General features: G+C 42.8%; 11 protein-coding genes across 24 annotated transcripts in view; 5 read left to right on the top strand and 6 right to left on the bottom strand.

The window, feature by feature from the left end:
- Positions 1–44: 44 nt before the first annotated feature.
- On the top strand, positions 45–7,157 carry si:dkey-32e23.4 (dynamin-1-like protein). 3 transcript variants are annotated; one of them, XM_035639609.2, is made up of 18 exons: positions 45–222; positions 701–836; positions 1,077–1,218; positions 1,517–1,555; positions 1,835–1,881; positions 1,980–2,051; positions 2,148–2,234; positions 2,392–2,554; positions 3,103–3,223; positions 3,339–3,677; positions 3,872–3,992; positions 4,120–4,275; positions 4,380–4,469; positions 4,574–4,672; positions 4,874–4,990; positions 5,072–5,181; positions 5,313–5,472; positions 5,602–7,157. In XM_035639609.2, the coding sequence occupies exons 2-18, from the start codon at positions 735–737 to the stop codon at positions 5,656–5,658; spliced, it is 2,022 nt and encodes a 673-aa protein (XP_035495502.2). In that variant the 5' UTR covers positions 45–222; positions 701–734; the 3' UTR covers positions 5,659–7,157. The 3 variants fall into 3 exon arrangements, with proteins under 3 accessions (XP_035495502.2, XP_035495504.2, XP_035495506.2); XM_035639611.2 differs by having other exon boundaries at positions 45–218; positions 694–836; XM_035639613.2 differs by lacking the exon at positions 1,517–1,555.
- A 710-nt stretch (positions 7,158–7,867) lies between these two features.
- disp3 (dispatched RND transporter family member 3) lies at positions 7,868–21,291 on the top strand. Of its 4 annotated transcripts, none has more exons than XM_035639603.2 (23): positions 7,868–8,172; positions 8,390–8,491; positions 8,818–9,007; positions 12,873–13,895; positions 13,982–14,201; positions 14,295–14,431; positions 14,556–14,690; positions 14,820–14,980; positions 15,156–15,295; positions 15,414–15,505; positions 15,630–15,794; positions 16,168–16,329; positions 16,406–16,549; positions 16,642–16,778; positions 16,892–17,067; positions 17,155–17,285; positions 17,565–17,749; positions 17,854–17,980; positions 18,408–18,553; positions 18,646–18,805; positions 19,150–19,263; positions 19,395–19,567; positions 19,765–21,291. In XM_035639603.2, the coding sequence occupies exons 4-23, from the start codon at positions 12,881–12,883 to the stop codon at positions 20,119–20,121; spliced, it is 4,077 nt and encodes a 1,358-aa protein (XP_035495496.2). In that variant the 5' UTR covers positions 7,868–8,172; positions 8,390–8,491; positions 8,818–9,007; positions 12,873–12,880; the 3' UTR covers positions 20,122–21,291. The 4 variants fall into 4 exon arrangements, with proteins under 4 accessions (XP_035495496.2, XP_047185072.1, XP_035495497.2 ...); XM_047329116.1 differs by having other exon boundaries at positions 19,768–21,291; XM_035639604.2 differs by lacking the exon at positions 8,818–9,007.
- A 1,322-nt stretch (positions 21,292–22,613) lies between these two features.
- bmp1a (bone morphogenetic protein 1a) lies at positions 22,614–53,006 on the bottom strand. Of its 2 annotated transcripts, none has more exons than XM_035640510.2 (20): positions 52,524–53,006; positions 44,205–44,318; positions 41,592–41,717; positions 40,891–41,008; positions 39,291–39,469; positions 38,767–38,872; positions 33,337–33,461; positions 31,585–31,700; positions 31,309–31,411; positions 30,629–30,745; positions 29,910–30,055; positions 29,600–29,795; positions 29,261–29,386; positions 27,785–27,978; positions 27,470–27,650; positions 27,032–27,157; positions 26,712–26,839; positions 26,015–26,228; positions 25,476–25,726; positions 22,614–24,100 (listed from the first exon to the last, which is right to left on the bottom strand). In XM_035640510.2, the coding sequence occupies exons 1-20, from the start codon at positions 52,984–52,986 to the stop codon at positions 23,966–23,968; spliced, it is 3,264 nt and encodes a 1,087-aa protein (XP_035496403.2). In that variant the 5' UTR covers positions 52,987–53,006; the 3' UTR covers positions 22,614–23,965. The 2 variants fall into 2 exon arrangements, with proteins under 2 accessions (XP_035496403.2, XP_035496404.2); XM_035640511.2 differs by having other exon boundaries at positions 27,818–27,978; positions 52,524–53,004.
- A 3,511-nt stretch (positions 53,007–56,517) lies between these two features.
- Positions 56,518–69,040, bottom strand: kansl3 (KAT8 regulatory NSL complex subunit 3). Of its 3 annotated transcripts, XM_035640393.2 has the most exons (21): positions 68,827–69,040; positions 68,367–68,411; positions 67,393–67,667; positions 67,017–67,187; positions 66,841–66,931; positions 65,981–66,166; positions 65,736–65,864; positions 65,515–65,631; positions 65,329–65,427; positions 63,805–63,876; positions 63,586–63,660; positions 62,239–62,396; positions 62,092–62,155; positions 61,425–61,613; positions 59,870–60,026; positions 59,450–59,527; positions 58,988–59,167; positions 58,479–58,566; positions 58,134–58,261; positions 57,638–57,744; positions 56,518–57,349 (listed from the first exon to the last, which is right to left on the bottom strand). In XM_035640393.2, exons 2-21 carry the CDS (start codon positions 68,388–68,390, stop codon positions 57,113–57,115), a joined length of 2,625 nt encoding a protein of 874 aa, XP_035496286.2. In that variant the 5' UTR covers positions 68,391–68,411; positions 68,827–69,040; the 3' UTR covers positions 56,518–57,112. The 3 variants fall into 3 exon arrangements, with proteins under 3 accessions (XP_035496286.2, XP_035496287.2, XP_035496288.2); XM_035640394.2 differs by lacking the exon at positions 59,450–59,527 and having other exon boundaries at positions 68,827–69,036; XM_035640395.2 differs by lacking the exon at positions 58,134–58,261 and having other exon boundaries at positions 57,208–57,349; positions 68,827–69,039.
- Positions 69,041–69,915: 875 nt separating this feature from the next.
- LOC118314161 (beta-microseminoprotein) lies at positions 69,916–71,072 on the top strand. Its single transcript, XM_035640396.1, has 4 exons — positions 69,916–70,070; positions 70,320–70,401; positions 70,562–70,667; positions 70,766–71,072. Exons 1-4 carry the CDS (start codon positions 70,056–70,058, stop codon positions 70,893–70,895), a joined length of 333 nt encoding a protein of 110 aa, XP_035496289.1. The 5' UTR covers positions 69,916–70,055; the 3' UTR covers positions 70,896–71,072.
- Positions 71,073–73,854: 2,782 nt separating this feature from the next.
- LOC118314503 (anthrax toxin receptor 1-like) lies at positions 73,855–94,162 on the top strand. The gene is made up of 18 exons (XM_035641000.2): positions 73,855–74,371; positions 76,989–77,060; positions 77,171–77,242; positions 77,781–77,862; positions 77,992–78,025; positions 78,736–78,815; positions 79,476–79,544; positions 80,066–80,146; positions 80,969–81,029; positions 81,512–81,610; positions 84,499–84,568; positions 84,659–84,737; positions 85,003–85,098; positions 86,654–86,695; positions 87,499–87,594; positions 87,810–87,977; positions 88,820–88,900; positions 92,376–94,162. Exons 1-18 carry the CDS (start codon positions 74,190–74,192, stop codon positions 92,808–92,810), a joined length of 1,899 nt encoding a protein of 632 aa, XP_035496893.1. The 5' UTR covers positions 73,855–74,189; the 3' UTR covers positions 92,811–94,162.
- A 3,565-nt stretch (positions 94,163–97,727) lies between these two features.
- gfpt1 (glutamine--fructose-6-phosphate transaminase 1) lies at positions 97,728–114,099 on the bottom strand. The gene is made up of 19 exons (XM_035639329.2): positions 113,957–114,099; positions 111,503–111,610; positions 110,915–111,022; positions 110,681–110,806; positions 110,451–110,509; positions 110,230–110,364; positions 110,082–110,143; positions 109,919–109,998; positions 109,701–109,809; positions 109,388–109,551; positions 107,956–108,051; positions 107,418–107,515; positions 107,096–107,216; positions 106,532–106,689; positions 103,273–103,387; positions 102,710–102,837; positions 102,233–102,400; positions 101,595–101,756; positions 97,728–99,817 (listed from the first exon to the last, which is right to left on the bottom strand). Exons 1-19 carry the CDS (start codon positions 113,961–113,963, stop codon positions 99,773–99,775), a joined length of 2,049 nt encoding a protein of 682 aa, XP_035495222.1. The 5' UTR covers positions 113,964–114,099; the 3' UTR covers positions 97,728–99,772.
- A 666-nt stretch (positions 114,100–114,765) lies between these two features.
- On the bottom strand, positions 114,766–119,063 carry nfu1 (NFU1 iron-sulfur cluster scaffold homolog (S. cerevisiae)). Its single transcript, XM_035639332.2, has 8 exons — positions 118,941–119,063; positions 117,275–117,375; positions 117,036–117,171; positions 116,435–116,501; positions 116,224–116,341; positions 115,705–115,768; positions 115,441–115,615; positions 114,766–115,146 (listed from the first exon to the last, which is right to left on the bottom strand). The coding sequence occupies exons 1-8, from the start codon at positions 118,997–118,999 to the stop codon at positions 115,108–115,110; spliced, it is 759 nt and encodes a 252-aa protein (XP_035495225.2). The 5' UTR covers positions 119,000–119,063; the 3' UTR covers positions 114,766–115,107.
- A 19-nt stretch (positions 119,064–119,082) lies between these two features.
- On the top strand, positions 119,083–121,422 carry c19h9orf78 (chromosome 19 C9orf78 homolog). Its single transcript, XM_035639331.2, has 9 exons — positions 119,083–119,247; positions 119,436–119,495; positions 119,612–119,663; positions 119,764–119,834; positions 119,978–120,055; positions 120,224–120,421; positions 120,550–120,686; positions 120,776–120,880; positions 121,016–121,422. Exons 1-9 carry the CDS (start codon positions 119,171–119,173, stop codon positions 121,111–121,113), a joined length of 876 nt encoding a protein of 291 aa, XP_035495224.1. The 5' UTR covers positions 119,083–119,170; the 3' UTR covers positions 121,114–121,422.
- A 58-nt stretch (positions 121,423–121,480) lies between these two features.
- Positions 121,481–125,168, bottom strand: med22 (mediator complex subunit 22). 2 transcript variants are annotated; one of them, XM_035639333.2, is made up of 5 exons: positions 125,089–125,168; positions 124,663–124,823; positions 124,423–124,503; positions 123,438–123,646; positions 121,481–122,036 (listed from the first exon to the last, which is right to left on the bottom strand). In XM_035639333.2, the coding sequence occupies exons 2-5, from the start codon at positions 124,783–124,785 to the stop codon at positions 121,844–121,846; spliced, it is 606 nt and encodes a 201-aa protein (XP_035495226.1). In that variant the 5' UTR covers positions 124,786–124,823; positions 125,089–125,168; the 3' UTR covers positions 121,481–121,843. The 2 variants fall into 2 exon arrangements, with proteins under 2 accessions (XP_035495226.1, XP_035495227.1); XM_035639334.2 differs by lacking the exon at positions 121,481–122,036 and having other exon boundaries at positions 122,390–123,646.
- Positions 125,169–125,683: 515 nt separating this feature from the next.
- LOC118313827 (AP2-associated protein kinase 1-like) overlaps positions 125,684–140,086 on the bottom strand; it is a 22,093-nt gene continuing 7,690 nt past the window's right edge. The window contains exons 9-20 of one of the 5 annotated variants that reach the window (XM_035639744.2): positions 139,926–140,005; positions 139,678–139,841; positions 139,010–139,197; positions 137,983–138,192; positions 137,263–137,450; positions 136,765–136,958; positions 136,611–136,679; positions 134,494–134,598; positions 134,155–134,250; positions 133,578–133,733; positions 133,135–133,224; positions 125,684–128,378 (exon numbers count right to left, since the gene is read on the bottom strand). In XM_035639744.2, coding sequence (XP_035495637.1) covers positions 127,531–128,378; positions 133,135–133,224; positions 133,578–133,733; positions 134,155–134,250; positions 134,494–134,598; positions 136,611–136,679; positions 136,765–136,958; positions 137,263–137,450; positions 137,983–138,192; positions 139,010–139,197; positions 139,678–139,841; positions 139,926–140,005 — 2,388 coding nt within the window. In that variant the 3' untranslated portion in view covers positions 125,684–127,530. Of the gene's footprint in view, positions 128,379–130,528; positions 132,573–133,134; positions 133,225–133,577; positions 133,734–134,154; positions 134,251–134,493; positions 134,599–136,610; positions 136,680–136,764; positions 136,959–137,262; positions 137,451–137,982; positions 138,193–139,009; positions 139,198–139,677; positions 139,842–139,925; positions 140,006–140,086 lie in introns of those variants that run through there. The other 4 variants (XM_035639748.2, XM_035639747.2, XM_035639745.2 and 1 more) reach the window with 4 other exon arrangements.

A 140,086-nucleotide genomic window follows, 5' to 3' on the forward strand; every position in this document is an offset into this window, starting at 1 on the left:
CCAATCAGGTGACGGGTATACGTGATTCATAGTTTACGACCAATCAAATCGATCGAGAGTAACGCTTGTACCGCCTATGTGATGAACTGACGGTTACCTCTTGATGCCGATGTTGGATCACAATTTGGGTTAAAATGCCATGTTTTTAAAGCTCGCCTTGTTTCTACGAAGTATGAAGGTCCGACACGTTGGATGAGGAGGGATATTTTGTGCTGAACGTCGGTAAGGTCGAGGAGGAGCCCCGGTGGCTGCAGTCGCTAGGCTAGCATAGAAGCTAGCACATCTCGGTCACTTCCTGCCTCTAACAATTAGCTTCAACCAGCTAACAGCGTTGCTATTATCATTATGTGATAATACTGATTCTTTCGACCTGTGCTGCTACATCATTCAATCCCATTTAACGTTGACGGCAGGTCAACGTAGTGAATCAAAACCTATGTAGAGATCATACTAAAGCGTCTGATGTGATGAGGCTGGTCACAGTGGTGGTCAAGCAGACGTTTGGGCGTTACGTCCCTCTCATCAGGACCACTTCCCTGACTGCAGTCAGCTCCTTACTCATTCGGCTCTTGGCAACAAAAAAAGAAATCTTGACTAGCGTTACTTTATTATTGTTCTACTTTTCAGTGTGACTCAACGTAATCTGATTTACTTTGATGTACTTTCTCTCTGTTCTTTCACGTTTGTCCTTTTGTCGCAGTCTAGTAAGTGTGTCCAGTTTACCGGAAGGAAGGATGGAAACTCTGATCCCCACCATCAATCGGCTGCAGGAGGTCTTTCTCACCGTGGGTGCAGAGATCATACAGCTGCCTCAGATAGTCGTGGTTGGATCTCAGGTCAGCCAAGAAAAGAAAATACCCACACAATGAAAGGCGTAATTGAAAACTAATTTGTAACCCTTTCCTGAACTTCACTGCCATTACTAAAAATGTAAGGTCTGTGAATTGAGTAAATGTTTTATTTATTTATTTGAACATATATTCAGGATGTATTGTTAATGCATCCGCACTGTGATAGATAGTATCAGCGCCGCTGGAAACATTTGCTGAGTCTGTCTCCTTTTTGTGCCACAACAGAGCAGTGGAAAGAGCTCTGTGCTGGAGAGCCTGGTGGGACGGGATTTCCTGCCACGGGGATCGGGAATAGTCACAAGACGACCCCTGGTGTTGCAACTTGTTAATGTTGCCCCTCTGCAGCAGAGGCTGAAGATCGAGAATGGTACACAAATATGAATCTGTGTGTTTTTATTCTCTGTCAAAGGGAAGTTTCCTCAAATATATTCAGTAGAGTAAAATTTTCCGGAAGTTCTGATGTGCAAAATGGCAGCACATAAATGTAGGGCAGCAGGTTTGTCATTTCTGTCAAGGCTTGGTATATACTTGCAGTAGTTGATGTGTGATTAGCACTTAGGCATGGCTCCTCTCTTCACTTTTGGACTGCTAACTACTTATTGAAATGCCTTGGTCTGTCTTTTCTAACATGCGGTCTTTCTTCTTCCTCTTCACTACTCTTTCAGGAAATGGGGTAAAACAAAATGCCCAAATCAGCTTCCCAGGTCTCTGTTAATTTGGTCTGCTTGGACTTACCTTTGTTTAGCCCTGTCACTTCTTTTGTGAATGCTCTCACACATTTTGTTTGTTCTGATCTTCATCCAGCTGGAATGATACACAGTTGGATCCAAAAGTCTGAGATCACATCTCAGACTTTTGGACCCAAATATAAGTTCATTTGTAATCCTTATGATTTTTGTCCCTTTCCCAAACCCTAATTATATCATCATTCAACATTTTGGATGTATAACTGTGAAATTACATCATTAAACTTGTTTGTTCAGATGAGAAGGCTGAAGAATGGGGAACATTCCTGCACTGCAAGAACCAGGTACATTTATCTGAGACATTCAAATGATGTCCTTTACGCCTTTCTGTATTTTGTCATGTTTAGTTGATGCGTCCCTCTCTCTCACCTTTTTTTGGCAGATCTTCACAGATTTTCAAGAAATTCGTCAGGAAATTGTAAAGGAGACTGATCGCAGTTCAGGCGACAACAAGGTGAGATGGAAGTGTTTGAATAAAATTAGTGCTGCTTGGATTAAGCTATTTTACACTGCTTTCATGATTTCTTTTCCCTCCTCTCACACCCTTCAGGGAATCAGCCCTGAACCCATATATTTGAAGATTTTCTCCCCAAAAGTCCTTAATCTCACTCTGGTTGATTTACCGGGAATTACTAAGGTACACTTAGCCACTTGACAAAGTTTGTTTCATGTGTGAAAACATTGCAACATTATATCATGAATAAAGAGTATTGAATTGCATATCTGTGATGATCACAAATTCCACGGGGGCACCGCATCTGTGCATTGCTGACGGCTTATTATTGTTTCCTCAGGTTCCTGTTGGCGATCAGCCAGAGGACATTGAGGCTCAAGTGCAAGAGATGATTTTGTCCTTCATCTCCAATCCAAACTCCCTCATCCTCGCAGTGTCCCCTGCCAACTCTGACTTGGCCACCTCTGATGCACTGAAATTGGCGCGTGAAGTTGATCCAGATGGTAGGACATTTTGTGCACAGACTCTTCCTATCCTCAGATTTCATTTCAGTTTCATCTCTTCGGTGTGTATTACATAACATGCCTCAAGTAGATACGCATTCCTAAAGTTTATATATGCAGGAAGTATAAGCACATAAAACTCAAGTCACTCAGAGTCTTCAGTGTTTACTGTTAGCAGCTTCCTGGCAGTTAACACTAACAGATGTCAAGAATATAAATGTTGCTATCATGGTGCACTCTGAAGAGGAGATTGATCAATAATGAGAATCTGCCCGAGGTAATTGTCTGGGCGGTTGGCAGTATGACCTAGTTATGTCTGTCGTGCACAGTGATTGTGTACTAAGATATCTCTCTCTGGGCCCAAATGTTCCCCAGCTAGTCTTAGATTCTGTCCCATTGCGGACTCGCCTCCTGTTTCTTATATCAACTGTAAGACTTACTACTTGCTTTGTCAAAAAATAAAGGATGATGAAACCAGGGGCTTTGTCTACCTACCTTAAAAACAAAAAAAATCCATCTCTAACTATGTGTGTTTGTTTGTTTGTCAGGTCGTCGAACACTGCTGGTGGTCAGTAAGCTGGACCTGATGGATGCAGGGACTGATGCTCTTGAGGTCCTTCTGGGTCGAGTCATCCCAGTCAGACTCGGGATTATCGGGGTGGTTAACCGGTTCGTAATAATAGGGAATCTACCTCGCTATGAATCTACCTCGTACTGTGGTTTTCTTTTAATTTTACTGATCATCCTGATCATGTGATGACACTCGCTCTCTCCTTCTGCCTAGGAGCCAACATGACATTAATACCCAGAAGAGCCTGGAGGACACGACGAGGGACGAGCAGGCCTTCCTGCAGCGCCACTACCCCTCGCTCGCCTCCCGCGCCGGCTCACGCTACTTGGCTAAAACTCTCAGCAGGCTTCTCATGCACCACATCCGGGACTGCCTGCCGGACCTCAAAACCCGAGTGACCGTGCTGAATGCCCAGTACCAAGCGAGGCTCAACGGCTATGGACAACCGGTGGAGGACCACAGCGCCACCCTGCTGCAGATTGTCACCAAGTTCGCCAGCGATTACTGCAGCACCATCGAAGGAACAGCCAGGTTCATCCAAACCTCCGAGCTGTGAGTCTCACCCCTCTGCAGAAGCAGGGTCTTTATTGAATAGTAAATATTTTTATGGCAATAACTATTTTATCCATGTAAATATGTAGGATGCAAATATTGCCCTTTTTTTTGGATTTGGTGTAATTAAAATTGCTGAGAGACAGCACCAAGATACAGCATTGGTGTCACAGCTGAACCTATCTCCTCTGCAGCTGTGGGGGTGCTCGGATCTGTTACATATTCCATGAGACCTTTGGCCGCACTTTGCAATGCATCGACCCCCTCGGGGGACTGACTGAGCTTGACATTCTCACTGCCATCCGCAATGCTACGGTGAGCTTGTCCTGACTTCAATTTGTGTAATTTATTTAATCCAAATTCTGGTCCAGTTCTCCTGTTTGGGGGAACAGCAGGTAAATAGTGGAACCGGTGTGTCTGCGTGTGATGATTTGCCCTCCAGGGTCCACGGCCAGCGCTGTTTGTGCCCGAGGTGTCCTTTGAGTTGCTGGTGAAGCGGCAAATGAAGCGGTTGGAGGAACCGAGTCTGCGCTGTGTGGAGCTGGTTCATGAAGAGCTGCAGAGGATCATCCAGCACTGTTCCTCCTTTAGCACACAGGTCAGCCAAGACATTGAGATGCACTTTACATGTCACTGACTTCCTAAAACAGTTCTGCCTTCATCATAACAGCACCATGTTAAGTATGTTTTTGTGTGTGCAAGGAGCTTCTGCGATTCCCCAAGCTCCATGACTCCATTGTGGAAGTAGTGACTGGATTACTGAGGAAGCGCCTGCCGATTACTAATGAAATGGTAATCCACAGCTCGGCTAAGATCTTTAATACTAATTACAATAACTATAACCCTATTAAATCTCTGAGGCCCCCCCCCCCCCCCCCCCCCGCTCTTCCTTTCAGGTACACAATTTAGTAGCAATAGAGCTGGCCTACATCAACACAAAACATCCAGACTTCGCAGATGCAGCGCAGGTCTCAGCATCTGTCAACAGTCAGCAGGTAGCTATTTGTCCCTTACAGCAGGTACTGGCATTATCATTTATTCTGCTGGGGTAAACAGCAGCAGTTGTGTTCCGTTAAGCCTTAACAATTATGTTTCCGCATCCAAACATAAACAGTCCCTTTCACAGTTGCAGTGGAATTCCAGGCTCAGCCGAATTTTTTTTGACCTTATGACTTCTTTGGATTTCTTGCTGTCAGGCAGAAGCCCTTGATGGTGGGAAGCGCTGGAAGAACGAGAAATTTGCGGAAGAGAAAGCCTCGCCTGTGGGCTTTGGCAGCCCCAGCAAAGGCCAGGCCATTAACCTCCTCGACACAGTGAGTGGTGGGATTAGCAGTAGCAGACGAATGACTGGAATGATTTGAAGACAGTAAACATTTTACGTCTCTCTCTGCCAGGCATTGCCTGTATCCCGCAAGCTGAGTGCGAGAGAGCAGAGGGACTGTGAGGTCATCCAGCGTCTCATCAAGTGCTACTTCCTCATTGTCCGCAAAAGCATCCAAGACAGGTTGGACTGGAACAGATCCAGAGCTCCCCGGGGTGCCCTCTCTCCCCATTTCCTCTTCTATTTCTCATCTGGAGTTGTTGTTATTGATGATGATTTTTAAAAAAAATTGTCCTGGGGTTGTGTGTCCGCAGTGTGCCCAAGACGGTGATGCACTTCCTGGTGAACTTTGTGAAAGAGCATCTGCAGAGTGAGCTGGTGGGTCAGCTTTACAAACAGGCACTGCTGCAGGAGCTGCTCATTGAGTCACAGGACACGGCACAGCAGCGGACCGAGGTTGCTCAAATGCTCGAGGTAAAATTGGCTGATGCCTTCGTTCTCCGAGTAGGTTCTGAGCCTCAAGAGCAACGAGTACTTTCTATATTGTATCTCCTATTTTAGGGCCAACAATATAACCGCCCTCTCCTTCTGTTTCTTTCTCAGGGACTCAAAAAGGCCAATAACATCATCTCCGAGATCCGGGAGACCCATCTGTGGTAGCCAGAGGACACAAACAAATTCCCTTGTCACAGCTTTGAGAGTATGAGAGTGTCTGTGAGTTTACAGCAGATAAATTAATTGTGTGAATTTGTGTGTGTGTGTGCGTGCTTGTATGGATCTCATGGACCAATGACCGTAGCACATTTGGATCTTAAACACTGGGGCTGTTGCGTTTCACTGTGAGCTGCGTTTGATAATGACGGAAATTGATTAAACACTCAGGCCGTAAGTGTTAACGCGAAGTTTAAATGTGAAAGACAGCCTCAAAACAAAAATCATTTTGCATCGTCTTGTGACAAAATATTTGTTGGGTGGTACGATCGTTGCCGTAAATGTAAAATGTCAATTATATGTTGAGTATTTAAGTTGTTCTTCAGGTTAGGTTTTTTATTTTATCCTTTTTGAGGGGGGGTAGTGCTTCTTCTGAGCCCCTTCAGCAGGTGCTAAAACTGTGTTGGATTACAATTTTAATCTCCTTTGCTGGAGCGTTCACCTGAGAAAGAAATACAACTCAATCAATGCTGACTGTAATGCAACTCGCACCAGTGGTTGGAAGAAATTACAGGATGATTGCAGATTGTTTTTCCAGCTCTGTAGTGCAAAACAATATTAGGGTTTATTTTACAGTTGCATTTACACTGTTAGTTGTTGCACTACCTTTCCAGTCTTGTGTGTAGTTGTATACGAGGAGACCAAACATTCCCAACATACATTTACCTCTGTTTTTAGGACACTCCCACACAGAGGTGGGCAGCTAATAGTATGTAATGTAAATATATCATGGTGTTAGTGAGTTGGGTTTTTTTTTTCAGGAGATAATATTATGAGGGTTGATTGTCTGAATTAGATATTCTGTAACTTGACTTCACGTCCCCAGAATAATTATCCATTAGTTTACACTTTAAATGGTACAGAGGTTGGTCCACATTCTCCAAACGTACAGAATAACTGCCGCCACGAAATGAGAGATTCATTATGCTTATACCTCCTGCATGCATTTATCTGCAAACTGTGCACCTGTATCTTAAATTATTACATTGTGTATTACTGCGTGGTGTATAAAATTTGTCCTTTTCCATCTAATGTTCTTAACGATAATCAGGTAAATTTGTCCCAAAAGTAATGTAAATCTTTGCTCTTGGCCAAAACACCTTATCCTACAAATAAGGCTTTTTTTGGGGCAGACCTGCCTCATGGGCACCAACCAACAGTGATGGACTTTCCCTGTGTGGCCAGCGAACAAACGCAACATTGCATGTGTGTCTTAAGAATGCATGTGTGGATGTGTGAATGAATAGTTCTTGTATGTTTGTCTTATTTAAATATACAGCTGTGTCCAAAAGTCTGAGAGGGCCTTCTCAGACGTTGGGACCCCGGCCGCTCTTGTTACCAATGTGTGAACTGCCTCTGAGTTCTTGCCTGCCAATGTTTGTGATACGACGTTTACCAAATGAAGCCTGTTCAGACTGGAGGGACTCATTAAACGCTAACAAAGGACACTGTGCGGAGTCTGTTTGGGTGTTATTGATGGCATGCAGTTATAACAATTGACCAGTTTTCTTAAGATCTGTTCTGTTTGTCTCCTGCCTCGGCACAGAGGTAGATGTGATTAAACTCACTCTGCTCCGCTACTGATCTCAAGGGACTGAAAAAGTCGATGTGATGTGATTGTCACCGCTGCACCAGAGGGATAAAGACTGTGTCCTGGAGGGTGGCAGCACACACATACTTGAAGTGACATGAGCACCAGACATCTTGTTTTCTAGATATTTGACTCCACATTGCACCAAGTATAGAACATGAAGTGGAAATTCACCTCAGAGTTATGCGATCCAATTTAGATGGTGGACTCTCACCTGTTGACGTTGAGGTAATCAAAGTTAAAACCTGAGCGGTGGCTCAGAAGTGACGTGATAAGTTGAATGTGGTAATGTGACATGAGTGAGTGGCGAGGCAAGCGTGACGAGTCACGCTGACAGTGATGGTGTACACAGCAGTCAGTCTGCGTCTACCACTGATCGGCTGCCGCAAGAGCCTTGTTCTCCAAAAATGAAAATGCAAATAAACTACTTATTTTCAGGTGATAGTTTGAATCGCCAGCTCTTCATCTCACACTGTAGACAGTTATTCTGATCACTCTCTCATAACGCACCCCACCTCCCCACCAACCGAGACCAGACTAGACCATACCACTTCTGACAGGATGGGAGGGGGCTCGACTGCAGCACCACGACGAACGTGCATCATTTTGGGTCTTATAAAAGCAGCTGAATCGGAGTGGAACCAGTCCAAGACACGCTTTGGTGCATTTATAAAATCCCTTTGTGCTTTCTTGCCCTCCATCAGGGTGGTGCGCAAGGTTTCGGGCTGTGCTCCCCTCCTCCTCCTCCTCTCTCTTCCACTGGTGAGCTTGGCAGCAGAGCAGGCTGAACAAAGCCATGAGAGAGAGAGAGAGAGAGAGAGAGGAGCTTCTGCGAAGAAATGTCTCTCACTGACTGTCGCCTGGACAACCGGGTAAGAGAGGAGGGGAGGGAGTACGGGAGAAGGAGAAAGGACCCAGGAGCATATATATGGGGAGGAAAACAACAGCACGCTACATTAATTGCTGAGATTAGAGGATTCCTGTAGAGTGTGGGGGGAGACGGTGGAGAGTCCCTTGGCGTCTCTCTCTCTCGTGAGTTATTAAGTATGACAACAAACCAGTAAATAATTATTTTTTCCCCCACACCAGAGCACGGAGGAGATGAAATTGCAGAGCACAAGTTCAGCACATCACAAGAGGACCCGGTAGACCTGAACAACCCACCTGTGATTCTTGTCTAACCAGCCTCAGGTAAGTCTCCCCTCAATGTTGCAGGCGTTTGCTTTGTGAGGGATTATTATAATTTTGCCTGATTTTAAAAAATGTCAACAAATTAATAATTAATGGTAATATACTGTGCATAATCCAGGAAATTAGAATGAAAGTCAAGAAATAGCGTTGGAATCAATGTAGGCTCAGCTATTTGCTTTGGAGAACAAGCACTGTTCATCAGAGATTCTCTCGGGCAGATAAGTTTTGGCAAACAGGCTTCATTTTTCTGTTTGGAATTAGTTTTTCTATATTTTATAAAGAGAAACTCTCTCCAGTATAGTAAGTATAGTATATTTTTTGTTCAGCAGGGTGAGAGAAACTGCAAGTGACATCCCCGGGATGCTGCACGCTGCGTTCACGGAGAGCTGTGCACGTCCTTCAGTGTGAGCGGGAATCCATCAATCATAAAATGAACACTGTTGTCAGGTGCTGATGGATCTCGAGAGTTTGACTTGCGCCGTGAACACAAACTTCACTGTCCGTAAAGAATAGAAGGTATGTGCGCTAAATACATAGTGCTCAGCACTCACGCATAGGGAATGTATTCGTAGAGCACAAGTGGTGAAATCGTCCATCCATCGTCTACCGCTTTATCCATTTAACGGTCGCGGGGGGGCTGGAGCCAATCCCAGCTGACATTGGGCGAGAGGCGGGGTACACCCTGGACAGGTCGCCAGCCTATCACAGGGCCACATACAGAGACGGACAGCCGTTCACTCTCACATTCACACCTACCTACGGTCAATTTAGAGTCTCCAATGAACATAACCCCATTCTGCATGTCTTTGGACTGTGGGAGGAAGCCGGAGAACCCGGAGAGAACCCACGCATACACGGGGAGAACATGCAAACTCCACACCAACCAAATGGTTGGTTTGAACCGGGATTCGTGCCCAGAACCTTCTTGCTGTGAGGCGAAAGTGCTAACCACTACACCACCTTGCATCCGTGGTGAAATCAATGCCCCTTTAAATGGGGTGGGAGGTGTGCTGGCTGAGTTTACACCTGCCTGAATATGTGCAGGGCAGGAGGCAGCATGTGATGTGAGATGGAGACCAGATAAACTGAGGAGGGGGGAGGCGGGGGTTATTTTTAGCTGCTGTCAGTAACGAAGGTTACAAACCTCTCACCTTTGTGGAAAATACATAGAGACAGAGAAAGGGCAGCCGGAGTGAAGGGAGGAAAAGGGCAAGAGGGAGGGAGAGAGAGAGGGCTGGAGAGCAAACGAGGGTCGAGAGAGATGATGGTGATAGGTGAAGGGTTCAGGCTCAAAGATTTCTGGGTGCACTCCGAGCTCCCATCTCACCACTACCTGACACAATCCAGAGATGTAGCGGAGGTAAAATCCGCTGACAGTCAGCGTATCCACTTTTTTTATTGGGGTGGGGGGACATACAGGAAAATCTGATTTAGCCGAGTTTACACTTCACACTTTTCGCTCACAGCACAACACAGTCCATCAAACTGGGCTCCTGCGGCTTGCACAGAGCAAGCAGGAATGGCTTGACCACCTGGGCTGCACACGTCCAAGTTATCCTGTACACAGTCACACAGCATCCATAATACAAGTGACCTGTGAATAGACGTCGCTTTGACGGTTCACGTCTAGTCTGGTAATAACGGCTATTATTATGTTACAGACAAAGCAAACACTGCCTCAATATTACACTTTTAATAGAGACTGAGGCATTTCTGGAGACGGCGTTTTATTCCAATTCATACAGAAAGAAGGATGCTAAATTACAATCTATTTTTAATCCACACCTGCACGGGGTAGAAAACCAAAGACCGTGTTCTCCTCGTCTTTGCAGAAAAAATAACGGTGTTGAACAATCCTGGCACCTTGTAAACACATTAATTATACCAGGCGCTGCACAGCTCGCAGTGCTGCTGTGCAGCTGCACACAGTACTCATAATCATTGTACATGAGGTGCAACGTTGTTGGATGCGAAGGAGCGTCCGACTCATCAAGACGAGAGAAGGATATGTCCCTGAGGCGGTGCATCGCTGTGGTTATCTCTCCTCCACTGTACCTGTGTGCCGTCTGTTGCAAGGCAAACAGTAGGTGAACGGAGAGCTGGCATGAAGATGCAGAGCGCCTGAAAACCACCGTGTCTGTCGGTCTCTAATGAGTTCCTCGACTGGAAATGAAGCTGTGGAGATGTGGCGATAGTCATGGTTTTTTTCTCCATGAATATTAAACAGCACAATTTCTTTTCACAGAGGTTTGAGATGCTGGTGGTTCGTTTGCCTGGCGAAAGCTGTGCCGCGTTTCATTCCCCAGACTTTTCTTTCTGTCCACCTCCTTTCCACTTCTCTCTCTTCTCTCTCTTGTCACATTGCCGTGCTCGTCTGTGTACCTCCTCTCATCTCCTGTCGATGAGAGCACTATCTTCAAAACAGGCTGGAGAGCCTGAGATGAAATGTAACAGGATTACAATAATCTAATTACCTGAGTTAACAAGATGAATTCCATTTCATTTGCTGTAAATGCGCAATTATATCATGTATTTCTTGAATATTTGTCACATAATTGGTCATATTACCTGAACAGAATAATGTTTGAAGACAGAAACGGGAGTTGCATTATAGCTTCACTGACAACAACAAAAAACTGCCTATTTTAAATAACAGCCCACGATGGGCAGAGACAACGCTGCCCTCAAATGCCCGTCAATCGAGACATGTAATTTTTTCTTGGGATATTAGAAAGAGAAAGCAGTGTAATTCGTAAGCAGACGGTTTCTTTTGTTGAGGCTGCACACTTCTGTCTCTGATTTCCCACTTTAAAACCACACTTCCCGACGCCATTAATGAATTTGTCCTCTAAAAGAGCAGAAGGTTGCGTGGGCAGCAGCTTTCCCATTAAAATGTGCAGTCGTCTCCTTGTCACCGCAGTTAGATGACATGGTAATTAATAAAACCCAAATGTGGTGTGTAGATTCAAAGAAAAAAGAAAATCACCCAAAATTGGCTTCTCTTTCACAGAATATTAGACACAGTGATGCTCCTGGTTTTCAACTCAAGGGGTTTATCTCTTTCACGAAAGGGGAAAAAATACAGCATGAAACTGGATTAGCGCGTATAAGTCCTGTGGACATTTGAGAGCATTAGAAAACTGTCTCTCGGAAAGTGAGAAAGAGCTGGTAATGATGTGGCCGTGAAGCGCATCCATGAGCAGCTCCATTATCAGTGAACTGGAGAATGACTTTGTGGCTACCGTGACCGCACATGAAGTGATTTTCTGCAGGAGACATGAGCTCATTTTCCACTTTGACACATACCATGAAATATAGTTGATTCAGGAATACAAACAGAAATCCTCTCGTTCAACCAGCTACCTGTCAGTTTTTAGCTTCAGGGTTTGTCCTTCTTCTCCCCTTCCTGACTCGAGGAGTCTTAATAATTTATACAAATATATTGATGAAACTGTATCAAAAGTTTCTCTTTTATATGATGGATTTTCACAGTGCAGCTATGTAAAAATAAATCAGGATTCACTTTCTTACCTGGCTGACCTTAAAGCACTGTTCCTAAGAGAACAGATAAAATGCTGCAGTTAGCGGGCTCACTGCCACTCGGATGCAAACAGTCTGCAGTATGGTGTGTGTGTGTGTGTGTGTGTGTGTGTGTGTGTGTGTGTGTGTGTGTGTGTGTGTGTGTGTGTGTGTGTGTGTGTGTGTGTGTGTGTGTGTGTGTGTGTGTGTGTGTGTGTGTGTGTGTGTGTGTGTGTGTGTGTGTGTGTGTGTGTGTGTAGATGAGTGGGAGAAAAGTGGCACCTATTGACACTATTGGTCAAAGCCTGCCCAGCACAGCAGATAAATCCTCTCCCGTATTCTCCACAACTCTGTCTAATATCTCACCTGCTCTTCCTGTCAGTGATTATGAAAGTGAGATGATTTAATTGGTTGCAGAAGGGACACGGCTACGTGGGGATACAAGATATGTGGAGAGAGGCACCTGCAGACTCGCCCTGGGTGATAATGGCTTGCACACGCCGACAGAGAGATGGATTAAATCATAGCTTTTTAGCCGGTCTAACCCCCACGCTCTTGTGATCAGCATCTCAAAGCAGGAGCCAGCAAACCATTTTCCCCTTATAAGCCTGAGGAATAAAAATAAAAAAAAAGGTCTCCCCTCCGCAGTTTTCTCCACGTGAGCCGCCAATGGAAGCCCTTCGTCGACACACTTAATTCTCACATCCTCGCTTTCTGAGCAAAAACTTTAGAAGTTGCCCTGTCCTTCATTTTGCTGGTAGTTCAAACATTTTGTTTTGTGCTCGTGTTCACTTGCCCCAGGAGAGAGGGGGGTTGTTATTTAAGTCAGTGATGATCAAGTGGTGTTATGTGTCCCTGACAGGTGCCGGCATGGACGTGGAGGATGAGCCGCTGCTATTTCAGACCAGCTGGGGAGGGGAGGAGGTGGAGGAAGAGGAGGAGGAAGAAGAAGAAGAAGAAGAGGGGGAGGAGGAGGAGGGAGAGGATGGAGTAGCACAGGCAGCAGGACACAACTGTTTGTCTGGGGATGCTGGGGTGTGTGGCGTGTGGAGGATGGTAGGATGGGTTTACACTCAGCCCTGGACCAGTGGCATGGTTTTAGGGGTCGTTGTCCTGCTGCCATGCGCCCTGTTTGCCTACATGCTCCTCTACTGCCCTCGTCTGGACATAGACCTCTCCTACAGTGCCTTCGAGGTTCACAGTCACTTCTCTGCGGAGCGCTTTGACGCCCTCACCATTGCAGTAAAGACTCAGTTGGGGTCCTGGGACCGACGGAGGCGAGACTTAGACAGCGGTGAGTCTGAGGCCCTGCAGGAGCTCCTGCTGCAGAAGCTGGGCAGACGGGCAACGGTCAACAGGACAGATAACGAGGCCTCCACTCCCCAAAATGACCCTCTACAAGCAGGAGTTGACCAAAAGAGCGGAGTGGCGGTGGGCAGGGATAAGAGGACAGTGCCACGTTTGGGTCAGGAGGAAATGGGGAAGCACAAGAGCTCAAATTACCGAGCAGAGGAGGAAGAGGAGAGATCACGGCACAGAAATTCCAGTTTTTCGCCCATTAGGAAGCGCAGGTCTGCTCACGATTACTACCTGCAGTGCCAGGCTCTGTGGCGGATCGAGCTGGTGTTTGTAGCCCAAGGGGAGGGGGACCTCAACATCTTCACCCCAGAACGTCTGCAGACCATTCACCACGTGGAGCGTCTGCTCATGCAGCACCCTCAGTTTCATCAGTTCTGCTGGAAGCCTCTGGAGCTGCTGAGGGATCTGCCACTGGGACCCTCCTACTGCTCCCCACCCAGCTCCCTCCTGTCTTACCTCTACCCCAGTGAGAGAGGAGGGAAGATATACTACGATGGCATGGGCCCCGACCTGGCTGATATCCAAGGTGAGACCACAGGATATTAACTACATTTTTTAATGATCAACAACTACACAACTGTGCTGATTTTCCCTGTATGTATTGCTTTTTAGGTTCTCTGAGTCTGGCCATCACCCACCCACAGTTCTACTGGTACGTGGACGAGAGTCTGTCCCCCGAGCATCTCTCCTCCTCGCTGTTGCGTAGTGAGATCCACTTCGGAGCTCCTCTGCCATCCTACTACTCCCTGCAGGACCGAACAGACGAGCAGAGAACACGCTTCAAAAACTTTGTGGTCCAGTATGCAGACATCCTGGCCAAGCAATCCACCAGGTCGGGGGGGGGCGGGGAAAGTGTTGACCATTTATTTCAGTAACGGTGTAGACATTGTTGCATACAGTTGAAATGTGATTTTCTTTGTCCCAGCCAGGTGAAGGTGCTTTATGGCGGGACGGAGCTGTTCGACGACGAGGTGAGGCACACCTTCCACAATGATATGATGCTGGCTGTCATCAGTGGAGCCTGCATCACTGTGCTCGTCTATGTCCTCACCTCCTTTTCTGGTACAGTAGGACCCGCTTCTTCCTCCCCTTGTATCGATTCGTACAAAGCTTTTTGCACAGTTAGTGTTTTTGTCGCACTTGTGCACGTTGACGCGCTCCCTGTTGTCTCCCCGTCTCTCCGTAGTCTTTCTGACTTTCTTCGGGCTGGCCAGCATTGGACTGAGCTGCTTGATGGCTCTTTTCTTATACCACGTTGTCTTTGGCGTGAGGTACCTGGGCATCCTCAATGGAGTTGCAGCTTTTGTTATCATCGGTATTGGTGAGGGAAAATAAATACAACTTTTTTTCAAGACATTTTGTGTAATTCAATTGTTTGAGATTTGTTTTTCGAGCGCTGGTACCTCTCCCATGTCTCTGACGGCCCTGTTGTTTTCTCGTCACCTCTCAGGGGTGGATGATGTATTTGTGTTCATCAGTACCTTCCGACAGGCCTCGCATCTGCGTCGTCCGCAGCAGCGAATGATCTACACAATTAAAACGGCAGGCCGAGCCACTTTCCTCACCTCCTTCACCACCGCAGCGGCCTACGCTGCGAACACCTTCTCCCAGGTAACCATAAGGGAAAAAATCTGCAGTTAATAAGACCTGTGCAGGAAGAATAAATGACTCCCCTGTAATGGATGAATAGAAGTGCCTCTCTCAGCAGACAGCCAATTTAATGTGATAAGCGCAAATTGAATGTTTCAAGGTCTTTTACACTGTACTGCCTTTAACTGACACTCAGATCCCAGCCGTGCATGACTTCGGCCTATTCATGGCCCTCATTGTCAGCTGCTGCTGGCTTTGGGTATCCGTCCTGATGCCAGCCGCACTGTGTATCTGGACCCAGTGTGTGGAGCCCCACGAACATGCCTGGTTGAACTGGTGAGCCCCGATTTTCCCTAATTTTGTTTGTGCATGCCGTGCGACACCACAGGCGAGTTGTAATCCCTTCAGCTGTCTCTCTCCCCCAACTTACTCCCCCACCCCCCCCCCCCGGAAGCTGGAAGTTGTTTTCATGCCTGTCAGCGAGCCAGAGTCCTTTGTCAGATGAGGATGATGATGTGGCACTTCTGTCAGTGGAGCTGGAGCCAGGTGAGATTATTATCTCCCAAGCAGTAGTGTGAATGCCGGAGGGGGAATGGGACAGGGAACGAGTCCAGGCTGTAAAACAATCCTGTCCAGGCACCGCTAAAGCCCCTCTCTTTGTCTCGGCCAGGCTCCTGTGACACAGATGGCGATGCAGCCATTCTGTCCCTGTCAGTGGAGACACCTCTGTCCCCTCCAGGACAGCAGCATGTGGGTGTGGTGAGCACAAATCTCCAGTGGGCCCTGAAGCATTTAGTGGCAGAGCCAGCTGTGCAGCGGCGGAAAGCCGTTCTAGGTAAGATCTGATATAAACCCGGAGAATTCTGACACGGCTCAGCTCGATTTATAGCGTAAAAAGATCAAAGTGAAATTCTATAATAAGTTTTATTCAGATATTGTCTGTTGAGCTTGTGGTGTACCATTTAGACAAGAGACGGTCCTCGAACTTAGATGAGAACTATTGAGGAAATGCTGTTATCTCTCTGTCTGTCTCGAGGGGATTCAGCCTGTCAGAGGAAGAGTAGGCGCCTGTCGTGAAGTATTCATCCACCCTCTTCAGCAGTGACTATAATTGATCTTTGCTCCTGATCTGTCCCTCAGCTGCTCTATCTACTCCATCAGACCCTCCTCTCTGCCATTGTTAGTCACTTATCTCCCTGCTTGCCCAGGTGTCTTCCTCCTGATCCTGCTGTTATCTGCCGGGTGCTGCTGTCTCCTGAGGCCGGCCACTCACGCCCCTCTACTTTTCCGCCCGGACACAAACCTCCAGACTCTGCTGGCTCTGAGGAGCAACCTCAGCGGTCAAGGCATCTCCTGCCCCATGTGCTCAGGTGAAGAGGTGGCGGTGAGGGAAAAAACGACTCCCCAGATCCAGATCAAATACCTGACGAAAGTTGTGTCCTGCAGGTGTGTTCATGGAGAGGCCCCACTCACTGTACAGCCACGCTTCCTTGTCAGCATTTAAGATTTCTACACATCAGCAAACTCAGGGCTCGACGTCCAATGTTCCTCGGAGCTCGGTAAAACCCGATTCAGGCGCCAACCAAACAGGTAAAACACCCAGCACATAAAAATCGCCCTCCTCCTTATTTAAAGCCTATTCTGCAACTTTTAAATATTGACTTTTTTTTTGCTGTTTTCAGGCTATTTGCTGACAGTGTATATATCAGAGCTGGACCTTGGAGCCTCCACAACCATTTATCGTTTCTCCCTTAACACCAGCACTCCCTCCCCATGGAGGTTATGCAGCACAGAGCACGGAGAAGTGTCGTCATTCCAGGTTGGGGAACGGAAAAAGTCCACTTGAAGATATTTTTCATAATTAGTTGTAGAGTTTTGTCTCTGATGTGTGTCCCTAAAAAGGTTATTACTAATCTTGTTTTATCCGAATAGGCTTATAATCAGCCCCACAGCAATTACACCACCAGACTGACAGTGTGTGTTTCCCGTGTGTACCACCCATACGCCAGCTGGATGATCACATCTGGCTCATGCGAGCCCAGGCATGGCTGGACGCCAGAGTTTTCATTTTATGTAGCAGCGTCCGCACAGCAGCAGCAGCACAGCAGGTAGAGAGAGAGGGAGAATCAGAGGAAATTTTGGATCAACTGTCGCCTTGTTTCATCCGTCACTTCAGCTCTGCCCTCTCCTCTTAGGAGGCTGTACTTTGCGCAGCATCGCCTGAGACCTCATCCCAGCCGAGTTTGTGTCAACCGGCCGGGCTGCGGCATTAGCTCTGGGCCTGACGGACCCACACAGGGAGTCTTTTACAGTCCTATTTCCAGTGGTGAGTGAGGAAGTCTCACAAAGCTTAACTGTCTGTTCGCCCATTAGGAAATCTATTTATGCACTGCGAACGTCACACTGCTAAAATGACTTTTTATATATGTATATATATATATATGATTTGCATGTTGAGTTTAGAAAATAGAGAAGATGCTGTGATATGAGTTTTTCTTTTTCTCAACCCACTAGATTTTTCCACAGTGCTGCAATTTTTACATATATTTTTACACTGTATAAATAAATGCGCTCGAGGGATTTCTCTCTGGTTCTGTTTTCAAAGGTTCCTCATCTGCTGCCAAAACCAAAGCATCCAAAACTTTTGGCTTCAACCCATGCAGTGGTGGCGTGTGTGGCCGGCCGGCGGTGCGTCCTCTGGTTGACACTGGGGCCATGGTTTTTGTCGTGTTCGGGATCCTGGGAGTCAACCGAACTGGGCACAAGGACAACCATGTTATTGGCGATATGGTGAGGGCCACGGCTGCGTCAGTTAGGAATCTTATTAATGAACCCAGCCAGATTTGAAAAAGATTTTCTCGTGGTGTTGACATGCTATTTAATTTTCTCCAAAGGGCAGCATTATATTGGATCCAGACTTTGATATTTTCCAGGAGATGGGGCATCTCTGCAAAATCTGTAAAGCCGTTAGTGCAAACACCCAACTTGTGAAGCCAGGAGGGGCTCAGTGTCTGCCTTCAGGTAACACCCCGTTGAAATCCTATTCAGTAAAATAGCAATATAGAATAACAACAATAGAGTCAAATTGCAAACATAAAGTTCATTGATCAGCAAAACTTAATCAAATATTTTTATTATTAATTAACTGCTTAAGTCATATGTATCTACTCAAATGGGAATTTCTGCAGGTTTTATTGTTCTTTTATATCGTGAATGAAAATAAACGAGTTTTGGACTCTTGGTTGGACAAAATATGACAACGTCAAATTTTGGAGTTCTGGAAGTTATGTTGGGACTTTTTTTAATTGTTAAGAGACAAGAACACCCAGTGAATCTAATTCTGAACAAAAACAGAGTACATAATGTACAAAAGTGTCACATTTAAATGTTTTTACATCGAGGATCAGAAGTGCTGGAGAGACTATCTTCTTCCTCCTGTTCTCTTCAGGCAACAAGCTGTCTTCTATTCTGCCTCTGCTCCATCCTGAGTGTCACTCCCTCCCTGAACCCAACCTGCTCCCGGGGCAGCTCTCCCACGGAGCGGTGGGAACGCACGGAGGCAAGGTCCGCTGGTTGTCCATGGCTTTTGAGTCTGTAAGGCCCTCCTCCTCTCAGCACTACATCTTTGCACATCAAATTTTTAAGAGGTGGAACAATCCCTGACACTTTACCTCTTGTCTCCCAAGACCACGTACAAGGGGAAATCCTCCTTTCAGACGTACTCCGACTTCCTTCAGTGGGAGAACTTCATCCAGGAGCAACTCGCCAGCCTCCCGCAGTCTTCTGCTCTGCGACGGGGATTCCAGACCTGTGAGCACTGGAAGCAGATCTTCATGGAAATCATAGGCAAGTGAGCGGTGTGTTTTGTATGTCTCCGCACCGGGGGCACAGCCGTGGCTGGAGGTATCCTGTCTTCGGGTTTTCCTCATGTCCCTCTGTCCCTTCAGTTCTCACCGCAAATGTTCTCTTGGACTCAAAGATTAATTTTGATTTTGGTGGTCCAAAGGTCAAGGTCACCGCAACGTCAGATTAAAATAAATGGAGGCTCCTGTCGATTTTCTTGTGGAACACTTTCGAGAAGTCAATCAGCAGGACAGTCGTCGTGAAAATGAAAGGACAGACATGTGGACGGAAGGAGAGACTGAAGTATGATAAATCTGGTAAAGCGCTGCTCTGTGGTCCGTCTGTAGGTGTGGAGAGTGCCCTCTGGAGCCTGCTACTGTCTCTAGGCATTTGTGTGGCAGCCGTGTCTGTGTTTACCGCCCATCCTCTGCTGCTGCTGCCTGTGCTCATCACCATTCTAGGTAAGAGGGGAAGTTGTACAATCAGCTTCAGAAACGACTCGTACAGACACTGAAAAAAAGCATATTAAAATGGAATATTCATGCCTGTGTTGCGATGAGGTGTGTAACTGTGAGTTTTGGGCTCTGAACAGGAGTGATCTGTCTGGTGGCGGCCATCATGTACTGGCTGAGCTGGGAGATGGGAGCAGTGGAGGCCATTTCTCTGTCTATACTCGTGGGATCTTCTGTGGATTACTGTCTGCACCTAGTCGAGGGCTACTTGCTGGCTGGGGAGACCATGGCCTTTACGACTGACCTTAACTCGGTATGTGTGTGAATTTGTTAGATTTGGCAACAAGCAGCAGTCACGAGCAATTACAAAAAAAACTGCTACGGCACGTTTTCTGTTTGCATAGTAAAACAGGCTAATGAATAACATTTGGGGTTTAATAAGCCAAGGAGCGCCCTGAAGGCTGATGAATGAAGTTAAGCGACCCATTAATCTGTGTTTTGTTGTCACAGCAGCCTTCGGCTGCGAGGCAGCGGCGGACCCTGGAGGCAGTCAACCATGTGGGCGTCGCCATAGTGTCCAGCGCCATCACCACGGTGATCTCCACAGTCCCTCTCTTCTTCTGTGTCATTGTGCCTTTCGCCAAGTTCGGCCAGATAGTGGCCATTAACACCGCCGTCTCAATTCTGTTCACCCTGACCGTGACTGTCGCCATGTTGGCGTGCATGGCCCCCGCCCGCTTCAGCAGGCCCCCCAGTGCCGTGCTGAAAGCCAGCCTGGCCGTGATGGCGGCTGCAGCCTTGGTGGCAGCCCTGTGCTGGGTGGGAGGACAGCTAGGAGCGTTGGCCTGGCCATCGGTCAGCACATGAACCCAGCGGTGCGTCACCTCACACTGATGTCAAGCAGAGGAGTTCCTCCAGATGCAAAAATTACGAGAACTGTGTTTTCGTCCTTATTTCAAAGGAATATCAGATCAGTATATGATCTTGTACCTTGTAGCACAAAGATGTCAGAATCAACTCCATAACTAGAAGCTGTTTGTCATCCAAAAATACTTTTTTCACTTGTAATGATCAGTGGATTGTAAGTATTTGAAGAAAAAAGAAAAAACTCACCTGCTGAGTATCTCTTTCAATATTTAGTGTGACTTACTATGTGACTGTGAGTGGGTTGACATGATGATTCAGTTTGAGGCATCGCCCTCAGCTTAGAGGTGGGGACGATTGAGTAATCATTGGGAAACACTGGCTGAGTCACAGTTTTCATCGGTGTAACCGGTGTTATTGAGTTGTGAAGAGCCGCTGACTGTGCCGTGACCTGCTGTTGTGAAGAACGGGGCGCTGTGCTCTGACGTCCGTGAAGATTGCTGTTGCTATGATTCATGGCCATCTTGTGAAAACATTGGTTTATTTATTAATTTTTTGTTCTGGTGTTTTCTTAATTGTGCATTGAATGTAATTTTCTCAGCCACATTTATAACACAAGGTATGATGTCCTGCTGTGGCTAGATCAAAAGTTGTCTAAGCCAAATTTATACTGTGCACAAGTGTAACGTGTAATGTTAATGTCTCAATATGCTGCTCTCACAAACTCTGAACTGAACGTTCGACGCTGCCAGCACACACTCGTTCTGAAGAGTTGTATGCCAACACTTAGCACGATCCTCATCCTCCTCTCTGACCCTTTCAAGTGTTTATATCTCAGCTCTCACACTGCTTTCGAGGTCTTTTTTTGTCATCAGCACCAAATGAAAGAGACTTCGTCCCGTCTCCTCAGGTGTAACCTCCACATGCTCTCCGATGCACTTCGAGGCACTCACTGTAAACCATTCTGCTCTCACAATTTATAGTACCACTCAAACACCCATCAACGGCCGCTCCAGTCTGCCCCGCAGTGAGGGCTATTTGTCAAAGTACAAAACATAATAATGGCCAGAGAGAGGGAAACGACTCAACTGCGGCTAGAGCAGTGAATTTCTGTATTTGTGCGTATATGTGTGTGTGTTACTTGGGAATGTCAAATAAAGCAGGTGCAGAAAGCCTCGGGTCTTTTCTTTTGTGAAAGCTCAGCACTGTTTTCTTCTGCATTGTTATATAACGGAGCAGCGGAGCAGGATGAAGACCTGTCATTGTTTGCCCACCGTCACATAATCATCGGCTGAGCCTCTGTAGGCGGCGTCACATGTCTGTTTGGCTGTGAATTAATTATTCATGTAGAACGGCTCGGATTTAACATCGACTTGCAGTGCATCAGTGTTTCTTGTTGCTTATTGATCATATTCTACACACAGCAGTCTTTGTGTCCATTATCCTTAACATAATTTTTAGGACTTTAATTCTGTAGAGTTCTCTGTTCATTATTTCCCTGAAGCAGCAGTACCTTGTGTACTATTGCAGTGGAAAAAGATTGTTTTGCCAATTGTCAGTCGTTTCAATCGTCCTTTTGAACGAGAGATCCCATTTTCTTGCAATAACACAAGTACATGCAGCTGGTGTATAAAGAAATTATATTGTATAGGCTGAATTGTTACGTTTAAAAAAGTGAAATACAGTTTACCCTTACTGAAGCAAAGATTTTTCCTCAACCTCTGAATCAGAGTTTCTGCATTAATAATTTTTATGTAAATGTTGAAATACAAGTATGGCTCCAATGTTTTACTCTTGACTAAGATGAGGACGACACGTCAGTGTTGTAAAGGTACATCAGATTAGACTAATTCAAAATATGCTGAATAACCTAAGTGATAGCCCTTTACTTAGTGGCTGCACCTTTCACAAATCTTTATCCTTTATTCATGACAAACCGTTTCTCACCCAGACTGCAGCCCCTGTACACCTGCACGTATTTGATAGTACTTTTGGTCGGGGTAAGCAGAACGACGATCCCAATTTCAGTCATCATGCCGCGCCTGCAGTTTTCGGCGTAGCAGTACCGCTCTGCTCCACGTGTTTTTATGAGGAAGCACAACAGAATAGTAATGGAATAAATACTGAGGGTGAGCAGGGTCATACGTAAGGGAATGAATAGTTGGCAAGGAAACATGGTCCTACTGTGGTCTGAAGTGACAAGCTCCGTCTATAAATCGAGGCTTATATAGTTGTCCCTTGTGTTTGCTGGCTGTCAGAAAACTCCTGAACCTTTTCAAACACTCACCACTGGGTCATTCAAGCCTAGTCTCAAGTCCTGAATTGCCCTCAACCAGCAGCCAATGCAATTCGACGCATGGTTCAACTTAAATGGCATCAAAATAAAACTGTAATCAGTTGATATTGTGAACAAAGGTCAGACATCACACGTGTGTCAGATTACTGCAATGTCACAACATATATGTGTTGAATGAGAAAGAAATGGAGAAAAGGAATGAGTGAGCAACATAGTATATTCAACATAGACCAATGGCTACACATGAGAAGGCAATTATAGGGCTAATGTTCAACAGCACCTTTCCACCTTTACATCATACATGTAATTACTTTAACAATAAATACCCAGGCTCATTTGGTTCTTGAGAAATACTTCATTGTACCAAGAAAAGGCATTTTCTCTGGAGAGAAATTATTTTACATCAGAACTGTAAATCAACACAGAAACATTAAGTCATATCTTTATTACCCCATGTTACAGGGCACACACAATGTTCAAGTATGCCCGAGGAACTAAATGGAGCAATTAAAAAAACAACAAAAAACAATTAAGAATAAGAGAGATAAAATGCATTTAAAAATAAGTGAACTGGCATTGCATTTCACAAAAAAAATAATCATAAGCTCATGATTTTGGAACAATTCTCTGTAAAGTGCTACCTGGTTCGAGCTGAGAAAAGCACATGTTCCCTTTGAAAGATTATACACATTACTTTATACATGGAGGTTCAGTAATAGCCAGTCATCAGGCAAGCAATTACCAACCAGAAGACATGGACCACATTTCATTTATTAGTCCTTTAATAAGATAACTGCTTCCTTAATTTCCTTGTTAATGGTAACAGCGAGAATCTTGCCACTGGTTGCCAGGACAATGCCAATTACAAATGCTGGTGTTGTCACTGTAGTGTAATTTTCCGTCGCTCCATGTAATTGCATGCAATTGACTGACATACAGTATCAAAATCTCAAGTCAAGTCCTTCTAATCCTCTTACAGATCGGAATCCTTGAACCAAAGGGATGAGAGTTTGAGGAGAGAAGAACAACTTCTGAGGAGTGCAGGAGACCTTTCCTATACTCCCCCTCCTCTCCCTCCCCTCCCCCCCTGGATGTGGTGGACTGGCCCGACAAAAGCAGAGATCTGTCCAGCTGATGCCTGCCCTCCTGCAGGTCCTGAGAATCCACTGTTTTCCTTTGTGCCTCTCATTAGGAGGCATGTTTTTATGTTTTGTTTTAAAAAGAGAAACAAATGAAAAAAATTATATGGAGGGGACTGGGTCAGTAAATTTTCCCCTACTGTCCGCCTAAAGTGGACGTTCACCCTCCCACCCCAATCCTAACCATAAAAAGGTAAAAACAAGGTGTACTGCAGAATGGCTTTACTCCTCACAGTCTGTGGGGGGAGCTAGAGCCCCTAGGAGCTGAGGTGCGGTTGGTGGTGTTGCGGCTGTTCTGTCGTGTCTGATTCATCTTGGTGGCCGAAGGTTTCCGAGCGTCAGGCTGGCGCCTCCCCTGGGGGCCCCTCCGTTTGCCCCTTTGCCCTGCGCGACCCCTTCCGGCCCCCGCTGGTCACTTGCGTGAGTGCAGTGTGTCCTGGAACTTGGTGCTGGTATAGCGCACATGAAATCCTTTTTTGTTGATAGTATCGTCAGAGCGGAACTTGATCACAATGGAGTCACCGGCCGAGTAGATCTCCTCTGGAGGCTGTCAGGAAGGACACAGCAACAGATTAATTTGTGGCCGTCCCTTTCTGGTCCTTTGACTGCACTTCAATTTAAACAAAAGACTTCTCACATGCCGAAGCCGGAGACAGATCAGTGACCATGACGAATGGCTTAAAACTACAGAGGACGGCTAGTTCTGTAACAGCCAGGGGCCACATAAGGCTCCCGGACCTGGACTGGCCCTTTTCAGATTCATCATGATTCGGGCTTTGACTGCCATTGATGTGAGGATGAAATATTCTCTAGTGATTGGTGCCAGGTGCACCGCCGCAGAGAGCTCATTTCTTCACTGAACAAAACCATATACTGCCAATCCTTCTACTGTCTTGTGTATAAAGTCAGCTAAAACGATTCCAATGAAGCGAATGAGAAGTTAACAGTTCAGGAAGAAAAAAAAAAGGCAGCATTGGCCTGGCTGTTTGAGAAACGTGGTGTCACATGAATGTTAATTCGGAACGTCATACTGAAAAATAATTAGTTGGTTGAGGTGCTCTGGCAGCCGCCCTACGGCTACGACAAAAGACAAGCACTGCAATGTCAAAGCACCTACAGCTTCTGCAATCAACTGTAAATACACCAGACTGTTGATTAAAACTGCCATTCATAGCATGAATTATATATCTACAATGGCCCATAAGTCTTAGCTATTAGGAAAGGAATTTAAAACACAAGTCGGAAGCAGACTGCAAATGTTATTGTAGACCCGGCAATAAGTAGCCTACTCTTTAACTGAGAAAAGCCCTTGGGCTAAAAGTAAGCTCCCCTACACCCTAATGAGTTTTCATTCTACTTTAGTCGAAATTGTGTCAGTTTATTTCGACCAGTTTTATAAAAGGAAACTTGATTGAGGAGTTGCTCCCCGGGGTCCTCAGGGTGTTATGTCCCCTCCAGCGACTGATTCACAGGCACAGGCGTGAATAAAAGGCGAGAGCTTATTACTGAACTGTGTAAATGAAATCAAGCTGTTCTCTGACCTGGGGAAACTTTTGTTGCTACTCGCTGCTGCCCACATTGTTCCTGATTGCGGCTGCAGCCTCAGCATTGGCTGATAAATTTTGAATTTACAAACCCATGCCAGAGATTCTAAAAGACTATCAGCGCCGAGGGAGTGGCGGCTTGTGTCGACCTACAGCTGCCACCACAGCAACGCTCCCCCGGCTCGTCATCTTTAACAAAGTGACTAAAATTGGAGTATGGACTGGAATCAAAAGCCCCGGGGCAGTTCAAAGTCACCCCATTACAACCCACTGGTGCAGGTTGCTAAACTGCACCACTCATTCCAAAACTATTGTCTCAACATGCCTGCTTGTTATACTGTAATACAGTCAAAGAAAAGGAATGCACAGAATTCTTACCCCTGAGCCACAATAACGCCCCAGCCGTGGAGACTTGGTGTCATCACCATCAAAGAGCTCCATGTAGTCATAGCCACAGTCCGCCTCCTCCTCGATTTCAAAGGTCTGGAAGATGAGCTCCACGCCGTAGCCTTTCTCCGCCGAGATAACCCACTCACAGTCAGAGGCTCCGGGGTAGTTGTTGTCCCCAAACTGGGCATGAGAGAACAGGTCCTTGGTTTTGACCTCAGCCTTAAGATGACCTCCACACTCTGTGGAAAGAAAGTTTGAGCGGAGTTGTGGGTACTTTGTTGATAGTTAGTACTTGCTGTACCGTGACTCATTTGTGGTTTTACAGTCATCCAGATACAAAGGATTCTTCAAGTCATAATCACTCTCCGACAGGGAGGGGATTTTTGACAAAAGCTAATTATTAACAAGTATTAAATCCCAGAAAAATATTCAATATTCAACATTTATCTGAAATGAACTTGATTCCCCAAAAGACAAGAGGGTTTAGCCACAATTGTATTTACCATTACAACAGCATCTATTCTTACCTGCAGTGTGCGAAGCCTCAAAGCCTTTCTTCTGCACAGAATTATCAGAGAAAAAGCGAATGAACAGCTTGTTGAAACTAGACATGATGGGCTGGGGCTTCTTTGTGCCACAGAAGCGACCCAGACTTGGCGCTTTTCCGTCACGCCCATCGTAAATCTCAATGTGGTCGTAAGTACACTCCAGGTGGGCCTCCACGTCAATCTCATTGAAGGCCTGGAAACAAAAGGAAGGATACAAAATGGGGAAAGAGTAATGAAATCTATTTTCTTTATCATTAAGCAAAACTGTATGAACTCAAATGTTTTAAGCTTGTTTGTAATATGTCCTATTATTTTCTTCAGTCATCTGCATCGATAAAGAAAACAACTGAAATTCTCTCAGCACAATAACCTAAACTATGGTTTAGCAGGAAATATCCGTCTAAATTATATCTCACGAATTTCTTTTACATTGTTATTTAGAAACACAGGCGTGCCATGTTTTAATATTTTAAGCCGGCGACTGATTTTTCCTACTGCATGTCAGTGGTACAGTAAACAAAGATGCAGATGATAACAGAAGCGGGAGCCACACATTGTTGGGAGAGCAACGACGGTGACTGACATCAGCACCGTAAACACAGATGGATCAGTTACACAAATGAATTCATGACTGACAAGTGAAATCGCACAGAGAGCAGGAGGAAGTGGCACGTACAATTTTGATGCGGTGGCCTGGAGTGGTAGTGAGAGCCCAGGTGCATGCCTTCTTGCTGGGGTATTTATCCGGCCAATTTGGGCTGGTGAGGATACCACTCACACTGTTCACAGTGTGATCACAGCCAGCTGCAGAAATACATCACAGAATTCAACACAGAAAATGAACAGGCCAATGCTTGCACTGCACTCCACCTGTTTTTTTAACACAAAACAGCAGGCGCGCACTGACCCTGATCGATGCTGTGATGTGATCCGATCACAAAAGAAAAGGAACAGTGGAGAACAGGGATCAGAAGTTCCCATATTGAGGTGAAATACCTTCTTTACAGTCATGTTTGTTCTCGTGGAGCACAAAGCCACTCCTGCACTGACAGCTGTAGCTCCCGAAGGTGTTGACACACTCGTGTTGACAGCCGCCGTTCTCCTTGGAGCACTCGTCTTTGTCTGAGGAAGCACAGAGGACACAACCTTGGTGACCGTTTCCCTTCGATGGCCTTCAAAGTGACTGGATGGAAGTGGTAAATGGACCGCATTCATATCTCACTTTTACTAGTCTTAACAAGCACTGAAAGTGCCATACACACCCACAGAAACACACTAATGCTGCAGCCAACAGGAGCAATTTAGGGATGAGTATCTCGCCCAAAGACAATTCATCACCATCCACCATGCTTCTGATTAGTGGACGAGCCACTCTACCTCCTGAGCCATAGCCTGAAAGTGTGATAATTGGATTCAGCACTGCCAAGGACTCACCTGAGAAGAACTGTGCTTTAAAGCCCTTTTTGGACACTGTATTGTCTGATTTGAACTCAATTCGCATGTTGTTGTACTGAGACGTAATAGCTTCTGGTTTCTCTGCCCCACAGAACTTCCCATGTAGCCTTGAATCTGCAGAGAGCCCGCTGCGCACCTCCACGTAGTCGTACTTGCAAACCTGAGCAGAGAGACAGAGCATGTGAAGAGGCTGCGACACTTCAATTTGATTTTAAATATGAAACATGAAGGAGAAGAAGGTAGTAGAAGAACTGTAGTATAATGACAGAGAGGGATAACACAGAACAAACCCACCCCGTGCCGATTCAAAATAACCCCAGTGCTCACGTCATTGCCCTCAGTCTCAAAGACGTCAAAGAGCAGAGTGATGCGGTACTGCGTGGGGGCAACCAGCTGCCAGATGCAGTTCTTGTTTGGAGGGTACTCTCTGGGCCAGCCCGGACTGGTGATTGACCCATTCAGCTTGGTGATGAAGCCTCCACATGCAGCTGTGCAGAAAACAGGACACGGGAAGAGACAAGGAAAAATAGTTAGCTTGATACAGATGCAGATGTGCAGACAGAAATGTTATGTTGCAAACCATGCATCTCAAATGAGAGCTCTCTGAAATGCTCTACTGTGTCCTGAATAAACCTGAACATTGCTTGACCTGCATGAGAGGACTTTGTATCAGTATTTTCGCAGGCAAACATTTGTGTTTTTGTGCCATTCGCACTATTATTTGCACGTTCTTCCTTCCACTTAATTTCTCCGACAAACCTCATTTGAACAAACACACGCAGACAAAGACACACACACACACACACACACACACACACACACACACACACACACACACACACACACACACACACACACACACACACACACACACACACACACACACACACACACACACACACACACACACACACACACACACACACACACACACACACACGTAGCTATTACAGATGTAAGGCACCCGTTTGTTAGCCATATTATGTGTTCACTGTAAAGTAAATGCAGCTAAATTACTACTGTAAAATGTGCTATGTGTATGTTTTACTTTCTAGACAGTAAATGTCTCATATAAGAATAGGTACAAGAGTAGAGCTGATCGCAGTGTTGATAGTGTCATACTGTTAATTTACCTATGGATTGTTTATGTGAGAGTATATACCATTACATTTGTTCTATTCAATTCGATTCAATTTTATTTGCATAGCGCCATATCACAACATACATTGTCTCAAGGCACTTTACATAGTGAGGTCAATATTACAGTGAAAACCCAACAAATCCCACAATGAGCAAAGCACTTGGTGACGGTGGAGAGAAAAAACTCCCTTTTAACAGGAAGAAATCTCTGACCGAACCGGACATTGCAACTACATTGCAATCAACCGATCTTTTCAAATTTTATCTGAGTTTGCGTTATTTCAATTTAATCTGCTTGTTACCGCCGTATATCTTCTACAAAAATCTACTGCATACAGTGATGGCTGATTTCCACTAGGGACGGACAGTGCTCAACCAGATATTGTACAGCTTGTACATTCATAGTTGGATCTTTAAAACAAAAACAACAACATGTAATTTGAGATTAAAGTAAGTTGTGACACAAATCTTTAAAATACAGCCCAGCCAGCACAAGCATCACTGTTGGTATCTTTTCTGGCTTTTCACAAATGACTGTTCTTATTGTGTTTGGGTGGCTAACTGTGTTAAGTCCTTTAGCATGTAAATGACATGGCGAGCAGGGCTGGTTACTTTTCTCCCTGTACTTACCCTCACAGCTGCGTTTGTCAGCAGCCAGCTCATAGCCCGGGTCACAGGCACACTTGTAGCTGCCTAGTGTGTTGACACAGCGTTGCTCACAGCGACCATTGTCCGGTTTGGAGCACTCATCCATCTCTGAAAACACAAAGATATGTTGGGACCCATTTAGCTGGCCCCCTGGCCCAAGGGCGTACAAGCAAAACCCTCAAAAACAACAGCAGAGGCAAGGTTGAGAAGAACCTAAAGGTGCAAATGCAACAAAATGTCTGAAATACACAAAAGGTATTGACAGACAGAGATATTGCTGGAACATTCTCTCCTAGGAGTTTACAACCTTTAACCTCTGACCTTTGAAGAAGTTGGCAGCAAAGCCGGCCTTGTTGACGGAGCCATCTGAAACGAATTTCATCCACAGGTGGTTGGAGCTGGTTTTGATGTCATCTGGCTTGTCGTAGCCACAGAAGCGGCCCAGCAGAGGGCTGTTTTCAGAGTTCCCGTCCCGCACCTCCAGGTAGTCATAGGCACAACTGTCATGTCTCTCAATCTGAGAAAGTGTAGAGAGTTTGGGTTTGAGTTAGGACAAATTAGTCATAAAAGTTACATTAAATAAACATTATTTGAAACCCGACCGTCAAATAACAAAGGACTTGTGTCTTACTTCGAAAGACTGGAAGGTAAGGCCTACGTGGTAGCCCTGAGCTACAGAAATCTTCCACACACACGCTTTGTTTGGCCTGTAGTCGTCAGGGTAGTTGGGGGACTGGATCTGGCCATTGTCCTTCTTCACCTCCCCACCGCAGATGGCTGCATGTGACAGTAAAAACAATAAAGAACAATAATAAGCTCCCTCGATAGCAATATCATCAGCACGTGATTCTGTAAGAAAAAAGTACTTTGTGCTCACTATTTCTGGTTTATGCAATGTGGATTAGCTGAAATGCCTCCAAGACCAGCTCCCTCCCTCCCTCCCTCCCTCCCTCCCACACACACACACACACACACACACACACACACACACACACACACACACACACACACACACACACACACACACACACACACACACACACACACACACACACACACACACACACACACACACACACACACACACACACACACACACACACACACACACACACACACACACACCATCCCTTACCACAGTCTGGAAACAATGGAGCCGAATGTGAGGGTCAGCCAAAATCTGATTAATGCAGTGTAAAGTGCCTGACACATCAGCAGTTATGGGGCCAAAAACTGTGGATATTAATGCAGTTTCTAAGCACTTTGTTGGATGTTTGACTGACCATGCGCTCAGTCAGCTGAGCGACGTGCTGGACTGGGGAGCAGGGAGTTCGTGGAACGGGTGCTTACCCTCATAAACGGCGGAGAAACCTTTTCCCACCCAGTTACTGCTGCTGCGGAACTCAATCCACAGCCGGCTGTCGGTGGAGATGATTGGCTCGGGCAACTTATCGCCACAGAAGCGACCTGGGTCACAGGTGAAGACGCAACACATATAAATTAAGAAGGAGAGGGTGGATGAAGGTAATTTTGTTGTTATATATAATTCAAAAAAATTAATTGTTGGGAAACAATTAATGAAATGCAAAATTATTGAAGGAAAGATATGATACAGCTACATAAGCTGTATCGTATCTTTCCTTCAACAATTATTTTTTTACAAACTAAACTAAACACACTGTGAGGATAAAAGAGGGAATGAGAGATAGTATTAAAACCAAGTAAAATAGATAAGAACTAAACTTAGAATTACAATCTTTAACTTAGCATGTTTAATGTTTGTTAATTTCATATACTGTATGCCTTTATGCTACATATTCTATAATTATGTACACATTCTATGAACTCAAATAACAAAATCAACAATTAAAAAAATATGATTGTAAAATTATTTTATTTTTCACTATTGGTTGGACAAAACAAAATGTCTTCGGGGAATAAATTGAGAGAAAAAAAACATCAAACTAATCAATAATGAAATGAATAATAAGCTGTGGCCCTTGGATAAATATTCTCCGGTTAAAACTGACCTTTGAGTGGTGCCTTCCTCCAGTATCCATCTCGGATCTCCACGTGGTCGTACCAGCACAAGTGACTCCTGTACAGATCCATGGAGGTGAAGTTCAGGATGATCTTAAAAACCAAAAGAGAGTGATTATTGAATGAGTGTGGGCCAAAGGTCACACTGCCACTGCTCAGATAAAAACAAAGACACAGAGTCATCAGAGTTAAATCTTTATACGAAGTCTGGGGTTCTTGTTTTGAGGTGTCTCAGAACTGATCTGGAACGTTCCATATGCTCATACCTTTTCCCCAGGCGTGACTGATATTCTCCAGATGCAGTGCATGTAGGCCGAGTATCCATTGGGAAAGCCGGGAGAGGAGAAGTTCCCGCTGCTGTCCTGCAGACTGTCGCCACATCCTGTGCACAGAAACAAACACACAGACACGCATGTAAGGCCTCAGCTGTGAGCACGATGTGCTGCCAATTAGTCTCTGCCTGAAAACAGCTAAGCCGCTAAATTCAAAATATATAAACATCAGCTCTAATGTAAATCCCCTGAAAACTCTTTGCAGAGACATATGCTTGATGGTGGAATTGTAAAACTCAATGTGAAGTAGAGGGCAGCACTTTTATGTTCAAAGGGACATCTGCTGATAATATTCGTCCACAACCCCGCACCTCGCCCCTCCCCTCCAACTCCAGATGATGATCACACAGTGAATAGAGAGTGTGAGACACTTTCTCTGAGCATCCTCTGAAAATAAACCTGGCCCACTATAAATAAACCAGCCCTCTGGAGGATGTGATGCATTATGTACGTGTTGCCAGTGAAAAACCACCCTTCGTTTGACTGATAAAACTAAGTGTGCAAGTGTGCAAGGACTGATTCCAAACACAATACACAGGGGGGAGGCCGCTGCCAAGTGGGGGGAAGATGTATTTAATTGAGAGCAAGAGGAAATGACAAAGGTCCATCTCGGGAACTGTGTATGCATTCATTATTGCCTCTGTGTTATCTTTACCTTGGGCTGCATTTTGTAGGAGTAAGGAAAACATCTCCCCCAACTGTTTGCATTTATTGCTTCCCTCGAGGATTGTGTGTAAGCAATAAAACGAGGAGCCCTGAGCTATGAGTTGTGTGTAATAATACTTGGCAGAGGTCTGCTAGAACTAAACCCTTAACAAGCACTCATACTGGGGCTGACAAACGCTCCCAGGAACGCTACAAGAATGGGAGATTCATTCAGGCTCTTTAAGAATGATTTTTTCCAGGAATACGTGGATAGACTGACTACCTCATCCCCCACCATGTGCGCCACATCATCCAGTCTTCCTCACGAGACAGACATTGAAGAACGGCACAGAAGACTTTCACAGACACATATAGATCCATTTAAGGTTAAAACTTCCAGTTCTCTAAAACCGCACAGGCTGGTCCATCTCTCGCGACCCATCACTATGTTTATTCTTTGAGCTTTAATGTGAGGCTGACAGCTCAGCGTTACTGGCCTGACCTACAATTAAATGACATCAAATCTATTCAGCAGAAGGCTGCTCTCAATGTACATCTGTTAATGCTATAAACTCTGTTTAGTTCAGAAGCATTAAAACCTCCCTCTCTTCTCTGGAAGCATAAACAAAGTTCGGAAAAGTGCCAGGATTACATAACTGTCCTTAGTGCATAGCTGCACAGTTTGCATTGTAGATGCTGAGTTGTGCTGACATGAGCGTTGATTCCCAACAATCTTTTTTAGCCAGTCTTTTTAAGACCAGCTGTTCTTTTGGGTCTATCTGGGAAAGAGTGATGACAAACTTCCTCTGCCTGGCGAGTATTTACACTCCTCCCAGCTTCAGAGTCTTGGACGCTGTAGCCAAGGAACCACACCACAACACATCAACCGGAGATGCTTGGCTATTTCTACACAGTGTGCGCTGCATCTGGGGAAGGCAGGAGCTACAGACCTCTCTCTCTCTCTCAGGGCTACATTGTGCACACATGCAAAAAATAGACAGGAAAAACCCATAGCAGACAGGATCTGTCATTAGGTCTTACTGGAGCATTTGTAGAGTTTGCGTGCCTGTGCGATATCCCCTTTGCTCAGTCTGGTTCTCTGGCCAATGGGTGGCCGCACTCCATTCACATCGTAGCGTGGCAGGATGGTGTCCAGGAAGATTCCCCTGTAGATGAGAGAAAGAGACTGAAACTCAACCCCACAAAACCTGTTGGCTCAAGGATTAAGGTGACTTACCATTGATTACTGCAGTTCAATCACTGTCAACATTATTATAACGTGTTTTTAAAAGGACTGTGATTTGCAAGCACAGCTATGAAAACGAGCACTGCAAGTTTTGACTAAGCCGAACAAAATGAGGTTGTTTTGTAGAAAAATACTGCAAATCCATCTGCCAGAGGAGAGGGGCACGAAAAGATCATATTCATCATGCTCATGTTTTGGATTAGCATTTAAACAAAGATGTAAACTCAGCAATTCAGAACTGTGACATACGCCTGTGTCAAATACACAGAGGCTTGTTAAAACCACATCTTATAAATTCAGTCAATATTTAATATAAATGAATGAAGTAATGCAAAGAGATAAAGAGACTGATTGTATAGACCTAGCACCAGATAAATGGTTCAGCATCGGGGCTTCTACCTGCGGTCGACCTCCGCATCAGCACATACACCCATGTAGACACAAGAGCACTATCATTAAAGATATAAACCCAGCTGCATCTATAGTAATAAACATTAAATCATAAAGACTTCTTCCCTCACAAACATCTCACCTCTTCACACATTTATCAATTTCTAATTAAAACCGTGATGTTATTTTGTTTTTTCTGTTTTCTTACTGTATAACTGGTGCCTCTTTTGCCATTTCCTCCACACAACATCTACCAATGGAAAAAAGGGTGTGTGTATGTGAAGGTTTGAGATGTCATGACTTCATATTTATCTTGTCGAAAAGGTAATAAATGTTTACTCCTTGATTCAATGGCATCTTATCTGGCTAAAATGCAACAGATGGACAGTGGCAGTAGCTTATCACATCACGTTTGGGGTCACAAGGTCTGTTTCTCCAGTTAACTGCTGCCTTCATACTACCACACACGTCTGCTCCACAGATGGACCCAAGCTAAGAGCCTAAGACCTTCAACAGCGTTGCAGAGAGGCAAAGCAAATTTCATAAACTGTGAAGGTGGCAATGTAAACAAAAGCAACATTTCTTGTTGTGAGACCAAGTGAAGACTGTTAAAAAACAATCAGGTAAAGCATCTACATAGCTTTAAGAAAAATAGCAGAACAGAAGAGTGAGTCCAGAGAGACTCTTTTCACACTGCTGCCTCTCTTGACACTTTGCTAGTTTATCATCTCCATTTCCCTCCAAGTATTGGCGAGCAACGGCCTGGCTCCCTGGTCGTTCCCATGGTGACCTGCCTATCAACGCCAGGCATGTGCAAACATAGCAGCCTGAGCTAACAGTTTAGACTGTCTGTCTGTCTGTCTGTGAGTTTCCAGGAGCCTGTATGCTGTCTGTCCAGTGAAAAACGCCACTCCAGTCGGTGTCACACCGGACAAAGGGCACACTGGCAGGTCTCTATTTGAGTTGGCACCGCTCCATGCACCAGTCCTGAAAAATATCTCTGGAGCAAAAGGGGGGGGGTGTTGGTCGGATAACACACCCCAGACAAAAAGCACGGGGATCAGCCCTGCTTCTCCCCAGGAGACACAGCAAAACATCAAGACAAGCCATGAAATCTTCTGAACAACACCCGCGCCAAAGGCCCTGGCTTCCCACGGTGATTTACTGTAAAACATCGAGCAAACACACAGGCTCATAATGGGGTAACTAAGAAAGACAGTGGCACAGGTAAATCAGCCAATCAGCGCTCAAGAAAAAGTGCTTGGACTGACTTGTGAAAAGCTAACAGGAGCCCCTTGTCTGCTAATACAACTCTGTGAAACATTCCCCAGCGGTGGCAGCCAGTCCTCCCGCATGTCTAAACAGTCTTATTGATGAACACAGTTCCACGAATTAGGGGAGCAACAGAGTCGGACCTGGAGCGAAAACATAACAGGGAGGATTACCCAGCATAAACATACTTCAGGGCTAGCCGCTGCTCCATTGTGCAGCAAGCTGCTCTGCAGACCACAAATTTACAAGTCCAAATCTTTACTCTAACAGGGCATCCTGACTTCAAGAGCTGAGTTAAAAAACAACAAAACAAAACATGGTCGGTTTATCGGTTGCACTGGATTTTATTCGTATATGATGTGAAAAGACGGATTGTTGTTATGAAATATAATAATTAATGTTCTAGTTCATACCAGATGTTGCTCCCTCATTTTCCTGTTTCCCTGAACAGTATAAAAGACTAAAACCAAACAAAACCAAATTCTACAAATAAATGTGCTTTTCTATTTCTATTTCTTAATTTCTATTATGTAATTTCTATGTGCATGCCATTCTTGACCTAACGTATGGATACAGGCAGACAGGCATTTCTGTACATTGGCCTACACCCAGCCACAGGCAGCCTCTGTGTAGACAAAGATTCTCTCTCTGCTTCCCAGAATCTGTTTGCCGCATGGCAGTTGGTTTGCGAAGAGGCCCATACACTGAGAGCAACGCGGCACATGGGAGAGCTGGTGGTAGGGAATAAAAAACAAAATCTATATACAGCTGGCATAGAGGGCCAAGAAAGAACAAAAGAACAGCTGGTTCTCATATCAGACTGAGTTCGTAATGATCATGGATACACTTGTTATACATGCATGTGCCCAGAGATCATATTAGAGCCACTCTGGCTTACCGAGGACTTTCATAACCATTCCTGCTATAGGTAGCATATCTGGAGTGACTGTTCCTGCAGCTGTGCCGAGAGCTTCCCCTATTGTTTATCTACGCAATAGAGGCGAGGGTCAAAATGCATTTTCAAACACGAAACTGAGGTCATATCCTGCACATGCAGTAGGCGGTAACCATAACATTTACAAAACTTCTTGTAAAGTTTGGATGTCACCGCTTATGAAATGATTCAACATACGCGAACAGGTCGTCAAGAACCCTCTTCACAAAAGCATCACTACACTGCAATTGAGGTGATGACTAAGATGGTGAATCTGAGTCAACTTTCCCCATGCAATCTAATTTGGCTTTGCACTTACCCAGCTGCTAATTAACACTTCAAATTAACCGCATCCTAAGATGACTAGAGTAAGAGCCCGAGACTCGCCAGTGTTTGTCACAGGCTTTTTTTCTAGGAAGCTTGTTCCTCTGAAGCCGCAATGAACGACAGCTCGACATCTGACTGAGCTTCCTGTAGCATCGAACGGGGAGAAAAGAATGGGGTCAGCTGGCGACAAACTTAATGTCAGTTTCACCATGGCACATAGGCACTTCTGCTTTTACTAACATGTGTTTATCTATGCTAAATATTTCCAGTATTCAACAAATTTAATCAAATTTGGTTTCCGCTGAGCCTCAGGCGTTTAGCCATTAATGCATATTAATCATTAGTGTGCTGTCCAAAATGTATGATACACACATCTAGAGTAATGTGAATCTGTTTAATACGGCTAGGCATTAGCTATTAGGCAAAACTTTTCCTTCATATGTAAGAGGAACATCAATTGAGACAATACATTTTCCACTCCTCGATAACCATATGTGGGTGATTATTAAGGGTTGACCTAAATTGTGCCTGGAGTACTGAAAACATTTAGTAGCCAGGCTTGTATAATAACACCTGAGCTCTGTGAAGGTGATAAAAAAGCTTCGCAGGGAACACCTTGGTAATAAATCTACCGAGTGCCTGCAGTCGTCCAGGGTAAATATCATGATACTAGTCATCAAAGCTTCTTCAAAGAGCCATAAGGAGCATAACGAGGTGGTTCATGGTATGAAAGCACAATGTTTACAAGAGGCTTCACAGAGCCTTGAAAGTGGCGCACAGAAATGTTGTTGTGATGAAGCAGGGCCACTGCTGCAGGTCGAGCAGCTCCAGGACCGATGCTGCTTTACTGGGGCTGCTGCTGCAGCAAAAGCAGCAGGGATCGAGGAGGACAGCCTTAATTCAAACAGGCTGTGGGAAGGAGCTGGCATATTCCAGAAAACACTTTCACTATGGCTACAAAGACTTGGCATTCATTTTAAAGAAAAATAGATATAAAAAATTTGATTCATTACATGTCCATAATTAAAAACATTTTTTTGTTTAAACCTGCTCACAGCAAAAGCAACAATGAGCATGAAAAGGGTAACGTTTAAAGAATAATAATTTGGATGTCACTACAGATAAAACCTATAGTATCAAGCAACAACTGAGCTGGACATGAAATAGACATATTTTCTTTGATCCACTCCAAAATGAAGAAGACAAATTTAATTTTACTGTCAGATTTCTTCCGATAAGTCTCTTCATGTACCAAGTGGATCATCTTGGACCCTCTGAGTTTCCAATACAATTATAAGCAATTCTATCTTAAAGGTGACATATTATGCAAAAATCACATTTTCAGTGTATGTGCACATAAATGTGGGTATCTGTGGAGCCTGCCAGCCCACAAACTGTGACAAAAGTAATTTTTTTGTGTGCTGGCTAAACCATATAGCCCTGCTCTGAACAACTGGTTCAGATTTCTCTCCCATTCTGATGTCACAGTTGGACTCTTTTGGAGTAACCCCACCTGCAGTCTGAGAATCTCCACTTTTCTGGTGAAGTGGCGTAACATTTCCTAAACATTTTGAAATTGGATTACCAATCACAACAGACTGAGCCAGCTGGCCAATCAGAGCAGACTGGGGTTTATCGGGAGGAGGGGCTAAGAGAAATCCAGACCTTTTAGACAGAGGGTGAAAAGAGGAGCTGCAGCAATGGGCAGTATGAGAGAGCTGATGCCTTTTCTGAACATTAGAGCATGTAAACCTTTCCAAGTGTTAACCCAAATTAGAAGTATGAACTTAACCCTAACCCTTTAAATATAACATAACTCATATTAGTCTTCCTCTAGTCTCCCTGAAGCCCTACGCCCGATTGATTGCTTGAAGAAAGAAAAGAATGAAAGTTAAACAAGAGGAGGACAGCAAAAGACACACCAAATCTCTTTGCACATAAACTCAAACAGTGAGAAAATAATTTAGATCCAAGAAAGACATTCAAGTACAGTGAGGCTTTTCAAAACTCGATGTCCTCTGGCTACAAGTTAGCTTCTAGTGATTTATTATTGAGGGGGATGAAGAGTTTTATTCTTTCTTATTCCCAAGCTTTGGGAATCAAGCCACATTACTCAGCAGCAGCCCATATTCACAGACCTGGTGCATTACAGATCTATACAGTCATAAAACTCCATGAACGGAGATGGAAAACAGGATGATGGGTTAAAAGGTTACAGCAGAGTGAGGAAACAGCCTGGTCTTGATCTAAGGCCAGGTTTCATGTCTGGGGCTTATGGGGTAAACTTGAACTTGGCTCCTACCTGGAGAATGTATTCCTGGCATAGTGCATGATACTGTCAAAGTCATAGACCTCTCCCAAAGAGTCCACCTCCCCAGGTTCCATCTTTAAGAAGTTATACTCCTGGCCTGTGAAAGAAAAAAAGGGAAAGGCTGAAATATGAAGCCAAGTCATACTGTGAACCCTTATGTACAGTATGTGTGTCAAAGGTGAATAGAGTTGCACTCTGTCTGAAAAAATCATCAAACAACGGAAATACAGATACAAATGAACCACCCGTGTAAGTGCAAGACACAGCCACAGCCAAAATTTTTTTCTTTTTAGTTGGCCGGGAGGCTGGTTGTCACAAGATATTTATAGTGACAACCACTTTTTCATAGAAAGCTGCAGAAAGGTGAGGATGAGTGTATACCCCACGGGTGTTTTGTTTTTGTGTTTTTACTATCTTAGCCACACTCCGTGTGTAGACTTTTATTATTTTGTCTCCCGGCGTGTGTCTCTCTGACATTATTGCTGAGGGATGGTTGCGAGGTCCCGTGCTCCTACCTGGTTGAATGTTGTCCCTGATAATGCTGACGTGTTCGTCTCGATCGGGCCGCGTGTGCTCATGCCAGAAGCCAATCACGTGACCCAACTCGTGCACCACAATGCCAAACTTGTCACAGTTTTTCCCAATGGATATGGCTTGGGGGCCCCCTCCCCGGCGACCCACGTAGGAACAGCACCTATGAATAAGCAGCCAGATACAGAGAGATGCAGTGTTACCAAAGCCAAAATATAGTGACTAGACTTTATGTTTTCATGAATTTGAGGGAAAAAAAATCACTAACAAGCTAGTGGAAACTACAGAGAGGGGCCGAAAAGAGTCATGTTTCTAAGTTGAGATGAAGAGGGAATGTGTTTGTGGTTCTGTAATTTCGATTAGCTCCTACATATTCTAACATGCTCTATATGTACAGTATATAGTGAAGCGTTTGACGAGAATGACATTATGCCAACAACCTCTGGTCTGTTTGATAGGAGATTTGTTACAGCAGTGACATTCATTCATCCACTTGCCAATGCAAATGCTGCGAGTGACGGTGGAAGCTGGCTGACTGCAGCGCTCCATCTCAGCGTGACATGAAAGGTTCAGTGTGGGAGTCCGCAGGACGGGTACACACATCACGGCCCTGTGGGCCAGACAGCCACTCTCTAATTACTGCCGGCCCAGCAAGGCCCTCCTGAGACACGCCTTGAACTTTGCACAGGACAGATGGGGGCCTGCTGAATATGCAGCGGAGTCAAGCGTTCCCACTGCTAACCGCTGCCGCCTGCATGGATAATGTCATCTCTGTTGCTCCAGAGGCCGGTTACCAGGCTAAAAATGGCTATCAACAGTTGGTTGGAGAAAAAAAAAGTCCTTTCCTGGGCTGCATCCGCTTTCTGTTAAGAAGTTTGTCTTAAATGATACATATCAGCAGCAGAGGAACATTGTGTGTAATGACATAATGATTCCAGTTTGTGGTCTAAAGCTGTGTGAGGTTAAAACATGGGAACATTTTAGGCTTGTGCGTCACCTGGGAACCCTCTCAAAAAGGCCTCCGATCATCTCTGGCCCCTTTTTCTCAAAATCCTACTTTAACAGGTTGCGCTGGTTTTGTGTTCCAAATGGCAGCGAAATGGGTTTTAATCTAAAAATATTTCATCTTTGAATAAAAGAGCCATGCACGTTCCAGCAGGTTGTGAGTAGTCGCTTAGCAACTACAAGAGCCACAACCAGCACTTGCCCTATGTTTAAGGAGAATTGCTGAGTAGACACTAGGCCTAACTTTAGTGAGGTGTGGTAAACAGTATTATGGAGAGGCAGTAGAAAGTCTCTCCCTTGGGTGCAGCCCTGTGCAACATGTATGACACAAGCGCTTGGCCAGTGATGCAGTGTGATGATGAGGCACAGGAAGCATTCCTGGCCACTGAATCTCGACTGGTAGGGGGCTGGAATAACAGCTCACGCAGAGACTGTGAGAACAGAGTGGTTGAACAATGGAGAAAGGCTCCAGGAAACCTACTTAGGCGATAAATAATTAGCTGTAGATAGCGAAGGCTCAACAGAGGGTGACCATTGTTCGGTTCCTTCACGTGGGAGCTAAAAACCCCACTGACTCACCCACATGGTCGGTAGGTGAAGACAATGTAGCTCTCCTCCTGCGTCCTCTCAATAAAGGTTACACAGGTGTGCTTCTCCCAGTGTCGCATGGCTTGGCGGAATATAGCCCGCTGGCTGCCTGAATAGGATGACAGAGACGTTAGGATCGGTGGAGCTGACAAAAAACACACTTGGACACATTGATTCATTAAAAGACAAAAAAAGGAGAATAGAAAAGTAGACAGCTGACAACAGTTTGAAGAGGCAAGATGAACACAGGATGTGCCCGCTTTTAGTAATTATATCTACAAGGTTCCTTAACCTTTTATAAAACCTATATATGGTAATTCCCCTACTTATTTTGCTTTGAACAATCATTTTATTTAGGTGGCATGACTAGATAGCAGCAGAATATTTATTTATACATTGATTTATTTATTTTAAAGAATTAGGGATAGGTTACAATCAAAGATGATGCCTCTGCACTTAATTTCCTTTAAAAAAAAATCCCATTTAGACGATGGTAAATCACAGACATAAGTAAACATCCCCATGTTGCATTCTTGTAATTTCAACCAGATCAAAGGATTATGTTTTATAGTTTTCAGAATGTGTGGCCTTTCAATAAACTATATTTCAAACTTCTATCTATGTGTGCTGCATTACACCTCATATGCCACTTTTTTCCTGAGAAGGAGGATCAGTAAGTCATTGTTACTTACCACTGAAGTTACCACTGATGACATAGGGAATAACGCCTTCAGGCCAAACGCGCTCAGGTCTGGAGGTGGCCGCCCTCTTCCTGCGGTGTGAGCCTTGCCTGTTGTGGCTACTCGGATTGATTGATCCTGAGCATTGCAAATCAACATAACAAGATAACAGATAGATTGTTCAGTACATTTCTGGCTATGACAAGAGCAAATGTTTCTCCAACTTTGATAAATAAAGCACAAATTAGCGGAACCCCTGGGACAGATGCTTGGATGACAGATGAGGACATTCTTCTAATGATCATTTCTCATTCAAAAAATGACATTTACTTCCTCAAAGAGACGTCTGTTCCAAGAGCATTGTTCTTCTTGCTTTGCATGAATAGATTTCATTAAAGCTGAGTTCTTTCTTCTTTCAAATTAATTTCACTGCGAATGTCACTCAAATGCACATAAATGCAGAGTAACCATGGAGACTAAGCTCCCAACTAAAACCGGTGATTAGAAGAAGAAATATGTGTAACACATACAGCACAATAACTCTGCTGTACTTCATTATGCTGCAGAACAAGCAGGATTAAAACTGAAGAAAATTAAGAGACTACTGCATCTGGTATCAGCAATTTGAACAATTTACCTTAAAACCCTTTTACAGCAACTTCTGAACAGTCAAAGGACAGAATGAACCGTCCAATGAAAGAATTGCTCAAGCTAAAATGTCAAAACAAACATGTCATGTACATGTTAAGATTTTGATGAAATTATACAATACAGATGTTGTATAAAAAGACAATGTGCTGCCATACCTTTATATTGGTCCTTCTCTCTGTCTTTATTTGACCAAATTGTTTAGAATAGATATGGGCAAATCTGATGTGGATTAGAGTGCGGGGACAATGCAGGTTTTCTTCACAGATAAAACTGCCAACAACTGATGCTGTTTCTCATTTTTGGGCAAAGGTTTTTTTTGCAGAACCCCAATTGTACATTGATCCCTGACACAAGATTCGTTTTACAAGTCTGAAAAGGTCAAAACTCCAGCAAAACTCTGTGGGGCTGTGGGGCTACAAGCCCTCATCGTTCCTAAATAAATCTGATTAAAATGCAAAGCCACAGTTTGCAACGAACAATGTGTTCTGTTGAATTTCAGTCTGCATGAGTACATCTTAGCAGCCTGAAGAGATCAGTAAGTATGTACACATGCGCATGTGTTGAGGAAAAATCTGATAAGAACGAGTGCCCGGGAGATGAAAAACTGTGGAAGATGTGTTACTTACAAAAATATGATTAGATCTATAATCTTTATTCATAGCAATACAAGGGGATTAATACATATAGGGTTTTATCATTTTTTATTAGGATCATGTTATTAATTCAACCAAATATCCCTGCTCTCTGAGGATGTGGGAAATGCAGGTTCAGAGCCCAGGGAGAAAAGGTCCAAGACCAAACTTCTGTTGAGAAATGTTTTGGATTCTTTGACAACAATGTGATTTAAGGCGTTTCCTGAAATGTTGACAACTTGTTTATAAATCAACACCTTTGAATGCAAATAGTGTTAATACCAAGAACTCATCATGAGAACCGAGTGGAAAGTAAATACCCCCCAAAAAAGATTTTACTCTCCAATCTTTGCACTGATTTATTAAGAATGTTGACTGTCCTTTGCGATACATACTGTGTTGATTTATGTATAAAACTACATACTACCAACTTTATACTCTATGACCAAAATGTTTGACTCTTCTTTAATTGAGTTCCATGTACTTCGGATATTCAAGGTGGCAAAATAAGGGGAAAAAAACAACCATGTGTAGATGTTATCTCAGCTACTCATTACAAACCCCTCCTGCGTAAGGTGATCCGGTATATATACTCAAGAGGAAGCTATATGGGAACAAAACATCACAAAAAATAAATGCTGCACCCAGGTTTAATGCGTTTTTTAAATCCTGAGCCATGAGTCTCCTCTTCACCTCCTGCTTCAGACGTCAATTAAGTCTAGTGGGGTGGATCTTATAAGAGCAGTTATAATGTAGTTTTAACCCTGTGAAATGTTTCTTCTCATCAACATTTTCATTAACTCAAGTGGGGAAACAGCAAACTAATACCATTCAAGCACAGACGGCAACATGCACATACTTGCTGGCTCATGCTCACCTGCAGTTTATGGGATTGTGAATCCTATCGGCCCCCTCTGACTCACAGCTGTTGCTGAGAATACTGCCTTTCATTTTGAAAAACTAAATTCACCCTGACAAAGCCCAGCAATTACTGCTGAACGCGGAGGTACAGGTGTAGCACTTTGCAGTGATAACATAGATAGTGTTGAATAGAAATGTTTGAAGAGAGCTCGTGAAAAACGGAAAGTTAATACCAAACAGGTGCTGCCACCAACACTCGGTTGGTAAAGTGCTGCATCTAAGTGGTTTCACAGTTGTAATGTTAGGGTGTAAAATGTCCTGGTATATAATTATTCCCAAATGAGAACCCAAATGTAGGAATTATGTTATTTTCATTTAATTTGTTGCAATTTTATCCTTAGTGACAATCCAAAATACTTCCTCTGTTCTCTAATTATGAATTTTCACCTCAAGTTGAAGAACAGTTTTCTACTGTCATTACCTGTATCTGTGTGATTGATAGTCTGGACGGTTCTCTGAGCCAGATCTATGATTCTGTCCACTTTAAACGACCGCATGTCCTCCTCGTCCAGAGCGATGTCTCCCAGAAAGGCAACTGAAACAGTCAGAGAAGGCACATGTCAGATGACATCCACTATAAGAAGCGTCAGTTTTCCCCACCAAGTAGCCTTAAGCTTTTTTCCGCTGCTCACGAAAGAGTAGGCTGCCGGTCAAATCACTTGAGAAAGGCCCAGAGTGCATAACACACTTATGCACACAAATATACACATTCAAATGCATTCCTGTCTTGACTCTGTTCTGTTTACCGTTTCCTTGCAGTGAAATAAAAACAAGAGTTGTGAAACAGCAGTATATCTGTCTGGATAACAGGACGACCATTTTTTCTCAACTCCAAATATACAAATGTAAGCAGCATAGTGCGCATGGCCTCGGGAAGGTTCATGCAACGAAGAGAATGAACTCAAAAACCACAGCGTTGACATTATTCACATCATTAATTGAGCCAGGTTCAGTCCAGATGTTACCAAACAACAAACTTCACCGTGTGTGCTTGTGCGCCCGTGGACAGCTAATGAGAGCCATCAGATATGATACAGTGAGACATTGACACTGCCTCGGTGGAGTAACACGGGGCACCTTGAACGAGTAATAGCTCTTTAATGAGGCCAAGGAGAGGGAAAAATAACCAAACAGTCCCACTTTATGAGGAATGTGCTTTATGGGAGTCTTAACTAAATGCCCCATTTCTGCGGAAGATAAGCTGGGAGTCCTCTCCGCAGAGACAGGGCGCTCGGGTTTACAAGCTTTTAACACCAGCACGTTTCCAGAATTTATGACCTGGCTTGTGTGCAATAGTTGGGGGAACTGTTGGAGGTAAAGGGGGGGTTTGGGGGAAGCAAAGAAGGAGAGAAAGCAAATTGGTGGCACTGTGACCTATGCCTGAACAAAAGATGATGACAAGACATGTTAGGGAGGAGAGGATAAGGCTTATACCCTCTGCCCACACTGCAACTCCGATTAGGGAGGGCCGAAAAGAAAATGACAGGCTTCTGGATGCGTTTTCGGAGGTTAGCGTGGTTGAGGCGAGACCAACCCCGGAGGATAAGAAGCTGGGAGAACAGCTACGCTGGAGAGTAAATGGGAGCGATTTACAGTGGTTGTGTTTGGTGAGAGTTCGAATCTGTAAATCTTCCAACGTGTCACCCTGCTGCAAGCCACCATTACTGTGAAGTAACCAAGAAAATGTGTCTTGTGTAGTAAGTTTTGAGGCGGATCGTAGATTGTTTTTCATTTTAGCACAATTTCATCTCCGGCACTGTCTGAAAGTTTGACAGAGGAAGCACAATAGAAGCAAAGCGTTAAAAAACACAAGGTTCACATCCCTATTCGCCAGAAGGAGTATCATGGAAACAATCTGGAGTTGGATTTGGTGGATGCAGGCCAGTCTTTCAGCCTGCAGGTTATAGAGGATACACAGCAGAATGACTGTGTTTGAGTTTTGAGGTTAATGACAGCAATAAGGAAAGGTGCAGATCACTGCTGGCAGGACCGGGCATGCACAGAGGACAGGTTTAAATTCCAGAGGTCAAAGAGATCCTCTAATTTGTGTCTGCAAACGACACTTATTCACTCCGACCAAATCCAAGACAAACAACCCTCATTGAGCCGACATATTGACAGCCTGAATCACCACTGGTGAGGGGAAGCTACCAGATGTTGTGCAGTATAGGATGGATCAGCATTCAACAGAAAGACATTTTTCTCTTTTATCGTTGTATCGGTTTTTTTTACGCGATTCCCAGAACTGCCTGAGAACTGAAAAGAACAGGCAGTACTCGAACAATGAAATCCAAGTTGCTGTCATAAAAGACGTCCTCTGAAGCCATTTTTCACTCCGTATTGGCAGAGACAAATCAAACAACGTTTGGAGGATGTTTCTTCTCACATGTAGTGTCAATTTACATCAAGCCAGCAGTGTTTTGTGCAGGCCATGACTAAATAACCAAGTGCAGGTTTTCTCCCACCCCCATGAGGTTCAGAGAGGGCTGCGCTCTCTGCCCGTGGCTGAGTCCCTATCATCCACCACTGTGCCGGAGACAGGCCGGTTTAATCCGCAGTGTCATTGTTCTCAGACAACAGCAGAGATTGAAGTGAGCAAATGCACGGCCCGGTGGCATTAGGACTCATTTCCCCCGGGCACAGCAGTCGTCCTGGAGACGCTGTTGCAGGTTTATGGAGAGACTCGCAGGGATTCGGAATTAATCCCCTTGTCTTCCTGGCTTTAATTATCCACAGACGCATGGTTTTGGGGACCTTTAGCGCATAACTCCTGGGATTGAGGACAGGTTTTGGAGAAAGGTGATAAACTCATCTAGATGCGGAGAGCCGTAATGATATTAAGTACAAACACAGACGGGTGTGTTGCACTGTAGATTAAAGCTCAGTGAATGTGGCAGATGGCAAGTGATCACCATAGAGCACGGTGCTGCATCGCTTTCCAAACAATATTCATTACCTAAGTGACAACAGCTGCAGCTATAATACTAATATCTATGCAGAATAGTTAGGTAATAGCAGTGGGGTTTTAGTAGCTGTTCCTGCTCACCTGTCCCCTTTTAGTAAAACAAAAAAAAGGAAAATACAACAACAAAAAGTAGGCAGTGTGAGTGAATGAAAATTGATATTACACTAACAAATGTGACTAAACCGAATATATGACAGAGATGTTGGATCAAATGTTGAATCTGAGGTTTTAAAAAAAAGTGTGACCTTTTTTATATGTATCTAATCCATCATAATCCTTCTCATCTCAGACTACCCCCCCCCCCCTCAGTCAGTGGATCCTGTCAGATTACACATGAGATCTCAATCAAATTAATCCCATTGATTCGTGTAATGCCCTAGCCTCAACCTCTGCGGTGTCAAATACTCCAGGACGATTCCCATAAATCTCCCTCCGTGGACACCAGACCACGACATCTGCCATTGAAACATGCACAAACATCAATACTAAGCCTATACGGAGACTAAAACCAGCCTATATTTAGCCACCCAGTTTCGCTGCGAGGCCACGGTTTACTCCTCACTGTGCTTATAGAGACATTTAGACAGTCTCTCCACACATAAGACCCTAATGACGAGGGGTGAGAAAGCCTGGCCAATATGTAAGGCTGGGATGCATCACAATGACCTGGCGCTGCCTTTCACAGCCTGTGTTTGGTAACAAACGCTGCATTTGAATTCCAATAGAGGCCAATAGTGTATTGACTTTAGGTGATTGCCGTGATTACTATCTAATGACAGTGTAAGTATCACTTTTCAGGTTTTAATTCTGTGGCAGCTCTCTTTGACCAGTGCAGCCATTGTCCCTGCAGACACGGTGTGTTTGAAAACTGCAGAGAAAAAAGGTAGAAAAAGTAGCAAAGCCAGCGTGAGGACATACAGGGAAAAAAAACAAAAACAAATGCATAATCCTAACAAAAGGAATGATGAATTGTACTGTGCAGGCCCATTGTGTTGTTAATATGGTACCTTTCTCCTCTGTAAATAACGACGCCAGCTGTTTTTTCAGCAAACTCTTACCATGACATTTCCTAACACTGCTATTTGAGCCCGAAGCGGCAGAGCAAAATAAAGTCGTCTTATCTGCTCATTTGGAGAGGAAAAAAAGAAAGAAAAAAAAGGGGGAACGGAGGTATAATTAGAAGCGAGGCTCTGGTTAAGTCTCCAGCTACAGCCTGAGATTTGAGTAATTATTTTTCAATAAAAGCCTGAAGTCTCATCTCGATCAAGACAGAGCTACTGTCGCCACACTGCGGCTTCAATCTTATTGACAAGTTGAGGCCGGCTTCAGCTGCAAAGGGCACACAGCAAGAGACTGCCTCCCCTTTAACATTTCACACTCCATCAAGCCCATTAGAAGATTGGATTTCCCAGCTCATCCATGCCACTGATTACTAATATACCCTACTGCCAGTCGAACCCCCTCTAATGACTCATCAGCTCGCCGGCCATTTGTCTTTTATAATGTCAGCAATCGACAGAATTTAGCCCCGTACACATCTGAATAATTCATTGCCACACCGCAGGAATTTTCACCTTTGACAAAACTTAGTTCGACCATCCAGACGTCACATTTTTTTGCTTTAAACAGCAGACCAACACACACTCAGGCAGTCTGGCATGAGGAAAGAGCAGTTTTTCTCAGACAGATGTCCAAAGCAAAGTTTGTGGACGAACTAAATCTGGAAGATATCTTCGACCCTCAACACTTTCCATAAATAAGAAGCTGAAGAAAACACATCATGTATTCAATACAGGTGGAAGGCACAGAAAAAACAGTTTTTCCCCAGATGAACAGCGTCTTAGTACTGATGAATTATTTAGAAAAAATACACACTGGGAAAAATGAAGAAGCGGCACTCATTACTGTCGGCTAATTGGGCATTTTTTGAGCCATTCAAATGAGCTCTCTCCAAATGCATTTGTTGTTACTCAGCTTCCGTACCCGGACTTGGTATTAATGCGACGCAGGATTAGTTATTACTTAGCTCTAGCGACAAACATATTGTTCCAACTAATGCACCGAGATTGTGCCAATAGATTGGCTCCCTAATCACCTGAACCCTGCAGAGAGAGGAATGGCAGGGGTCCTGTAATGTAAAAAAACACCCAGCGTGGGTTCGGCTATGCAGCCTGCATTCCATGATAAAAGAAAACTATCTGCTTAAGTGTTGCTTGAATGCCCAATCATGAAGTTCAACAGGCCCATCGCGTTGCCAGAGTGGGACTGAGGGATGGAGTAAAGAGTGTCATCTGTTTACAGAGACTCAGATGAACAAAAAGATTTTAAAAAACAACAACAACAACAACAACAAAAACTTAATAATTTTGTGAAAGCAGGTATTTCACAAACAAACCACTGGTTCTGGGTTCGCTTACTGATATAAAAAATACACATTGATGCTTTTTAACAGGAGATTGTTTTACATCTTAACCTCACATTATAAATCTTTCATGGTAGACAAGTGACTGATTAGTTATTATGATGTAGTATTGGCCAAGTGAGGGACACATATCAACAGGATGCTCATGCTGTTATCATAAATAATCCACTAATTGTATTTTAAATGGCCAATCCAAAACCAAGGCTCAGCTCTGAGTGGTGAGAGGAAGGACATGAGTCTTTGTTGACAGCAACAAATTCTTCAGAGGCAGCGAGCTGACTCGGGATAACCTACCACATCCCCCATGTGAATGGCCTGCACTCATCTCACCTGGGCTGGTGGTGACACACACTGCCGCGCGCGCACGCACGCACGCACGCACGCACGCACGCACGCACGCACGCACGCACGCACGCACGCACGCACGCACGCACGCACGCACGCACGCACGCACGCACGCACACACACACACACACACACACACACACACACACACACACACACACACACACACACACACACACACACACACACACACACACACACACACACACACACACACACACACACACACACACACACGGTGACCGACCTCTCTGCCATGCAACCGTGCTTTCCCTTGGCATGAGTTGAATGACCTACAGTCTGTGAGAAGTGCTTGAGCCGGTCTCAGGAGAGAGCCGGGGGCCCGGGGAGACGAGAAAATGTACTTGCACAAGAGAGGACAAGAGGTGAAGGGTGTGTTCATGTTGCCCTTTTTGCAGCTGAGGCCACAGCAGCAAAGCAGCTCAAACGCAAAAAGCAAGTATCTGAAGCCTGAAAATGCCCAACGGAGTGCAGGGACAGGCACGGCCGTCACAGGAAGTCTGTTATAATTAAGATGTCCGCTTCAAGAATTAATGCATATGTACATGTCAAACAGTGACTTTTTTTTCCCTTGGTGATTATAATTCAAGCGGTGAAGACAATGCGCGTGACCGGTTTTCTCATCCATTTTTCATTTTGAAAATGAGTGGCTCTAATCTCAGTGGGTTGTTAGAGTCTTAAATGACTTCCTGGGACGCTGCCAAGTTTGGAGTTCTGCAGACTAAGGAATTTTCCACTGGTTAACTTCCTAAATAGATGGCATTACTTCAGTGTTATTGCACTGCTCACTCCAATCAATGCACATTTCTATCATGTCTGGTATGGCGATGAGTTATTTCATGGTTGGTCAACGTGAACGTTTTTGCTGAATCTGGGCGAAGTGGCACGCTTAGTAAGAAAAGAAGAACTCCCTATAGTGCATTTTAAATACTCCGGGGAAAGGAAATGGTCCCCACTTGGTCGTAAAGGTGACTTGGGTTTTTTTCCCACCAACACCTGAATGGGAGACATTATAAACAACTTCATGTGAGTTTCCCCTTAATCATCTGGTAAAAACACTGACAAATCTTCTCCTCACAGGGCTCCTCCGGTGCATTAGAAACTTCACACGGCTGTAAGCATTTTCTGAGAGGACGCAGTGTGACTCGAGAATGCTGAGCTGGAGGCCACAGAAAGCGATCAGATGGCCTCAGAGCAGGGCTGTGATTGAAAAATGAGGAGGAAAAAAGAGAGAAAATCAATAATCCATGAGACATCAACTCTATAGGTCCTACAGACGCTAATGTGGAGGTGACTGGTGGAAAATGTTCTCTGGTGTTTCAACTGCCCGAGGAGGGGCGTGGAGAGTAGAAGGGAGAGCTGAGAGATCTTGGACATTTTGCTGCCTAGCAGGAATGAGAAAAGCAGGTGGGTGTTGGAAGAGTTGGACACTGGGAAGGTTCACAGAGTGGGAGTTTGTACTTGTGACCGTCTCCCCACCACCTGTCTGCAGACGTGCCAAGGGGAAACCATAAAACACAACTACGCTCACTTCAAACGACAATCAAATGGATTTTCTAATAGTGATACCATCCTCACGGACAAGACAAACACTGATCATGACTGGGGAAGATCATGTGGGAATGTCCCTGATGAGACATTTCCAACAACAGAATAAACACTGGTCAGTTGAACTTTCAGTCCCGAGGAGTCATCTGAACGCCACGTCAGTGTCCAGTAAATCCATACCGACGATGCAAAAAACAAGCACTCGAGTGACTCAGTGTAAACAACGGAGCGAAAACAGGAGGCGACATCTCCATTGACTTGTTCGTGGGACGTGGTTCGTCTGCGGCCAGACCTTTGTCATGTAGGCACAACACTCCAAAAGAACCATCTTCACGTCTCCCCCGACACTTAATAAACTTCCCGGGGGAAAGAGATGAAGAAAACAGATGGGTGGGTGACAGAGAGCTGGAGGACTCCATTGTGTTTTCAATAATCGGCAGCCAGATCAGAAATTGTCTAATGCCAAATCAGTGCACACCACCAGGACTTTAGAGGTCATTCTGACTGAAGCCAACTCTCTATCTGTAACCTGAATACTTTCACCAGATGGAAAACACAATCTGTTCAAACTCCCCCAAAGGGATTTGGCAAGACAGCGAGCGCAGTACGGGAAGAAGAAGAAAAAGAAGATTACAATGACAAGTCTGATATGTAATGGCCAAGTAATGGGAAAATATGCAGGTCTCTGCACAGCAGAAAAGAAGCAGACACACACATACACACATATATATATATATATATATATATAGCCAGTCTCTGAGCCACAAGACAACTGCCAGCAGAATTGTGTGTGCATAATTTCTAAGCTCCTCTGTCCTCTCGCTCCCCTCCTCCACTTCATTTTAGTGGCCTGTGAACAGTCGGTGGAAAAGACGACTATTTGTGCAGTGACAACGACGACGACGACAACAACAACAACAACAACAACAACAAACAGGAACGAGAGAAGAAGCCTGAGAATCAATCAGTGCAGAAAGGATTTGTTTTCTCAGCAGCAGCTCAGACCTTTTAATAACACACATCAGCAGACAGCCTGCAGGACGTTCTGAAGAATAAAAAAAAAGTGCAATTTGCCGCAAACAGAAACTTTCCAACAAGCACTCGAGCCCAAACTTTTCACGTCTCTCAGAGACTCGTCCTTCCTTCTTTCTTTCTTTTCTGTATTTCCCAGTCCTAGCCTACAAAGCCCCGCAGCGTCTCTCGGAGCCGGGCCGATTATGTGCTTCAAACGTTGCAAACTGTGTCGTTCGGCGCAAAACAAAGACGCAGTACGTTCTCCCGAGCCTCGTAAAAACCACATCCACCGCTGTCATCTCCCTCAAAGCGCCTCTGAAGGGAGAGGGGGGAAAAAAAGAGGAGTCGTGGCATGTGTCTACCTCCACACACGCGAGCTGGGTCGCAGCCCGCCTCGGCAGAAAGGGACAAGGGGAATCTCTCACCCGCTTTGCAAGGGTCCTTGTAGTCGATCGGCTCCGATGTGCCACTGGGCTCCACGTAGTAGCCCGGATCGATCGCCTCCAAATCGATCGCCAGTATCACGCCGAGACCGGAGAGGAGGAGGCACAAACATCTCACCGCCAGATCCATGACTGTGGTGAGGGGGCAGCCGGCGACAAGCGAGGGGATAAAGGTGAAGGAAGAGAGAGGGACGAGAGAGAGACGGTGGGAGAGAGAGAGAGAGAAAATGGGAGGTTTTGGGGGGAAATGAGATCCCTCCGGAGGGCGGGTTCTAACTCCAGCCTCTCCCCGGTGTCTCCTTGGCTCGGGGGGCTGTGGTTCGTCTCGCAGCGCCGGGAGAGAGTAAGAGTCCTGCCGGAGAAACTTTGATGATATGGCAGCTCCGCGCAGGGGCGGTGAAGAGGCCCCTGGACGTCCCCCAGTGCTCCCTCGTCGTCGGTCCATCAGAGGAGGGGGGGGGGGGTCACTGTAAAGCCTGTCATGTCTTTGTTTCGAAGGAAAATTGTAGCCATAATTGTACCAGTAGACTTTTAATTCAAGTTGAATCGACCCAAGTAAAGAAATCAATCGCGTTTCAGCTGATGTTTCGCTCATGGGCCCCTTGTTAAAATGGGCTTTCGTGCGTTTATTTAAGTGTGTAAGAAATTCAAAAGTTTGAATTTAGCTACATTTACACCCCCCTCCTTAGCTTTTGTTGTTGTTGTTGTTGTTGTTGTTGTTACCTTTTACACAGGTGAGGGCACGGGACAGTCTGTCAGACGCGCGCACTCTGGAGAAACAACAAAAAAACAAAAACACAAGCGCACAATTATTCGCACGTGCGCACCTCTGACGCCAGCACACGCGCACACGACATCAAAGAGACCGCGCTTGACCTTTCAAAAAAAAAACAACACGAGCGAGTTGCTATGGGTCACAGCGCCACCTGTTGGCAGTGCACGTCACACTGCACGCAGCCGTTTGTGAATAAAAAGGTAAACAAACATACAAGGTGAGGTGGGACTTGTTTTGTTTTTCATCATTCATTTCCTGCTTTTCATTTGTTTCTTTTTGATAACTATCTGTGTGTATACATATATACATAAACACTAAAGTATATCAACTATTAAATTCATTATCTACACGAACTGTTACCTGTGAGTATAACATATCCACTGTACATATTTAATGTACAAGGAATAGCTGGCATGTGACATTTTCTTCTGACTTGCTCTACTAATGTAAAGTATATCACTGGCATCAACACTGCACTGTGTATAGTTTATTCCCTACATATTACATTTAAACTCCCCCTATCAGAGACTAGTATTTTTAATTTGGTATAGAAATCTCGGCAGTGTTGTCAGATGCCGTCACTATTCATTTCTTCACACACTTGCATCAAATTAATTTCTGAAGAACACAAGAAAACCCACACCGCAGTGCAGATTGGGTGAAGAGAACTCTATTGGACTGCTACACCAGAATTTCCCAGCTTGGGATGGATAAAGTATTTATCTATTTATCTGTCTATCTTCAGTATCCACTGATGCTGATGATGAGAGGCTACGCCAGTAGCTCTGTTGTGCTCCGTCTGACTAGCATCATTTATCCCGTACCTGCCTATTACATACAAAGCCTGGCTTATATAAGAGGAAAGCTACACACTCCTCTCTTTATCTTATCTGACTGCTGCCTATGTGTGGAATTTAAGACAGGATGTCTGCCGAGATGAGTGGGCTGTATTTATGCTGCTGCTGTAAACACGGCGGTATAACTACCATGCATGGGAGCAATCCCCTTCATTATATTTTGAATAAGAGGAGTTCTCAGCTTGCTCAATGCTACGAGTGTTGAACATGGAACCAAATATTTAGATTGGCAACAGGAAACAGAGTTGACTGTCTTCTAGCGAAAAAAAAGTGTTTTTACTGTGGAAGTTTCAAACAAAAAGTCAATTTACAGTAAGTGGGGAAACATCACAGAAGAGAAATATTGCCTTGTACAATGGTTTAGACTATAGGACATGAGGTTACAGAGGAAATATAACAAATACAGTTTGTGCAGAGCTCATATTATTCAGAGGAAGCATTGCACATTTGCACAGTCAACGCCAGGCATCTTTGTCAATATACTGTAGCTTCTGCTACCACATGATTATGATCAATACAGACATTTTGTTAGCTGTGAAATTAATTTCTTACGCTGCACCATTTTAGCCATGTCATATAATAAAGTTGTTTGTCATGGTGCAATTATTATTGAAGAGTTACAGAGTTGATGATGATATAATTACTGTGATAAACAATATCAAATCTTAGTAATTACTCAAATAGGGAGATATTCAGAATTATTCAGTTGTGACATTATATTGCTCCACACACTAGCTGACCCTCCTGTTAAATCATACTCATTTAGGCCTATGATGAATAAGAGCTATTATATAAGACATGACAACAAGGGGATTTAAAGTTATTATATATTCAAAAAAACAAACAGATTTCCATCTTTATTTTTTGTTGCAGTGAACTGTAGGTGTATCGTCAGCACCAAGAACTGCACAGCTGTCCTTTTACAGCGGTGCTGTCACAGTCAAGGGGGGGTCACAGTTTATCCACACATGATGTCATTTCTTCCCAAGGGGACGACATGTCATCTCGCTGTATATGTGGCTGTCAGAATTTGCTCGTTAAAATGAAAGGTGAAAGAAGGAGGAACAGATTGAAGCATGAAATCCACCGGTGCAGCGTTATCAGAGTCCGTGCCACCCATCTGTGCACAGAGGTTAAACATGGCAGCAGCTCAGCCACAACTGACTTGAGACTGCCTGGCCTTTTCCAACCAGCGTGACAGGGGAGCCGTCTGGAGGATGTGAGGCAGGTGTTGTGGCCGCGCGGGGTGGTGTATACATCATTAAAGGTAGGGTACAGTCTCATCAGCAGGCTGTGGCTCTCAGGTGCCCCTGGCACAGCACCACACTGCCTCAGGCGCCGAATCACCGAATGGAAACCGTGAGCAGAGATTTTCATTGCTGTAAAAGGGCACAGTTAAGTTAATGAATACTCCAGAAAAATGTATGTTAATATTAATAGTACCATCTAATTAAGGACAAAGATATGCTTGACATTTTAAGTACGTCTTTTGCTCTCGTACTGACTGACAGCTTCAACGTCTTCAGTAACAGTGGAGTATATTTTTAGCCACATCAGATGAACATTTTTAGAAGAGCAGCCTCTTTTGTACAAAGCCTCATATTTAGACATATTTGGATAATGGTTGACTGAGGTGAAGTCAGTTTTACTCTGCAGTCATGGGAGGTTTTGGTGTCCTATTATCTGATTTCAACATTACACCTCACCAAGTGTCGATTTAAATGATAAAAAATATTCCACTTCATCCTTACTGTATGCATCTATTTTTGTGTAATTTACAATGTACATTAATAACTAGATGGAGGATTACACTACACAGCAGCTGCTGAATTATTCATTATTAGAGGCATGTGCTATCATGTAAGAAATAAAGGTCAGCTAATAAAAAGTTCAAAGTAAAATGTGTCAACTAAATGCTTAAATGAGACACACCTTGGGCTTATGGGGAGGAGCCGGTGTCACAACCTCACCCACTTGGCTGAGAGATCCCACTCTACTGGGTTGCGCTCCTCGAAGTGTCACCGTTATAGAAGTGGGGGCTTTCTGCCCTACTGACAACACACAGACAAAACCGCTCAGCACTAGTAACTAGACATGCTAATCCCCAAAATACACAGAGGTGGACTTGGGCATTTACTTTGCCACAACGTTGTCAAACATGTTTTGATGGAGGTGACCAGAGTGATTTAATTTGCTTTTACGTCAGGTTAGCAAATTACAAGCAGTACCAGCATGTTGGTAAATGAACATAATGAGAAGTAAAAGCATATTCGTATGTTAAATTGGGTGACAAATACAACAGGTTCACATTAACAAAAATAAAAACGCGCACATAATGAAAACATGAGTTTGATTCCAGTCTTTATTGTGACAACAATAACAGAGCTTGGGTAATGCCACATACTGTTATTGCTTTTCAACAGTTCTCTGTCAGAGGTCAGCATTAATATTTATGGATATTATAAACAGGTGAATTTATGGAAGGGTTTTCAGAATGTTACTACATGAAGAGTCAAACAAAACAAACACAAACATGAAATGGCAGCTGTAACGAACAAAAACTGACATTCAAAAGCAGTTTGGTCAACCTTCAAATTATTCACAATTCTTCTGTAGCAAATAGTTTCCTACATTTATATTTTACATTTGCATCAATTTCACCTTGAACATTGTGTCAAACATAAGCCGGGAGCTCAAACATTTGACCTTACATTGACCATAGGGTTCTTTCCTAAACATGCACTCAAAACATGTTGTATGACGCTGCTCAAAGGCTTCATAAGCAGAACATCTGACTCAGGCTCTTACAGGAAAACTATCTACACACAGACACGCTGACAGAGCTGTCCTCTATGATCCTTTGCTGCGACAATTCTCCGTGGTCTACAGACGTCTTGATCTAGTGTTTCCAAAGCAAAGGATGGATGAACCCTGGTCACTCAACGTGGCCGCCGTGTTTTGGCAGTTCGAGACATACCAGCGGTCTGATTGGTGATGTGTGCCAAGCCAGGCAGGCTGCTGGCAAGTTTGGCCAGACCGCCATTGGTGAGCAGCTGGTGGATGGCAGTGGTTTTGGCCACTCCTCCTGTGGTGACCACGGGCATGGCCCGGAGCAGAGTACTGCTGCTGGTACCGACAGAGCTCAGGACCTGACCCAGAGGCTTCCCACAGGCCGTCTGAGGGTGGAGGAGGAGAAGACGGACAGAAAGGTAAAGCTTTCCTCACAACAGACTCAGGGTGGGTTTCACCTTCCATCCATATGTCTTATAACATAGTCTGCACATTTTCCTGTCTTCCGTGAAATCCACATTGTATTGCCTTTCTATTATTTTACACCAAGCTAAAACTAATATCTTTGTGATATTTAGCCAGTATTTTTGCAACTAAATACAAATGGGCAGTATACATAATTCATGAATGTCCTTCAAACTGATATGTAATGTAACCATGTAATCCACAGGTACCTGGGCGCTGCCTGTGTTGGCTGCAGTGGAGGGCAGGCTAGGAGCTTTGGTGATGATCTCCTGAAGACTGAAACTTAGGCCTTGTAGCAGACTGCTTGCGGAAGGCGCTGAAAACAAACACAACACAATCAATCAATGAATGTAATTTGGGTGAAAATCATTGCCAAGGAAATATCAACACAACAAATCCTACTTTCACAAACTGCTCCCACCCAGTCCCCACACAGGTCTATACCAGATGGACGGACACACACACACGCACGCGCACAAACACACCATATGAAAGTCATGTCCAAAGGGTAGGATTGGGACAGCGACAGACAGCAATGGCGCAAGAGGTGATCAATGATGTTTAATTATTGTCCTTATACCCTGTTATCATCCAGTGTTCAAAAGTTTAATCTCACTCTGCAAAGTGGATAACTGCACTGTGCTGAGATTAGCTGCACAGTCGAGGGTGCAAACAGGCGTGCAGGGCAGGACAGGACAGAGATACCTTGGGCAGTAGCCGGAGCTTGCGCCTGGGCTGCCGTGGAGGACCCTGACACCATGCAAGGCTGCACGCTGTTGAATGAGCTGGAGCCTGGGGACAGGGCACCAGTCACCTCTGAGAGACTACCAGACCTGCAGTGACACACATAACCACCAATCTACTCAGGAGCTGCCCCAGCAAGTGCTGTTTGGCCATCACTCAGCTCCCAAAATGAGTACACCACTCATCAGTCCCTCTGCACCAGACACACTTTTGTCCAATTGGGTGGGGTGTGGGTGTAGGCTAGGTTGGGTGGGTTTAAGTGCTCTGCACTAAATGTGCCTTTGTGTTACAAGGCCGTCGGCTTACCGCTGGCCTGTGAGAAGTCCAGAGAGCTCCTTGGCTCCAGCCACAGTCTGTCCCACTGTCACTGTTAAGGGCTTCCCAGAGGCGCTCGCTGCAGCAAAGAAGAGAACATCAGGAGTCAATCATTTTAAATGATTGTCTTTGAAAAATATCTGAAGCCCTCCAGCGACTACCAAGCACTAGATAGTCATGCTTTAAAGGTATCACAACATAAAAGTCCTGCTTCTACTTTATATTACATCCAACATAAAAACATGTTTTTATCATTATCATTCCATCCAGAGATCCATATGAAGGTGAGCTGCTCAACACTTCAGATTTTTTTCCATCCTGTCTGCCAACTACTGATTTTATCAATCCAAAAGATAAACATTTACTCAAACTAACAAAAAATCCCAGACAGGTTTTCACAAGGCATAAGGAAAACAGATTTTCATTCACCACAGTAAATATCAAACTACTACCTTCAGTCTCTTTTTTTAACTAATGGAGTTAGCTATCAGGATTTGTACCTTCTTGAGCAGCAGGGCTGATGGTGCCCCCTGCTGAATCGCTTTGGGAAACAATGGTCACCTTGATCTTGGCACGCTTGGAGGCTTTGCTTGGTGTGGGACTAGGTGTCTGCCTCCTTTTGCCAAGGGGCCTCATTTCATCTCTGTCAAGGCCCTCCACCTGATCATTGGTCACTGGCACTGCACAGCACAAACACACAGAAACACAGAAAATCAAAAGACTGCTGAGGTTACATGAACCTGAAATTTTCCGGCGTTACGCAAGCCTACCATTGATTTTAGATCTGCTGAATGTCATCTTCAATATAAAATGTACTATTAGTTTCAAAATGTAAAATTCAAAGCACGACAGCACAGTGTGGTGTTTAAGTGTGTGGCATTCCTATGAAATTATAGCAACGGAAACAAGGAAAGGGGTGAAGAGACATAGGAAAAGAGAAAGGAAGAGGGATAGACACTTACCAAAAATACAAGGAGGAGTGCCAGGAGGAAGATTTTTCCTCACAAGCATGTTTTGTTTCATAAAAGCAGCAAACTGAGCTGGAATGAATCGGAAAAAAAGCCGGAAAGGAAAGTTGAAGAAAGAGAAGAGAGGAGAGGAGAGTATTTCAGTTACACTCCATCTCGCCCCAATCAGATGTTGTGATGTTATAATTGTTTTTATTTACAGTTACTTTCATATCTCACACACACCGCCCACGCCTGCTCAGCTCGTACAGCTTTCGCAAAATTCAGCAGAAGTGGAGGTGAATGACTCATTTAACAGGTTTGTATAAGCAAGTGGGGCAAATGTGAGAGCTGTGTACACATAGGTACCAAGATCACTGTGCACGTGTAGGGGAACGTGAAGCATCCGGAGCTCAAGTGTGGTGGTGAACAAACCTTGAGCCTGCTTGTGAGTGAGCACTGTGCCAGAGCGCTGCATGTGCGTCTTGAGGAGCTGTGTGGCTGTGATCAGACTGGATTTCTGTGCTGGAGACAGACCAGAGGTCTTGGGTTTGGGACTTGAGGTGGGACTGCTACAGACACTAGATAGATCCTGAGGAGGCACAATAAAGAGAGAGAGAGAGAGAAAGAGAGCACCAGATGAGTAATACTCACAATGTCCTAACAAGGTTGTTGACTTGAAAAATAGAAACGTTGTTTCGTGAAAACACCTGAAAATGTATCATAACATGAAACGTCATGTTTGAAACCGAGTGAGGACGGAGAATGGATCGTCCTAAATTGAGGATATGGCTCATTTACACGATTTGATAAAGTACTTGGGTATGGTGAGATTCTGCTGTTATTGCGCACGGTGGATGATATTGTGATAGGCATACAAGGCATAGGCATGAAGGATTTTAATAAAGAGCATGGGGCTACTGCAGTAGCAAAGTACTGCAGTGAAGTTGGAAAGATAATCACAGATTCTGACTATCCAGATCAATAACTAACAAACAAAACGTTGTTTAAACACAGGCACAGCCTACTCCCAATCAGAGTTAGGTACACATTGAGTTGCAGCACGATTTTTATCCAAACAACATGAATTCCAGGCTGGAGGAATAATGTGTGTCTCAATGAGCAGCCGGCAGTGAGACACAGGGATCGTCTGCAAGAAAAGACATGCAGCACAAAAATTCAGTAGGTTCACTACTGTGCACTGTTGTGTTACTAAAACCACCTCACACATAGGTGGTCTTCTCTTGGTAAGGTCCAAATCTGTGATCATCTTTCCAGCTTCACCGCAGTAAAGTACTGCAGTAGCCCCATGCACTTTATAACAGCCTCAACCCAAGCAAGTAGAATGAGCCTTATCCTCAATTTAGGACAATCTGTTCTCCGTACACACTCTGTTTCAAACTTTTTATTATAACACATTTAATGTTATAATAAAAAGTTTTCAGGTTTTTATTTTTCTGCCGTGGCAGCAATGCACTGCTGAATGTTAGAGTAAATGTAATGTACAAAATTGTATCTGATTTTAAGGAAAAACAAAGTATGACCGATTTTCCAGTGGTTCTGAGACACCACTCACTCAAGAAGCCACAATGCAAACTTAATCCAGAATTCTGTAACTCCTGAGTTGAGGAAATGAAAAGCTACACAGATTAACATTTTTTTACATTATATGACATATGACATTTCTTTTTTTCCTCTGCAAACTGTGAGCACAGATCAGTTCCTTTTGAGAAAGAAACGATGACTCTAAAACACCGTATTTCCCACCATTTTTCCATCACTGCAAGGCAAGTCTAAAACCTTCCAATTTTAGGGATACAAAGCGAAGAGGATGGGATTGAAAATGTCATTATTATCATTTTTAAAGCTTGTTGAGGTAGTGTGATAAATTAATTATTGGCTTTTTACTCATGAAGATATGACTACACTTAACAGTGCTACCAATGTAAAATGTTACTTATGATAATTGTAGGTGCTTTGAATAACTGACCTCTGAGCCTGAAGGTGAGATGGGAACTCGAAGCGCAGGGGAGGAAGGTCGTCCTCTCTCCAAGTCAAAGGGAAGCTCCCGTCTAGGCCTTTTCTTCTTCTCTGTGTCCAGGTCCCTCATCTCCCCTGAGCCATGACCGTGACCCTCTGCCCTTGTGAGGACGCCTGACAAGAAGTCAGCTATCTCATCCTGCAGTTCAGTGAGGAATGTAGAAGAAAAAAAAACTTTTTTAAAAAATGTACTGCAGCGTTGTGTTACTCGCTACGACGGGGGAATCTCCCTCATGGGGTGACATGCTTGTCTTAATCATGCACACAAGCGGCACAATCAGTGATACTGCAGCAGCTTTTCATTTTGTTGGTTGTCATCCCAGATCAATCTTGTTATACCAGGAAATATCGCAATATCCTTTTTCTGACTGACGAAATGGATTGTAACATTTTTGGATGGCGATATATTGAATTTCAATTTATTTTCCCATCCCTAACGTTTGTTGTAAGTTGTAGCAGTAGCAAGCCTTTAAAAACCCCAACAACTGCATTAGAAAACTTCACTATGGGCCAATCTGCTTTCTAAATATTGGCACCCGCCACGGAAAACCCCAAATCTGCCACTGAGGAGAGAAACTCCCAAAGAAAAAAACTGTGTAAATTTGATTAGGACGAACCTGAATGCAGCGGTCCACCATGGTCTGCGTCAGTCCCTCTGATTTCATCTTTGCTGAATTGATTCTGTAGAAGGATACAATTTAGCGTTGCCACTGAATGACATTAAAACCATCACACTCTGCTAGAAACACTACGATATTACTAACCTGAGGTTTTCGTCAGCTCCTCCGACCACCACCATGCTGTTGTCTGCCCTCAGCTTCTCTCTGAACTCCTCCATACCTTCTATACTGCACTGCAAAGCGTTCTGGCCGACCACAAATAACACCGGAGTCTTCATGTCCAGCAGCGGGTCATCCACATCCTGCAAACCAGCATCACGTTAACAAACATCACAACTACTGACTAGATGCCAAAGTTCAGTTTTCATTAAAGTTAATATGAAATAACACACGTTTTTAACAAAAAGGACTTCGAATTACTGCGTCCTGGTTGTATGCCTCTGCCAACTACTCAAGTTGCAGTTTACATCCATGTCTGTATAGACTCATAATATAAGGTTAAGACTTTGAGGGAATTTTATAAGGTATTCAATTTATTTATTTAGTCACAGTGACCTTGGACCATCAAAATCTAACAACAAATGCTCCAACTCATACAAAGAACTTTTCCTAAATAAGCGCCTCTGCCAGTGACAGGAGGTATGCCACAAATACTTTTTGCCTCAGAGCATTGTTGTTTTATTTGATTTACCAGTGCATGGTTGATAAGCTTGTAAAGGAAGGGACTTACCAGGTCTACGATTGTCTACCACTGACCTCTAGTGGCCATGTACATAACGTCTGCTAGATGTCTGCAGTCTTTAAAACGACCACATAAGTCATAATAAGCTGCTTGAAAAATGACGGATGTGGTCGTTTTTTTGGTGGAGGACAGTCTCAAATTTAATACTGACATATCACACTGTCTTGAATGTGGCGGACGACGAACAACCTGAAATCACAATGGGTACGGTCAAATTGTCGAATTGGCTTAGGAAGTTCCCTAAATCTTGACGTGACCCGGAAGTATTTCATCGGCAGCCATGATAAGAGCTGTTCGGATTCTCTAAATGCTAAGGAAATGTAATCCAATGTTTCCTTTCTTATCTCCTTTAACAAAGGGTACAGTACACTGGACCTTCCTATGCGAAATGAAAGGACAAAATAGACGCCCCACAATTCATTGCGGCAGCGATACGTGATGTGACACGCACAAACGTAAAAGATTCAATCCGAAGCAAAGTAGATGTAGAGTATGAATATGACCCAGAAGTGACGCATGTCATCATGTAAATTACTGTTACATATGAATCATTTACATCTGATGTCACACGGTGGTAAAACACACTGAAAAACATGATGGAGCCGCTGCGTTTTTTGTAGTCCTTCTTTGGACAAAAATAGTAGATAGGAATAGTAGATAGGAAGGACAATTGGAACGCACCCAATATCTCCAGCCACAGCTGTCGCCAGTGTAGAAGCATAACAACGCATATCAATGGTATTTCTTACCCCTCTTGGCCCACTGACTGTTAGCAGGGGGAATCCAAGACACACCACAGCAGTCAGATACTCCATTAGGGATACCTGTCATTTAAAAAGTATTCAATTATGACCGATGCTTTTAGCACACTAATGACTTTAAAGATTAAAATTTAACTAGCATTTTTTTACGGATGAAAACTGTTCAGAGTGGCATTAGACAACGTGATAAATTATAAGAAGTCTTACGTGACAAGCGATGAGAGCACCAGCATTCCAGCCAACCAGGATAATGGGTTTGTGGGGGAAATGACTGTGAACCTGGTGGTTCAATTTATAAACATATAAATCAATACAGCTGCAGGAAGATCGCATACAAAATCAAACATAATACAATAAAGAATATATTGGATCTATTTTTTTTTCAGTTTTCCTTCACAGAAATGATTGGTGAAGTGTTTAAAGAAACCGCTGAGACAAGATTTTTTTTATGTGTAATTCATTTTGATATGAGACATTTTTTCACACAATGTCTGGTAGATTATATTGTACGAGGAATGAAAGTGGAATGCAAGGTCTAAGAAGTTTCAAAACGATAAATTCATATTTTACATCAGTGACTTATTTAATACTTGATAAAAACAAATGATGCTGTCTAATAAAGGCCACAATGTCGAGTCATCATCACTGTAAAATTATTACTTGAAGTTTTCACATGTAAGCAAGATTTTGGTTTACTAGTCTGATGAGGGGTATATTCCAGGAAGCAAGTTTAAAAAACTCAAACCTGAACTCTGACTTGAACTAGTCTGAGATGGGAAACTCTGAGATTTCGGTTCCAGAAAAGCAGTTCTGAGTTAGTAAGATCAACTCTGAGTATTTTCACAGAATTACGTGTGTGTGTGCCCACTGATTATAAAAAACCATCATCAATGGAGTTCTGATACTACAAGTCATCATGGCAACCGAGGCGAAAAACAAAGTCCTCCTATGTCACCCCGTTTGAGTTGACAATACTACTTCGTGCTTATGGAGAAAATAAGCTCATTCTTGGAGAAAGTGGAGCATCACAGCTGCAACTGATAAGAAAAGACAGTTGGTGGGGGAGGAAATTACTGCCCGAGTCAACACGTTAGACTGAATAAAACAATCAATTGATTTAAAAGATTGTGATATTTTCTCCACAAGAGTTTTGTGTAAGATGATGGTGTAATGGTTAGTGGTGCTGGCATGAAGGCATATGGATTTAATCAGATTCCACATGTTAAACAAAGAAAACATCAGTGGCTATTGCAACTTGTTGTACAGAAAACTCCTGTTTGCAAAACATATATAAGGGCAAATGATTTGCTCTGGTCTGAGCATCTCCGCGATATTATAATGCTGAAAATAAGGCCGGAGAATAAGTATATTAAACTATATATATATATAACTATACAAGGTCTAAATCCTCTCCCAACGTGAGGCTACTGAATTATTTTTGCTTCCATATTGATCAGGTTGACGAGGAAAAGACACCCTGGTTTTTGACAGCTAGATCAGGTTCATAAAAAAGGAGGAGTTAAGGAGAAACTCAGCGGTTTTTTTTTCAAGAAAACCTGCCAGCGAGCGGGTTAGGTTAACAGTTTAAGTTAACTAGCTTTCTGGAACAGAAAACCCAGAGTTTCCCTCTTTCCAGGGTTAAAATACTCAAGAGTTTTAGCTTAACCTGCTTCCTGGAATACACCCCAGTATTCGTCTGTCTTTCATTCAAATAAAAACAGAGCAACCTACCTCCATGACCTTGGCCCTGACAGTACCCAACATGTGCTCCAGACACTGGGTAATGCCAATATTTGCGCCGCTGTTAACATGAGTGTGCACTGGTACGACCTGACAGAAACAGATGTTATAGGTACGCATTTAAATATTGTTAAATCTTACTAGCAAACACGGATTTAAATGAGCGACGCTTCAGACCTTTCCTAAACAGGAGAGCTGCGATTGCCAGAATCTCATTCGCCTCGAGGTAGAGAGGGCGGGATAGGTTGGGCTTGACGGTGCAATTAGGATGAGTGGGGATCCAGGAAGCTTGCACTGTGAAATGTAAGAAGAGCAATATGGTCTTTTACTTTTTGAAGAACAAGGTGCAAAATGTTTTATAAACATATTTTTAAATAGAGTGATTGGTTTCGTTTTACCGGTTTGTTTTGAGACAGAACTCCAACAGCTGGGTCCCACGGCCGTTTCAGCAACAGAGACAGAGCCTCTGCACTAGGAGCTCCAGTCTTTGACGTAGGCATCAACATTCTGTCAATCAGCGAGGGCAGCTTCCCAGACACAGAGAGAGGGATAATAATGAATCAAGAATCACAGATGCCACAGCACATAATAGACAGAAAAGATACACTAACACTTACTCCTCATTGGATTACAGATATAATACCTTGCTTTTGAGAGTCTGCAGCACATCCAAGTAGGCAGCAAGCATTGCAAGGCTTAGGGATTCAATCATGGTGGTGTGTAACCACTGCGTCAGTTTGATGTCCCAGTTCACACAGGCTAATGCATGCCGCACCTTTCTGGCACACTTGTCCACGGCTATCCTCCGTAAAATTGGCTCATTGGAAGCCTAAGGGAAACAAAATCGCACAAGAGACCCATTAATATTAGAACAATTTTTAATGAATTATTTAAAAAATATTCACAGGCACACTGTAATTTACAAAATCCTAAAATGAGTTTGTTAACAATACCAATTTACAAAGGGGCCTTAGTCACAGATGTATCTTGAAACTCTATCACACCTTTCAGGAAATGAAACCATCTGTCTAATGATTTGAATCTGCTTTGTGACTGGATTGTCATTGTCCAGAGTTTTTCACGCAGTTTTCTGCTTGGTGTTAACTAATTAAACACTTTTTCCACTGTGTCTTTGTGTTACATCAACACTCACATAATTTGTTTTTACAAATACAAATCTTTTCTAAACATGTACAATCTTGAACCTAATTCAAATTTACTTTGCAGATCTTCTAATGTTGAATGCGATTTATTATTATTATTATTATTTACAAACTTTGGATTTATCTATAAACATCTTTCACAACCTCAAAATCTGAAGTGACGCTAATTTGAGTCCAAACATTCCCAATGTGGCAGAGCTAGGCATTTATACTGTAAAATAAACTGGTGATTTCAGACAGTTGGAACTGTATTAATCCAGTAATCACTAATAGTGCTGCCAAACATTTTCTTAAAGTTTACCTCTTGAGAAAATAATTAGATAAACTGAAAACAACTTACATTTTCATTGGCCAGACGAGCAAGTCGTTCCGCTTGCAGAGCTTTAAGGACTTTATTGAACAGTTTGTTCTGGGCCACTGACCATCCAGCCCTGAAACAGAAAGACGTTAATGTTACGTCTACACTCGAACACATGCGTGAAGTATAACAGCAGACAACTCAAGCTGTTGGATTACTTGTTTAAATGTTCCTCCCAGTCATCGGGGGGTGGAGGGCTCTCAGCAACGGTGCGAGCAAACAGCACATGTCGCTCACACTCCTTCATCACACTAAGAGCTTTTGAGTTGTCATATAGAGGAACAGGTGTAGGTGTGACCGTTTCCACGTCAAGTAGAGAATCAGAATCTCTGCAAACAAAAAAACCCAAACAAATATTAAAATGACTGGAAGGCAAAACAATTGTGTCGTGATCAAAACTTATTATTGGTGGATTCATTTTATTGGAGTTACGAAACAGAGTGGAATGGATAATGAGAATCCCAAAGTGTAGTCTGATATGTACTGCTATACAGTTTAGTCACAGATTATAATTAGTATAATAATTTAACTCACAGCAAGGCCTCAGGCTGGCGACGAGGGGCAACAAACAGTGTCCTTGTTGGCCGGGCGCTGCTGGCGTCTGGGTGGGCGTTCCATGGCTTGGCATAGCTGTGGTCCAGAAACACTAAGTCCAGCTCTCTTTCATGAGCTGATAGCTGGAAAAGCAAGGATGTGCCCATCTTCCGTGCTGATATCTGGAAATCCTTATCCACACCGCGATGCATCCTCCTCCTGGGCCCCAAAGGGCCATGAGAAGGGCTCAACACCTTGTGTGAATTCAGTCCAAACTGGAAGGGCAGAGGGGGTTAAATGTTGTTATTTTAGACAAGAAGAGAAAACAAAAAATTAATTACTTTTGTCTTGCACAGAGAAACACGAAAATCTGATTACTCATGACATCAACTACACAGACTGTGCAAATCGAATTGGGCTACAGTATATGTTTAGTTTCCTCAATAGTTATATTGGTAATTATTTTCTCAATTACCCAATTTTTCATTTAGGCAGAAATGTTGACAGTTGATGCCCATTCACACCTTGAAAGTCCTGAAATTGCTTGATGTCTTTCGATGATTACAAGAATCATTAAAAAAATATTGAATGACAAGATTTAATGACAAAGAAAAGCTACAAATTCTCACATTTGAGAAGCTTAAACCAGCAACTGTTGGACATGTTTACTTTAATAGTGGCTCAATTATAAGAAATGTAGCCAGTTATTTTTCATCCCATCAACTAATCAATTAATCTGACACTTCTTCAGGCTCTGAAAGAATTTGTCAAGCCAGAGAAGATCATGTTGTGATTTTATGTGAGTACCGTACTAACCCACAGAAATAGCAGGACTGCTCTAAAATTATTAAACAGTTCTGAGAATCATCTAAATATGAAAAGTGAATGTTGGTGTCCAAATGTACTGGTTCATGCTTCTTAATGTAAATACATAATAGTTTGGGAGAACCCATGATTACAGTAGATTGCATTACCTTGTGTTGATCAATACAGGACATTTGAGAAGGATACCACGGGGTCTGGGAAAGTGATGGACAACATTCACTTTTTGTGATATTTCATCAAATAAAGCAGTGATCGATTATTCAAAACAAAATGAGCAGAAGATCAGTCGATAAGGAAAGTAATCACTTGACTGAGGGCACTGCAGACCTGCAGGTGCCTTGTCCACAGGGAGCACCACCCATTCCTGTCATATACTGAACATTTCTAGCTTCTATAATATAATACACCTGTTTTGGGTCTGTCACAGCTTTTGAGATAACTATTAAATAGGCGTAGGACTTTTATCCATTTACGCGACTAAAAGCTCAGCATCCATCTTCAATGTTAAGGCTTTGTTATGCGACTTTCGGTTATGGGCTGGCCTACCGTGCTAACGTTAGCCTAGCATGCTAAATGCTAACCGCGCTATCGCCTGGTTCTGCGGCTCACCTTTCAGCTTAATTACTCCATCTTCGTCGTGACGGTTTAAACTCTTCTTATGGGGAAAATAAACGAAAGAAGAAGGCCTTTTTTCTCGGTAAATTTAAACGTTATAGAGACGCTAACATTTACTGTACGTAAGCCTCACTTCCCTTTGTTGCATGATTTGTTGCCATGTTGTTCTCCATCTCTCCCTTTTCGGCCATAAAAACCAATAGGACAGTCAGCGCTGCATATAAACCAAACTGGCAACCTCGGTTGTGGCGCGTCAGTGACTGACGCATAACTTGGACTGGATTTCAACCAGATGGATCGGGATGGTTTACTCCGTCTAAAAAACACCACGGTATTAACATCAAAGGAAACCTGATCCATTTGAATATCCGAAATTGTAATTACATTGCTTTTTTAATAATAATTTAAATTAAGTGGGTTTTTTTTTAACTTTGTTAAGGTAGTTTTTTGTTTTTTTTTAGATAGAAACCATGGAGGGAAGTGAGTTCACTTCATACATTTAAATGACGTCGTATTATATAATTTGTTGACTTTGATTTTAAATGTTACTTTATTTTATCAGTTTTAATTTTTTTTTAAAGATTAAACATGTGTGAATTACTTTGGTCTGTTTTGAAAGGTGCTGTGAGAACAAAGTTATTATTATTAGTCCAGAAACTAAAAGAAGATGAGATATTTCTGTTATCTTCAGAGATACTATTTAAAATAAGAATTGTTTTGTCGGATTTTTGTGCGCCAAAATATGTTCAAAGCCCAGAGCATACATACGTCATGTTTCAAAGTTTAGTGAAGCAAATATTGAACTTGGATAGCTTAAATTAACAACTTAATAACGAATCTAATTTACATTTAATACTGTTAAGTGCTTTTTAAAAATTATTTTCTTTTCTTTCTTTATTTCATTACTGATAATGTTGTTGTTGTTGGGGGTGGCAGAGCAGTTTGTTTCCCTTTTATGTATGTATGTCTACCCCCCAAAAAAAACAACTAACCTGAGCGATTTCAAAACTTACCTGGCTGTGCAGGTAACTAATTATTATCTCTTCTGTTTAGACAGATACAGGAGGCGCTGACCTCTTCCAGTAAAATGACTGCTCCTCCCCTCTCTTTATTTAATTCCAAAGGTCCCGACTGAGGCACTGTTTAAAAATGTGAGTCCTTCATTAAAATACACTAAAATTATTTCCAGCCTCTGACCTGAACACTTATAAAATCTGAGAAGAATGACTGCCACAATGGTAAGTTTTAAAAATGTAATTTTGGTGCTAGCTGTTTTGGGAAGTTCTTGCCTGGATACATTGATGTGAATCATGGCGGTATAGAGTTTTTAATATAATGTGATGTTTACCAGTTACCAGTTCGACCCAATTAAACAATCCCCATGCAGCGTTCCCCTCCTTTTTGCCAAATTCATGGGGTTGTAAAGGTTTTAGTATGTTCTGATCAAATGTTAAAATTACAGTATTTGTCTCTATTTTCCTGTGAAGAAATATTTGTCCGTGGCTGTGCTCCTATGTGGCTTACTCTCTTTGTCAGACGCCCAGTGCTTCGCTAAGTCCATGAAACCAGGTAAAATATAAAAATAGACACACACACACACACACACACACACACACACACACACACACACATACAGTCACACATCAGGCTATATTCCTGGGATAAACATGTTTCATGGGATAGACACACACAATGCCACATTATGACTGTGATGAAAAATCATTTATAGGCATGACACACTGTCAGGACGAGGAGGATGGCACATGGCATGAAGTGGGATCTACATGGAGAGATAGTCATTGTAATGAATGTTCTTGTAGTGGATGCTGTTCTGTGTAAGTATCACAACATCACATTGTCTAAAATGGAAAGAAGAAGAATTTTTTCTGTGTCTTTACATGTTTACCGTCAACTGTCTACTGTGTGATTGCAGGTACTCCACCCCCAGGCATTTCCCCAGCGACTGTGTGTCAGTGTTTGACTCAGAGGCATGTGTATACAGAGTGCACAAGAAGGACGACCCAACAGTGCAATGTCCAATCTATGCTGAAGTGGGGAAGTGATGCAGTCACTGGTTTGGGTTGATTCAAGGACCGAAGTATTTTATTTTTGTTGTTGTTGTTGGGGGAGGGACAAACACTGACAGTTTTGTTGGAAGGAAGCCCAGCTGTCCGAAATTGAAAATAAAAATACTTCTACAAATTAAATCTCAAATGAATGAATAAAAAATTATACATGTATTCATGACTTACTCCCCTTTGCTTTGTTTATATGAAAAAGAAGATGATTTGTATAACAGAAAAATACGAACCATGTTAAAGGGCCACTCCACCAATTTTATACATGAGAATAAGTTTTCTGTTATATAGTGTCTTCTATGGCTCTGGAGGGAGGTTTCCAAAGTCTGAAAACAGAAATCCTGACTAGTTATGAGTTATTTCGGCTTGGGTTTGAGATCTACATTTTACAACAAAAAGCATTGTAAACAAAGTGAGGGCAGGGAGAGTCTAACAAAATATATTATATGAGCCTCATGTGAAAAGTATATTCTTCTAATTTAGAGATAAATCATTGCTAGAGAAACTTAACTGTTTTTTACTCTGCACTTTTTAAATATCTTTCATATGATTCCACAAGCTTTGCAGAGGTGGAATTCCAAATTGCGGGAGTACATCTTTAACTCAGTTAGAAAAAAAGAAATATTTAACCTGATTATCATGGAAATCGTTAAATAGTTGCCAATATTTCTCCCTCAGAACCTTAAATGTCAACCGCTTGGTGATCATCTAAGAAGGGATATTTGTTAAAAAGATCTAAAAAAAAAAAAAAAAAATCAACACAATCTTCTTGTTGAGATATTCCACAGGCACTGATGAATTTCAGTTGCTGGTGCCATTAGATAAACATAATTTGATGCATGTATGTCTGTCAGCTTGATGAAAATTAATTTAAATTTATTAAAATACTTATAGCCTCACTGAGATCAAAACAAATGGAAATGCAGCGCCCTCTGGTGGAATGTACAATGAATTTACAACGTAAGCCACTGATTTGATCTAGTGTGACTTATATGCATTGTAGTTATTATTATACTGATGCAAATCGTTTGGCTTGTCTGTTTTACGTTCTGGCGCCACAGTATTAAGTAGACTGATAATGTAAATACAAACTATCAAGACATGTTCATATCAGCATACTAATATACTCACAATGATAATGATGGCTCCACAGTGTTTCGCAGGTGCAATGTTTAACACATTTTGTGTGTTAGCTTGCTAACATTTACTAATAAGCACCAAAGAGACAGAGGGTATTAGGCTAATGTTTTTTTGCAGGTGTTTGAAGAGTTACTAAAGTAATGGACAAAATTAAATTTTGATCGGATCATGCTGCCGGATGAGGAGATTCAAAGTTATTGAAAAAGAAGTCAGGGGATCACCAAAGTCATTAGGATTCATCTTCTGGGGATCATGACTGGCTTTCTATCTTAAAGCTGTCCATAAATTATAGTCTAGACCAAGGTGGTTGACTGATCAACAGACAAACCAACACTGAAAACATTAGATCTTCTGCCCAGTGTCTCCACAAACGATTCTACCACCATCTGACTGCGTGCAGCTGTGTTAACGTCATAACAACGGGTCCAAATTTGTTTTTTGTTCTGACGCAGTTGAAACAATTCACATATAATATGCTAAACATGAAGTAATATAGTCATATAGGATGTGCACAGAACGGGGGGGAACTCTGCTACTTGCCAATATCAACTATTTTGACCTATAAGAAACAATTAAAACACGAGGGAACAAAATCAGCATATCCCATAAACACAATAACTGTACATGTCCAGTAAGTCCATGTTTGACGTTCGTGATATTTCATGCTGACATCACAAGCTCCACATCATGGCAAAGCCAAGACTCAGAAATTCCGACAATGTGTTTCTTATCACTCTGCGGCCAACCATCATCGAACAAGCAGCCGAAGGACAGCGTGAGAAAACAGAGACATTCATCAATTATGTCTTACCTTTAATGTTTTGTCACGATCACTTGTGTTTTGATCCATGAATCCACTTCCGCTAGCTAGCACGAAGGCTACTCGTGGTTTTGAGCTGTTAAACGGCCCGTTCCCCCGCTGTCAGCTTCCAGGCTGGTGTTTCTCGACCTGTCAAATTCCTCACAATGTAATGTGTTCGCTCCCTCAACGTTAGCGAATGGTGTTGTTGACAAGGATTCGGAGGCTGCCCATCGATTCTCCTGCCCCCGACGGTTGGATAGACGTGTCAATCATTCAGATTGACCAATGGGCTGCTGAGCTGTAGCCCTGCCCATGTAACTTTGTGTTGCTGCCAGCTCTGATGTCATCACGCCGCACTACAAAGATCGTTTTCAGAGACAGATTAGCACCTTAGCACCCGTCTTTGTTAAGATAGTTGTATTAGATGTAATTCACACTTACAGAGACATATGAGTGAAATTAAAGGAGTTTTGCCCTGAGAAACCTCACATGGAACAGCTGTGCCAATTTGGAGAGTCCGTTTTTTTTCAGGTGAACATAAAAACTTGATGTTCTCAATGAGGATATAAATCACATGGGACCAAACTTTGAAGGCGCTTAAGAGACGTAGTTATTCTGCTTTCTGTGTTTCCAATATTCAGTTCCCTGTTTCTCCTCATTAAAATGCAATCAAAGACACCACAACAAGCCAAAAGCCTGAATATCAAAAACTAGAGAAGAGCAGCATTTTGATACAGTTTCTCAAAACAACCCCGAAGCTTCGCTGAAGTTAGTATCTACTCCAGTTGTAATGTTTCCCAGTTATTCGGGGTCATTGAGTTTGTGCTTCTCATGATACACTTGTACAAAAGCAGTCACCAGCCATGCATTACCACTAGGTGGCAAGACGAGGCAGCAGATTCTGGTCTTTCCACTGTATTGTCTTCATCATCACCTCTTTCACTCTGGTGAGAGAGAGTGGGGGGAGTGAGAAGAAGAAAGAGAGAGACTTGTGCAAAGACATTTAGAGTCAGACATGCAGGGTCTGCGGATCTCCGGTGCATAGTTTTATAACTAACACACAGCAGGACGAGTGGAGAGTTGTGGAGCTTTGCTCATCTTTGTGCATGCTGTGCTGGACCCAGTGATGGGACGGCCCCAACAACAACAACAGTGAGAATCACAACACTGATGCTGTCTCTCTCCCCTCCACGTCAAACCTTGAGTTCCTGGTACCATTGGATTATTGCTTTTCTCCCCCCCCCCTTCTTTCAAGCCTGTGAAAGAAGTACCTGCAAGGAGGATTACCAACTTCTTTTTTAAAAATCTAAGGTGGCTTTACTCATCACCTCAGCTGTATGAGATTTTATTCTGCTGGAATAATGCCTTCGTGCTGGATTAGAAACTCCTGGGTTCCAGTGGTGTTTGGTGCTGCGCTGGTTGTTCTTGCTGCCGGAAATGCTGGACCGAACCAGGACAGAAGGCAGGCTGGGTCGTCCTCTTGCTTTGGAAGTTTTGATCTCTACTTTGTTTTGGACAAGTGAGTTACCTGACACACATGACCTGACACTGTTAGACGGGATGGATGATGGGGGGGTGGGTTTTGTTGACGAGTTGAAGCCATTCAAGCTAAAAATCTGTGAAAATCACAAAAAACAATATATTATTTTTGAATTTGGGATTGTGTCATCCTCCATTGTATTTATCTCCAGTGACTGAGCCTGACTTGAATATTTCACCCACCTGCTTCTGCCGATGGCCTTAAAAAAAGGTATCATGATGTTATACTATAATAACTGTTGTTGTTATGAAAACATATTAATGCATAAAGTAAAAATGCCTCACTTTATGTTGGTCTTGTGCTTCTCTCAGTGAAGGCCATTGTCATGTTTCCACAATGTCATCCCCATTTGTGTTATAATTACACCACCTGGATGGTTCAACACTTTGATAAGCCCAGATCAAGATTCCAGTGTGGTATATGTCCACAGATAGTTATGATTGGTGACGTGTTAGGTGTTTCCCCAATTCATCAGTCGGCTGCAAGCTGCACAGGCTGTTGCTGACTGTTGCGTTTGGTGTTCATCCTCTTTGAATAACAAAAACCATGTGGGTGGTTTTTAATCGGACTCACTTGCCAGTGAGTGCATACATTCTCTGAATCATTATTTCCTTGTCTCCTTTAAGTTCTACACCGTCTGTGTATCTCAAGTAGGACACAGGATGTTTGGCCTGCCCGTTTATTCATCTGGATACACTGGTGTTGATTCGGAGACTGTTTCCATGTTTATCTAACCTGTTTTTTGGTGATTTCTGTTTCCTTTAAGCCATGCAACATGGGCACCTGAGCAAAGGGAATTTACCTGAACAATTCAATATCATTTTTGAAGAGATTGGACGATTTTGTTTCTTTTTGGAGCATACATACAGTGCTTATGTAAATCAAACTTCTATTTCCATGCTCCATGCTAGACAGGAAGCGAGCAATCTCATCAGCAAAGTCAGCTGAGTGAAAACAGTTTAACAGTTCCCAAAATGGCAAGTGTCACACATGAGCATGAGTTTCCTGACTGGGCCTTGCAGGGAAAGCTCTTCTTACTGCAGGCGAATGTGCACACCGCTGCTCTGGCACTGACAATGAACTTACCCAGACTGTTGCCTTTGGATCATAGAAAAGAATACTTACCTTATGAAATCTTTTTTTTTGCAAACCTGGTTTCAAACATCTTGATTTCATTACAGCTTTTTCTTTGCCACGAGCCAAAATGTTTGCCAACTAGGTCAACAGAAAAAGTGACCGTCCAATTCCCAGTTTTTCTGATCTAGAAGATGGAGTTGGTGTATTGCCGTTTGCCATCTCACTCTCTCTGTGGCTCCACTGTTTAGAGTCTCCCTCCAGTGCTGCTGATGGATTTTCCAGTAGTCCTATAGTGAGCGTCAGTGCCAACTCCAGGCACACTGCTGTTCTTCTAAGGGGGGGGGGGGGGGGCAATCATGTGTACTGTAACAGAGAGTGATTGTTCGCTTGAACCTTGTTTTTTTTAGCGGCACAGATTTATATTGCATGTGTGACCTGACAGTATGACAGCTTTACTGCGGGCCGGAACTTAGCGCACCTTTTGACCGTGATGTCCTCTACCTGCCGTCACTGTGCCCTTGCAGTGTCTGCCCGACCTCTCTTCTCCATGTCTGTGCCGCCCGTACTCCACTAGCTGCAGATGTGTCAGTGTTTCAGCCCTGTTGGCTGGGCCGTTTGTGCTGGGACTCGTGTCATGGTAACAATGGAAAAAAACGGGGGGGTTTTTTGAGCAATGTTTCAGGGGGTGTGGAGTTTTAAAAGACACAATCTAAATGAAAGACATTGTGATAACCATCAATACTGACACACACAACAGCATATTACTAAATAATTAGATTAGGTGAAGGATAACCACACTGAGGAGCTACTCCTCCTTTATCTTTACTTCCTCACAACAACAGTACAGGATATAGATGACTTTGTGGCCGTTGTCCAAAGTCCAATAAAATCATCACAGGAAAATGTGAGTCGCCACAGAAAGTCCGTTCAGAATTAACTAGCTCAGAGGAAATAAAGTGCAGATGCACATCTAAACTGACAGAGCTGGTTACATGAGAGCTTAATCAGGGTACATTCATTTAACTCCAATAATAATTACTATATTTCATAATGATACAACTGCAGGTGCATTATAAAAATGTTCACAGTAATCCGAGGAGAATGACATCACTATTACTTCTCAGAGTGAACCAGGTGTGCTGCCGTTCCCTTCAGAGGGCACTTTAGTTCACGGGCGCATTACTGAATGGGCCCAGGGGCCCAATGGTCAGGTGGCCACGGCTGCTGCTACTGATGCAAGATGAGATGCAAACCAACTGCAAAGAATAAAATGACAACAATGTTTTATTAAAATGCAAGGGCTTGAAATGGATATCAAATGGCTATAAAGAGACAAAACTACAGGAATGAGTGTCTTGCTACAATGTAAGAGGGGTGAGGGGCCTCTGAAATGTCTGTGGTCATGTTGTCTCAAAATCAGTGGATGGTCTATTATTAATATATAGATGCACAGAAGTGGTTGAAACAGTGGTTTTCATTAATGTGGCGTTTCTCTTCTCTCTCTCTCTCTCTCTCTCAGATCTGGGAGTGTGCAGAATCACTGGACCGAAATCTACCACTTTGTTGAACATCTAGCTCATAAATTCATAAGGTAAAAAGAAAAAAAATCATAGTTTAGTCATCAGGCAACTGTGGGAAAACATGCCACAGGAACGTATTACTGATCTAACAGTGATTTCTGTCTCTCTCTCCTTCCCCAAGTCCACAATTGCGGATGTCCTTCATTGTGTTTTCCACTGAGGGGAGGATATTAATGAGCCTGACAGAAGACAGGTGGGTGCAGATCCCCTCAAAATTCATTTCAATCCTTTTCTTTTCTGCTGTCCATCTTAAGGGAGTGAGTGTAATACCAGATTTGGACAAAGGTCGCACACAGTTATGAGTTCGCTGCGTTTTTATCATCAAGAGATTCCAGACAGACTGTAGTGTCGTTGGTCTGCACGACTACTTCATCATGTGGTCTTGACACATTGTGGGCAGCTTATATCTCTATCTTTCCTCAGCAGTGTCTCAGCAGCCACAGAATCTTCCCCTGCTCCCCTCATATCTTATTCTACAAAGGGCTCTTCCTGTCTATCTGCGTGACAGTTTCTCAAGCCAATACACACAAATACCATTTCACTTTATTCATCTGTTACACATTGATGGTATTTCCTGCAAGTGCTGCCCTTATGGAAACCGTTATGCGGTTACCACGCATTGTAGCGTCTGGTTTTGGTCTCAAGTATGTTCACGAATGAATCCGACCAAATAAACAATTCGATGTTACTATCTAAATGTGCATTAACTTGTCTTCTGTTTGTCGGCGCAGGGAGCGCATTCGCAAAGGTCTGGAGGAGCTCCAGGGGGTCCGTCCAGGGGGAGACACCTTCATGCATGAGGGAATCCTGAGGGTGAGCGGCGGCTGCAGGGTCCAACTCCAAGCTGGCACCTGCTTTATTCTGAATAACTGCGTGAATAATTGCGTTTCATGCTACCAGATACATAGTCCACGGTTTCAATCCAGTAATTCTTTTTCACAGGCCAGTGAGCAGATATACTATGGAAACACTGAAGGTAACGTTTTTTCTCTCGACTGAACCAAATATTTATAGTTGTTTTTTAAGGACAATTATGTTTACCCCTTCCGGCCTTGAATAATCGGGCAAAGTAGTACATTCTTTGTTTCAGTTACACACTGCAATATATCCACTATAGGTACACCTGTAGTTTAATCCAATACAGCAACTTCCATCTTTTAAAAGCAAATAATATAACATTTTAGGTGACCTTTTCAGATATGTATACATTCAGTTATCTGTTTATTATTTAGGTCATCGTTTTTAAGTATGTGGTTGGATTACATTAAGAATTGCATTTATTCTAATTTTTTTTATTTACAGAATATTAGAAACATCTCTGGATGTAATGCAGTCCAGTACAATGCCATCATGCCTAATTATGAACTCATTGCTAATTTTGAATGAACAGCTCTATGACAGTGTCAACAAAAACGGAACATTATGGGGTCATTAAAGTCGACTTTATGGCCAGTTAGTAATTGATTGCATCTTATTGAACAGGTGAACCTGATACAGTTGACAGTGTATGCAGTGAAGTGGAGCTATGAGTTGACGATGATGATCAGGATATCTATTATTATAAATTGTACCCTGAGCTGTCAGAGAAGTAATTCAGGCAGCCTTTTACAATGCCGCATGGCTATTTGCGCAGCATAAGAAGAAAGCTTACGTGGCCAGCGGTGACCAAATTCTTTCTGTCTGCAGGTTATCGCACCGCCAGTGTTATCATAGCTCTGACAGATGGAGAGCTGCATGAGGATCTTTTCTACTACGCTGAGAGAGAGGTGAGGGAGCCGAGAACAGTTTGAATGGGTCGTACAAATTATACCCAGGTGAAATGTGGGACTGTGCCTGTGATGGACCACATCAAACGCCTCCACCCACCACAGCACTACTTTGATCGTCCTCCTTCAGTCTGGAAAACGTGGTTAAAGCATCCGTCAGATTTATCCCAGCACAGTCGTCCTCCGCACATCTGCACTGAGTTCTAATGATTTATTTCCTCCTCAGACCGTCATAACACTACAGGTGAAGGCTTTTTGAAAACCTGAGATGAGCATTGAGAGTTCACAGACACACGTTGGTGGCAGGGATGATGTGCGGCTGATGCTGAGTGCAGCTTGCAATGCTGCCTCTTGGCTGTGGGCCGTCTCACGCTGTCATTCAGTGTCAACAACCAAATCCACACAAATCAAGTAATTGGCCTGTGTGTCATGTTTTTGGCATCCAGGCATCTGTGTGACACTTCTATTTCGTCTGAATAATATTATTCAGCCGGAACATGGTGTTGCTCAACTTCTTGTAAAATCTTCCTAGGGGTCAGACAAACACAAGCCCATTTTCACCACGTTTTGGATTGTGTTGTGAAATGCAGAGGCGTAATTGAATTCCAGGTGTTGAGCTCCTTCCTGTTTTCACTGTGAATCTGCGTGCATACCTGATAGGCCAACCGTTCCCGAAGCCTGGGCGCCTCAGTTTACTGCGTGGGGGTGAAGGACTTCAATGAGACACAGGTGTGTGTGTGCATGTGTGTGTGTTTTTCAAAGTTTTTGTTACCATAATATCTAATGATATCTAGGCTTAAGGACGCAAAATGGATAATATGATTATCAATTTGCAGCTTTGTAATTCAAAACTGTATTTTGAAAACACATAAACCAATGTTTTAAGTAGCTATTAATTGCTTTAGATCACACACATTACATTATATACAAACTATTTATAGAAGAACAGGAAAGAAATATTACTCCAAATGTCTGTGATCAATTTATTAAGTATTTGTTGGTCTGATCATTACAAAGTGAATGTAGAAGCCTATTTTGCATTAAAGGGTATTAGTTTGTCTTCTTATAAAAGGAAATTGGTTAATTTTGTCAATTGTGTCCATTAAATGTTTAATCAAGTGTCCTGCAACTAATATTGTGTCTGATCAGACAATTTCAGAGAAGTCACAGTTGCAACAGGCAACTAGAAAATGACTGAAAAGAATTCTTGGATGAATAAGTGTAAATCTAACAACATGCTTCCTCTGTAGCTGGCAAAGATTGCAGATAGTAAAGATCACGTCTTCCCTGTAAATGATGGATTCGAGGCTTTGCAAGGGGTCATCGACTCGGTAAGCCTTTTAACGTCTGCCCACAAACATGTTGAGACAGCACCAACTACAACCAGGACTGACAGACAGACTATGCTTAAACTGACTTTATGTACTCCCTTTAAAACTCTCTGCACACTAATTGAGTATAGCACACAGAAAACAAGACTAACTAGCTTCCATCCATGACAGAATTCCAGGAAAACCTGCCGTGACTGTGACTTTCCTGCTTTGGATCAACACGATTCACATCGGGGCCAAATATGATCATAATGTTTGCTGTATCTCTTAAGACCAAGGGCATTTGTGTAACTTACATTTTGTAATAGCATGCTTACGTTTTGTATACAACAACAACAACTGTTTGTCGTGAAGGAGCAGTTGTATATGGGACACAAGCTTTGTTGAGAAGGGTTAAAGGTCAGGCAGCGGAGTGTCACCTGGAGCAGATTAACAACAAACTAAGAGCCGTAACTTCTCACTCATGCGAGCGTGGCGGTGGGTGACCAATCAATCTTTTTAGGGATATGGTCGGCATGTGAGTACAGATGCATCTACAGAGCATAACTGAGAACAAATGCAAGCCAATAGTGTGAAATGGTCTGTGAGTGTGCACATAAAAGTCACAGCAGTGGCTATATTCAGTGTAGAGGAGGGTCCATTAACACAACCTAGAGGAGACATAAACTCTACCATATGGCAATGAAGATTTATACGCAGGGACGCACAAGCAGCGTAAACAAGTCTCCCTGTGTCTTTGAGGACGCCACAAAGCGAGAGGCTTGCTGGCGAAAAGAGTTGCTCTGATGAGCTCGGTAATTTCTTTCTCTTCGTCTCCTGCAGATTCTTAAGAAGTCCTGTATTGAGATCCTGGCAGCGGAGCCCTCTAGTATCTGTGCAGGAGGTAAGCACAAACAAGCCGTCCTGTCTGGTCCGATGTGACACGTACCACACTCCGAAACGATTTCACCCAGACTGCATGTGAATCTCAGCTACAGCGCCTCGACACAAATCATATTTCCCAGTGCTACTCCGTCATCATACACTGTTTTGAAGGAGACACATTTTTCCTCATCGTAATGAAGCGTCAATGTGCCATGTGCTGGGTTTGTGGTCAGTTCCACAGGAGCACTACATCGCATGTCAACTATTCAAAGTATTTCTGCCAACAAAAGACCGTTCAAGTCAGTAACCGCGGTGACAAGGAAATTATGGTAGTTGAGGGTTTCGTATTGGATAATGAGGGGTTTGGGCATTACTTTGGAACAAACGCACCAACAACCAGCCTAATTCTCGTGTGCGTACAGTATGTGCGAGGGCCCGATCATCGCTGCTTGCCGCTTTAATTCTGAAGTTGTTTTCAGTTGTTCTCTTCTCCTCGCCCAGAGTCCTTCCAGGTGGTGGTGAGAGGAAATGGATTCCTCCATGCCCGAAATGTTGATAAAGTCCTGTGCAGCTTCCGGATCAACGACACCCTCACTAAAAGTGAGTGAAAACGCGACTGAATATAATCCAGCGCAAAGCTGTTCACCAAGTTCATTTTTACAATAAAACAGCTGGTATAAACTGTTCAGTGAGCAGGCAATTGTAAAAATCCAATCAAATTACACGTAATTGAGGAATTGAGCTTCCCAAACGTCTCCACCATGTCAGCCACACAGCTGGAATCCTCTTTGAACAAACAAGCACCTATGCTGGCGTTACTGGTATAATGCCTCGTTTATTTTTGCTTTGAACAACACACTGTGCAATTTCACAAGCTGGAAAACAGCCAGAAACTGAGCCACACACGAGGCAGACGGAAGGAAAAGGCCTCAAGGATACAAGCAGTTTCCACCACGATCCTTTCTAGTGGCTCACTGTAATAGTTGTTACAGTAAAGCCACTTCCTCCAGTGCACACCACAGGAGCTGCAGGTTTAATTACAAAGCAAGAGTCGAGGCACTGACACACTGTCTGCTCTTCTGGTGATGACGCGATGTACTGAGGCTTTTTATTTTAACCTCATGTGAGTTCGTTCTCATGTCTCAATGAATCTAAATGGAAATCAATCACCTGACTGGCATTAATGTTTTATCTGTTTATCACTAATGTCAACTCTCTTTTGAGTTGTTTATCCTAAAGTGGTTTTCATGTTTTCTAACCGGATTCATACTTCATATACTATATACAATATAGTGTGTGTGTGCATGGTACCACACATTCAGTATTAGTTGCCCAGAGAAATTCATTCCTTCACTTTAATGATGGCGACTTTTGTGATGCCATCAACATTCAACACGGGCACCGGCTTGCTATTTAAATCAAATTGTTCTAAGAAAGTAGAAAAATAAATTAAAAAATAGTTCTCTCAGAATTAATCAAAAATGATCAAATCCCTCTGGATTATCATCGCACAACTTCCTGCAGACAGACAGTGAGCATGGAAACAATTCCAGTGAAATCCTCTCCTCATGTCAATCCCATTATGATGTACTCCTCTTCCAGGTTCATTCACTTCTCTAAATTGTTTACACACAATTGTCTTGGACTTGTTTACTTTACATCAGGGGTAAACTTTGAATGGAAATAATTAGGCCACGGGTAGCTCCCCTGGACATAAATATTTGATAGTCTACCAGAAAAACTAATCATCCGTTCACCCCTGCAGCTCCACGTGTGTATAATACATCGACGTGCCCTCGTTGACTTGCGTGTCCGGGCCTAAGCATACTTTGCAAATATGGTCAAATGGTAAAAAGAAAGCAAGCAGCAATATGTAACCAAAAATGTGCTGAGCAGATGACTTGATGTTTGAATTTGTGTCGCCAGGAAAAAAATAAAATAAAATACAGTTAGACGTGCTGGGATTTGGCAGGCCGGTGTCCAGAGCTGTCCATTGTGTTGGTGACAGATGTTGCAGTGGACAACAGAGTACTATGTACACAATGAGAGACGGGACACAAAGGAATAGACGTTCTGTTGAATGTACCTTTTCACCCCCCCAAAGGTTAGATGAGAAGCACCATCCCTCTCTCATGCTTGTGTGACAAATAGTCCCAGCTGGTTAGCTTAGATTAGCACAGAGACTATAAGCAGGGGGAGACCAAGTGGCAACCCATCACGACTATAGATCTACTAATAATACCGATGGTGACGCAAACCCATTGTTTTGATAACTGCTGTTCTGAAGCCTCGAGTTTAGCATTTTGACCAGCGCCATCTTGGTTTTTTGGAATGAGACATAGGAGGAGGGGGTGAGCTTGCCCACGGCGCGCCCACCTACACCTGCAACCATGCACGGACTGTATTTACTGTAGCTGTCAATCAAGCTGTATCCACACTCCGATGCATAGCACACTTTATCGTCTATTTTACTCTAAAGGAGACCATCATTTACAACATCATGCTGAATTGTTGAAGACTTGAAACTTCAGATTGAGCCATAAACTCATCTGGAAAATGTTTACTGACATTAAAAAATCAAGCGAGAAGTAATTACAAAATATAAACACATAACAGATCTTTATAAGTTGAAGTCAAAATAACTCTTTTCCCAGAAACTACTGAAAACACTTGAGGAATAAACAGTCGAATGAGTCATTGTGAAAAGTCGAGGTATAGGTCAAAAAAATTTTTTTTTCTAGTCAGGGATTTTAAACAGTGGACATCTGCAGAATGCAGAGAATCAGGTCCCATCTGCACTTTGCTAGACTTTTCTATAGTTTGTCTTTTTGATCTCACTTTAACGGTGTAAGGCCATTCTGAGTGCGAAAAGGTGAACTCTGAGTTGCACCATATTTGTATTTGCACACCCCCACCACCACCCCAGCACCTCTCACCGGCCCACCGTACTGCATGGCGTTTCTTGGAAAGAGCAGTCCTGGCCTATGTGGCTGCGGCTGCGGCTGTGGCTGCGGCTGCGGCTGCGCGTATTGATTCCCTCACTCCTGGGGTATGCTCTCCCCTTGCCAGGATAAACAGACAGGCTTGGGTGACGATGCTTGTTGGAGCCACTTTCTTACAAAACAGCTGGACAAGGAGAGGACCTAGATTTTGCATGAAAAACAAAGGCCGTGCATGGTGAGACAGTTTGTAGCGGCGTTTCTGATGGGAGTGCAGATGTCTTCACGATTTGTTATTTGAGTGAACGGTGTTGCATGAACTTATTTGAACATGCACAGGGATTCCCTTCTCTTAAAGCCCAACACTTGCCCAAGTCGTGCAGAAAAATTATGATATAATCTGTAAGGTGACTGCGGTCATGATTTGTGGGTAAAACTTGAGAGCGTTGTATGTCAGTGACTGCTACTGACAAGAAAAAGAAGGAAAAAAAGATGTGAATACTTGGCTGATTCTTTTTTTTTCTGCCCCATTTCCCTCGTCTGCTCCAGTGGTGAAGCCTTTGGTTGTGGAAGATACATATCTGCTCTGCCCTGCACCAGTGCTTCAAGATGAGGGGATGTAAGTCCTAGAATTTATTCAAATGACTGTGAGGTTTCATAAGAAAACCACATAAATGACGGCTGAGGTGTTTTCCTTTTTCTCTTCCAGGGCAGCAAATCTTTATGTCAGTATGAACGAAGGTCTCAGCTTCATCTCCAGTTCGGTTACCATTACCACCGTGGGATGTGTGAGTACAGTGTGATGTACCAGCATTTAGCTTTGAACCTTGAATCTTTTGAGGTCAAGGTGCACTGCAATAGAAGGAAAACAGACGAGCACTCACGACAGAGAGCATAAGCAGTCATCATCTTTGTGGCAAGTTATTTCACAGGAGATCAAACCAAAAGAGCCTCTCTCCTACATGAAGCATAAAGTCCTAAGAAGTGGTTTACATGGATTTAGTGCCCTACTTATTCAGATTGTCTGTTTTGATGTGTCCGTCTCTGTTACAGTCTGATGGGACCATCCTGGCCATAGCTCTGCTCATCCTGATGCTGCTACTGGTCTTGGCTCTTCTCTGGTGGTTCTGGCCTCTTTGCTGCACTGTGGTGAGTTTTCTACAACACGAATGCAATAATAACACGCGCACATGCTTCTTTGCAGACAGCTACTGGCTTCTTCCAGGTTTCGATGGTGTGAAACACTTTTGGGAGGCAGCGATGTTGCCTGTGGACAATACAACAGACAGAGATGTATTTTCTAGGTCTGTCTTGTCTGGCTATCTCCCCCTAAGGCATCTTATTAACCTTAACAACTCTCCCATGGTGAGAAGGTTAGATGTGAGTCAACAAGGGCACCTGGCAGCTTTGGATCCCTGCAGCTGAATTTAGTCCAAAACCAGAGGAGGTCAAGGGCACTGGGTGTTGAAGTGATTATTCTGCTGTTGAAACAATCTGCGTTTCCAAAGGTCACAGCAGGTGACCTCTGAGTCTCACCTCTCACCAATCCCCCAGTATAAGCACTGGAGCAAATTCTTCCACGAATAATGGCTCTGAATGATTCTATATTTCCAAGTAGTGATGTGGAAAGAAAAACACACATAGGCTGAATGTTTTGGGTTTATATCGTTGTTACTATGGCGGTTTTAGAAGAACGTTAGCTCACCAGAAATAAAAAGTTTCATGAAATATATTTTAATGAAGGTCATCTGCTCTGCATACAGTAAAAAAAGGAAATGCATTTAAAATAATATGGTCATGTGGTCTAACTGCCAACATCACAGTATTTCCGCAAACTCTCTTGTTACTAGCTGTTCAAAATCTGTATTCCTTCGTTCAAATTAAAAGTGGGGTGTCTCTTCAAAACCCAGTCCAATGTTTCCAGAGCTGGAAACAGCAAAGCTGAGAATTGCCAGATAAAGATGTCAGCTTTTACAACATGGCTGACCCTCCCTTTACTTTTTCTGTTCTTGTCCATTTGGTTGCAAAGGCAAGTCTGTTTAGGAAAAGCACTGCGACGTTACCACGGGGAATCATTTTGTGTTCCAGCATTTGGAGGAGCATTGAGGAAAATCACAAATAAGAATCAGGATGACTTAATTTGCCAAGAGCATTTAAACTGTCGGGTGAAAAAACACATTGACAGCTCATGTGGTGACATATGTATAAGGGCAATAAACGGATGGTGAAAGACAGACTAGACTTTGACATGCTTAAAAATACATTCTGTCCGTGCACAATCTGTCAATGTTGCAGCTGTACATCATACTCTAAAAAGAATGAAACGAGATGGATAAAGAGTAAAAAAATCTGACAAAATCAACATGTATAAATATGTTTTATGGATATTATTACAGTACCATACAGAAAATAATAGCAGTATTTACATGCCTGTGACTCCTCCTCTATTCTCCTAATCAAAAACCTCAGGCCAAAAAAATCTGGAAAGCAGATTTCTAGGTCAGCGCATTGCTCTTGTTGGAAAAAAACAACCCAATACCTCAGCCATGTGTTGTTGTGTAACCATCTTGTTGCACACAGAGAACACATAGCTTTAACATGCAGAGGATACACCAGTTTGTGACTTTTGTCATCTTCTCATGTATAACGACACCTTCCTTCTGTCTGCTCTCATGCATGTTTGTGTGTGCTCTCCCCCCCACAGATGATCCACGAAACCCCACCGCCAGTTGAGGAGGAGAGTTCAGTAAGAGAGCTGCTGCAACGTCTCCACTTGATCTGTTTTTTATGACTGAAAAAAAAAGAAGAGCTCATCATTCAAAAATCAGACAGCTGCAAGTGTTTAGTTTTTGTAATTGCTGAGTTTGCCCCGACTATTCAAATCTCAGTAACCACGCAGCGTCATTCAGTCACTCCCTTGCATGAAACACAGATTTAACTCATTTAGCGATTTGTCCTTCGTGATGTGAGTGAACGCCCTCTTAGAATAACAATGAAATCTTTGCTTTTACTGTTCTTCTTTCTTTTTCTTTTTAACCTCTGTCCTGTTTGAAGGGGACTGTTTTGTAATCAAGATTTTTATTCATGTTTTTCTTATCGCTTCCCCTGGAGCTGTTCAGACCTTCATGGAATAATGTGCAGTGTGTATTTCACTAATGACATTATTTCACCTGATTTTGATAAACAAATTTATTGACTGCCCAAACAAACAATGCAAAAACTGTGGGAGATTTCAGGCTGCATGTGTTTGCACCGCTCAAACTGAGAGTTAGGTTGAACTGACTCCAGTGGCAACCGTGACCTCAAAGACAACTTTCAGACTTCATTATGGTTTCCTCTGTATGATATCCTGGCAGATTATGAATCCTAGAGGGTCTAATTAAGATACACATATTTGGTCTGTGGGTCTTGTAATTTCCTCTAGCGAGTGCGGAGGGCACACACAGAGGTATTTTACTTCAAATGAACTTCCTGGCGACCAATGAGAATTATTTTATACTCTGTATAAATCACAATATTTCTTGCCCCCCCCCCCCCCCCCCCCCATAGGATGATGAGGACTTTGAATCCCCCAAAAAGAAATGGCCGACTGTAGACGCTTCCTACTATGGAGGAAGAGGAGTCGGGGGAATCAAAAGGATGGAGGTGAGATCTGTTGTGTAAATTAGCAAGGGCGATCCTAAAAAGTAACCTGCTAGGATGTAACAGGTCTACCATTGGGGTTGCTCTAATAATGGGCCACACTTCAAAAAACTCTACAGCTCTCACTTTAACTGCACTTATGCTGAATCATCTCGCCAGATTCACCTATTGTGTGTGTGGTACTGTCATAAATCCCCCTCGGCCCCCTCTATTATCAGGTACGCTGGGGTGAGAAAGGCTCCACAGAAGAAGGAGCAAAGCTGGAAAAGGCCAAAAATGCCAAAGTGAAGATGCCTGAGCAGGAGTATGATCTGCCTCCCACGCGGGTCCTCAACAATGGCATGCAGAAACCCCCGGGGCCACGCAAGTGGTACTCACCAATCAAGGTACCACGGCGAGTAGCCAGGAGGAAACTGTCTGGGGAGTGTGTTTGGTCTGCAGATGCTCTTTGAAGTCTCTTTGCTGAGACTGGCAAACATATAGGAATTATGAGTTTTATTTGTTCATTATGAATGGTAGAGGATTTGTGAGACATCTGTTCAAGAAGTCTGTGAATAAAGCTCAGCTTACATTTAATTTATAAAATCATTCAACACTGTTTAATAGCTCTGCTGATAGAAATGTTGTTTTTTTTTCCCAGCTGTTAGCATGCGTAGGCCCACTGTATGGGCCTACACATACATCTGTTACAAATGACTCCATGTTAGTCTGGCTGAGGACATACAAGTAATGGCGTTAGGAAAATGTTGGAGTGAAAGTAGCCTGAGATGTGTAAAAGGTAATAGCGCTTAGGTGACTACTGGCCCACAGTCCCTCCCTCCAGGGCGGGTGTGGGGTTAAAGAAGTCTTTCCTCAAGCCTTCCCAGTCAGCAGGGGATGGCTAATAGAAACCAGACTGCCGTTGGACTGACCTCCAGGGAGCAGGCCTGCAAAGCCAGCAGTTTTGTTTAGTGAGGAAAAACAGCTGCATTTTCTGCCCTTATCCTCAAAGTATTTGCTGTGTTCGAAACTACGAAGACACAGTTCAGAAAGGGCCGAATTGATTTGAGTGCGACAGTTTAAAAACGACTGTAGGAATGGGATAATAGTGCTCGTTTGAATACAGCTGGAGTTGGGTGCACCGTATAAAAGTGTGTTTTTGGAATGACTTGAAGAGAAAACAAGAGGGCTTTTAAAAATATGTCAATAGAGTGGAGCAAGTGTTTTGATTTGTTGTCCGTTCCCATAGAGCACGCTGGATGCACTGTGGGTACTTTTGAGGAGAGGCTACGACCGTGTGTCTGTAATGAGGCCGCATCCAGGTGACAAGGTAGGAAAAACACAAGCGTGCATCATGTTTCATCTGACATAAGGCCTTGGTTGTGCATTAGCATTTTGTCAAATCAGAGGATTCATTTTGTACTGGACAATGCTGAGAAAGTTGACCAGCTGTGAGCAATGAAGTGCGCACAGAGAGACTCATGGGAAAACTTGTGGTGGGCTGGGATTCAAATTGCAGTGTCTGGCCACAGCACTCAGCAACGTAAAGACGTCTGGTGAAGTCATTACAAAAAGGCAAATGTAATTTCTTCAAAGACCAGCTTGTGGGGTGGGGTGGGGGTTGGGGCAAGTGGTATGTAATGCTGTGTGTTGCAACAAGCTGGCGGAATGAATCCGGACTGGAGGTTATGGACAATTTTGAGGTTTTTACCATCAAAATGTACAAACAATTCTAACACAACTGAACCTTGACACGTCTGATAATCTGCTGATTCTGAATTTCCCAGCAGTTCCACAGCAATAAATTCAATTCAACATTTAGTTTTTCCTCTTTCTTAGTATCTATCAACGTCCCAGAAGATAACCAAATTTTTTTGTGCTCACAATTCAAGAATATATAATCATTCTGTGCCTCCATATTGATCCATGTATTACAAGACAACACCTTTTATCATTGCAGCGACACTTGAGATCACTTGAAAAATACATTGCCCTACCCCCTTTTTGGCCCCAAATACATCCCATAGTTTTGCAAAATAGCATCGAGTTAGATACTACGATAAGATTCTGTTTTTAATCACATGTAGGGGCTGACAAAATGAGTGCCTATCTACAGACTTTCCCACTTGAGACTTATGAAGGCCTCCTGAAAGGCCGTCACAGCTTACAACCACAAAGTCTTCCACAGAAAACAACTAGGCCCTGTGTCGAAATAATGAGACGTTGTATAATAATAATAATAACACACTGAGACTCTCTGTCGGACCATTGCTTAACTGGAGCGAGAGAGAACAAAGCTCTCCACGGAGACCAAGCGATCCTTCAAACACAGTTCAATGGCTGTAAAAATAACGCTGACCTTTTCCACAATGCGCAGAGTTTGAGACCTGGGAGAAAGTGAGAGAAGGAAGGAACAAATGTCGTGCTTCAATGCGAGGAAGCCTCTCCAACAAGAAATTCTGGAGCCAGTGGGCAGAGGAGACAAAAGACTCTGACGAGCAGAGGTAGAGAGAGGGGTTTCCAAAAGAAAACAGATTTGGGAGGTGAAGGAGTGCGGGGGAGATCGCAGGAAGAGACAGATGAATAGAAATGACTTGATTGTCTATGACGAGGTTGTCAGATGGAGAAAGAGGAGACCATGGGAAGATGCAAACAAGACTTTGTGAAGGTGAAGGAGAGCCCTTTGCAGGGCAAAGACAAATGAACAACAAATGACTTGACTTGCTATGAGGTGAAAAGAAAACCTCTCCACGGACTGAATGCCCGTCTGAGGTTCACCATTTTTTCATCTCTTTTTATATCACTAACTAACTCGCTTGAGTTGTTTTCGTCAATAACGCTGTTCCGCCGTCTGCCATGTCCATCCCTGGGGATAGATACCAGGGGAACGCCACTCTCTTTTTTTTTCTCTTCAATGTTGTGGCCACCCAATGGTTGTCATTTTTCCGCGAAAAACGGCGTCCATGGTGGCCAAGAGGATTATAACAAGGTGGAGGCAAAGCTTACAGGGGACCCATGTAAGCGCAGATTGTATCGTTTTAAATTTTGAAATTGCTCTTCTGAACAAGGCAAGGCCAGTTCATCTTGCCTCCAGGATGCATCAACAGTCTTAACACAATGCTAAAGCATGAGAAACTACACCTGCAGCCTAGACTAGTTCAAGTTACTTCACTGGGTCAAACAATGTCACCAGCACTAGAATTAATTAAGTCCAGAGAGTTACATTTCTTGCCTGTACAGTGAGTATAACTAATGCTCCACTCTGTAATTAGAGGTGTAAGAGTGAGTCCTCCTCACAATGAAGCTTTTCATTAGTGCACAGAAAAAAAACGTTTATGTAAAGTATCCTTGATGATTTGTAGTAAACAAGCTTGTTCTGGTTGCAATTAAGAGTCTCTGTCAAAGTCTTGCTTTTATAGCTCCCCCATAACATATCGCAGTGGTGGGAGGGAAGAGGCCAGTTCATCCTAGTGCCTGAATGAGAGAAACTCAAGTCAGGTTCCTGTAACGTCTCATATATTTCTGAGCCAATAAAGACCGGTGTGTTTTTAATAATTTGTAAAGGGATCAAACATGGGGCACAGCAGGAGGTTAAAAACACGTCGCAAAAATATTCAATTTTAAAAAATGTAATTATAACTAAAATACAGTGCAGGAGTCTAAGAGACCGTTCCTAAGGGAATAAAAAATAAAGGTTCAATTTCTTTTTCCATCCTTTCCAAAAATTTAACACGCATCATTTTGCCTGGAGGTCATTTTGCCCTTGCTTTCACTCCTTATCACTTCTCTGCAACTCCCTGATCCCCTGAGTGAAGCTGTCCAGGGGTGAGGCTTGTTTCTGGAATATGATAGTCTCTCTTGCATGACCTCACTTTGGTTCGGAGAGTGATGGCAGGTTAACTTGTTCAGCTGAGCAGAGAGCATGTACACACACAAGCGCCCATAAAGCTTTGATAGCAAATCACAGCATATGTAGGTTTGGTGTTTGTTGACAATAAAGTGCGATCAAGTAGCTGTGTGCTGACAATCGGCAAGGTTTCAGTAAGTACGTCTGCTCCAGTCGTCTGTCCATTTGATTTGTAACAGAAGAAAGCAAGGGATGTTTTTATATCTTCGACGAAAGTCAGCTATCAGAGCAAAACAAGTAGAAATGCGATTTTGGAAAGCAAAGTTCCTAAAGCAAGCAGTCTATTTTATAAGTTACAAAGTGTCCTTATATTATGAAAAACAAACAACACTTTAAATATTATATATATTACATAAAGATATTATAATGAAAACAACATTTCAGATTTATACTTTAAAACAGTTTAGCTTTCATATCAGTTTTGATCTGGATTTCAGTTACACAAACATGGTTCTCCATCACTCAGATATGGAGCCACAAAACTGACAAAATCTAATAAAAGTTTATCCCAAAATTCAACTGAATGCACAAATAAATAATTTATATTGAGCTTGAAAAGAAATTTAAGGCTTCATACTTTCTTTAACTTCCTGCACTTGCCAGTGATGGTGCAAAGTTACGTTGGTCCACAAGTGTCCAAAGTCTACATTTTTGTGCTCACTATACAGTGAATCTCTTACGTGTCTTTCAGGGAGTAGCAAATGTGTGAGTGGTTTTCATTCTGAGTCTTTGCGGTTAAACAACTTAACATCACACTCCTCTTGGTCCACTCCACTGCAACACTTATGTTACACACACACGCATATAAACACTGGACCAACATGTTCGGCCCATACACTTGACAGTATGTTGTTAATTATCGCTAAATGCTCCTCTAAAATCTGTTTTTGAATTTCAGGGCAGATGCATGAACGTCACCCGTATCAAGGCCCCCCCTACTCGCTACCCACACTACAACCACCACTCATCTCCCATCTACACGCCGCCTGGCAAGAGTCCACCAGCGCCGCAGGGCACCCTCCCTCCAACACCCGGCTGCCCTCCATCATCTCCATCCATCTCCTCATCCTGCTCCTCTACCCTTCCATCCCTGCCTCCAACACCTCCTCCTACCTCTACCACTCCCTCGCCTCCCATTACTCCTCCCCCCTACACGCCACCTCCCGACCGGGCTCTCCCCCCGACCACCCTGCACATTCCTGCCCCACCAGCGGTGTCACCGACCCCTCTACCCTCTGCCTCCCCAACTGGCTCCCTGCCTCCTCCTCCACAGGGACCTCCTCCCGGACGAGCCCCTCCCCCTGTGCGCCCACCGCCTCGGCCTGGCCTGTAAAGCTCCCGGCGCGAGACGGGCGAGATTCCAACTAGTTTGAAAAAGGTAGTCCCACCAGCAATCAGCACATGACCATCCTTGATTACCTGGAGGCGAGGACATGTGAACGCTTGTGCCACACTCAGCGGTCTGTGGCCTTTCTGCCTTGTGAAGAGGAGCAGTGAGGACTTTTTTTGAGCTATTTGTCTACACTGACTTTTGTACACATCTAGCCCAAAAGTTAAATTGCTCTAATGCTTGAATTTCACAGACGTTCCCTATAAATGAGGTCATGCAGGCCGGCACACAAACATTCGTCTCCACGGACCTCTGGGCTGCTTCAGGCGCCGTCGTCCCCTTCATGAGCACACAAGATTGGACGGATCCAAACCAGCTTGTACTAACGCCTCAACAAGGAGCACAGTCGTTTTCAAAATGATCACGAGGCTAAATTATGTGCCTATTCAACGTCCCTATCTTTTGGGATAAGAGACGAGAGGAGCCTGAAAATCCCTGTTTTTTTGTATTCTTGAATGTTGAGCAATTGCATGCCAAGATTTCTGCCTTGTTTTGTACAACATACACATTTTTTTTTCTTTCTACTGTTTTCATTAAATTGACCGCATTTTCTAAGTTAAAATTTTTGAGGTTAGAAAAACAATTATTGCCATTAAACACATAGCAGCATATTGAAACCGCAATGCAATGAATCTTGCAATTTTCAACTTCCATGCCGTACAGTAAACATTAAAAGAATTGGGATGTAGATAATAAACTTGGACTATTACAGTGACCAAGATGACTGCGATCACGGCTATAGTTAGTAGCATATATTGTCTATTAAGATGTGGACAAAAATATGTCAGAATCAGGGAAAAGCTTTGCACATTGTCTTGCTGATCCAGCCATTGCCTCTTGCAAAAGCTGTTTTTTATGTAAATAATCATTTTGCTATAACCATGTGTGTTCAGATCTATGTGTGTGTGTATGTCAGTATGTGTGTCAGAAAGAAAGAGAGACTAGTTTATTTTATGTATTAATGACAGCCAGTAGAGTAGAGAGAGTCACTTGCCAGTTTCATCAACTTTAACAAAATAATATTTTTTTTTGCACAAGGAACTGTGACATCCTCAAAGCATGGATCACGATGAAAAGCTTTCTGTCTCATGGGTCATATGAAGTTCAGAGTAAATGGGAGGTTGATATGAAGCTGTTCTTTGATGGTGATCGGAGGAGTCAGAGCAGAATGCAAAGCAGATCACCAGGACATCTTACAATACCAAAGAGAGCACGATATTTTCCATCAATACAGTGCGTGGACACCCATGTCTGTTCCATTAAAAATGAAAGCAAAGTGTATAAATCTGGTCTCTGTTTTTCTTTATTCTCCCACATGCCACTGGTTCTACAGTATGTTAAGATACCAAGATGTTCTGTAATAAATATTGAATGTTCAATGTTGTATTTTATCCTCAGTGCAACAGCAAGTTAGACAACTGGTGTTGCCACTGGGGTTACTGGGTTCGCAGAGGAGAGCGGCTGCATGCAAAAAGCCCAGAGTACCTCGCTCACTCCCTGTGATGGAGAGGAACAGAGACAAGAAAATGCAGGGCCCGGCTAACCGATTCCAGATGCTCGTACAGTATGTTGCATTATGTCACATCCACGAAGGGAGCGAGCCACCTTGGAAAATATTAGACACCATCTGATCCTCAGGAAATGTGGACAGGCTGAAGCAGGAAGGGCGTCCTGGTGCTAATCATTCGTGACACAATTTGGGGACATCAGTTTGTCAGAATATTAGGGCTGCAACAATCGATTATTTTCATAATCGATTAATCTGTTGATTATTTTCTCGATTAATCGTTTAATTGTTTGGTCCACAAAATGGCATAAATGGTGAAAAATGTCGATCGTGTTTCCCAAAACTCCAAGATGACGTTTTGTTTTGTCCACGCATCAAAGATATGCAGTGTACTGTCAAAGAGATCAAAGAAACCAGAAAATATTCACATTTAAGAGGTTTAAATCAGAGACTTTTTTTTCATAAAATCTACTTGAACCTATTAATCGATTATCAAAATAGTTCCCGATTAATTTAATAGTCGATTACTAATCAATTAATCGATTGTCAGTTGCAGCTCTATAGAATATTTAGAGGAATCTAAACAAAGAGGTCAAGCTCATAACAATGTGGGACATATTTGATAGCGACAAAATAAGTGATGAAGGACGAGTAGCTAATGCCCGATATCAGCTAATGGGGATGCAAATAAAATGATTTAATATAACAATATGGGATATTCAACTCAATCCTTGTTTTTTTCAGGACACAGAAAAAAACAGTCCATAGCACAATACAAAACATAACAAAAGACAGACAAATACTAGACAAAACACATACAATAAGAAATGACTACAACAGTCAGAGTTCCACGATACACAAAAAGAGTGTTCAGATATTAGCATATAGACTAAAACGCCAATGGTTCCACAATCTCGAAGTGAACCTAACCGCACTCATCGCAGGGTTCACTAGTGTTGCAGTTATGCTGTTGAATGACTCAGTTAGTCTACACATACATCTGTACATGAGATTCCTGAGTACAGCAGGACAAGTGGATACATCAACACTTACAAACATTTGGCTTGCACTGCTCCATCGTGGCATTTTAAGCAGCAGCCTCATGCCATCATTATATACCACATTGAGTTCCTGCATACTGCTTTTTTAATAGCGCCGCCACAAGTGGGCAGTTTACATTGGGGTGCAAAAAGCTTTAAAAAGTGTGGTCTTCACAGACAATGAACACATACTAAATTTGCGATTCAGCATATTAGCTTGTGCATACATCATACAGTACTGTCTGCGAATGTCCCTATCATCAGACAGGTCATCAGTTATATAGTGCCCTAAGTATTTGACCTCATCACACACTTTAAGGGCAGTACCAGACAGAGAGAAAGCAGGAAATGACAGTTTATTGTCCTCCCTGCTTCTAGCAATCATAATATTACTCTCCTTAGAATTGTACTTAATGTCAAAGTCTGAGCCATATTGGGAGCAGACCCTTAGTAACTGTTGAAGGCCAGCACTATATGGACAAAGAATCACCAGATCATCTGTGTACAGCAGGCGGTTGATAATGTGTTCCCAACCATACAGCCTGTTCCACAGTTGTTTAGCAGCTTTGATAGATCATCCATATAAATATTAAAAAGAAAGGGAGATAAAATGCTTCCCTGCCTAACTCCATTGCTTACATTGAATGGGGCAGACATAGAGTTACCCCATTTCACATACATTGACTGATGAGCATACCAAAAAGCCAAGATTCTCACTAGATATTTGGGAACCCCTCTCTTGTGCAATTTGTAGAATAGCTTCTCCTGATTTACGTGATCAAAGCCTTTAGAGGCATCAATAGAACACATACAAATTGTTGAATTATGCCTGTTATACACATCTAGGACCTCCTTTGAGGCAAAAATACACATATCCGTGCCATGTTTAGGATATGTTTAACATCCACAAAAAAAACCCTTCCCCTAAAAGTATTTAAATGTTTTGTTTATCACTCACTGTCTCTACTATTATCTGTCCTAAATACCAACATACTATGTCTAAACCAGTGCTGTTTAATGAGAGTGGTGACAACGGAAGTCCAAAATGTTTGCACGTCACATGACTCATGTAGTTAAGATAATTCCGCTAATTCTTGGCGCGCAATTCGAATCCATTATTCGCAGCGACAGAAGCGCGATTTTTGGTAACTAGTAGTCAATAAATGTATCGATTTACGATATAGCAGAACAACATGCCTATGTAGTTACTCTATGTAGTTTTTTTTTAAGTAAAATAATTTTTTCTAAAATCTTTAATGTGCACGTTCATTTGATTCAGCTGTGCTGACAATAAACAATCTGATTATTTAATCATCTTACCCGTCATAAGTGCAACACAGACGGTCCATTGATCCATTCTTGCCGTGCTGCTCACTTCCGGGAACGATTGAGAGGCTACATGATCCGCCATTGCTGGAAAAAAAAAAAAAAAAGGTCCATTGGAGTTGTCACGATTCTCATTAAAAGGCTCTGGTCTAAACCAAATGACATGCACAGAGGCGTTCTAAAGTATGTTGGGGCCCTAGGCAAAAAATCAAAGGGGGCCCCTCGAACCAGCGTTCATCACCATAATGTTATAAATAATCGATCTATTCCAAAACTATTCATTGTTTAATATTTACATTTCAGGAACAGTGTAATTTAACATAGTTCCAGTACAGATGATTAAACTGCTGCTGGAGCCTGGACTATGGTTATTAAGATTTTAAGATTTAGAGCGTAATGAAGATTTCAGTTTCATAAAACCACAGGCCTCCTCACAGATGTGAAAAACACATTTAAATACAAACATAAAAAGCAAACAAAATCAATAATGTGATGCTCGTGGAAGTCACGTTATTCAGCTGTGTCTCCTCCACATTTAAGGCTAGACTAGCAGCATTTGGTTATGAAGTATTATATTTAATCATTGTTAACTGTTCAATGTACCGCTGTCTTGCTTTTTTGGCTTGCAGAAGGGTGACTCCTCTTCATTTTTTTTTTGGGTCGCATTCGTTGTCGTCGTCATTAAGTCTGTTGACACTGAATCATGCCCTCTGGACCCAGTCAGGCGTGTGCAGGAGCCTCGCACTCAGCGTCTCCGCCGTGGCTGCATCAGAGCGATGCTGCACACCGCGCACACTCTGACCGAATACTCCACTCTGGCACTCCGCCTGGTTGTGGGACCTGTCATCAGCAGTCTCCTGCACCTGAGCTCTTTGTATATAATGTACATGAAACTAACCCAATAAAGTTATTATCTCAACTGTAAGTTTCTACCTGCATTTCGTCAGGTAGTGGGTCCGTCTTATCAAAAGACCTCAGACACACGAGAAGTATTTGACACTTTATTGCATCAGTTCCACTAATCAATAGTGCCCGACTACCCCAGGAACCCAAACGGATGTCGCAAAGATTCAGTGTAGAATTCGTTATCAGTGTCTCCAGAAATCTGATTCATATGTACGTGACTTACAAAAGTACCTGTAACAGCATTGTCCAGTTTTCAAACCCTTCAACTGGCTCGGTGACAGCTCAATGTCAGAGGAAAGAAATTGCAAAAAAAAATCCATTAAGTCTTGATTGCAAAAGCAAGATGAATATCTTTGGGGGGAAAAAACCAAAAGCAGTTCCCATTACTTCATTATACACAACTTTGTGTACACACATCACTCTTTTCTTGAGTTCCTAAATACATTTGGGATCACATACACACAGCTGATATCCGTCTAAATAAACATCAACAGTACTGCCATGTGACCGCATATAAACCCAATTACTTCAATCTATAAGCGTTAGAACATGTGTGGCTACAAGAACATATAGAATATAGATGTTTTGGTTTACAACTGCCAAATCCATTGTACAGATTTGGGGTTTGACAGGACATCTCAAAAGACTAACATTCATATTTCAAATCAAAAGAGTAATTTCAATACTGTAAAATATAACTTTTTTTTTCTCCAAATGAAAATGAAACAAAAGAATCAAGCAATAGCTACAAATGGTCCCATATTTCAGCAGTCATGGTCGGGTGTGGGCTGGCAACTTGGTGCAACTTCATTACACTGTAATTCAGTTTTTTAAATTAAGTGCAAACAGCAGACCAGGAAATGAGCAATAAGATTTCTCTTTCAAGCAGTTAAGCAACAGAAGTCAATACAAGAAATGCTGAGCACACAAAAGCTTTACAGTATCAAAATTCTATCTTGTACACTAAATAGTGAAAGCAGAACAACAAAACAACTCACTCTGGTGTAAAGTTGGTGGCTTGGTAAACAAATAGAACAGACCCAAAGCGTTAGTTTGAGACAAGATTTAAACAAAGAACAAGCCTTTGTTACCTACTCAAGAAGATTTCTACACAATTCTGTATTATTTTCAATTATTTTCATAATCAATTAATCTGTCGATTACTTTCTCGATAAATGGTTGAGTTGTTTGGTTTGGTGAAAAATATCGATCGTGTTTCCCAAAACCTCAAGATGAACCCCATGATGTTTTGTTTTGTCCATTCACCAAAGATATTTAGTTTAATGTCACAGGAGCAAAGAAACCAGAAAATATATATATATATTTTTTATTTTTACCATAAAAACTACATGAACCGATTAATCGACAACTCGATTAACTGTTGCAGCTTGTATTCATTCACTTTTCTGTGGTTTGACTTATGACGCTGCTCCTGCAGTAAGTTGTACATGCTCAGAAAAAAAAGGTCCAGGAGTCAGAGGTGGACAAAAAATGCTAATTATTAAAAACTGTAATTATGAAGAAGCGATGGCCGGTGGTTTGGAATGATTTAAGACTGTTGTTTACTTCCTCAGTGGAGTAAAGACACTTCATTATGAGTAGCTGCCAACGAAAAACATCAACTTATCTACAAATCATTGCACTATTGAAAACAGAGCCAGTAAAAGAGGTCTTTAAAACCGAACTTCTGTCAGTAAACTTTTTTTTTTTTTTGTACAGCAGCTCCCACAGAGGCCAATCAGGGCAAATACACATGGAGCACTCGCTCAAATGTTTTGAGCACGAATGTGAATAAACCCAAATGATCGCTGTCAGTTACTATAGACTCCCACAACCCAAAACAGTGATGAAGATATACCAGTGCCAGCCCAGACCCTGCCGCCATGGACGAAAAAAACAACAACTTCAATATGACAATGATGCCAAACATTTCTGAGAAAATTAGACAGTGAGATATCGATAATATGCAGAGAGATGATGTACGAATGTAGAGGAAATACATTGCATTTAAAAGAGCCCTGACACGAGACACAAACGGGACGTTGTCTTCTCTTGGTTTCTGCACACGCGCTCCATCCCCGTATGTGTCTGCCAGGCTTCTGCTGTTAGGTGATCAATGGTGCACTTCACTCTACTGTCACAGACTTGGCCAGGTTTCTTGGACAGTCCACCTGTATTCAAGAAGAAGGTTAAAAAAGAAAAGAAAACAAGTGAGCATATGACCCTAATTCCAGCCATTCATTGGCTACGTACTCATTTTAGAATCCAAATTTCCAATTTATAACCTTGCTAATTGTTTTCAAGCCTATTAATGATCAGATGCCATCAGTTGCTGTTAGAGATGGAGGAAGCACATCTGATTTCTGTTTTTAAATCTAGGCTAAAGACTCATTTTTATTCACTGGCCCATTTTGCCAACTGATCTTTTTTATTTCTTTCTTGTAATGTCTATAATTCTGCACCCCAGAATGTGTTTATTGTCATCGTTGGCATGTTTCTCTTTGTGCTTTTATATTACAATTTAATATCCTTTATACAGTACTTTAAACTGTCTTTAAATGTGCTATAGAAATAAAGTTACTTGCCTGTTATTATATGACAACAGCCATATAGAAGGACAACAAGTAATATGAGGCTTCAGCTGTTGAGTATACGCTACAGTCAAACTCTGATCAAAAATAATTATGTGCTAGCCACTGATATGTCGGCTGTTATTATTCCCAAATACTCAGCAAGATACTTGGACTAACTTAAAAAAAAAAGATAACAAAAACAAACATGGGGGGTGTGGAAAGAACTGTGCGTATAAATGTTTGCTTCTCTGTCAGAACAGCAGCACAACTTGGCACTGGCTGTGTATACTCATTGACACAAAAACAAGTGCTAACTGGGCTGCACTGTCGGGACGTCTCTCTGAAGTCAACTGCTTTAAGAGCTGCGTCAACACTGGGCTACATTGTCTGTGCTGTATTCTCTAGTAAAGCTGTTTACTTTGACCTTGACATTCTGCAACACAGCAAAGCCAGTGTATAATACAAAGTTGCAACAGACAGTAGCCCGGCATCGCTAGGCAACGCACATTTGCAAATGGGTCTGTCACTCAGATCATCATTTGATCTCAGAGGTCCACGATTAAGGGTCGCAGTTTGGTTCAACGAAAAATGTGTGACGTAGCCTCAGGGCCATCAAAAACCTCCAAAGCAGATTCACCTGGTCTTATCCACATTGTCTCTGTTGTTAGCAAAAATGTTTTTGTGGCGCTCTCAGTGGGCGCTCCACTGTCGGTCATCATATCAAACCCACTGACAGATTCCAACTGACGGCTGGAAATTGGTCAGAATCGGAAAAGGGGCCAGGCCCATTTGTGAGAGGGAGCAGATATGGGCTCTGTGATCCGATCCTGTCTTTAACAGTAATCTGCCTCCATCTTTTTTTGTCTTCATTAAAAATTAACCAATGACCAGTCTGAATTAGTGCACAGACGGAGGTATGTTTGCTCCGTCTCAAGATTAGATCACTTGTTTAAGTGAGTTAGTCTTTGGCCGGCTCATATAAACACTGGACTGTTTGTGCACTGAGAACCACCGCAAGAAACAAACAACACACAGACGTATTCTACCAGATAATCAGGGACACTGAGCTTTCGTTGCCACTGTTGGTGTAAATACACATTTCTCTTGTAACGGAGGTGGAGTTGCCTTTGAATAAACCACCGCTAAATGTCAAAATGCTTCTCTCCCGTGTACAGCATATGCAATTGCGGGTACATTGGTGATACTGAGGGTTTTTAGTCAGAATGACGACTGCAGGTGAGGATATTAAAGATGTGGACTCAAGAAACTGATATTATAGCTCTTTTCTGGCACGTGTGTTGAGAAAAAAAAATCTCAACTAACAAAACACTTTATGTTTATCAGTTACCACAGAGCCTGAAGGGACAGTACTCACGTCGTATCCTCTGAGGACAGCCAGGTGGAAGGACAGCATCTGCAGAGGTATGACGCTCAAGATGCCCTGCAGGCAGTCCACACAGTGAGGCACTTTGATGGTGCGGCTGGAGTTCTTGATGGTCTCGTAATCATCTTTGTCACAGATCACAATAGGACGGCCCTGTAAAAAGAAAAAAGAAAATATCAAAGGAAATGTGGATTACAATGTGTATCTATGCGATATTAGACCTCGATATGAAAGTACCTGCCTCCCCCCGAGTCGAGTCTCACACCTCTTAAACCCACATCTGCTATAGATTACTGACAGCAATGATGTCACGCTGAACCAGCCCTAACCTTGTATATACTGAGGTGAAGGATCAGAGGTGTGGCACAGAAAGGACTATGAAAATTAACCTAGCATGCAAAATCTGCTGTGTTCGCCCAGTGTTCATGTGTTTGAACTAATGTTCTGGTTCACAGCACCAAAAAAAGGGGGAAATGTTTATAGTAAAACTTCTGATAACATCAGTTTCCACAATGATAGGCTCGGTTGATCAGGGTTTGGTGCTGAAACAGGATATTTAAGACTGGATCACATCCATTCCATTCTTTTTTGGGGGGGGGGGGGGGGGGGGGCATGTGTATGGGCCTTACCTGGCGGGCGACGACTTGCTGCAGGGCGTTCTGACATTTGATGTAAGTGAGGTCTCTCATTATGATCATGATGACCGGCATGAGTTTATCCACCAGGGCCAGCGGACCGTGTTTCAGCTCTCCGGCCAGGATACCCTCTGAATGCATGTATGTGATCTCCTTGATTTTCTACACGGGATGAAAAACAACAACACTCGCATTGTAGTCATTATGGTTAGTTTAGAGAGCAAAACTTAGAGACTTGGGAGGTGGTTATTATTATTATTTATCATTGTATCAATCAAAGGAGGAATCTCATCTATATAAATAACTCCATACAGATATCCAAACCTTTTGGCAGCAGTTAAAAGTAAAATATTTCTTTCAGTCTGGTTTAACTTTTACAAATCCCTAAAAGAGACAACTGGTGTATCAAAGAGAAGTTTTAATAGCTCTTGCAGAAGAACAGAAATAAAAAAAAAGGATGTATTTGTTCACCAGTGCTCCTTCCAGGCAGGTAGCGTAATGGTAGCCTCTGCCCATGATCAGGACACTCTTCTGCTGGTACAACTCAACTGCCAACTTCTGGATCTCATCATCCAAAGCCAGGATCTCCTTAATCAGATCTAATATGGGCAGAAAAGCAGATATGACTCAGTTTTATTTTTCAGAAATCACAAAACATTAAAACAACCTTATGTGTAATCTTGAATAAAATGGTGTGCAGCCATACAGCTGCTGTCACATGCCAGACCTGGACTGGGCCGGCTCATTATGTTGGGCAGGGAGCAGCAGACAGTCCTCATTAGTTTACCATTAGAGACATGCCATCATATGCTTTAGATCCAGAGCAGCATGCGAGGGCTTACAGCCCACAGCTACTCTTCCCTTCATCTGAGCCCTCTCTCATCACTTAGCTTCCTCTTCCAAGAGGTTTATATAAACAAACAGCAAAAATGAAGCAGGCTTTTGGTTTACTTGATATATGCTGCGAGAAATGCTTTTTCATCCCTATACATTTTCAGTCTCACACGTAGCAGAATACCAGCGGACTGGTTTACCTGGAAGGACTCTCAGGCCCTGGATTATCTCACGGCGTCTGGGCTGCATTGAAATCCTGTCATCGCACATCAACAGGGCAAACATGATCAGGGCCACAAACTGGCTGGTGTAGGCCTGCAGAGTAATAAAGACAGAAAAGCAGAGTATGTGTTATTGCGTCATATAAAAAGGAGGTAGATCTGTGCAGCTTGCGTCAAATATTTAAATTTCATTGTTTAACGCCCCAGTGAATAATTTTTGTAATTTTCTGACGGGAATCTGGTGGTAAAGTTACAAACCGCAACCAACTGAGCACCCAATGGGGGACACTTTATGGTGGCGCCCACTAATTCCATTTCCTTTTCCGGCAGCGCTGAGAATTCAACGCAACGTAACACACATGGCGACTTACACGGAGGTCCGGTCCACCTCATGTAACTATATATATATAAATCATTCAAAGTTGACGAAAAAACATTGGTTCTTTGTTGCAGATGATTATACATATATGAACACAAAGTTTCTGTCAATAGGTTCTTATAAATATTAACCACTGTAGCTTTAAAAACAACAAACAAACTTATAAGACAGCTGTACAATGATGTGCGCGCACACGGTCACAAGATTATCCCCTATTGCAATATTGCTTGTGGTGTCCCGATTACAAAAGTAGTTTTTCTGTTTTGCAACAATACTGGAACCAGGGCAGCAACCTGATCCTAGCTTTAGCCTCTCTTTCAGCAGAGGCAGTCTCTCTGTTTTGATAGTGAACTTTGTGTCCAGCTCATAATCTGCACCAGATGAGAAATGGCAGGAGAGGTAGATTTGCGTACACGCCATCCAGCATGAAAATGCATGCAGTGGAGCTCAGACAAGCGAGTACCGCTCATGCTGTAACACGTGGCGCACACACACACAATTCTGAAAATGTCACCGCTCGCAACCTCAGCACATCTGAGACTCGATGCATGTCGTCATCTAAGCCCACCCTCAGTCTCTCTGTGTTTCCTCATCCCCCAGCACATTTGGAGAACTTCCATACCCATTTGGGAGATGTAATCAGTGTTCAAATGAAACCAGGTCCTTTCACGGGACCCTCCAGACTCAGAAATGCAAGTGACGTTGGCCAAGAAAATAGGTGTAAAACCTTTACACTGGGTATTTTCTTCTTCCTCCCCTGACATCACCCGGACCGCAGTCCCTCAGAATTTTCGGCTCTCATGGGCAGAGCTATTCAATCCATACAGTAAACTGTATGAAATGTTTTTTTCAAAGCTCATTTCACCTACTTTATTGTGTTTCATGCAGACCATGCCGTCTGTTACCCTACAGTGATGACCACCCTAACATACAGCTGAAACACAAACAGTCTTCCCCCAAACCGAAACAGCTGTGGACTAAAAATCTGACTTAACCCTGTAAATTCCCATAGGACACTGATAAGTAATTCAACAAGGCAGCCTTCTTCCATACACTGTCAGTTGATGAGCCAGCAGGATTTGACTTTTGACAGCATCAAAGTATTTTTTTTTTTCAAGACTCAAATTATACCATAAATTCTGAATATGACCAAATGAACTGGAAAAAAAGCTTTTGGTGTGGCTTTTTGATTCTCTTTTCCACTCAACAAAAGCCCCAAAAAAACCCAGAATTTAGCATTAAACAGAAAAAACAAACAGAGGGCAAACAAATGAGTTTGTCGTCGTTTAGCAGCGGGGTGTGATACATGTTACCAGTGATGTGAAGAGCGAGGCAGTGCAGAATTTGGATGGGCTGAGTGAGGGTGTGTGGCCCAGCCAGCCGAGCAGTAAATAATGGCGTCTTTAAGGCTCTGGGGCTTTGGAGCAGAGCAGAAGTCGCTGAGCCAAGGCCCAAGGGCTTAGCCAGAGGGGAACCTGCTCCACTCCCCTTTCTGTGCTCAATAGCTGGAGCCAGGGCTCCACTACTTCTCTGCTCCGAGTCTAAACTGGCAAATGCTTTTGGTTTTCGAGAAAGGGAAAACTGAGTATCCTGCCTTTACATAAGTTGAGATGAGAATATCAGGCTTCTTCAACTCCCCCGTGGCATCAGAGTTGAGGTGAATGTCAACTCGCCAGGGGCGGGGACCAGACCTGAAGTTTTCATACGACTTTCATTCAGTGGGTGTCGAGTTAATTTGCGAGATGATGCAACAAATCGGTGAACAGTTGCTTCAAGCTCTGTATCTGGTTTCGAGGATCAGTTTAAACAAAATAGAGAAAAGGAAGGTTTCTTCGAACGTAGGTGGATTAATGCCTGTGATGACAGAAAAACGGAAGCATTGCTTTTTTCAACTGAGCAAAAGCTTCACATCAGCTATATTTGCATAGCAGCGTCAAATCGCTCAGGGAACTTGACATAGTAAGATATAATATCATAGCGAGACATCAAACAATTCCCTCAGTGAGTAAGCACTTGTGGAGAGAAAAAAAAACTCCAGCAGAATCTAATCGTGGTGGCCTGTTGAATTAGCCATATGTGCTAATGCAACATTCACATCGGTGCTAGATTGGGACAATTCAAGTGGGTCTTGTGCAGCAGCACTGACAAACATTCTTCAGAGATTGGCTGAACAATTGGCAGGTGTTCATTAATGAAAACTAGTGGTACAACTTAAAAATCCCTTTCTCGTCTATTAGTCAAATTAAATTAAAAGTAACAGTCTAAAACCTGAAAACATTCAATGTCGTACCAGCAACATTGATTTTTGACATTAAAATATGTATCAAATCGAATATCAAATTTGATTTCAACTAATCAATTCTTTTCTAATTAAAACAAAACATTTGGATTATTGGTCACAATTTCGTGCGAGAGACAGTTACATAATTTGGGCAGGAGGAACTAAGTTTCATCACATTTTGGGCAGGCTAACGCTTTATCTGAAAAATCCATGGCAGCAGTCTTTGATATTGGCATTTATTTTTATTCCTGTGATAAGTCGTTACACAATCCAATAGAAAAAACCTGCCCTTGGGGCTGAAGTCTGTATCGACAAGCTGAAAATGCCCCCTCAACATTCATCTGTATGACTCATGGGACCTGAGTGGGCCTTCAGGCTGGCTGCTGTGAGGTCAGTGACACACTGTAAATATTCTCCGTGATCAGAGGATGGAAAGTAAAAAAAAGGGGTTTTATTGTTGCAGTCACTGTGAGACCATGTGTGATAAATGTATGCAGTGGTAAAAACCATGAGGCCTTGAAAAGTTAACTCATGAGAGTTTAAGGGATTTAGCCACAGTTGCAGTTATCATGGCTTACCTTGGTACTAGCTACTCCGATCTCCGGCCCAGCGTTGATGTGGACTCCGCAGTCGGTTTCCCTGGAGATGGAGCTGCCCACTGTGTTGGTGACACCCACAGTCAGAGCCCCTCTCTCCTTACAGTAGCGCAGGGCCAAAAGGCTGTCAGCAGTCTCCCCTGGAGGATTCACAGGAATGGAAAAACACAACAGTTTACGCAGTGTAACACTTGAGAATAAAATGATACAGATTCATTAGTTTGTTCGGAAATTGCTTTTTCACCTTACAGGATTTAGATTTGAAACATCTTCACGGAAAAACCACATGGCGAGCCACAGACATATCACAGATAGAAGAAAATATGACTAAAAAAACAAAATATCACACATTCCAAAGGCGACAGCAGAGTGTTTAGGTACAGAAAACTCAACTGTACAACAGAAGTTTAACTTAACAAGTTGCTAAAAGTCACGCAGCGCACAATTAGAGATCCACAAGAAAAATAGTGGCTCCCCTAGATGGAAACTGGAAGAAAAATGAGGAATGTGCACTAGATACAGTGCAGATGGCACCAGCCTCCCCACCTGACTGGCTGATAAAAAAGCAGACATCATCTCGGAAGACGGGTGTGTTCCTGTCCAAGAAGTCACTGGCCAGCTCCACCATGACAGGCAGCTCGGTTAGTTCCTCCAGGACCTGGCGGGTCTGGGAATGAAACAGAGGACTGCTCAGCGTCATTCTGATGAACCAGTCAGGCACATGTGCTGGCCCATAAACCTCACACACCTGTGTCCACAGTACAGACATACTGGTCTTATGGACTCGATGTTGATGGCGAAAACCGACACATGTCCATGATGTGGATTTGCATCAAAGCAGAAGAGCGTTTGGCAAGCGGCTACTCACCGCTACTCCGGCATGGTAGCTGGTGCCACAGGCAATGAGAATAAGTCGCCGACACCTCTGGATCTCTTTGATGTGGTCTTTCAGTCCACCCAGTGTCACTGGAAGGCAGACCACACAGCTAATTCATTATATTGCTCCATTACATTGTTCCATCTCAGAGTCTGTGAGGGTGCTGACACATCCCTGACAAGGCACTTCTGCACATGTATATTTTTTGTACATTTATGTAATCATTCATGCACAATGAGAACAAAAACCTGAAATTGAGCTCATCCTTGTTTAAAAGCTAAAATTATTATGACATGTGGGAAAATGAGTCAGTTCTCATGCGTTTTCCTTTTCATATGTTTGAGCAAAATGCATGAAGGGAAAAAGTGACTGTATGCACTTTAGAGGTTATTCAAATTTTGGCATTTGAGTTAAAAGGTAAAAATCCTGATAAAAGAAAGAAAATGGGGACAGAGTGGAAAAATACTGCATTAATTGGTGCAAGTGTATCAACGCTCCACTGAGAAAACTAATAAGACACCTCTCTAACCTGTGTTGTCGTCGAAGTTGACTCTCCCTCTCATGGTGTTGACCACAGACTCTGGCTGCTCGAATATCTCCTTCTGCATGAAGGTGCTGTAGTTGCCTGCAGTGGGAGGGTCAGAAAATCAGTTGAGCTGTTCCAACATAGTTTAAAAAAAAAGAAGAAAAAACGTAAGTGCTGACTGAGAAGTGTCTTGTTGACACACATTAATCTCCTGAAAACTCAAAATGCAGTTTCATGCAGGATCTTCACAATGACAATCTGGATTTCCTGGAAATGTAGGTTGCTCCTGTTTTTTCTTTTTGTTGCTTTATTGAAACAAGCAGAGCCACAGTGTTAGGTCATCCCCTTAAATGAAGCTAAACTAACATGAGCCATCAGGGAGATAGTGTTTTTCCGTCAATTATAAACATGACAGTGACATTTTTTTTTCAGCCAGCACATCACAGCAATTTGGTTAGTGAAAATAAGGTAATTCAGCAGAAAGACTCCAGAGAGTGAGACAGAGGAGAGAGGCTGAGTAATGACAGGACCACAAAGGAATGTCGAGTGAAGCCAGCTTCAGTTTAACTCTGCCCTCTGCTGGATTACTGAGGAAGAGTCAGTGGAGGAAAAGAAAAAAAGAAACATTCACATACTTAGAATTAATAAATTGTTGTGGCAGTGACACATCTTTTACTGTGCCGGCTCATGCACATTGGAAGACAGTGAAGGTGCTTCCCCAATTTGAAAAGAATTTTAAGAGCTGACGAATGAGAGTTAGTCAATTAGTCGATCAAAAGACAATAAATAAACAACGATTCTGATAATCAATAAATAGTTTCAGTCCTTTGTCAAACTGTGGATTTGCTTCTTGTTTCTGTCATATACAGTACGATCGAAACTGAAATATTTTTTTGGACTATTGGTCGGACAAAACAAGCTAGTTAGGGGAATTATTGACCGATGAAACAAGACAGACACGTTTTATCAGTCTTTACGGCTAGCAGTGCAAACAGAAATTCAAACTCATCTACTGGCAATGTAAAAGGAGTCAATCTCCTGTTTCAGTGTGTTTACCCATTTAATTTTTTTTTCAAACCAACCATTTACATATTCTTTCATTTTGGTGTAAATAGGTATATGTCAATTCAGCCACAGGGAGGGAGACTTAGGTAATTTTTATGACAGTGGCTTCCCTGGGGTGCAACTGATCCAGCAGGGCTGTAAATACCTGGGTGATGAAAAGAATAGCCTCAGGGCTGGACTTGCCAGTAATGTGATATAAGCAGTCTCCCGTTTAGATTTACGGAATAATAACAGGACAAAAATTGCACGGTGCGGGACCAAATTACAAGGCAGAGTACAAAATATTAGTTTTCAAACATGGCTTTTTTTTGTGTGGCTAATTTATGATGGGGAGAAAATGTGAACACAACAAGCCCGACCCTGGACTCACCCTTCATGATCTGCTGCAGTTCCATCTGCAAGGTCTGGATGGCACGGGCTGGGTAGTCTCCAGCCCTGCGCTTCATCCTGTGGATGGACAGCCGGCCCTCCATCACGGCAGCCACATCGTCATCCTCCAGGAAGATCACACGGTTCGTGTGCTCGATCACTGCGCTGTCATGACGAGAGAGACAGACCAAAAACCACATCAGACATTTGATTTACACTTAACAGCTGAGACAAACAGAGTTGAAAACATGTTTCAATAAGAATTTTAAGGATGTAAAATGTGGTGAAAAATAAAAAGACAGGAATTTGCTTACCTTGCATCTGAGGCAAAGTAGTACTCCACAGCTTTCTCCTCCACAGGAAACAGGCATGTGTCCTGGTCTGTCCTGGGTAGGCCACTGCAGCTCTTCTTGTCTTTAGTAGCTGAGGAAAATCGATGAGGAAAGTGAGCCTCAGTCATACATACGCATCACGTGGGAGAATTAAAACATACATTTCCCAACATTTATAAACAAAAAAACTTGAAACTTACAGGAGCGATAGAGCACAGGAATATGATCTGAAGACAATTTGTGATCACTCCGCACTCCAATCAGCAGTGGACTTCCTCTCCTGCACAGCAACATTTTAATGAAACAACAATACTTCAATTTACAACAGCTAACAACAGCTCGACAGCATCGTTGGTAGTTTACCTTGTGCAAACTGCCTCTCCAGGATAGTGGACACTCTTGAAAACCAGGGCAAAAGCTCCCTCCTGGCAGTCAGAAGAACAAACACATCAGAAAGTTTCTTATCTGCCGATCACAAAAGGAGAGGTGGAGTGCATGAGCAGGTCCTTACCAGCTGCTGGATCACCCGTTCCACCAGTGTGGTAAAACTGATGTCGTCGCTCTCGCGGTTGTCAAACATGTACTTCACCAGCTTGGCAATGGACTCTGTGTCGGTCTCTGACTCAAAGTCATAGCCTTTGCTCTCCTGTGAAGATGAAGTGAGAGTGTAAGTCCCAGAGAGATGACAGGAGTAGTGATGACTAGAATAGTTTTTGAAAGATATTTACATACCAGGAATTTCCTCAGGTCTTTATAGTTGGTGATAATTCCATTGTGAATGACAATGAACTCTGGAAAAACAGGGAAATTCAACTTAACTCTAAGATATCATGATACAGGGTTACGGTTAGGGTTAGGGTGAAAGCAGGTGAAAAAAATCTAGACTGAGCTGTTATAAAATGCAAGGACAAATATTTAGCTGTGTGAAGTGAGTCAGCTTTCTATCTATTTACACAACTGACCATTGCTCTTGTCAGATCTGTGTGGATGGCTGTTGACTGGGCTTGGTGCACCGTGGGTGGCCCAGCGGGTGTGAGCGATGCCAAGGTGAACATCAAACTCCACATCCAGGTCGATGTCCTGCTGTTCTAAAGGTCAAACAAACACAAGCTCACATAGACAATATTTAGCATCCCAACGGTACCGTCAGGTATAGAACTGATTCTCAACGACTGACAAACATCCGCTCAGCTTACTGTGGATCTCATCATCAAGAGCCTTCACTTTTCCACTTTGCTTGATCAGTTGGATAGACTTGGCATTTGACTCCCACTCCTTGCCGTTACCCCCGTCAATTCCCACACCTAAAAAGAAGAAGAAGAAAAAAAACCATTAAAAAAAAGCAAGAGAATTAGGGGTATCAATTCCTTAAGTGTAAACAGGTTAAAATAAAGTAAATTATTATGGTGCTGATACCACTTTTCATGTCATGTTTCTGGTCTAATGTCAAAGCAGAACTTCAACATAACATGCTGCTGCATTCAGTGAATATATGCAAAAATCCTTAGGATGTTGATGAAATGCAAATGAACTTAACACACAGTGAATATGCTCTAGACATCGTCTTGCTTTGGGTTCCTAACATTTTCTTTAGAACAAATACACAAATCATTAAGTGCGACTGATGAAGGGGAATCATATGCTGCATTAACATTATACTGGAGGGACTGTAAATACTGTGTGCAACTAAGAGGCATTACCAGGCAGACAGTGAGGGGGCTGAGAAGGAAAAAGGCCTGATAAACAAGCAAGAGTCTGTTTTATTTTTTTTTTTTTGCTGTCACCTGCTGAGTCATAGCCTCTGTACTCCAGACGACGCAGACCTTTGAGGAGGATCTCAAGGATATCACGGCGAGTCCTTGGCACCTGGTAGTTGAGATAGGCAAAGATTCCTGGGGAGAGGAAAAGAGAAGTTCAAAATTCAAGCTGCGTTTTCTCTCATTAAGATTTTTTCTCCCTCACTCTCGACTCTAAAATTCTACTTAGACGTGCACCTAAGTCCAGGTTGAATGAAACGTCCGTCACGCTGGTACATCTACTTACATTACAGTCATTTTTTGCTAACACTTTTGTCCAAAGCAACTTACAATCATTGAGGCAGGTGGCAACAAGGGCCACACCGGGCTGACCTGGAATCAAACCTCGACCTTCTGTACCAAAGTCAGCGGTGTAACCCACTACCAGCTGCTTTTCTATTAATCCAGCACTGTTTGGCTGCTGATGTTTAAGACTTGATGCATGCATTTGTTTGCCAATGCATGTGGATTAACACACAAATATGAAAATAGCTGGGTATCACAGCTGAAATCAATATAACAGTATTAATAAGATTGTTTTATTTAATACATAATGATTTCATAAAAGATAACCTGTGTTCTACTCTTCTTCATTAAAGTCTAAAATCTTTGCACGTGGAAAACAGAACCCTTTAGATTCGCCATCTTAAAATTTGCTTGAAAACATACATTTGGACAAGAGGTAGTTTTTTTTAAGTTATAAAAGTCAATACGATCATGTTATTATGATCACATCAAGAGTTAGTATATAATCACTAACAAGACCTAATAATGAAAACATTATGTCAAGGTAGGAGAAGAGGTCATCTGATACCTTTGTGACAGAATGGGTTCCATATCCAAAACGCAGTGGGTTATGCGAGAGAAACCAGTCTTACAGGAGGGGTGACAGTATTAGTATTGAATAAACAATAAGTGCTCTCTACAGCAGGAGAACCTGCTTGGAGACAATGGTCCTGCCTAGAGGAGGTGGAGCTGGGAGGAGTAACCAGGTCGAAGATACCTATATATAGACTATGACTGTAAGTTAAAACTATCTTAAAGCTGCATCACTACAATTCAATATCCTACAACCCACTGTTGAGGAGTTTTTGTCTACCCCCCCCCCTGAGAAACTCCTCAGACGAGTCTTCTCAGGCACCAAGCAAGGTCATCTCATCTACGGCAAGCCAAAACATTCATTGAGCAGCGGAGGTCTCACTCGAGGTGTCATAGTCGCGGGAAGATGACGAGATGACTCGAGAGACCCGGGATGGGCAGTCTGTCTTGGGACGGCGAACACTGTGAACCGGTTGATCTGTGTAGCGAACCGGAATGCCTCCTCAATATTGAGCTCTTATAATAAATCACTTCTGCTTAAGACATCCACGGTTTCCGTCTTCCTGATTCGGCATTCCATTATTCCATTTCACCCACTGAGAGGAGTGCCACCGTAATGGGCTACGGGGTGGCATGAAATGCAGCCCTGTTACACAGCCGAGCACTGACAGAAATGCAAACGTGGAGGGGGGGGGGGCTGGTCCAACAGAGCATTCATTCATTCATTCATTGACCAGCAGGCCATGATGGGAGGCAGTGAGGGGCGACTGGCCGAGGAAAGTGCCAATTGGATTTTTAAAATTTGATCAAAAATATATCACAAGACCATCAAAGGCATAGGTTTATCATGAGCACACATCAGCCTGAGCACAGTGACATCTTGATGTGAGCGTAGAGGGTCTCAGGTGATGTTCTATTGCATCCGATCGGTGAGGTCATCACTGTCAACAGTAGTGAGTGACGGCGAAGGGAGACAAGAGAGTCGTCGGTGATCGGTCACGAAGTGAGGGGAAGACAAGGGACCGATACCAGCAGAGCATCTCAACTAGAGACGGATCATCCAGACCCGAGACTCCGGGTTGGACAGACAACCGGGGCGCTGGCGCCGCACATCCAACACGCTCCCATGTTCAAGGCACTGAGAGAATCCGGAGGGCGCCAGACAAAACACCGAGGACATGTTGGCCGAGAGCTGGTCGAGGCACTTCTCACTCCAAGACCATCCACAGTGTCAAGAGGTTTAGTGCAAAGTTACGCGACTGGCGTAGTGTCGGCGCGAACCACGGTAGCTCTCTTGTCAGTACGCAGGAAGAAAGCGGGTAGGCATTGTTTTGAACGACCTTTCCGGGGGTCGACTTGCCGCTCGACACTCACAAAGAGAAGCACGAACCGGAAGATAAATCATTCCCTGGTTCATGTCTTAGGTGGTTGACAGCATCGGCAACAACCAGCTCACGTTCGCTAACTCGGGCTAGCCACCCCTAGCTAATTCCAACTGACTCGTGCCTTCAGTGTTGACTACCGATGATAACATGATTTACTCTGCGTTCTGGCGACTGGGGCACGACATGCACCACAACCCCCCAACGAATACTATAAATGTGGGCTATGATCAGTACTCACCACACATGTCTTCGGTTTGGCTGCCAGTCACAGCTACTCGAGGAGCCGGGAACGCCTGTCTTAATATGCTTCGCCCCCCTCGAACCGCACCAAATCAGAACCAGCCGCCTTATTCCATGGCGCCTTCTGATTGGTCGAAGAGCCTCGTCAGTCAAGGCTGCACCTACCGACGCAGGTACTCCTGACGTGGCATCAGGATGCATATCCGTGCGCAGGACAGCTAAGAACCAACATCACTGCACAATGCACTAGAGCCTAGCATTACAGTGCAGGACTTATAAACAATCCATCCACATTGTTTAGATTAGTTCATGAATCATTTTAGTCGATAAGAATTACAAACAAAAAATGCACCTGTATTTGTCTATGCCCTAAATAAAGGATTTGCCAGGCGTGGACAGGAATATGCTATATGTTCTAAGTATAAAACAAAAAAAACCCACAAAAAATAAACCTTTAACTTAATTTACTAGTTATGTTTACAGTATAGTCTACACTTCCACATTTAATATATTAGATTCAGATTTTTTTTTTTTTTTTTTAAATCTGTGGTGTCAGATTGCTATCCCAGTCTGTCAAACTGCCCACAGTATTAAGGGCTGTGCGAAGTCTACAAATATAGGCAACATTTCTACATGGAAAATTAGGAAAAACTACTTAATTAAAGCAATAGCTAATAGTAGGATTCTGACGGCGATAATCATCAGTTGTAATAATGTATGTTTGCATTGGAACACACAAAATAAATAAAACATCACATTCAAAAGAGAAGGAAGGGAAACGTCATGTGAGACAGAGGCACACAGTTATAAAATCAATTCATTAAATTTTATTTACATACATACAGAACTGTATGTGTATTTTAAACCTAAAAGCTGTTTTGACAAGTGACAAATTGCTAAATAATAAATACAATAATTCTACTGCTGGACTCCTCTGTCCTGTATATCCTGTGAAATACTGTCATTGTACATAAACCAGCTACCAAAGTCCTTAATAACATCAGGACGAAAGGGTCTATCACACGGCCACAATGTACAAATGCTCGTTTTATTGCAGCTATGGCCTACAGAGAAGCAGATGACCAGTGGAGAGACGACTGTGTAAATTATTATCATCATTATTACATGTGGTTCTAGTTTCAGTGTAGTTCAAACTTGAGCACCCATCTCCTCGTCCTCATCCTTCACCTGTGGATAAATACACAAGATTGGTTAACAATTTCAAGCTGCACGTTTGTTCTATAATACAATGGCTAAGGGTTGTGAGTAATGACTTGGTGTGTGCTAATGAAAACATCATCTAATCCTTAAAAGGAATCCAAGGATACAGCACTTACATTACAAATTGTTTTTAAAGTCTTTTGGATACAGGGGAGAGTGCTAACCTAAACAATTGCAACATGATAACTTAAAGTTTTTTTTAATAGATATAGTTCAATTACTGTTCCCCGCTAAATTCCTTTCTCTGGCAGGAGAACAAACCTGCTCCACTGATTCAACTTCAGGGACGTAAAACTGCAGCATGTTTTGGATTCCACTCTTCAAAGTAACAATGGAACTGGGACAGCTGGTGCAGGAGCCCTGCAGTTTCAGTTTAACGATGCCGTCCTCAAATCCCCGATACAGGATGTCACCTCCATCCTCCTGCACTGTTGGCCTAAGGAACGAGACCAACCATCAACATGAGTGAGCGTAGGTGACAGGGAACAGGCACTGATAGGGGATTGCATCTTCACAAGCAGCTACCTTATTCGAGTATCCAGCAGTTCTTTGATCATAGCAACTACTTCATCATCATCATCTGATGGCGCTGAGAACCAAAGAGGAGAGATCTTAGCATTCTCAAATAGCCTGTATTACCTGATGTATTTCAAGCTGTTTTCAGACATGAACCCCATAGAATTGCGTCTGGGCATTTTTCAGGAGTTCGCCGTTTAGATATGGCGAACAAAGCAGGAGATTGTCTGAGTCAGACAAGTTCAAAACAGCAGGGTAATCTGCGAAGCATTCTGTGGTGTCAGGGTTGAGCAGCAGCAGGAGGCGCAGATGACTCCACTGCAGAAAGCAGTGTTTTCATTTAAAGTCATCAACATGCCCACTCAGCCGCCCTCCTCCAGAGATTCTCCTGCTATATTCTCCCATGGGCTCACGTGGACATTCTCTGGAAATCATACAAGGGGGCTGGCAGGAGAAACGCCGGAGAATGTTCAGGACAATGTCAGGACTTCAGTGCATGTCTGAAAGCAGCTTCAGGGTTTCCTTTACCAGTATCTGCATTAGGTTTGCTGTCCTCATTGACAACAGGAAGTCCAGAGGTGAAAAAGTCCATAATGGCAGCAAATACATCGGGTTTGATTACATTCCACTCCAAATTTGCATCAACCTAAAAGAGAGGGACAAAGAAAGCACATTATTCCATACAATGGCACAACAAAGTGCTTCACTTTGAGGTACCGTATTAACGGGCTGGTTTTACCTTTGTTATGGTGATAAAGTCGCTGCCAAAGAAGACACTCTTTACTCCATCAACCCTAAACAGCTGTCTGTTAAGACAATACAGAACATCACTGAGGTTTTTATGCATTTGAAAATGTGACTTTATGCTGAATGTATTTTTAAAAATGAAAAAGGGTCAACGGATATCACACTAAAAAAGAAAGATGCTGTGTGTATACATCATCAGTCATGCCTTAAACATATATTATACACTGATCAAGGGTTTTTGTAATATACTGATGTCATTATATGGAATTGGTTGACAGTATTGATGTTCACAGCTGTTGAAAAATAACCTTGACCTCGATTAGACACAATTGTGAGTCAAATCAGCGTACACACAAACGCACTGTTTCTGTGCCGCACAAGAATTAAAACTTTAAATTTTTTAGAGTAACCATTGTTTGGGTTCTTAGGCCACTAGTACAGCAATCATTACTATGTGTGAAACAGGGGAACAAAGCCACCATCAACATCATTATTCAAACCTGTGCTTTTCCTGCTACTACACAATATCAAAATGCAAAAAAACCAAAAAACTATCACCATTTATTCAATCTTGTATTCAAGAAATAATTTACCTGGCTAATGGTGAGCAGAATGCGTCACGAGGGCCATCAAAATTCATAGTTCCTGATTCGAGAACTGTGCGACCAGGGAGAAACTTTACGCTGTTTGGATTTGGTGTGTCCTGTGTCTGCACAAACATGGTCCTTCCTTTGAACACACATAACACAAAGAACAGGAACAAAACATCAGCCATTATTACACAGGTTTCTCCAACTCAACAGAGTCATAAGTATACTGCAGAAATACAAACCTGGAACAACCCAATGGGGGTTTTGTGGCCATATGTTTGAGACGCCGATGTTGTGTGAAAGCCAGTGTAATCCAGCGCTCTGATATCCACAGACAGCAAGACTGAGACAGCACATGAAAAAAAGAGATTCAAAAGGTTGCTACAGTGAAAATTATATTGACAAATTTATAAAGGTAAAAATGTTAATATTCAGTACCTATGTAAGCCTATTTCATTTCTCCAAACAGGGTGTGACAATATTTTAATCAAAGGGTGCAACTAATGATTATTTTCATTATGGATTCATCTTTTGATTATTTTCTTGATTAATCGATTAGATGTTTGGTTCATAAAATATCATAATATGGTGAAAAATGTTGATCGTGTTTCCCCAAACCCCAACATGATGTTTTGATATGTACACACACAAAAGATTTAGTTTACTGTCGTAGAGGAGCAAAGAAACCAGATAGCATTCACATGTAAGAAGCTGAAATCATCGAATTTTGACATTTTTACCCCATAAAAACTAGTTAACCGATTAAGCGATTATCCAAATAGTTGGCGATTCATTTATTAATCTATAAGTCATCGATCAATCGATTAACTGTTGCAGCTCTGGTCAAAATATAAGTGAGCAAAACTTTCTGGGCACAGTGTTTATAGATCATGGAAACAATGATAAAAGCAGCAATCCAAATTGTTAAATGGTGCGATAAGTAAAGTAGCCCTACAATGACTAATGCAGCACAAACTATAATCTTTAGTCAGTGTTTGTCTTGACCTGGAAAAAGAGAGTGCAAAATTCACTTGATATGATGGATTAACTTTTACCTGATGTAGCAATTCTATCTGGCGAAATAGAGAATGTGATGATTATTGGAATTAAAACACACTCAGATATGCACAATATGATTTTTTAAAAATCCCATAATGCATGACAGGAAAACATTTTCAACATTGTCATAGACAGTTATCTGATGTTTTAGTGCTAACAAAAAGGTTTAACCTCAACTTTTTTTGTAACCACTTTATCACAGTGAATTTATTGAACTTTTTAGATGAGCCATATCTAAAAAAAAATAGGATAAATCAGGACTATAAAACACCTTATATCTCCCTCACAACGACAAACCTAAACCATCATTTATTGAAAGATACATAATTCGGTTTTTAATTTAGATCACCAGTGTGTATCCAGTCTGTCATAAAAAATACGAGCATATGACAGCTGTAAAAGATCAGGCAAAGTATACAACAAGTATTTCAAATAAACTTGAGGAGAAGCCACTTTTGAAATTACATGAGAATTGTGACTTGCAAGGAGTCAGCCCAGTTAAGAATCTAACAGAGGAAACATTACAATGTCCAGATGTTCACATGACTGTGAGGATGATTTAGATTAATAGGCCACAACGAATTTTTTAATGCAATTAATGTAATTCGATGTTTAGGATACTGAAATAATTGTCTACAGTGTGACATAAAAGACACATTTAGTTTCTTTTAAACATTAACTCTATGATCAATGATCATTCTGCGTCACTCTCCGACTTAGCTGGTTAGCTAGCCACCAATAGCTACTACTACTCTACTTCGATTCTTAAGAAGTGTGTGTTTTCATACAAGCTTTTAAAAAAAACGTGAGGACATCGCAGCCTCGCAACTGACAATCGTGTGAACTTACGGACGCGAGAGTCTTGCTGAAATACCCAACAACCTGCCGACCTGTCTGTAAGTCGCCATGTTTGTTATGGTTACCTAAAAAAAGAAGAGCGGAAGTGTTTTTTTTTTCCTTTTTGCGGAAGTGACGCGCTATTATTGTACGTTCGTTGAAAACTTCCCCAGTTGTTCACCTAGCCGTATGCTATCCAGATTTTGTGGGCAGCTAAGGGATCACATAAAACGTTATTAAAAATGCCTTCTGGCAAAAATTTCAGGCGGAGAAGAGACTCGTCAGATGTGGAGGAAGATGAGACCACTGAAGAAGTCAGGTAGAGTACCTTTTTTTTTTTTTTAACTCAAAAAACGTGAACACAAATACCATCTCGTGATGCTAACGTGGCGAACTGCTCCGTGCATCAAGTGAAACACGACGATCACACGTTTTTGACTCCAGTTGTATTATATCAAGGGACGTGGCCAATGCGATTGGATTTATGTGTATTTCTTGGTCGTTCAGGTCAAAAGTAGAAGAGGCGAAAGAGCTCCAGACCTTGCGGCAACGACAGAAGGGAGTCAGGTAAGTTGAATGCAACGTGACGTTACTTGTTCCGCTGTTTGCCGTAGCTCAAGTCTCTGAAGTTTACTGAAACATATGAGATACACATTAGTATTCAATATTCCCCTTTTGTTTAGTGTGACCGCCTTGTTAGTTGGAGAGAAACTCCCACCAGAAAATGAAAACGATGTAAGTGGCCTACTTGAATTTTCATTGGTTATTAATAACCCGATTTTGCGTGTTAAACTGGCTATTTGTTCAGTGTTATTAAAGTAAACATTTCTCACAGAATGACCCGTTTAAACTGAAGAGCGGAGGGGTCGTAGACATGAAGAAAATCAAAGACAGGAACAGGGACATGTAAGTAAATCTGTGACTGCTTGAAGAATCTTGATGGAGTCTATGTAACATTTTGTGTATGCGCTATTATGTCTTTGCTGAATGCAAACTGTGTGTTATTACGTGATTGTGGTTTGACCTCAGATGCCTCATTCCTCATGCAGGACAGAAGATGAGACGGACCTCAACCTGGGCACCTCTTTCTCTGCTGAAACCAACAGAAGAGACGAGGATGCAGACATGTATGTATATGCATGCCGCTTGTGAGACACACAAAACTTTGCAAAAGCTATCATAAATTTAGAATGTCATAACATACAATATTGTAATCCCCAACATTTAACATGTTATTATGGCTACTTGCACAGCTGTTTACAAAGTGCTTCATAGAAATATATTTCAACTCACAGGATGAAATATATTGAGACAGAGCTGAAAAAGAAGAAGGGCCTGGTGGAGGCAGTTGAACAGAAAGTGAAGGTGAAGAATGCAGAAGACCACCTGTACGAGCTACCCGAGAGCATCCGAGTCAACTCTGCCAAGAAGACCGAGGAGATGTTATCCAATCAGATGCTGAGCGGGATCCCTGAGGTCGATCTCGGCATTGAGTGCGTATAGAAGATTCTTTGAAACAATCCTGTCGATGTAATATGTGACAAATAGACATTCTACATTAAGACACGGCAGTGACAAGTTTGACAAAGTATGCTCCTCCGTTTGTGATTTTTTTCCGTAGTGCAAAGATTAAAAACATCATCTTTACGGAAGAGGCAAAAGCCAAGCTTCTGGCAGAACAGAGGAACAAGAAAAAAGACCAAGGCACATCATTTGTACCAACCAACATTGCTGTCAACTACGTACAACACAACCGCTGTGAGTTTTGTCCTGATATTAACACTGGGGTTTAAAGGGTGAGGTCTTAAGGCGAACAGTTGTTTAATAATGGCTATTTATTCCCTCAGTCTATCATGAGGATGTGAATGCACCACAGAGGCATCACAGACACAGAGAAGAGCCCAAGGCAAGGCCCCTGCGTGTGGGAGACACTGAGAAACCAGGTCCAGAAGGTATGAGGAGATTGTGTATGTTTTCATGAACGGTCTGGATTTAGGCACCATTTTCCAACATATTTATATGAATAGTATAATAGTTAAACACAAAATCCTCTGAAATCTGATTTATTACTACTTTCTAATCCACAGCATCACCCCCGCCAAACTACCGCAAACGTCCAAACAATGAAAAGGCCACAGATGACTACCACTATGAGAAATTCAAGAAGATGAACAGACGATATTGAGGAGTTGCAAGTTTTTTCTTAATGAATTGCTTAATGTGTTTTTTTTGTTTTTTTAAGAAATCAAGATGTAAAAGATAATTTGTAGATTGGTTTTCCAAAACAAATGTTGATGGAACACCGTTGCAGTGCTGCGAAAATATTTTATATTGCTCATTATCTGTAGGCAGCACAATGTGTTATGTTAAACACCGTGGCATCCCAGCTCTGAATTGTTAAGCGTTTTGTTTTTCGTCCAATTCAAAATCTTGGCCTGTATTTTTTTTTTTTCAAGGCTTTAAAAAACTGATTTGATTAAAAAGGTAAAACCAACATTTGAGTTGTTCTTTAATTTGATCAGTGCTTGATGGTGTGAAAAAAACAAGTGAAACATTACCAAAAACTTTACTTAATGAATGTAAGAACATACACTTGTATTCAATACCAATGTCAAGTCCAACATAAGAATATTAAATAACGGCTCTGTATTTCAGTGCCGCAAAGGTACACTAATAATCTGTCTGCATTTTTATTGTATTTTTTACGTTAGTATATGTATATATGCACATTTTAAATGTTCCTACAATATGCAAAAGAAAACAAACTCAATGCCAAATTTTTGGTCCAGTTTTTAGTCCATGATACAAAACGGTGCCAAAACTGATCAGAAGTTAGATCATAAATGTATGAAGGAAATGAAAATCAGCCAAACTGAACACTATGTTTTTCAGTCACTTCAGTCAGATTTTCCGCCTCATGGTTTCTCTATAGAGGCGGTCCCGTGTCCGTTGAGGTGCTGTTGGGAGTTCGTCTCCTGTGAAGGAGGTCCGTCCATGTCCTCTCTATCACCCTGGGTAGAACTGCAGCTGCTGCCCGGGGAGGCCCAGCTGTCTCGCTGACGATAGACCTCGCACAGCGGCAGATCAGTGCTGTCCCACTGACTGTAGCTTTGTCGAGCAGAAACCAGGAGGAGGCAAAGAGTCAGCGCAGCACAGAAAGAGAGAAGCAGACAAGAGCAGCAGGTCAGAATAAGCACATCCATCACATAGGAGAAGAACATGAAGGCATGATAGAAGCATGGAGGTTATGCAGAAGCACTGGGGGAAAAAAGTCAATGCATAATGTAGGTGTTTAATAACTCCGTATCATTTGGAGGAATGGCCAAAAGTGGGTATTAGTCGCTTGTGGTGGAGAAAGCAGAGCGAGTGCAGCGAGGAAGAAAGGCCCATACCCAGAATGCTCCGAGCAGGACTGAGACACTTCTTATCACTTTCTCACAGAAAACAAGACAAAGTACTTCTGTGTTTTGTCTCTACTTTATTTCTTAATCATTTGGGTCTACTGTAACAGCTGGCACAAAATGGTACACACGTTCAACCACACCATTTGTGATTGACAACTGCTTGCATGGTTACAGCTCGTGAGTCAATAAAAATATTAACTCTAAATTGCTTTTACAGAAAACATCTACCAGAGAAAAGTCTTGGTAGATTTGACCTCAAATAAATAACAGCAAACAATTGTGTCTTATCGTTTACTCTATAACAAGCATCCATTCCAACAGTCGATTCTTAAATTGAAGCATATATGGCGTCACTATTATAATTATGGTTTAAATATTGCAGATAAATAATCTTAAATGAATGATATAATCATAAAATCTATACTCTGATAAACTTTTAGTTCTTTTAATGTGTAATTCTTGTAATGTATAATTCCCGACAATGCTGTGTGCATTTAAAAATAATTAGTTATAAACAAACTCCTCATTACTTACATTCCCCTAAACCACGTCTCTCGCCCATGTACCAGACAATATTTGTAAAAACCTCTCTAAAACCTACTGGACACTGCAGACAAGGGAACCAATAAGTCTGATTACCATTAACGCAGCAGTAAAGCCACACACGTGACATTTTTTAAGTAAACTGCAATGAGTGCCAAAAAAAATACATGCTGAGCCTCTATAGTTCCAAGAGCTCCATACATTTACACTGCTGATTTTCAGCAGAACACCCCTTCAATCCTGAAGTCTTCTTCACTTTGACTAATTATGAGACATCACGGAGCAGACAAAAAGTCAAGGCACTTGCAAATCGGTGTAAAGTCACTTGGTGAGATGAGCTCCATCGCAATGACCCTCAGCAATGATACGTGTTGATGAATGGTGCAGTTTGGATATGACAGAGACAAATCCAACACAAAAGGTGTCAGGTTCAGAAGTTGGCAGGAGTAAACCCCTTCCCCAGGCTCAGCGGTGAATGGTAAAAGGTGAGACAGTACATGGTGCTGGGCATGGGACAGAAGAGGGGGCGATGGGATGGGGACAGGTATAAGCCTACTTGTACCTGGACGAGTAATATTCTTCCTCTAGCTCATACAGGTCGATGGCGATCTCGTCGCGCAGCGAGGTGAGCTTCTTGTCACACTCTTCCTGCAACGAGCGGAGGTGCTGGTTCTGGAGGCTGATGGCGTCGTTCACGGAGGGGAAGTCGTTCAGAATCAGGAACTGCTTGAGATCAGACACCAGCTTCATCAGGGACTCGCCGGCGCGCACCTGATACGACGACACAGAGAGAGGACATGGGCTTCGAGATAAATGATTACAGTATCTCTGTTCCTATTTATTTCTAGAAACATTCTCGCTTCCAAAGCTTCCAGGAGTGACTCAGTTAGTATGACTTCATGCAGTGCATCCAAACTTGATCTTATATTCTAGTGGAGATCTGACATTTCAAAAGATTAAAAAGATGTCTATAATGTCTCGATTCAATGAAACCCTAACAAACATGGACTCTTGGGTGTGGACATTCCACTTAGTGTAAACTAAACATATTTACTCAGACGGATTCAATGTATGTCACCACTTTTGATCAAGTTTATCATGATATGAAATAGAATTGCAACAGTTAATTGATTAGTAATCGATTTCTAAAGTATTCGCCAACTATTTTGATGATCGATTAATTGGTTCAAGTAGTTTTTATGGGGAAAAAAGGTCAAAATTCTCCGATTTCAGCTTCTTCAATGTGAATATTTTCTGGTTTCTTTGCTCCTCTATGACAGTAAACTAAAAATCTTTGGTGTGGACGAAACAAAACATCATCTGGAGGTTTTGGGGAAACACGATCGACATTTTCCCCCATTTTATGGACCATAAACTAATCGATTAACCGAGAAAATAGTCTACAGATTAATCGATTATGAATATAATCGTTAGTTGCAGTCCTAGTATGAAATACAACACGCACGATTGGCTCTTCCTGCGCCCGCTCTCAACTGCCATCCTCTCATCATACTCACACTGGATGCCTGTGCTCTGCTGATACTTACAATGTTAGCTGCTCTGACGTGCATTTCATAATGGTCCTGCTCTGCTTGAGTTGCTCGCGAGACCTGCGTCTCGTCCTCTATCTGCAGGAGGAAAACAGTTTGAGCAGAAAACATGAAACTCATGTGTGGGGGGGGGGGGTCAGGTGACAAACCAAAACAAAAAAGTGCAAGAGAAAGAACGAGGGGCATAACGGTTGAGATATATGATGACGGGACATCTGGGGGGGGGGGGGGGGCCACCTTCGCTGTTTTGATGATTTCAGTGAAGTTGTCCAGGATGGACCGGATGTCGTCCTTCAGTCTCTTGTTGTAGTTCTGGAGCAGAGTCTCTTTGCTCTGAGGGAGCACTCTCTGAGTGGCCATCGTGCTCGGGGGGAAAGGCGGCACACAGCGCACGCTACCTGTGCACAGCAAGTGGACACGCGTGGTGATGGTGGTGTTTGTAAGAGTGAAGAATTGTAATAATAATAATAATAATAATCATGAAACGCAGTCAACACAAACATCAACAGAGCAACTAGTTAACATGAAAAGGCGGGTACGTCCACAACTGCGACGGACGAGACTGACGTGACACCGACGTGAGTTTCGTCTGCATCGCTGATACAAAAACAACATTTATGTATTTCAAATCAAACCATGTGATGGTATTGTCTCACTTCTTACCGCATACTTTGCAGACAATGCCGCCTTCGCTGTCTTCGCTTTCCACTTCCTTTTTCTTCTTCTTCTTCTTCTTTTTAAATGGCGACTGGCAACACACGGTGGGCCACTTACCGCCCTCTAGCGTTAGTGCTACTGGGTGGCTTTCAACAAAGAAACATTTGGGGTTATTTCCATAGACTGTATATAAACATATAAACTGTATGTTATTTCACATCCTCATGTAGAATTTTATTTTTCCGTGATTTTTTACAAGTATTATAAGCTCAGACCCTCCCAGGGGGAAGTGCTCTTTAAACCAAGGAGCTCCTTACCATTGAAGAGCAGATCCCCCACTCGACAGCCAAATAAAGTATACTGTAAGTATATAAATAAAAATGCAGCAAAATATTCAGTCGGTGCGTGTTACAGTTTATAGTAATATTCGATTACCAAAATACTGACTTAGCTATCTAATAAATGTAGTGGAGTACAAAGGAATTAGGAAATAAAATAAAACTGCATTACGGAGTAAATATGTTAAATATGTTATATATTATGTTCATCCAGAAATTAACATGTTCGGTGATGATGAATAACTGCAAAAACTGCACGCTGATTTGATTTACATTCATTTAATATTTTGTTTGGGACTTACAACTTGGTTTTCAAAGGCAGGCTGTGCAGCATAACAAGTGTTTTGAGTGCTTTTTTTTTCTGTCCACAGTATCATCAGCTGTCCTCCAAAGATTTGCAACACTGGTCAAAATAAACTTTTACAGCTGTGTTACAATCAAAAAAACATTTGTAGAGAACCCTGACTTTGTGTCAGTTATTATGTGCAACCTTCATGTTTATAAGTTGGGTGAGAAAAGTGAGTATTTATTTAAAAAAAAAAAAAAAAAAAGATTGTACACTTCTGAAAGAAAAGAGAATAGCATGATTTTACATTGCAACAGAAGAATAAAATAATTCAACTTTGGATTGAAACAGCTCTGATCCCCTTTCTTAAAAGTGCCTTGGGAACCAAGGAGTGTTCCATGATTTTACAAAGCACGAAGAATACAAAGTATTTCTAAATGGCGATGGAAAAAAAAGGAATTTCATCAAACAGTCACCATTCAAGATCTCACTTATAAGACACAACTATTACAATCCCTGACTGGAAGAGCGAAGCATTAAGTGCTGTAGATATTTGTGTGACCGCAGGAAAGCGTTGTTTTCACTTCGACTGTTTCTTAGTGTGAGTCACCTTTATGTCCATGCATTACAAAGTTGAAAAGAAAATCTTGGTGCATATAAATACTGCAGACAGCTAAAGGAAGTCGTACAATTGTACGATTGTATAATTGGAGCTGAATGTAAGTGCAATAAAATGATGTGAATGCAGCAGTTTTTCAGGAGGGCATGAAAGGCAAGAAGTGATTCATGAGGTCCTGATGTGGAGGGAAGAATTGTCAGAGAGTAAGACTTCAGAGATATCGTCTTTTTAAGTTAGGACAAACAAACATTAGTGAGTATTCTACATTTATATAACATGGGGAGTTCTATAATGAATGTTCTATGCCTAACATTTATATACGGTTCGTACTTTACATGGAACAAACACTGACAATTCAGTTTCATTACATATGACAGGACAATGACCACAAACATAATACACAACAAAAAATGCAAACATTTTGGATTGAGGAAAAGAACAAATCGTAATCATAACAAATGTCATCTTAGAACAGTATCTGTGCATCATTATCCAGCATGTTTGCGTCATGACAAACTGTCGAGCATAAACCCACAGCTCACAAAACTGTGAACTCCGACGGCACAGTTCGAGGGCACAACTTTCTTGTTTGAGGCAATCATGGATAAATCCCTCACAGTAGTGTTGGGAGACTGCGCATCTGTTTCACTCAGTGCTAGTGTCGTGTGTTTTCATCCCAAACTTTCATTGAAGTTGTGGACCTGCAATTCAAGCTTAATCTGTCCTTTCCGAGAACCCCCACAATGGAGGAATGAGGCGTTATCACGTCACCGTTTCACAGCAAAGCTCAAATATAACAGGAAATAAAACTGCCTAAGCCTGAAAGACAAGCTCCCTCACTATTGTGGTATTTTTAGCGCCGACACAAAAAGTAACTGAGGTAGGCAAGGAAACGATCAAATGCTTGACCACCATTGGTCTTTGTGTAGATGTACGTACCAAAAGGAGCAAGTAAAAGGATATGACAGAAAATAAAATAAAATAAAAAATCAATCCAAAAATTACTAGTAGTCCGGGAAGGAAGTCAGTATTCTTATTTTGATGAAGTATTCAAGATGATCAGATCTAACTGGAGCCAGTTGAGAGTGAGATCCTTGCAGGCCTGCAGTCCGGCTGCAGTGCTGGTGACAGCATGCAGAAATGCCTCAGAGTTTGCATAAGTGAGTGGCGCCGATACCCACTGCCCTGACCTCTGAGAGGTGCGTTCAGGGCTTTTCTTGCGGGGCTTTGAGGTGAAAGGGTGCAGAGACAAAGGGGTCTACAGCGCTCACCTCCGACGTCCACGAGTGAAGCGGTCCAACAGGAACCGATGCCACAGCGGCCTGCTTGCTCACGTTGGACACCCCTCTGTGAGCTGCTACCAGCTGCTGGGACACAGGTCCCTCAAAGTGTCGGGAATATTTGGACAGGGCTTGAGGGCGGAATGGCTGAGAGGCAACTTGTCCCAGCACACCTTGATCGGGGGTTACAGCATGAACTCCAGCTGCATGGGGGTATGAGGTCGCAGGCTGAGCGCCCGTAGCCTCCTTTCTTTTTCCGAAGGGAGCCTGAGAGAATACGTCGAGCTGCTGCTGAGCTGAAAGGGGGGCGCGTGGAAACGGGGCATTGGCAAACACGTCAGCCGCATCCTCCTGCGCAATCCGAAAGGGGGCTTTGGAGAAGACGTCTCTAGCAACATCCTGCCCCTTCGCTGGCTCAGGCACATGCTGGAAATGGTTCTGAGCAAAGGTGCTTGGAGTAGGTTGATGCAAGGCAGCGGATGGTTGTTGTGCTTCTGTGTTGGAGTGCGGCGATGAGTGGAGGTCTACCTGAGGCCCTTGTTCCTCTTCATCCTCGGAGTCCTGCAGCAGAGGTCTGGAGCCACTGCAGTCGTGGGCTGCGACATGACTCTCAATGACGCCCCCGTCCTGCTGCTCTTCCGTACGATCTTCTTTCTCCTCGTCCTCGTCACTGGAGTGCACACAATCCTCGTTTGTTTGAGAATCTCCTTCTGGAGGTTCCGTCTCTAGTCCCTCCTCGAGCCCAGAGTAGTCACTGCTGTCCCCTTGCGGCTCTGTGTAAGACAGCAGACACAGAAATACATATCAGAGGCGAGACAAAATTTTGGACCGTGCAGACATTTTCAGTCAAAAGAAATTTTTCCATTTTGACACCAAACTGCCTGTTTTCTCCAGCAGGCCATCAAAACTCAGTCGCACATGACTTCTACCGGAGAGTCTCTACAATCTATAAACTCGTGATGAATGGGAAACGACCTAACAGTGAGGAACCAGCACAGGACTCCGACAATACAAACACATTCTAAAGTCTAAACAAGTCACATGGGACAGACAGGACTACCAGGCAGCTCTACAACTACAACATCGAATAACCTTGTTTCCACAAATTGGTTTTCAGCACAGCTGTTCAGTATCCTCAACGTGCATAGACAGTGACTCGTGTTAGTTGGGGAAAGAGCTTTTTAGTCAGGATTGATTGTGTTGAGGTATAGAGAACTGAGGGGTCAGTGGGTCTGTGGAAACAAGGACAGGGAGGTTTGCATAGACGAGCAGAGACAGATCAGTCTTACCTCAGCAGTGTTGGCAGCAACTGTTAACTGGCAGCTCTTGGGAAGGTGTTAGTTGCAGCCATTAAAGGAAAACACCACTTTTGTTTCACCTTTGTACGTAATTTCTCTCATAATTTTTAATTGTCCACAACCCGTTTCCAATATTTTACACTTTTCCACAATATTTTTAATAAGAGTTAACCAAACTACATTTTTTTTACCCAGAAATCATCTCACCTATAAGAGCTGATAGTGACTAACCGAGCACAACAATAAACAGCTCGTGTAGTCATATGTATTAATTACAATACAATTTGAGGACCCAAAGCCTTTCACCAAAGATTTTGGTCTTGAACCACAAAAGCATGGAACAATAAGGTGATTTTAAAATACGTCTGCCAACATCCATGAGGCAAAGAACAAGTCACATATGAGGGTATGACTGAAAAAATTAAAATCCTACAAAACACAGAAACTTCCTTTAAATCTCAGGACAACTGAGACGCTTACACCTCCGAAGTAATGTATGTTTACAGCCTTTTGTACAAGGCACGCAAAAAAATGGTTGGATACTCATCAGAAAAGATACCAGTCAAAAGTTTCTGTAGTGTAATTTGGTTCTCTTAGGGAAAATTATCCGTCAGCTAGAAAAAAAACAATACGAATCTACTCAACTGGTTCCTTTGCTCTTTAGTGCAAAAATCAAATAACCCAAAGAGACTTGATTTACATTCACACGAATGAGTTTTATTCAGTGCCTCTTTTTGAACCTTCATTCATAAAAATAGAAGTACACACCCAATAATGATCCTGCTGCCAATGTGAGTCAAACCTATTGATATAATCAAAGAAAATCATTATGCCATGTCACCAGTTCAACCCCACTAGCACAGTAAGTACAGTAGCTTCACACTGCAACACAATTCAAACTCTACGGCCAAGGCAACGACTCTACAGGATACAGCACCGTAGTGTCTGATAAGAACAAGAACCATTGTTGTAGGTTTGCATAGATTAGCAACACAAATGCAAATGACTTAACTGAACATAATTAGATGGAAAGAAGAAAAAAAAAAGCATTGTTATATTTATAAGGTCTGTGAGTATTTTACACAATGTCATACAGGCAGGAGAAGGAAGAGGAGAAAACCATTAATGTCCCAAACTTTTAAAAAGTGATGGCGTATCAGGAGTAATGTACTGTTTTCAGTTCATATATAGTATGGACATTAATAAAGACTCGCACCTATGCAATGGACTAGAGAGACTTCCAAAATGAGAGGGAGGAATTTCGACAAGAGTGTAATGCAAAATGATTTGCTATTGAGATTAGGGCTGCAACTAACGATTCTTTTCATAATAGATAAATCTGTTGAATATTTTTTCGATTAATCGATAAGTTGTTTGGTCCATAAAATGTCATAAAATGGTGAAAAATGAAAATCGTGTTTCCCAAAACCGCAAGATGATGTTTTGTTTCGTCCACACACCAAATATATTTAGTTTACTGTCATAGAGGAGCAAAGGAACCAGAAAATATTCACATTTAAGAAGCTGGAATCAGAGAATTGTTATCATTTTTTTCATAAAAAACTACTTGAACCAATTAATCGATTATCAAAATAGTTGGAGATTAATTTAGTAATCGATTACTAATCGATTAACTGTTGCAGCTCTAATTGAGATCACATGCACTGTAAAATAACGTATGCAGCTGTTTCCGAGGCCTTTCTCGTGATCATCAGCCAAATTATGAGATGTGAAAGGTGCTACAGAGATATCAGGAAGTAAATTCCGTCATCAGCTCTGTTTTGAATAAAATCTATCATGGTAATAAACAGAAACTTACAAGCACCAGCACTATGTGAAGAAGCGGAGAGCTAAAATGCTACTCAGTCAGGTAAGTCATGAGCACTTTGTTCCACGTATAGATGAGAACATCTACAGCAAAAGCACAAGCTGAATGTTTGACTGTGAATGGAGAGAAAAGACAGAAGGACTTTGGACATCGTCGACATCTTTGCACTCATAAATACAGATTCATACACAAATTTTTTTTTAAACCTATACAGCCTTATAAATTTGACATATTTCACATAGGTACTAGTGCATACCTTCATTCTAAAGCACTATCAATAAAAGTCACATTTATTCATAGATAGATGAAGTGCCTTTAAATATCACACACTACAAAACAATCTACTTGTACCAGGTTTGACGCGAGCCAAATGAGAAAACGTGTGAAAGGGTGATTTTATGTACACACACACGATTTCTCTGAATATCTCCTCTTGGCCGACTGACCTCAGGGTTTGTGGTAAGAATTCAACTGGCTAGGTAAAGACAGAGGTGTCAATGGGAGAAGGAGATTGTGTGTTAGTGCAGTACTTCCACAAAGTAACTCAATGAAATCTCTATGACGGTGTTATCCTGGGAATAACCTGCTCATCTTTGCTAATCCTGAGAGCAGAGCAACACAAAACTAACAAAATAATAAAATCTTTCCATTAGCTTTGGCATGGAATAACTGAATTCCCTTTGATTTCTGCTGTACTTATCTTGACAACGGGCTGAAGATAGAATGAGAAGTATAAAATGCACGCATACCATTAATGGTCTTACTATATGTCATAGATAAGCCTGACAGTGACAGCACCCTGCTGAGCCTAACTAATCAGCCACGTTAACACTGACTTCGGATGCAAGATTTCAAGACGTCATCTTGACAGACGGACTTACAGGTGTAGTTTTGGCAGAGACGACACCCTGCTTAATATTCAGAAAGAGGTGGCAATATACAGTTCTGCTTATAGAGCTTTAGACATGCACTAATTTAGCTTAGATGGACAGCTGTTAACAACCTGGTTACTTTATTATAGAAGGGAAAAGTAGCAGAGAAGAGAGAAAGAGATGGTGCAGACTGTACGAGTGCACCGAGTTCATATGCAAACTAAACGTTTGAAAAAGACTGCCCAAAGCTGACGGGTCTAAAAACTGGTGGAATAAGTGCAAACAGCTCTCAGCGGGTCATTCAGGGTGGACCATAGTCTGGTTAGTAGTTTCAAATGAAGGTGCATCAGTTTATCCAGGTCATTTCATTCCTCACTCTTTAGTCACACCGCATGTCAGCGGGTGGCTTGTTGAAATAAAGCTTTGACCCTGAACAAGTGCACAGAGCGAGCACAATGCAGCATGTAAACGTGTGTAATGACGACAGTTGATCGCCGAGGCCGTGCACACAATGGGGGATGTAAGAGCGAGTATGAAGAAAAGCATGAGGAAGACTGCGGTGTAGCCAGGACAGAAGCAGATGATATGCTCAGGCATTAATGACTTTTTTTTTAACCCCCCCCCCCGCCAGCATGGGAATGTCAACAGCAAGCAGAGACACATGAAACCAGCTTATCAGGCAACTAGAGATGGAGTCGAGGCCAAGGAGGCACATAAAGAGAACGGTTCCTCTGAACCAATCTACGCTGGCTCCTCTGGTTCACTTCATAAGGTGCTACAATTAAGTGCCTCTGCTTCCCCATCTCTATCCCCGACCCTCCCCTCGTCCCTTTGTTAGGATTGCACACTGCCCCTTCGACCTCTCCCACCCCCTCTAGAGGTCGATGAGCTGATCCACCAGCAGAAGGGAGCGGGCCAAGTTGGGGATGCTGGACTCTGAACTGCCACTGTTGCTGCGCGAGTGACCACCTGAAACATGCCAGAAACAGAGAGAAGGAGAGGGAGAGAGACAGAGATGGACATGGAAGAGTCGAGGGAGTTTGTGAAAGACAAGCAAAAGAATAAGTAATATTAACAGAGGTTGAACGGAGAAATTAAGAGTAGTTGCAGAGGATGAGGGGAATATGATGGCAGAGCAGAGAGATGCATGAACAGGGGCAGAAAGAGAAACAGGCAGAGAGTGAGCCGGGATTATTTTATACAGCTGCATCATTATAGGGGGAGCTTAAGTGATTGCTTTTCGAACACGAGGAGACTTTTAAGATAAACTAATAAGAGCTAAACACCGCAAGGTGGAGAAACACCGGCAGTATAACAATCACAAACAAAGGAGAGAATGAAGATAATGCGAGAGCTTGATGGGCTGAAAAGCTGTAATGTGACGAGCACACCCATACAAATCTTCTCACATCAGCAGTCATAGCGAGCAGCTACTGTGACCGAATAAGTGGCTAACTTCGTTCATCGTTGTGGCTCATAATCTGGGCTCCAGGAGGTGTGAGTGCTCATCTCAGGATTTTGTTAACCTTACCTTGATTTGAGTTTTTGGAGACGAGCACAGGAATAGGGTCAAACTCGTCGTCATTGCCCTTCTCCCCACACAGCATGAGGAAAGCAGAGTCTGCGGTGAAGGAAGTGAAGGAATGATGGAGGGGAAAAGAAGTTAAGCCAAGAAAAATAACGAAAAAGAAAGGAGGCAAGTAGATTAAAAATAGATGGTGCCAGGGAGGGCAGAAGTATTTAAAAGCCATGCACTTTAGGAGGCTTTTGACCAAGGATCAAGGGTCTGCTGCAGCTGGCATTTAATGCGTCTAATTCAATTTCTGTACCACGGCAGGGTTTTGGTTTTCCATGTTTGAACAGGCCCCCTCTGTTTTGTGAATGATCTGTGGTCTGCCATTGTTTCATGGGCTTAAAAAAAACCCCCAGGCAGACAAAGTCAGTTAAAGGGTTCTACAAGGAAGGAGGTCTTACCAGGAGCTGACTGAGCAGGCGGCAGCTCCTCCAGACAGGATCCAGGATGAGCAGAGGAGCAGGAGGAGGGTAGAGCAGAAACAGACTGGTGTCCGTGAGGAGACAAATGAGATAACAGATCGCAACCCAGCAGAGTCTCCTCACCAGTGAGAGAGTCTGAGTAAAAATAACATTGTTAGCTGATGCAGCAGAAACTCCAAAATTGTTTACATCAATATCAATCATATCAGAAGAATGAAGTCTGTGAATCCCGGGCAAAATTAGCATTGATAATGAAAATACTGATCAATGCTGTCATTCAATCGACTCCATCATAAGTCACTGTGCTAAACTATAGCAACTGATACAGTCACTGAAGTTTGCTGCCATTTTGAAAGAGCCACAAGCCAAAATTATTTCAAAATGATGGTCACAGTCAATGATAAATTTGTTTGTGCTTTCCACAGCAACAAAAATAGACACAGTTGTCAACATCCCTTGATTAACAACATCAACGGGGAAACTGGAACACAATTGGAGGCAATTATTCTTTGGTAAAAATCTTAAGATTCCCTATTCTGTGCTCCAGGATGCTAACCTGGAATGCTGGCAGGGATGAGCTCTGGTTGGGCTGAATGTCGCTGCGCCTTGGGAGCTTCCAAACCAGGAATCAGTGAATCCACACATGCCTCTGCTACATGGAGACACCATGTGGAAAAAAAATGGTAATACAAAGAAATGATTAGTAATGTAAAAGCCAGGTAGATTGCCTAAGTAGGGATAAAATTGTTTAAGGCCTTCTTTTACTCCCTTCCCCAGTGGGTCTTTCTGACTTCATGACCACGAGAATGAAAGAGAGGTAGGAAGGCAAGAAGACGCATGCAGAGCAGACGGGGAGTTTTAGAGCAAGGCAGGGGGGCGAGAAAAGGGCTGGTACCATTGGTGGAGATGTCTGCAGCGCTACTGAAGGGGTCAGCCAGGGTTAAGAGGTCAGGGAGCAGCACAGAAGTTTCAGGAGACTTAAGTCCCTCAATCAGCTTCTCTGTGAGCGAGCCAGGTGATGGGGAGAGGTAATGGATAGATGGCAAGGGAGAGAATAAGCAACAAGAGAGGATTTTGCAGAAACTAAAAACATAACGCTGTAGGGATGGGAAAATATTATAATTTGACAAAATCAATGAGGACAGTTTCTGTTAGGGACATTTTTAGGGACAACAAATATCCAGGAAAGATAAAAAAAAAGGATAATGAGTGCCTATAGTCCACTAGGTCAACATTTCAACATAATCCTATATACCCAAAATTTGCAGAGATTACCTAGCCATAATGTTGTGATAAAATTATTTTTTGAAATGTTAGTCACACCCATATACTTTGAGATGAGTTAGATAAGAGAAAACCAATGATTCAATGGACAAAACTCCATCCTTTACCAAGATTATCATACCAAACAAATGGTGAAGAGAACACGTTTTTTTCCTTCACACTGAAATTACAAACTTCAACAGCAAAGGTTTAATTGTATAAACAAGCCACAGCAAACAAAGAGCTTCTCCACGGTGCACGTAGACTGCCCCGCTGCACTGGTTTCTGTCGACATGCCAGCCCTCTCAACCCGTTTTGAAGCAGTGCAAACAAACGAGCAGAGGGCGTCTTTGTTAAGTTGTTGTTTTTTTCCCTGCGTGCAAAAATCTTTATCATAGGCAAAGTTTAAGACTTTAAATTAGTACATTAATTACTGATTTGATTAAAAGCAAAATACAGTCCATGCATGAAACGCCAAATTACTGACTTCTCATTGCAGCTCATACTTACAGGAAACTGCTATGGGGCAAAATGGGGTGGGGGGTCTTAAACAAGGAATGTGTTGACTCAGAAAATGGCACAGCAGATGTCACCTTTAGCCCCCTTCACTATAGGAAAGAGGTCAACACTGATGAAGAGCTTTTTATAAATCGAGCCTTACACAAGGCTAATTCTCGATATCTGACCAAAAAAATCCAGAACTGTATTGGCTCTAATGTTGTTTTTGTTTTCTTTATTAATTCAAACTACTGTATTGTCTTTCTAAATGCTGCTCAGACGTGGTTATTCTGTGCTTCCTATTTGAACCACAGCTACACAGAGAGTCAGAGACAGCTTAGTCTGGGTAGAGAAGATTAGCCACACCCTGGTTGTGTAAGAGACATTCAGTTCAGTTCAGACCTTAAACAGCAGCTACACCAACGAGGTCACATGGCTGAGGAGCGTGCCCTTCCAAAAAGAGCTGAAGGCTAAACTGAGGCGAACACAAGGTCATAATTTTAACAAGATAGTGTGCTTAACTTTCTCTTGTTCTTAGTGGTAGCGGTAAGCACGCTCCTCCAGCAGTGAGGCAATCCAATTAACAAAGGAGAATTTATCCTTTCCGTTGCCTGGCAACAGCAGAAGCACAGATCTGCAAATGAGTCGTGATCTCGCTGTAGCTACGGCCTCTATTCATGGAGGCTGACAAGGAGCCACTGTGAGGCTGCTTGCAATGTCAACAGGATAGAACAGTGCACAGATCCCAGTCACAAAACTGGCACTCATAAACCAACCTCTGGGAGGTGTGATATCCAAGAAACTACCTCAATGGAAAAAAAAAAAAAAGGGACTCAGAAGATCTGGGAATATACTTGTTCAAGTGAGAATCAAAGGCATGGCTCATACTGATGATTGGTGTCAGAGAGTGAAAGGGTACTAAAAGGGTCCGGGACAGTCAACAACGCTGAACCTACATTCATGATGTCTGCAGATCTTTCAGCTCATCATTGCACAGGGAATAAAGATGGGGAAAAACTAAATCGTGAGAGTAGATCAAAGTGAGAGTAAAAACAAAAGAAGAAGAAAGTGGTTTGGACTAGGATATGAAGAAGCTAACTTTTATATTCTGAAGGAGACAGCAACACACGCAGAGGACATAATTACATATTTAGAGAAATGTCCACCTGATGATGGATATATCATTCAAAAAGACGCCTCCTGGGAGACACAGTATGTAAAGCAATGAGGCAGCATACTGAGCAGAATTACCTGGAAAAGCATTGAGCCCTGGAATAAGATTTTCATCGGAGCCTGTGATCTTCTCCCCTGGTGCAGCCGCTGCGCACAAACAGCCAAGTAGCAATCATTTTTTTTAAATGACTTCTTACCAATGTGGCGTGTGCAGTGAAAAAGTTGAACTTACTCTCAGCTAGCTTTGCAAAGTCTTTGTTGAGCAGCTCCTCTGCCGTCAGCTTAGAGAAGTTATCATCGCCAAAGGGGTTCCAGCTGGGCTGAGCGTTGGGTGCGGTGAGGGGGGACAGGGCCTCGCCATCACCTGGATGATAAACACTCTGCTGGGACGAGCAGGGCGAGCCAGAAGGAGTGGTGCTGGCTGATCTGCAGTGCACAGAGGTGTAAACATAAACCGGGGCAAGAGCTCACATTTTAGGGACATTTGATAATGTGCGTTAGGCCTGTGGCCTACTGATGTATGCAAATAAGAGCGAGTGAAGAGAGCTATTTAAAGACTGAATTAAGTGATCCTTTTTCAAGCGTGATTCTCCGAGATGTTAAAAGGGTCGTTTATCCTCCTTTATGACTCCTGTCATATGAATGGACAGCCTATTTGCCTTCTCAGCTCACTCGCTGCCATGAAGGAAAGTTCATTCGCAGACCAATGAAGGGGGTTCATTCTGCTCACTTGGACTTGTTGAGGCTGGCCTCAGCTGCGGCCGCCTGAAGGAGCTGAGTGGACTTGCTGACTGGAACCCCAAACACGGCACTGTGGGTGACATCACTGAGGATGCGCCTGTGGCCGCTTTTAGGAGCCATCTTTGGCGACGAGGGGGGTGTCAAAGAGCCAACTTTGTGAATACCTCGGCCAGCCGTCTGTAATGACAAGATAAGGGCGTTAAATTGGAGGTTAACAAAAAATTCATGCTAACAGAGACAATATCTGCAAAGAACCCCAGACAAAGACAAAGCAAGATGAACTGGAAAAGAAAATCTGAAGATGTTTTATTAATACTTCCAAAACCACAACCCAGACAAAATAGTTATGGAAATGGGAAAAAGTATTCCGATTGAAGAGAATGGACAGAAGCAGATTCACCTCATTATTTGAGTAACATGAAGGAGTTACATGTTAGGAGTATGATAGAAGCAGTGCATAGTAGATAATTTGGTTTGGTTATAATTTTTATAGCATCTACGTAACAACGCAATGGCATATTTCTAAGAAAAGACATTAAAGGAAGCATTTCTAGCTAAACAGCATCAACACGCCCACACATTTATTCTGAGACCATTGCTGCTAAGAAAGAAGTAAAAAAATCTGGATGTGATTAGTAAGAGACGAGCTAATAATCAGCCCCGACCCAAAGAGCAGCAGACGGCAGCAGGGGGAGGATGTTACCACGACCTCTGGCTCAGCTGCAGCACCAGTAACTGCAGACTCAGGGATGGGTGTGAGATGCGGAGCCGCTCGTTCATGGACTACATGCTGCTGCTGCTGCTGGTATTGCAGTTGCAGAGCAAAAACTGGAGAAACAGGTTTAGCTTTGCACTGCAGCAGGGTGGACGCCTGTGACGCTGCTTGTTGTTGGTGATGGAGGCTCTGTACCAGGTGATGCTACATAGGAACACCACACAGCCAATCATGAGGAAGGCTCAGTTTGAAACGTTAGTCCAGTTGAAATACATGTGTGTCATGATTAATTGCTCTTTGACAAGTCCAGCAGAAATTACAGGAGAGACCGACAGATACAAAGAGAGAGAGACCTAGACTACGAAGGGTGAGATGAGATGTGACATTTGTCAAGAGATGCACATAAACCTATAATGAATGTACTTTTAAGATCCAGAGCACTCTAAATGCATGGGTTTGGCCTACTAATACACCAGTGATTGATATATATATATCAATATATATATTCACTAAACCAAAACTACAGGTTTTAAAAAAAATACATTTTATATCAGGAAAAAATATCATGACTAATATTCATGTAAATTCAAGTAGTTCAAAAAAGATAAACAGAAGTTATGGTCAAACAGATGTGTTGAATGTGTTTGAGTGTTTAAGACATTGGCTCAGTAGATACCTTTGTGTGTATGATTGCTTGGAAGGCGATTGTGAACTGAAGCAAGAGAAGCTGTACAGACTGAAAATCTAAACTGTCTGTTCTGCTTTTGTTAATGATCAATAATAGGTACTTCAGCTGCAAATACTCTTTTTTGTACTGTACCTTCAAATATTTAGCGAAGAAGTAAATCTCAATCCAAGGACACGTGTTAGAAAATCAAACTAAAGTAAGTACTGATGATGGTTTTGGTTTGAGAATACAGAGCAGTGTCACGAACCATCTGTCATTATTCCCAAGGGAGAGTTAAACACAAACAATGTGGACTAAACTGTACTTTGATTCTGGTTTTGTAAAGATGCCAACCTGCTGGTTATTCTGTGGGTTTAAGAAGGCCTGCTGCTGCTGCTTCATGAGGAGCTGGTGATGCTGTGGTGGAGCCTGTTGCTGCATGTTGGCCGCCTGAGCTGGCTGCGCTGCTGCCTGTGTGGAGGTGGCCTGTTGAGAAGGTTGGACAGCAGCTGCACCTGGAGTTGGGACATTGATACCAACACCTGGAAGGGGGACAAAAGGCATCATTTATCACACTCAAATAATATTTTTTTAAGTTGTAATCACATTTGTGATAACCTGAAGAATCTGTGAAAAATTAACAGTTGCATTGATTGTTGTTTTCATCCAATTTCATGTACACACAATCTTGAAATATTGTAAAAGTCAACATTGTGTGTGCACGTGTATGTGTAATTTTACGGTTTCCCTTGATGTCAAAAAATGGAGAGAAAAAAATTACAATAGCCGGTAATATTTCAATACTCGCTACTTTCATCTAACGACAAAAGTATTTTTTATTTTCAATAAATTCTTAATTTAATATTACAAAAATTTTTGAGCAGTTCATACAGTCCAATAAAACAAGTCTTTATCCTAAAGAATATCATTACCAGAATAACTGTCACCATGACGGCATGCTTCTATCATCAATGCTTCAATCTTAACACAGACATGTGGAGATGTTACAGAGCTACTTGTACCTATGGCCTGGGGCCCTCCAGCAGCCACACTGGGTCTCTTGCGTGGGGTGAGAGCTGGCTGGATGGGAAGAATGCCTGATATTGGCTGGGGCTGTGCCTGGCCAGCCTTAGGCCGTTGTCGAGGTGCAATTGAGGTTTCCATGGTAGGAATGGGATCTGAAAGCCTGATGGAAGGAAAAACAAAGGCTGGCGGGTAAAGGTAAAGTGTCTTAAAGGCATAACACTCAAATGCTCTGCTTGCCACTCACCTGGCTTTGGTTTGACTCTTTTTGGCCACTGCTTCACTGGCTCTGATAGGCTCAGGAAGTTTTGCAGGAATGGGTAAAATCTACAACGGTAAGAGGATTTCCCATTATCCCAAGTCGATCAAACCAAATAGTGGAAAATTATTTCATCAGCAAGGTATTAA

This window comes from Scophthalmus maximus, chromosome 19 (genome assembly GCF_022379125.1).
Source record: "Scophthalmus maximus strain ysfricsl-2021 chromosome 19, ASM2237912v1, whole genome shotgun sequence".
Classification (NCBI taxonomy): Eukaryota; Metazoa; Chordata; class Actinopteri; order Pleuronectiformes; family Scophthalmidae; genus Scophthalmus; species Scophthalmus maximus.

Bases quoted from the DNA above. Each gene is read 5' to 3' on its own strand.
- si:dkey-32e23.4 (XM_035639609.2), top strand. From the start codon at position 735: ATGGAAACTCTGATCCCCACCATCAATCGGCTGCAGGAGGTCTTTCTC. The intron at 1,556-1,834 runs GTCTCTGTTAAT...TTGTTTGTTCAG, and splicing joins TGCCCAAATCAGCTTCCCAG to ATGAGAAGGCTGAAGAATGG. The intron at 5,473-5,601 runs GTAAAATTGGCT...TTTCTTTCTCAG, and splicing joins AGGTTGCTCAAATGCTCGAG to GGACTCAAAAAGGCCAATAA.
- disp3 (XM_035639603.2), top strand. From the start codon at position 12,881: ATGGACGTGGAGGATGAGCCGCTGCTATTTCAGACCAGCTGGGGAGGG. The intron at 18,554-18,645 runs GTAAGGCCCTCC...TTGTCTCCCAAG, and splicing joins TGTCCATGGCTTTTGAGTCT to ACCACGTACAAGGGGAAATC. The intron at 19,264-19,394 runs GTAAGAGGGGAA...GGCTCTGAACAG, and splicing joins TGTGCTCATCACCATTCTAG to GAGTGATCTGTCTGGTGGCG.
- bmp1a (XM_035640510.2), bottom strand. From the start codon at position 52,986: ATGGACCGACGACGAGGGAGCACTGGGGGACGTCCAGGGGCCTCTTCA. The intron at 41,718-44,204 runs GTAATGACAGTA...TGCAATGCTCAG, and splicing joins TATCAATCACACAGATACAG to GATCAATCAATCCGAGTAGC. The intron at 39,470-40,890 runs GTGAGTCAGTGG...GCTTATTCATAG, and splicing joins TTCACCTACCGACCATGTGG to GTGCTGTTCCTACGTGGGTC.
- kansl3 (XM_035640393.2), bottom strand. From the start codon at position 68,390: ATGTCCTGTATTGATCAACACAAG. The intron at 63,661-63,804 runs GTAAGACTTCTT...TTTAAATGACAG, and splicing joins GTGCTCTCATCGCTTGTCAC to GTATCCCTAATGGAGTATCT. The intron at 57,350-57,637 runs GTACCTGTGGAT...CTCCACCCTCAG, and splicing joins CCAACACAGGCAGCGCCCAG to ACGGCCTGTGGGAAGCCTCT.
- LOC118314161 (XM_035640396.1), top strand. The intron at 70,402-70,561 runs GTAAAATATAAA...AATCATTTATAG, and splicing joins CGCTAAGTCCATGAAACCAG to GCATGACACACTGTCAGGAC. The intron at 70,668-70,765 runs GTAAGTATCACA...GTGTGATTGCAG, and splicing joins TGTAGTGGATGCTGTTCTGT to GTACTCCACCCCCAGGCATT.
- LOC118314503 (XM_035641000.2), top strand. From the start codon at position 74,190: ATGAGATTTTATTCTGCTGGAATAATGCCTTCGTGCTGGATTAGAAAC. The intron at 77,243-77,780 runs GTGGGTGCAGAT...TTGTCGGCGCAG, and splicing joins ATGAGCCTGACAGAAGACAG to GGAGCGCATTCGCAAAGGTC. The intron at 87,978-88,819 runs GTACCACGGCGA...CCGTTCCCATAG, and splicing joins AGTGGTACTCACCAATCAAG to AGCACGCTGGATGCACTGTG.
- gfpt1 (XM_035639329.2), bottom strand. The intron at 111,023-111,502 runs GTGACAGCAAAA...TCTTCTTTTTAG, and splicing joins CAGAGGCTATGACTCAGCAG to GTGTGGGAATTGACGGGGGT. The intron at 110,144-110,229 runs GTAAGGACCTGC...TCTGACTGCCAG, and splicing joins AACGGGTGATCCAGCAGCTG to GAGGGAGCTTTTGCCCTGGT.
- nfu1 (XM_035639332.2), bottom strand. From the start codon at position 118,999: ATGGCGACTTACAGACAGGTCGGCAGGTTGTTGGGTATTTCAGCAAGA. The intron at 116,342-116,434 runs GTAAAACCAGCC...CCTCTCTTTTAG, and splicing joins ACTTTATCACCATAACAAAG to GTTGATGCAAATTTGGAGTG. The intron at 115,769-116,223 runs GTAAAGGAAACC...TTTGGTTCTCAG, and splicing joins CAAACCTAATGCAGATACTG to CGCCATCAGATGATGATGAT.
- c19h9orf78 (XM_035639331.2), top strand. From the start codon at position 119,171: ATGCCTTCTGGCAAAAATTTCAGGCGGAGAAGAGACTCGTCAGATGTG. The intron at 120,056-120,223 runs GTATGTATATGC...TTCAACTCACAG, and splicing joins AGAGACGAGGATGCAGACAT to GATGAAATATATTGAGACAG. The intron at 120,422-120,549 runs GTGCGTATAGAA...TTTTTTCCGTAG, and splicing joins GAGGTCGATCTCGGCATTGA to TGCAAAGATTAAAAACATCA.
- med22 (XM_035639333.2), bottom strand. From the start codon at position 124,785: ATGGCCACTCAGAGAGTGCTCCCTCAGAGCAAAGAGACTCTGCTCCAG. The intron at 123,647-124,422 runs GTAAGTATCAGC...TCGTCGTATCAG, and splicing joins ACGTCAGAGCAGCTAACATT to GTGCGCGCCGGCGAGTCCCT. The intron at 122,037-123,437 runs GTACAAGTAGGC...TGCTCGACAAAG, and splicing joins GAAGAATATTACTCGTCCAG to CTACAGTCAGTGGGACAGCA.